Source organism: Manis pentadactyla, chromosome 11, assembly GCF_030020395.1.
Source record: "Manis pentadactyla isolate mManPen7 chromosome 11, mManPen7.hap1, whole genome shotgun sequence".
In the NCBI taxonomy this organism is placed as follows: Eukaryota; Metazoa; Chordata; class Mammalia; order Pholidota; family Manidae; genus Manis; species Manis pentadactyla.
Window position 1 is genome coordinate 5,960,422 of NC_080029.1, and position 141,576 is coordinate 6,101,997.

A 141,576-nucleotide genomic window follows, 5' to 3' on the forward strand; every position below is an offset into this window, starting at 1 on the left:
GGTTGGTATGTGGAAGCAGATTGGTGGGTAGGGATATAAATTTGAGGGTCACTTGCATGAGGATAGCATTTAAAGCCACTTGAAGGTTGACGTCACCAGGGAGTGAGTGTACATTGCGATGAGGACCCAGGGATGCCCCCGGGACTGTCCTGAGTCCAGAGTTGAGAGATGAGGGACCAGAAAAGACAATGCTGAGCAGAGACAGGAAGGAAAAACTGGGACACCGACCTCCTTGAAGCCCACCGAAGAGGACGGAGACGTCAGCCGGGCCACAGGCTGCCGATGGTCTGCACAGTGAGGATAGAGCGTGACCGCTGGATTTAGCAGTGTGGAGATCACTGGTGACCTTGACGAGAGCAGCTGGGCAGAGCTGGGGAGCCAGAGCTGATAGAGTAGCTTCAAGAGAGTAAGAAGACAATTCAACCTAGTGTATAGATGCCTTCTTCTAAGAATTTGCTTTTCTTGGGGAAATGGAGTGGTACCTGGGGGAGATGTGGAAATACTGCAGTGTGTTTTAATTAAAGCCACTAATATGCAAGCCGTTCGCCCTATACTGAGAATGCATCATTACTATGGCACTCTGGGGGCTCAGAGGCGAAGGAGCCTCCATCTCTGGCCCCTAGGCCATTAATTTTGGCAGCAGAGGTGGACTTAGAGAGATTCATAACCCAGTGAATGATGCATGTGACAGATGAAGCCCAGAGGCTGGTGGGAGTCCTGAGGTGGGGCCTGACCCAGCTAAGCAGTCAGGGAAGTCTTCCTGGAGGAAGTGATGAGCCTTGGAAGGTAGGTGAAGGGGCCTCTGGGAAGCTTCCCATGATCTTGCCTTTGTTTTTGCACAACAGACAACTCCTTAGAACTTGCTTCCTTGTGGTATTGGTCATTTATCTGGGCTCTGTTTACATCTATCAGGCACCTTGCAAAACCAGATACTAAACTTGGTATTTTCACTTGCATTATCCCAGTGGGTTTTCAGAGTCCTGCTATGATTCCCACTTTAGAGATGAGCAGACTGAGGCTTGGGGGGTGAAGCCCCTTGCCCGAGGTCACACTGCAAGGGAGTACCAGAGCTCTGATTTGAATTCAGTTTCCCTGACAACCCTTATCTCCCACCTCATGAGCCTTCACACGTAGCAGAGCCTCAGGACATGTTTAAGATGACATGAAAACAAAGTGAGGCTTGCGTTTTGCAGAGGCCAGAGGAGGAGGAGGATATTTCCTGGCTGGTTGCGCAGATGCATGTCAGGGGGGTCTTGGCCCCCTGTTGGCCTGTCCACGAGACATGCTGCAGAGGTGGTGTGTGGGTCCCTCTCGGCCGCCTGGGCGGCGGGGAGAGCTGTGCCTGGCCTTGCTCTGTGGGGGCAGGAGGCTGGTGTGACGTGAAGAGCCCCAGCAGCCCCCAGGGCTCTGCTCAGTGGGGGACCTGCTCCTTTCTGCTACCCTGCACCCCAGTCTGTCCAGGTGGGCAGCCCTTCTCGAGTCTGGGCCCGCGCTCGGCCCCTTGCTGGCGTCTCAAGGTCATGGTCAACCCCTCCAACCCTTTCTAACTCCAACCCAGGCTAACTCCAGAGTGTTGGGACACCATGTCCTACTGTGCCCACCTCTGCTTAGATCCCTTCGGGGGCCCTTAGCGTCTGGTTCCAGTCTGTCGTTCCAGTCTCTCCCTCCCTGTAAACCACTTCTTTCCTTCTTCTTGTCTTTTTAATCCCTCCCTCCCTTTCTTCTTTCTCTGTCCATCTCTATGTTCCTTTTGTTCTTTACCTTTTATTAAAAATAGCATGGAGTATTTTCTTATGTTTCTTTTTCTTTGTGGTGACCTGCTGTACATTCACTTTTGTATTCTGCTCGTGTTGGCCTCACCTTTCTGCAGAGGTGGTATCTTGGGGGGCGGCGGGTGGGGGGCCCCTGCTGCCTGCTCGCAGCCACCTCGGCTCTCGCTGGACTCAGTCCTTGCCGTCCTAATGCCTGCTCCCCCCCGGGTCACCCCCTAGCGCCCCCGGGTCACTCCTCCCCAGCTGCTCCAGCACTGGCTGGTCCTGCATTCGTCTGGAATCTCCTTGGGCTGGAGGCTGGGGACAACAGTGAGTGAGTGGCAGTCTCTGCGCAGGTGAGGGGCAGGGGGAAGCCCCGGGGAGCTGGGGTGGTTGCGACTGGAGCAGGAGCAGGACTGGGTGGAGCAGAGGACAGAGCGAGCACCTGCTGGAGGAGGGGAGGGTGTGCTTTCGGGGTGACGCCCTGCCCATGCCTGCTCAGGACCTGCCGGACCCCCAGGCAAAGGGAAGCCGTGTGGGGATGGAGGCCATGCGAGCACTGTGCTGGGTCTGCAGGGACCTGCAAAGTGGTGAAGGTGGCCTGGCTGAGGCTGAGGCTGGACTCAGAGGGCCCCGCCGGTGGGCCTCAGTTTCCCTGTCTGCTTAAACCACCATCTGCTGGATTCCTTTCATCCTAAGCGTTCATGGTGGAATTGCGTCCACCCCAACCCATGGTGACAAGACCCCTTTGCAGTTTGGAGGGTTTTGGTTTCGCGCATTTGGTGGCGTCTGGGCCTCTGGTCCCAGGAGAACAAAGCAGAGCAGTGAAACTCGGCACTGGCGGCCTGTGTGCCAGGGGGCCCCGCGGAGAGGGCATCTCCCAGGGAAATCCCAACATGCCTCAATCAAGGTGGTGCCCGTGTGGAATAGGACGGAGCTCCTTACCACCTGGACCCACATCCCTCCTGAGTCGGTCCCTGGTTTCTTTAGGGCCTTTCTGAAGGGAGACGGCCTCTCTGAGGTGAGGCTGGCCTCTTGCTGGCACAGGGCATGGGTGGCAGCGATGCGGGGAGACTGGGGGCAGACAGCCCAGAAGGAGCGAAGCCCTGAGTGGCCCCTTTCTTCCTGATCATTGAAGGTTCCCAGCACCCCCGCTGTTTCCCTGCCACACAGTCTGTCCTAGGTGACAGGGACTCAGGCGCTTTCTCCAAGCCTTTGTGGGTCCACTGCAGTCAAAGTCCTATGGTTTCTTTACAGCTTGTTTCTCATTTGTTGATTGACAGGCTGAAAAGGGATTTGGGGATCGGTGGGGGCTGCAGCCACCGCCTGGGATCAGGGGCACGGAGGCGCCCCCTCCTCCCCTGGCCTCAGACTCCCTCCCGAGGTAGGTGGACGGCATCACCTCGTGGCTCCTCCCAGCGGAAAAGTTCTCTGTTCTAAATCCGTCCATCAAACATTATTTTGAGGGTTTGAAGCGAAGCCTGCATGTTTCACATTATCCCACACACCTTCTAGAGTTCGAAAGTCTCTTTTGATGGGCATGTCAAACGGACCCTTTTCTGGCCCAGCGGGCTCCCCTGAGCCCCACTCCTTCTGAGGGGCCGACTGGTCAGCTCCGAGTCCTGTAGGTCTGCTGCTCCTGAGAGTCAAGCACCGAGGAGCAGAGGCTCCCAGGTGGAGACCTCTGTGTTTCCCCGAAGGCCCCGCACTTCCCCGGTGCGAGCTGGGTACCATCGGTGCCATCGGTGACTCCCGGAGGATGGGAAAAACCCGGCTGGCCCAGAGTAGGACTCCTGAGTAGCTCTGCAACCAACTGGGCATGTCACTGTCACGGAGCCATATTCCCCTTCCTCACACCAGCTGGGGAAGAAACTGCAAGTTAAGGCCGATTTGCCCTTTTCGTTGGGACAGGTATCTGATCCCGTGCAGTATTGCAGGCGGCCTGTCGGCGTCTCCCGGCCCCCTTGGCAGTTAGGTTGGGTCACGTGAGTAGCTCAGGCCCATGGGCTGTGAGTAGAAGTGATGTGTGCCACTTCTGGGCTGAAGCGGTTAGGAGCCTGTGTGACTCTCTGAAGTCCCTTTTCCCCTGCAGTGGCCCCGGAGGCCACAAGGAGTGGCTGGAGAGGTAGCAGGGCTGCGGGCCAGCGAAGCCTAGGTCATCATGGAAACTTTAGTCGTTTCTTGTGTGAACCTCTTACAGTCAGAGAGTAGCTGGTTATGGCCGCCAGCCTGGCTTTGCCGCTACTGGCTAGCTGCATGGCTTGGCTTCCCTTCCTGTGAGGTGGGATTCCAATATCTAACTGACAGGGTGGGCGTGTTGGGGAGTGGGTGTGAATGTCCCACCAGTGCCTGGCACGCAGCAGGGACACAGACTGTCAGGTCCCGTCTGGAACCCCAGCCCCATGACTCCACTTTCCCTGGAGGTTCAGAGTCTGACAGGGCAACATCCCCTCACCATGGCCATTTGCACATCCGTTTGGTCAAAGTTGCAGCCGCCTGTGTCTGGGTGTGAACCCAGCACTTCTGAGAAGTGTGAAGTCCCCATCACCTCTCTGCAGCTGCTCACACAGGGGCCAAGCAGCAGAGCCATCCCGAGTCTGTCCTGGCCTGGCCTGAGCTCCCTTAAGAGGGTACCTGGGGAGAAAGGTAAAGGTTTCCTTCTGATCATCCACGTGCAGGAGCAGGGCTGGGTTTACTTGCCTGGGTGACTCCAGGGGTGGGGGGTACGCCATTCTTTATGCAAATGGTGCCAGTGCAGAGATCTGTCTTGTATCCAATTCCATCTTCCTCGGCACTGCGTGGTCATCTGCTACCACTGCTATGAAGTAGTCAGCTCTTTCTTGTCTCTTGTTTCTATTCTTTTATTAAACCCCAAACTGAAAATGAAACCCAGCCACACACCTAGCTAACACCTCAAGTGGCTGAAGAGTTACGGAAGGTGCTGGCTTTTTTGAGTGTGTGCTTACTGGGGGGTGTGACCCGAGGGCGGCTGGCAGGCTCTTGAGCTTCTGAGAATTCCCTCCCCTGTAGGGCGGCTCTTCCTGTCACTGTGATTGGGATTTGAAGCATGTGCCCAGCACTGAGCCGGGAAGAGAAGCTGGTGTGGGATGCATGAGTTGGGGTTCAGGATGGCAGGGTGAACCTATCAGCTCTTGGCCTTGAGGTATTTCTAGTCCAGTCATCACTGCTCGTTTGGGGGGTGACAAGGAGGGCCAGCAGTTCTTGTCAAAATTCTCTTGGCAAATGTAGCATTTGTGGGCTGCAGGAAAGGCCCGGGGCCTCAGCCCTGAAAGCAGGGCCCTCCTCCGTGTTGCCCAGCTCTGCTGCCTGGGCCTCGCTCACAGCAGGAGCATGCGTCAGCGTCCCGGGGCTGCTGGGACAAAGCGATGCAGACTAGGGGGCTGCAAGCAAGAGACATTCATTGCCTCACAGTTCTGGAGGCCAGAAGCCTGAAGTCAAGGTGAGGACAGGGCCAGGCTCCCTCGGAGGGCTTCAGGGGAGGATGCCTCCTGGCTGCTTCCAGGTTTTGGAGGCTGCTGGGCATCCTTGTCCCTGTGCACATCCTTGTCTTCTCCCTGTGTGTCGCTCTGTGGGGCCTGTCCTTATAAGGACACCAGTCACATTGGCTTAAGGTTTGCCCTCATCCAGTGTGACCTCACCTTAACTTAACTAATTGTATCTGCAATGACCCTATTTCCAAACAAGGTCACTTTCAAGGGGGCAGGACTCCAAAATATGTTGTGGGGACACAAGGCAACCCACAAGAGAGCCACAGGTAAGCGCCCAGACACTTTGAGGGCAGGGAGGGCATTGGAAGATGAGGCGGCCAGGCCGCCTGGAGGGGGCTTTGCATGAGGGGTGTGCTTACACAGCCAAACGTGTCCTGAGGAGGGCGTGGTTTTTGCCCAGTTCACCACTTTGCTGAGGCCCAGGGTCTTTCTCTTCCAAGGGCCATTGTGCTCTTTTGCTGGCCCTTCATTCATTCTTTCATTCAGAGGCTATATTGAGGCCAGACCCCATGCTGAGACAGAGAAGTAAATAAGATATTTCCCTCCCCCATGGGGTATCCTGCCAAGCAGGTCACACGGCCGGCCGTGACAGTGATCATTTTGATACCTTAGGCTTGTAGAAGTAGATGTGGAACTCCAGGAAAAATTGAGGGAAGAGGTGGCAAGATTTAAAAGAAAACTACTTCTCTCTTTCCCTTTTTTTTTCTTTTGAGTTTTATTTTATCCAAGCCAGGACCCTCGGTCTGAAAAATATTTGACCTCATCGCTGTTGGGTAAAAACCTGGGCGCCCTGACGAAGGTCAGGATTTTCCCCACGGATCTCAGGGCGCGGGGGCCCGAGACAGAGCGCTTCCCGGCGGCAGCCCAGGCTCCAAGCAACAGCATCTCAGACGCTGGTTGCGAAGGTTTCCAGGGAACGTCCTCTGCAGGGGGAACGAGAGCCACCCCATAGCCTTCCCTGTTCCAGAAGGCTCCGTGGTGAATACATAATTAGGCCCTTTGTAATTACCAGTTTGAATCTGCCTAGGACACTAGGGCTCCCACCCCCTAATTTACCTTATAAATTTATTCTGCTAAAAAAGTCGAAAATGTCAGTCTTCTGTGAAAGCTGCATAAATGAATTATCTCCCCGGATGACAGAAGGTGGGAAGGAGGGGGAAGCTTCAAGAGGACATTCTTCATTGTGAGCGTCTCCAAGTACCCCACACTTAGCACGCACCCAGCACAGAGCCCGAGAGGCTGCTTCCCGAGGCTGCAACCATGTCCCCCCCGCCCACCACGTCCCCAGCAGGTGGCATTTAAAACCAGCAACTTTGGACTTCTGAGAGTCTTGCCTTAGCCTGGGAGGCGATGGAGGCTCCCAGACCAAAGGGGATGAGGAGACAACATGGCAGCTTCTTCAAAGGGGTGCTGTTCGACTTGGCCCTGGGTCCCCCTGCACCTGGGATGGTCCCAGGCCAGGACCACGTTTCAGTCTGCACTGGGCTCTGGACAGCCCCACGGAGCCCTTCACAGCCTGGTGGTGGCTCCCTCGATTCTTTTACAAAAGTTTATTAAAATGTGTGGCAAGTCTTTAACGGCATTTTAGGAGATTTTGGAAATAAAGTTCTTTTAGAAGCCCCTGCTGTCCCATAATCCTGATGCAACCATGGCCGGCCATCTGGATCTCCTTCTGGCTTTTCTTCCCAGGTGGTCTGTTCACGCCCCAGCCCCACCCTTGAAGTACAGTTTGTGTTCATGTTGGGGAGCTGATCATAAAAGCCATAAACACCAGCTATGGGGGAGTTGGAGACTGAGAGAAGGCAAGGACGACGGCCCGCGGGTCCCCATCTCTGAGATGGTGCCTGCTAACACTCTTCGGGGCTTCCTCCCAGCCTGTTTTGTGTGGCTTAGCTTTTTCGGGGCCCCCAAGCTGGTTTGCAGACGTACGAGGTCTTGTCTCGAGGTCTGGCTGGCTCATTATTGATACCCTACTAGGTGCCTGCCGCAGGCCGAGGGGAGCGGGCAGACTCTGGCCGTCTGCTTGGAGGAGCTTGGAGCACAGGGATGTGCTGTAATTCCCTTGCAGAAGAAGACTATGATGCTTTCCTCTGGGTATTCCCAGAGGTTAGCCCCGACCCTGGCACATAGTAGGTGCATCCTCAGTATTAGTTGAATATGTGCGTGACTGAAACCTGGGGAGGTTTCCCCTTTTCACTCATGAAATGAGATGCTGAAGTGTGAGCCATACGTTGGGTTGAATGTGAGTGTGATCATCATGCATGTAATTTATTAAATGCCTGCTACTGGCCACGCCCTGCGACGGGTTTCAGATACGATCTGATGTACTCCACACAACAGTCTTGGATGTAATATAGGGTGACCTGGGGCGCCGAGAAAGGAAGTGGCTGCTGAGGTCTCCCAGCTAATGGTAGGCACAGCATCTCTTGGAGGTTGGGGAACAGGTTGTGGTGTCCCGTGCCCCGCACTCTCACAAGTGTGGAAGGGCACACTAGGGAAGTAAAAGGGCTTTGTCCCCTGTTGTGCTCTGCCCCCACATGAACTGCTTGTTCCAAAATGAACCCTGCAGAAGCGTTGGTCTAGTCCGCCCCCCTCTGCTGCACGCGCCCGTTCCTTCCGCTCAGCCCTCCTGGACACTCAGCGTCTCCAGATCTTTTGATTCTTTCTTCATCCCATTCCTCTCTGCCTTAAGGACTGGGTTTCTGAGTGGTGGTCATGTTTTCCTAGATTTTACTGACCCAAAAGAAAAAAATAAAAACCCTCTTCTACGAACCCCATTGGAGGCGTTGTTCCTCGCTCGTGCTCTGTGTCCTGCACTGATGTTGCTTTGGCTGTTGTAGTTCCACGTCTCATCATGTCCCCAGCTGCCTGTTGCTGTGGCCTCGCAGGATGGCTGGCGATGGGATCTGGGTGGAGGATGGTGTAGTGGAAGTACAGAGACAGCCTGGGGTTGGTTCTAGATTTGCCTGTTAGCCATGTGCCTTGGGCTTCCAGGGGTGAAGGGCCTTCTCTTCCCAGCACAGATAAGATAAACTGTGAATGGTCTCATTAGATTGTCTCTCTTGACCTGGTAGGCCTTGAGGGTCTTGGAATTCTGGAATCTGTGCCCAGGACCCCTGCCGCCTACTCCTTTGTTCTCGTGGCACTCGAGGCACCAGTAATACTCTTGCTGCCTCTGCAGGCCCTATAACCATGTCCTGATGTTTGTTTCTCCTTGCACATTCCTCCAAGCAGGGACAGTGCGTCAGATTCAGGTTTGTCTGAATGAGGAATCTGGGTACCAACCGTGACTCAGTACTGCCGTCTCTGGGCTCCAGAACCCCACTTGGTGCCTGGCACATAGCAGGCACCCCCCCAACCATTAATGTGCGCTGTTGAAAGAATGAATCACAGGGATGTTTATGAAGGGTCTGCTGTGTGCCAGAGCCTTGGCCAGGCACTTTGCACATGCCCCTTACCTCTGCTGAGACGGGCTGCTGAGAGGCAGCTCACCGGTGTTCTGAAGCCCTATCTGATAGGGGGCTCACTGAGCCTGAGAAAAGAATGCTGCCCTGTCTCCTGTCCCCAGACCACGCAGCCACTGGGTGCCTTTCCACAGCCCGATGCTCCGGGTTTGCACCTCTGGTTGCTGGCAGTGGCAGGATTTTGCAGGTCAGAGGGGAGCCTCTAGTTTGAGGCAACAGGCTGCTTTCTTGGCTTGAGGTGGGGTGCTGACAATCGGCCTGGCCATCACTCCTGGGAGGTGGGGTGTAGGGAGTGGATGCCTCACCCAGACCCAGTGTCTGTGTTTCATTTACAGGAACCCCTTGGTGGTGAATGCGGTGGTGGCAGCTGAGGCTAATTGCATGGCGCTGGGAGCTAATGCAGCCACTGTAATCTTTGTCACCTTCTAGCAACCCAGTGGGAGCCTCTGCTGGATTACGTGGGGCATTTGGGGGCTGTGTGCGCCAGTGGTGGGTGTCAAATCAGAGGCTGGGCAGAGACCAGTGCAGCTAGGGAACGCCGCAACACCTTGCCATGTCTTTAATTAAAGGAAGATCTATGTGACCACTAGCCAGCCTGTTAGGTCATTATTTCCAGTTGCAGTGAGAGTTGCAGCTAAAAACCTTGATAAAGCAGCAACTGGGAACAGCCCAGCTCTTGTCAGTAGGAGACCGTGTTTCCTAATGTTTTTCTGGGGGAGACATCACCACCTGGCATGGATATTCTAGCTGTCGGAGCCTGCCTGCCACCCCCACCACCCAGGAGTCTCGGGGCTCGCCTGCATTTGTCCCTTACTTGGGAACTATAACCCTTAGAGATCAGAAGGAGCATGGGAATAGACAATTCAATAAACTCACAATAAAACATCCAAAGCCTTTCATACTTTCTCACTTTCTTTAACTCAATTTATTTTTCATTTTGTGGACAGAGATTTAGTCCGGGTATTAGTTTATGATTTTTTGCTGAAGGAATTACTCAACACACACACATATAAAAAGGAAATATTATTTTTATCATTTATTTTGTGCCATGTATACCATAGGAGAAAAAAATGGAACGAAATCACTTCAGTACCGCTGTGTTTTTCATTACAAAGTTATTACATATAGAAATTACTCCAAATTATCTGAAATGAATGGAAATTATGAGGTTTAAATTCCCCAGGTTACTGCAGGCACAGCTCTGGAAATTTATTTTGTCATCTTGCTGAACATAATTGCTACAACAAAATTTCTTCCATTTTACAACTGCAGCATAACTTATTTATACCGGTGTAGCTGTAATTTTACATCAATAAGTTGCATGGGAAGGAATACACAGGTGGTAATTGAAAACAATAATTTGTACTGAGGTCCAGGTGGAATGATTGGCTGAGGAAAGACTCCAGTTACCATCGGCAACAGCTTTGTGTCACTGCGGCCTCTTCCCATCCCATGGCCAACACCCACCCGTCAAACCAGGCAAACACCCTCAGTCCTGTCCGGGGCTGCTCTGGAGAGATGCAGCACTTGCCCGACTGTAAACCATGGCCTGTGCATGCTGGGCTGGAACCTGAGGCCACAGGGCCCTGGGGACGCTCAGGGAGGCCTGTGCTGCCTCTGTGAATCTCCTGCTCTTTTCTTCTCATGCTTTCTAGCTTGTCCCTGGGTTGGGTGCATTTTAGGTACTGGGAGCTAATTAAGGTGTTTGATAGATTTCAATTGGAGTATGAGTTCTTGCCAGAAACATCGACAATCCGATTCCCCAAACACAACGCAGAGTGTTAAATCCACTAATGCTTTATATATTACTGTGTTCCTTCCCAGCCGGAATGTGTGGTCTGGGTACAATACCGAAACGGTCCCCAAACAGGCGTCCTCACTCTTCAGTTCTCTAATTGTTCCTGTTAAGCAGATACAAATAATGAAACTGCAGATGCCTGTGCTAAATCCCAACGGCTCATGAGTCTACCCATTTGAATATGGAGGTCCAAATTCATGTTTTAAATATTGACCATATATCTGTGCTGTTTAGATTGCAGACAGTCAGAGACAGGTCAGAAATAACAGTTGTCTTTGCTCCTGTCCACTTCCATTTTGGGACATGTGTCAGGGCAGAGAGGGAGAGAGAGAGTACAAAAAAGAGAAAGGGGCTTTGTTGCAAGTTCAAATGGGAAATGTTATTGCTAAATCCATATTTTAAAAGCCATTGTTGTTTCAATGATCCCAAAGGCTTAAAGCCACAGCGAAATCATTTTTTTTAAAGGACCCAGATTAAACTAATACCAGAATGCACAGCAACCCAGAGTCTCAGTTTTCCCTGGGTGGCATTAATTATCTTTTGTTGTAGCAAATTGTCTGCCTTGTAAATTGAGCAGAAAGTGTCTTTGAGCAGATGCAATGTCTTAATATGTGCAGAATGGAACAACTTTGATAACTTCCCCATACTATATATTATTCCTTCCCCAATAATGTGCCTGCAGTTCAAACTTTGTGTCATGGAGCTGTGTCTGTCATCCTGCAAGCTTACCCCTTCTCTATGAAGTAGAAGGGAAGACACTTTGGTGTTTTCTAGGATACAAGCTACCTTTGTTGAATTCATTCGAAAGCATACGTGGCTGTTTCTAAAACCACAAAACAACAGATGAAATCTCCCCGATCCCTTTTTATTTTCCAGCTCTGGAAGGCATATTTGAAACAAGGTGTTGGCTGGTTTGTACTTTTATTTTTTGGTAAGCTCCCTCTTGCAACATTCTTATTAGCTGTGCCTTTTGGAGGGATGCTAGCCTGACTCATGCCTCTCTCTCCTCTGTTCTTCCTAAGCGAGTACTTCCCCCTCACTTCCCTTTCCCCTGCTTCCTTTGTAGAGCATCACAGCACAGACAGGAGTTTGCAGAGCCTGGGATTAGGAGTGCGGGGTAGAGCTTGCAACTGAGTCAGACTCGCTTCAACTCCAGTTTAGCATTTCCTGAAACTTCCTCTTTCTCAAACTGCTTAAGGATACAAACTAATTAATCCTCATAGCCTCATAAAACCCTTGTTATGAAGGTGATCATTACTGCTCCCATTCCCCGCCTCTCCCCATTTCCTATCACCAGACACCTCACTGTAGTGCCAGTTCTGATGACAGTGCCTGGCAGCCGGAGTTGGAACTGAAAATTCCCTTCTGAATCCCAGTTCTTTCCCCAAATGAACCATTTAAACTCTTTCTCTTCCTTGTCTGTGCTCTAAATAGGGTCGACTGACCATCAATAGACCACTGAATTCAAACTGGGGTGTGTATGTATGTGTGTGGTGCACTTTCGCTTATACAATTTGGAAACTGTGACAAAAGGGAAAGCAGTATAGATACCCTTTCTGTACCCCCCACCCCCACACACTCACCACAGCCACTTTTATCTCTGTGTACGTGGGGGGTGCGGGGTAGGATCTAATGGAGCCCGATCATCTTCATGAACAATATTTCTCCCAAACCGACCAACTGGGTGATGCCAGTCCCTACCAAATTTGAATTGATGACTCAGAATTAAAATTAGCAAGGCAAGAAAATTCCAAATGAGGTGAGAAAGCTTAGAAATAGTTCCAGATCCCCTAGTACTGAGCCATTCAATATCACTTGTGATGACAGGGACAGAGCTAGGAACATTCCATGTGGGTGTGAGTCTTTCTCATATACGGAGAGCTGGGTAAGTATTTTTAAGGAAAATAATACATGAATCAGGAACAGTGACTTTGGTTTAACCCCTTGCAGACTGCAGCTGTAAAGACAACAGACAATGGGTGCCTCTTGTTTGCTTAGAGTTCTGTTTATGCTTCATGTAGTTAAGCAGTTGTCAGAAGTCTACTGTGTATCAGGCAGAAACAAATAAGGTGCAAATGAGGTCACCAGTTTTAACAAGAGCAATGTTGGTAAATTAAGTACAAGGAGAGAATCAACCTAACATTGTTGGAAGGCAAGTTTTGTGGTCCTGCCTCTCCTATAAGGAGACAATGCAAAAATTCCCCTCCAAATCCAGCAAAACCTTCATCTAGCGCTCATGGCATTTAGAAATTTGCTGTCATTTTCAGAAATGACTTAAGATAACTCTAATATGTCACAAAGCCCAAAAGGCCTCTTTTGTCTTTTTATGCTTCTGGATTTGACAGCTCCTAGTGGTTCTAGAACTGTAGGGGAGTAGAGAAGGGCTATCTTGGGAGCCGTATTAATATATATATCGATATGATTTGCTTAGTACCCCCATTGAGGTTTCCTCAAAAGTTAAAACAACTCAATCCATGGATCAGATCAATGCATTTTATTTATCCTCATCTTCACAGTCAGTAATGTTTATAGATTCCGAGGAAGATAAATTAGCAGGCAGTTGGCTTCCTAGTTTGTCCTACTCCCTGAGTATGAAAAGATTGGCCTTCTCTTTGCACAGGTTTTTTTTAAGCAGTAGAAATGAAGCTCAAAGTAATCTGGTAAGATGTGTTGCTGATTTTTTATATTGCTACAGAGTTAGTTGACTACATTTTAGAGGGTGAATCCATGTTAAAAACAAAAACAAATGAAATGTGGATTTTCTTTTTGCAGAAACATTGGAAGTTCCCATTTCTGATACTGTTCACCTCGATTCTTTCCCAATTTTTGTAAAGACATAAAATGAAATATAACAGCTCAGAAGGCAAAGATAACATGGTAGAATCTCGAATAGAGCCTGTCATCAGCTAAGAGGTAAGAATTGAGAAACCCGATGAATATCAAAGAAGAAGCCTGGCTTGGGGGTCATGTGTCTGTTTGAATCTGCCCCCCTCCAATGCATCCTGGTTACATGCAGCACACACGGGAATCAGCCACCACACAAGGTTAATAAAAATGTACTCCGATTTGATGAAATGATTTGTGATTTCGGAGCCACTCTATAGAGAAGTATAAAATGATTGAGAATATGGAGGATTATCTGCTGGTCTGCACTGTGAAGCTAGAAAAAGAGAGCAGGGAAATATTTGTGAGTTCAAAAAGCTTTTGACATCTGCTGTTTCTTTCTTTTTTTAAAAAACCAATAATGCAGTAATGTGGCATTTCTTTGCATCTGATTCCAGTCTGTACAAAGCCCGAGCTCCAGGCGGGGCACACAGTAGGCCTGCAGCAGGCGCTGGAAAATGAGTCTAAGGGTTGTAACTTCAGGACCACAGTTGCACCTGCACTTTTTCCTTGTACATTGTCATACCTTAAGCACCTGCAATCCCCCTTTCTTGGGGATAGGGGTGACTTTTATTCTAAACAAAGGGCTTGGTAGATCAGGAGGTGGCGTGGGTGGGAGTGTGTGCAGTGACCTTCTCAGGGTCCTGAGGAAGGGGCAGGTTTCGGGCTGTGGCCCCAGCCCTGCCATTCCTCTGCCGCCCCGCCCGCCCGCCTGCCTGTTGTCCCGGCATCAAGAGAGTGGAGGAAACATTAGTGTGGGCCAGCTGCCCAAGCCGGGCGGGGTCGAGGGAGAGGTCAAGGTCGGCGGAGAGGCGGCTATTGATCCGGCTTGGAACGCGAGACAGGGAGCGCAGCAAGACTAAAGGGGGAGCTGTGAGACCAGACATTAACAGCTTTCCGCGCTAATGATGCCCGTGCCAGACGGGCGGAGGGAAAAAAGGGAGACTGGAGCGGCAGCTGGGATTGCTCGCTGCCTGCGCCCGGCCGCCTCTCCTGAGAGGAGGAGGAGGAGGGCGCAGGGGCCAGAGCAGGGCTGGGCAGGGGCAGGGCAGCCTCTCCCCGGCCGCCGCGAGGTGGAGCGCGCCGGCGGGCGGAGACATGTCCGGCCCTGCACCGGCCCGCCCGCGCGGCCCTCTTCCCGCCGTCGGGGCCGCGCGGGGCCAATGAGCAAGGGCGCCCCGGGTCAGTTGGCGGCCCGCGCCGCCCCCTGCCCTCTACTTCCTGCTGGGGGTGGGGCGGCGGGGCGCGGTGCCCGCCCCCCCAGGCCCCGCCGCTCGAGCGCGCCGGAGTTGGCAGCTGCAGCCGGGGTCCCCGAGCGCGCTGCGCAGTCCGCGGAGGGCCCCCTTTCTTGCAGGGGGCTGCCCCGTTTCCCCCAGCCACAGACAGGGTCTTCCTTCCTTGTTAACACCCCCTCCCCCAGAGGGCGAGGCTCGCGGGTCGGGATTTCAGGTGCCAGACCACAGCTCCGGGCAGCAGGCCGGCCGGCGTCGGGTCCAGACCTGCCCCCATGCGCTGTGTGACTTCGGGCGAAACGCTAACCTCTCTGGACTTAACACCGCCAGTTCTCAGAGACTACTCACTGCTCCCCCAATTTTAGGAGTTTGGGCCAGTTGGGATGGTCGGCTTTTGGTTTTCTTAAGTTTACATTAAAGGTGCGTGTGGGCATTTTTTCTTACTTGGGCCACTTTCCTGGAAAGATTTTCGCGGTGGGGCTAGATGGGAGGAGAGGGAGATGCTTCAAGACTCCGGCCCACGTGGAGGTGGGGCTGGGGTGGGGGTCGCGGGCAGCTGCGCCCAGTGGGATGGGGCGAAGTGGCGGCAGCACCTGCCTCCTCCCCAAAGTCCTCACCGGCTCGGCCGCCGACCCCGCAACTCAGTCTGCGAAACTGTAGGCTAGGGCACATTTTATTATTATTATTAATTATTATTATTATTGTTTTGGTGTGTGTGTGTTGGGGACAGTGGCTCTTTCTGTCCTCGCCAACCGGCGCTGCTCTCTGTTAGGCTGTTGGTGCCGTCGCCCCACCCAAGACCTTTGGGACGAAGAAACACCCGCGAGCCCCCAAGGAAAAGGCCCCGAGCGGCGCGCCCGGAGGCGTCACGGCCCAGCCGTTCGCTCTCGAGAAGCCGCCAGAGCCGGGCCCGGGGGCGGGGTGGGGTGGGTGCAGCTGGGCTCGCCCGAGAGGCCCAGCCTCGAGCCAGGCCCCGACCCGCCCTGGCCGCCTCCCGGCCCGCCGCGGAGGAACCCCGAGAAGCGAGAGGGGTCAAGCCGCGTGGCGTGCCCAGCCCGGGGCCGGGTCATCCAATAGACGAACTTGGCCGCGGCCTGGGGAAGAACCGGACGGGGGATGAGGGTGTCCATGCGGACCTCGGCCTGGCCTCGTCCCCGGGCCACGGACAGGTCCCCACAACTCCTCTTGTCCTCGGCGGCTGGAGATCAAACGGCTGACAAGGCAGCTGTGTCCTTCCCTGTCAGACGGGCGATTTCAAGTCCTGCCCTGGGAGGAGGAGACTGGGGGCGGGGGGCGTTCCTTCCAGGTGGCGGTAATCGTCAGCGGGTGAGGAGACTGTAGCAGTCGGGGGTCACCCGCACGGCTGTGTTCTGAGACCCGGGCACACCTCCCCCTGGGGTCAGCGCGTTCCAGTCCCGCCCCCACGTGGAGCGCCGCTGCCCCTTACCCCCACGCTTTCCACAGACCCTGGCTTTGGGGGTTGGGGCCCGTGTTTGACCCCGAGAAGTGGATGGGGTAAGGTGGAGGGAGCGCAGATTCGGGTGAACTTTCCTTCTGGAACGGGACTCAAACAAGGTCTCACTTGCCTGTTCTCCCAAACGTGCTCTTAATTCTCTTCTCTGAGTACCTTTTACTTTGTCCACTTCGCTCTCTCCCAGAGTTTGTGATATCAGGATTTATATGGGGACATTTTCTGGAAGTTTAACCCCGACCCCCCCAATTAGACAAAAGTAAAAAGGATCAAGCTACTTTTCCAGGGAGGTAAGGCCACTGGTTACCTCCAGTCACCAAGCCGACCCCGGCTCTCCTCTTCCGCTACCCCCTACCCAAGTCCACAAGAGCTTTCGGTTGGGTGGGTGGGGACTTGAGTTGATTCAACTTACTTCCACACACGCAGCTCTCCGCCCCCTTCTGAGGGGGTCCTGCTCCCAGAAGGGAAGGAGGGATAAAAAGGATTTACTTTTATTTAAAAATACCCTGCCCACCGTTTCCTTTCCTCCCCTCCACCCCCCCTTTGCGCTGCCAGTGCACGGGGAGAAGAGCGCACAAAAACGCTGTTTGCACGTGTGGCCGGCCTGGACTGCGGGTGTGCGCACGGGCAAGTGTGTGTGCATGTGTGTGCGCGCGCGCGAGTGTGTCTCTGTGGGTGTGTGTGCTTTCTTGTTCTCTTACAGGGTACAATGTTAAAAAGCCACCGCTAGTCGCCCCCAGTGCTCCGACTCTCTGGGTCTTTTTGTCTCTAGTGCAGATTAAACGTCACGTCCGCACTTGAACTTGAATTTTATCCCATTGTACAGAGGCAGCCCCAGCCATAGAGAGACCGAGAGCTCCCAGAGAACCCGGACTCCGCCATCTTCACGTTGCAATCTATAGCTCCCAGTCCGCGCCCGCACCGACCCAGGCGCCCTGGGCGAGCCGCCCCTCAGCCCAGCTCCCCCCGGGCCCGCGGCGCCAGGGGAGCGCTGGGGAGCGCTCGCGGGGACCCGGCAGCCTCTCCGGCCGGCGCCAGCCTGCCAGGTGGACTGGGAAGGAACCGCTCCTGGAGTCCCCCCAGAGCCTCGGAAGGGTCAGTCTCCGATAAAAAAAACAGGCGGCCGCAGAAAACCCAGAAACAACCGCACCGCGGCAGTTTTGCATCGCTTTGGGTTTTTTGAGGGGGCGGGGTGAGGGGGTACAAGTCCCCAAGTTTCCTTCGCTTTTTTTCTTTTCTTTTTCTTTTATTTTTATTTGTTTGCGTTTTTTTCCCCCTCCTCCGCCCCCCCCTCCTGGTAGAAGTGCGCCTTCCACCTACCAGACCCTGAAAGAAAGTGTCAGGAGCCGGTGCAAAATCCGGTTTAAGTTCCAGAAGGCATTTGGAAGTCCAGGAGGCCAAGCAGTTTGAAGAAGTGTGAGCGATTTTTTTTTCCGTCAAAAGAACCTATTTTTAAAGAAACCAGCCAGTCCGCGGCAAGCAGGAGGAGATTTTTTTTTTTTGCCTCTATTTTAGATCGAGAGGTTTTCCTTTTCTTTTCCTTTTCTTTTTGCAAACAAAACAGAAAACAGCATAGAAGAAAGAGCAAAATAAAGAAGAAGAAGAGGAGGAAGACAGGGCAAGAGAGGAAGGGGGAAAAAAACAAAACAAAACACCAACCCGGGCAGAGGAGGAGGCGCGGCGGCGGCGGCGGCGGCGGCGGCGGCGGCGGCGGCAGCGGCAGCGGCAGCGGCGCGGCGGCGGCTCGGACCCCCTCCCCCGGCTCCCCCAGCAGTGCAGCTCTCCGGGCGATGCCAGAATAGATGCCGGGGCAATGTCCCGCCGCAAACAGGGCAACCCGCAGCACTTGTCCCAGAGGGAGCTCATCACCCGTAAGTGTCTGCGGCGTGCGCGCCCGCGGCCGGAGGATGGGGCTCCGGGCGCCCAGGGCTGGGGACACCAAGCCGGGAGCAGCGGGGCCGGGCGCCGGGGCCGCCCGCGGGCTCGCAGAGGCAGGGGCGTCCGCCCAGAGCGTGGTGGGTGACTGGGGACGCTAGGAAAGTTTCTTTGCAGCCCGGGGAGTCGGGGCGCTGGTCAGCCAGACGCTCCTCGGGCTCGGGGGGCCTGCGGAGCGGGTTCCGGGCCCGGGAGGGGGCGCGGAGGCTGGAGGAGGTGTGTGTGCGCGCGCGGAGCCCGGCTGGACGCTCGCCCCTCCGAGCGGCGTGTGTGGCGGCAGCGGCGCTGGTGGCGGGGTTTGGAGAGGAGGGGGAGGGGGCCGGGGGAGCGGAGGGGGAGGGGAGCCGGGAAGTGGGGAAAAGTTGGCTGGCGCGTGGGTCCGCGCTGACGGCGCGGGCGGAGGAGAGCGGGGTGCGCTCAGGGCTGGGGAGACGCGGGGCAGGGGCGGCCGCCGGCCCCGAGTCCCCGGCCGCTGCGCCCGGTCAGGCAGGGCGCCGGCCACGCCGGTCTAGGATTCCGCAGTCGCCTTTCTCTCCCTCTTGCTATTTGCAAAAGAATCCAGCCGCGCGGCTGTTTGCTGGGCTCCTGCACACAACCGCACCCCCCCTCCATTTCCCCCCCTCCGTCTGTCTCCAGGGATGATCTGGTCTTCTTTCCCCCACTCCAAAAAAAAGGTGGGGGGATTGAGGGCTGGTGAAAAATCCCTGCCACGGGGAAAAAAAAAAAGGCTTGTCAACCGGGAGTGGGAAGAGAGAGAGATGCTTGTAAAATAGTTTAAAAAAAAAAAAAAAAGAAAAAAAAAAAGAGAAAGAGAGCCCTATCAGTCTTACCCATCTTTCTGTCTCTGTATCTTTCATCTTCCCTATCTAAATAAACAAGGCGGTTGCGGTGGAAATGCACCCGCTGAAATCGTGTGGATTTCAAGCAAGCGGCAGGGCAGGCAAAGTCAGGCGGCGGGGCAGAGACGCAGCAGCCCCCGGCGCCGCGGTTGGGTTTATTTAGAGAAAGGAAAAGGAGAGCGCGAGCGGGCCAGGTACGGTGTGTGCAGGGGAGCTCGCCCGGGTGCCCCGCAGTTGCCCCGGGAAGGTCTGCTCGCAGCGCTGCGCCCGCCGCATCCGGTCGGGCCGCGGCTTCGCGGCGCGCGAACGTTTCCCCGCGGTCCTTTCTCTCGCGGTGCCCGGGTCGCCGTTGCTTTTTCTAAAAAAAAATTTTTATTGCAATAGAAATAAAACATTCTCCGGGTGCCATCGAGGCCGCGGGCAGGTTGTGTTCCTGCGATCCTCCGAGCCCCTCGTCCGGCTGTTGCCGGGCTGCCTGCGTGGAGCTGGAGAGGGGCTGCGCGCCCAGCCGCCGCGGAGGACTGGCTGCGGGGCGGCCGAGAGCCGAATATTTATGTTATATTTTAAAACATTTAAATAAATAAATAAATATATAAAGGGGTTCTCCCCTCCCCTGAAAACCCAGCATAGGAGCCATCTGCTTGGGAGCATTTGTGGCTGCCATCTCTCCTTTGTTACAGCAGATAAATTTGTAAGAATTTGTGGGTTTATTATTATTTTCTGGGGAAGGGTAGATATTAAAGTGGGGTTCGCCTTGGCGGCCGATTGCCTTTTTGGAGGGAGGGAAGAGAACTTCTCTTTTATTTTTCACCATTGTAACATTATAGAAGATTCGCTGGTTGCATTTAAAACAAAATGTTGTGCAACCAGATCTGAGCCTGGTTTGATCAAGGTCCTTTTGGCCAGTTGACATTTCATCCTTTACCAAGCTGTAGTGGCGGCTTATCCTACACCCCCCACCCCCTTTTAGATGGTGGGGTGGTTGTTAGAATGTCTGTATTTGCAGATGCCTTATTTCTGCAGGAGGCAATTTGGCCCACATAGCCTCTATATAATTACAAGGGCTGTTTTTGAGGAGGGGGAGCTGTCGGGGGTGCACAGCCAAGCTGGAAGCAGCCAAGGAGCCTCGAGTGTTTGCAGTTGTGTGTAAGGGGGAAAGAAGCAGGTAGGTTCTCTTTGCTTTTGCTCTCTCCTCTTCTGGCATTCCTGGGACATCAGGAGAAAGCCCTAGCCAGAAGGACTGGTGGCAGCTGGGCGTGGGGGGCGAGGCGTGCCTGGTGCAACATCCTTGCATCCTTCGTTTGTTCCGTGTCTCTCCCAGCCTTGCTACGAGCGTGCTGAGGAAAGCCGGCTAACGCTGGAGCAGGGGCTGGGAGGGAAGAGAGAGGCAGAGAAGAGAGGTGGGGAGGAAACGAGGGTGCAACGGGTGTCCTGCCTGCCTGCCTTTCAGGGGCACACGGAGTCCAGGGGTTTAAGCAGGAAGAGCGGTCCAACCAGTTTTCAGACAAGGCTATTATCAGAAAGCATCTGGCTTTTCAGTCCTGTGTCACTAGGGAGGTGGAGGGCAGGCAGGGGAAAGGCGAGCACGGCTGGGGTTTAGGCTGCGTGGCCTGTGGAGGTGCCTCTCCATGGTGACTTCGGAGTCCTAGGTTCAGGGTGCCCTGGGGCCCTGGCCAGCCAAATGGGTGCTGTCACAGCCAGAGCCGGGGTTCACATAGTAGATTTTAAATGTGAAAGAAACCACCTACAACGTGGTACAGCTTCAGTGCGGTGGCAGCCTCAGGTTCTTTAGAGGTGGTGCAACTTAGGAAAGCGCTGGTCCCGCGAACACGGAAAGAGCACACAAATAGCATCAATAATCTTGCGGGAGAAGACCAAGAAGGGCTCTGTGATGAGCTTGTCACATTTACAGGCAGGGCCAGTGCAAAGAGTGAGGTCGAAGTGTGGGAGACAGCTGGGGATGGAAACCTGGGCTTCTGGTTTCTTTCAAAATGTTTGACCCAGATGGAGATGGCTTTAAAAACCAGAGGACAGATACAGGTATTAATAAAAACAAACACAAAACAACACAGTGACAGTTCTGAGGAGGGTCAGCCATAGGGAAGGCCCTCCAGCTGCCTGTTCAGACAGAGGCCACAGGGAAATGAACTCCGGTCCATGAAGGAACTCTGAGGCTTTCTGAAGAAAAGAAGGTGTCTGTGGTAAATTATGCAATCCCAAGGAAGGTGATTTTTCAACAACCCAACAGCTTTCCTTGAAGATCAGCTTTCTGTATGAATTCATGATTTAGCCAATCAACTAGAGACCCAAGATTTGACATGTAAGTTAGGCTAACTGTATGAATTCCATGCTTGCCTTTTAAATTAGGTTTTGCTGTGGCTGTGTGTTTTGAAGGCAGCTGAGCTCACAACTCCTCAGGGTATATAGTATGTCTCGAATTGTCCACAACTCTTTCAAAGTTGGGCCTCCAATAAATTTCATAAGATATGGGCCCCTCTCTTTTTTGGATAGTTGGTGGGGGGAGTGAAGTTTTTCTCCCTTCTGCACAGAAGGGAACCCCATATCATTAGAAGTGTGATATAAGTCATCTGCTCTGATTCCACGGGAGAATAAAAATGTGTTCATCAAAGGTGTTATGCCAGCCTGATTTTATTCATTTGTAATTCACACCTGAGAGAAACAGCCGTGAGCATATTTTAACAACCCCTAATATTTTTAAAAGGGATTCTTTCCCTCCCTGGATATTATGTACATATATATCTTTCTTTCTAAATTTTTTAAAATTTGAGGATGGGAGGTTGCTATGCGCCCATGCTTTGGCCTTGGTGATTTTTGTCTGACCTTCAAAATATTTCGTAACAGAAAACGACTCATTTCCCCAGTGCTGGAGTGAATGCAGTTGTTTCAGCGAAGCTGGCCTGAGGAACATGGAGGGAGGTTGAGATCCGGTGGTTGGGAGCAATACTTTGCTGACCACAGTGCAGGACTAAATCGGTCTTATTGATGGAAGGGAAGGCCCACTTCCGGTGCATTTGGCAATAATTAGCATTATGTCTCAGGTGAGATGGAAGCACGTGAACCAGTTCGTTTACAGATATCGGTTTCCGACTGTAGAAAGCACCAGTTACTAGCGCCTTACCAGAATCGAGCTCTTGGCACTGTCTCGTAGCTTAAAACACGTCTTGCACCAGCCTTCCCTTTTTCCTTTTCATCTCATTTCTCGGGCGCTTTGCATTCTCTGTTGCTTGTTGTGATGAAATACTTTCCAAAATAAACTTTCAGTTGAATTGGCTTTTGGTTGACGGCAAGCCTGAACCGCCGAGCCGCGCTTGGCTCCACTTGGCAGCTAGGGGGAGCTCGGTGCCCGTGTCATGGCTTGGCGCCTTCGCTGCGATGGCCCAGGAACCGGCTTCCGTCGGCGGCGGCAGGAGTTTACGTTGCTGCAAAATGTCTTTAGTGTGAAGTTGTAATATTGATTTTCCTGCAGATATTCGTGCAGGACAAAATGAGAATATAAGTTTAAGAAATCTATTTTCAAGTTATGGGCATTGATTTACAAGCCCTCACAACGCAGGTGAGGGCATTTTTCTTTTCTTTCTTTCTTTTTTAAAACCATTAAAATTGTGAGTTTTGAATGGGTGCCGTTTTCCCTGATTAGTCTGTGGTTGTGACTCTGAAAATTCCATTAGGCATTTGGGGCATTTACGATCAGGCGAGGAGGGCTGGAAAGAACGCTTATCATTTTGTCTATTTCTGTGTTGCATGTCACAGACCCAGGGAGCAGCCAGGAATCGCTGCTTTTGGGAGTATGTACCTAAAACAGCTTGATGAATGGAAATCCTTTTAGCTCAGATTTTATAACACTTGGATTCTCAATTCCATTTATTAGGTAATGTTCCCACTGTACTAAGGGAAATAGCACCATTCCCAAAAGATATAAAATGCCAACTCAGATCACATGTAAAACTTTGGAAGGAGTCTATGCTTGTTAGACCCAGCGCAGCTGATATCTTTCACCCCAAATGGTGTGCTTAATGGATGGTTTTTAATGAGACTGTTTCTCCCCTAAATGTGTAAATGCTGGGAAATATGTGTGCTTTTGATCACAGGATTTCTAGATCTAGCATGTCTTCTTCTCCAAGTTCAATAAATCTGCAGACAGCACAGTTAACCCTGAGTCTTATGCTTGAGTTCAGTGTATGCAGAAGGGGAGACCCTGCAACAGGAAAGAGTGCTTTATTCTAACCTGAAAGAGAAATAAATTAGGTCAGACAAAAGCCTAGAGCTGTCATCAGCTGCAGAAAGAATGTTCACTCTTCAGTACAGAGGGTCAGCAGTTTATCTGATGATTTCTCTACTTCATTTAATGTTTGAATTGAGCCGGTTGTAAGCATATTGCTGCAGTGGGCTCATTTGACAACTCAAGAGATGGAGTGGCACTGTCACCTTGCAGCCTTGGGCTGGGCAGTGGCCTCTGACCTGCAGAAAACCATTGAAACCTTCACTTTAGAAATCCTCAGTCCTTTGGCTTGGAACTTAGGGGAGTTTCACAATCTGTAATTAAATGCAGACCATGGATATGACAATGCTTGAACAAAACAGTGTATATGGAGAGGGTCAGGATGGTTTTTTGACCTTTGGGGCTGTCTCCTGCATCTCCCGTGGCTTATGGAAGGCCCCTCTGGCTGGCTGACTGGTTAGGTCATACCTTTAACTGAAACTCTCCATGGACTTTGGACTCTAGGTTTAATGCTGGTGTTACATCTGGGAGGACAAGGGAAAACAAGTGCTCTTCAGGGACTGCACCCTGCATCACACGGTCAAGTTACTGGTGCCAGCTGAGCATCCTTCTCCAAAGGTGGTGTTAACTGTAGGCAAACTGACATGTTTTTTAATAGGAAGAGGGCACAGAAGAGCCCTGGGGAGGAGCGTCTTGTGTCATCCAGCTTCTCTGAGCATGGCTTTGTCACTTCGCAGCACCCTTTATTTACTCACATGATGAGGCCCGGGTTCCTGGGTGTCTGTCCTCCCCCAGCCCCTGGTCCCATAAATCTGCCTGCCTTCCCAGGGAGCCAGACGTCAGTGAGACGTGCTCACATTCTCTTCCCAGCTTCACCCCTCCCCAGGAAAAGCCGTTTGTTGACTGCCTCCCTAGAGCAGTAGTTTTCCCAAGGCGTGTGTAAAAAGTGCCGAGAGCAGGCTATTTGGAGACACATGAAAGCAGAGGGACACACTTCTTGTGTCTCCTGCACGAGCCAGCAAGGGGAGTGTGGGGAACAGCATCGTTTCTACTGGCAAAAGTGACATCAGATTGAGGTTTGATTGATGGTGCTACATTCATGGGGACTTTTTGTACGGCATTTTGACATATGCACGTCTTTTGTGTAGTTGCTGAAATTCAAGAAATTCATTCCTTCTTTCTTTTTCCAACACAGCTGAGGATCTGCTTGGGTGTTCAGTTAGCCTGAGCTATGTTACTATAGTGAAAACCCAGACCACACAAAATTAAATGACTTCAAAGTAAAAAAAAAAAAAAAAATCCTCTGTTTTCCATAACTTTTTATGACCCCCTTCCACTGAACTGCTGAAATACAAATGTAGTTGTGAAAGTTCTGATGAGTTCTTTACTAAAATAACATGCAAAAATGACTCAAGAAAGTTAAATGCCAATGTTATTGTGATTAACATGTGCCTCAGAAATGGATGCGTTGCTAAGAATTAAATTTAAAAAGGTGGGGTTCATGTTTAAATTTCTACCTTGAAAATGAGGTGTGGAAAGCAGCTTGTAATTTTGCTGTTAGTCTCAGAGAATGTCCTTCAGCAAAGGACTTACTTGTAGTCTGGTGTCCTGTACGGAGGGTTTTTCCTTCTGCTTAGCACCTTTGAAGAAGCATAACATTAAATAAAACAAATCTCTTCATTTGGCCTCAAAGAGTGCTTTCATATCCCACTATTACAAGCCCCTGTTGTGGCTCTGAAGATTTAAGGCATTTGCAATTTTATAGAACTTCTGAATGTGTTTAGAAGGATTTCTATAGTGGTGAATCACTTTCTTTTCCTTTAAAGCAACTGTTTTATTTATCAAAACTTAGGTCATTCTGTTCTTTGGTATCATTTACTTGGCTTTTTATTAGTAACCGTGGACTGGACTGCCTTTTTATTAGTAACCTTTTAGTAATGGACAGGATCTGTGACTACAACTGATCGCTATTTTCCTTATTCATTTGGTCTTGTTCTGTTTTTGAATGTATGAAGCCAGGCCTCCTGAGCTCGGTTTTTGGGGTTCTGGAGAGGTGGGTATAGAGCAGGGGAGGAGAGCAGCTGGACTACGTCTTGTTAGGGTATTTTTCAGGGAGCGGTTTTTAATGTGCCAAAGTCTCCTGAACTGGGGCTGGGGGCGTGTAAGGTGACGTGTGCGCACGGGGCCCTCCTTGCACCTTAGACCACCCCATCTGGAGTCTGCCGTTGGCTATGGTGACAGTTTCTTCCTGCCCTAAACCTTCTCGGGGATCAGAAATCCCTGCCTTTCTGGAATGCAGGCCAGCCCCAGGCCTTGCCCTGTGGGCCCTGTCAGCCAGACCCCTGGGCATTTCCATGATCGCAGACAAGCTTGGACACTGGCAGCTTTCTCTCCCTCTTCCACTTAGATGTCAGATATCTTGAAAATTACATTTTGAAATTCCAAAATTTCATTTTGACTGTGTGCTGTGGTTGGCATGGAGCAGACAGACCTCATGCGCTGGTGGCCCTGCTGCACACCTGCCCCTCAGCTCCTTTGAGGGGGGTAGGGAAGTGGCCTCGGGAGAATCTCAGAGAAGTGCAGGGCCTGGGCCACCAGCTCTGCGACACCTGGAACGGGTGGGCTCCTCAGGTCTCCTCCGGAGAGGGCAGGTGGTCTGGGAGAAAGTTTATCTGTGTGATGGGACCTGCTTTGGAACCGGCCTGTCAGCGGCCCCAGGTTCAGCAGCAGCCCAAGTCTTGCCAGCTGCCGGAATTCAGTGGGAAATGGTGCTGGGACCTGGACGGTGGCCCCCGGCCTTGAGTGTCCTGACCCTCCCTGGCCCTGTAAGGACATTCCTCCTAATGCATGCCTGGCTGCGCTGACGGTTCGCTCTTATCTCCATCTGCTCTGCCGGGCACCTCATTATTCCCTCTGTTCGGAGAACTTCATAAAACCTCTTGTCGTGCCTTTAAGCGTCATCTAGTCATAGATTATTTTCTCCACCAGGAATTGATTCCTCTTCTCTCCCATCCAGCCCTCTCCCTCTCCCTCGGCATGGTTATTTTCTCTTGGATTCAATAAATTAAAAATTGATGGCAGCTCAGAAAGTGGTGTGCTCTGTCGAGTGCATGTGTTGGTGGCGTTTTGGTGTCGCCTGGAGTCTCAGCCCCTCCCTTGAATGTTCACGGGGAGGAGAGTGAAAAGATCCCTTCGCAGATTATTGGTAAGCACGGGCTTCCTGGCAATCCTCCGTCTTCGTGGGAAGCAGGTGTAAAGTCTCAGATGCGGAGCTCAGCAGATAGATGCTGAGCATTTCTTGTAAACATGCATGCATATCACGATGGCGGCTGTGACGTTGGTGGTACACGATTTTAAGAGCCTGGCACCCCTCCCCCTACATCCTTTCCCTACCCACCACCCCCATCATTGAAACAATAATTCTGCATTTGTTTCTCCCAGACTGTGGCTTAGCCATTCAAGGTAGAGATTTGGATTTGAGTCAATGAGAGTAAAGGGAACCGGGACCTGTGAGCTGTGTGTGCAGCTATGTGCGTGCACTGTGCTCTGGGGACAGCAGGCGGCTGGGCCCTTGGTTGGAATTCCCCAAAGGGCAGGTGCAGGGGCAGTTGTTAGAGATGGACCAGGGCGCGTGGGGCCCATGGAGCCCTGCACTGTGGGGGAAGCACTGGCCAGGTAAGGTCCTGCTAAGCCTCCACAGCTGCTGGAGGCCTGTTGGCTTCTTGGCCTGGCCAGTGTTAATGATGTCTTTCCATTTCTGTCTTCTGCCCTAGATTCCTTCCTAGCTGAGCTGAGGCATGGTGGGAGGTTTGTCTCAGGATCAAGTGCTTCCCTGTCAACTTAACAGCAACGTCCATTATTATTTGTGAACCCTGATTTCATTACTTCTAAACACGTTAGCAGCTGGGAGGAGGCCTCGCCTTATAAATAAAATGTGGTTTTGTTGTAAAAGAAAATTAACTTTGTGCATGTAAATATATATTTGTGCATGCACTTTAGGAGTTCACATTTCAGAACCCCCACCCCAATCTGATACCTGACATTTGAACAAGTTGCCTGCTGCATCCATTCATCTTTCCTCCTAATGAGTCAAACATTTTAGCAATCCCTCTCCTTCATTCGGCTTGCCATTGTGAGAGCAGCAATATTTTCCAGGGCTGCCTGACACTTGGGGAGCTTTTCACGAAAGCAGAAATCATCTTAGAGGGGAAACCTCTTCTTTGCCTTCTTTTTTTCATGGCCTGAGTTTGCCGGACAGACAGCCTGAAGGGCTGGTGAGTCAGGTTGGGAATTTGAAAGGCTGTTTTTGTTTTTGTGTGTCTTTTCTCTTTCCTGGTGCTTTCTCGTTTCTGGAAGGCGGTTTGGGCTGCTCTGCCTGTCATGGCAGAGGCCTGGTTCTCTGGGGCTGTGGGGCTGGGAGGCCCCAGGGGCCCGCAGGACGGAGAGGAGAGCTCTGGGAGGCCCACGGCTCACTTGGCCCTCCTCTGAGCCTGGCCAAGTGACTGTTTCTCCTCTTATCTCTTGCATTACCAGTACAGTTCTGAGCAGGGCCACACACACACACACACACACACACACACACACCCCATACGCCCAGCTCAGTATCCGCCTGTCAGCGGAAATGAAACCACAGCCCATCTTTGGGGTGTCTCCAGAGGCCCTGAGTGCAAGTGTCCAGGCCCACAAGCTGCCTTGGTCCACTGATGTGGACCCCAAAGTTTGACAGCTTGAGGGATCAGGGTGATCCTGCTGCCTGTCGGGGGTGATGTTACTACCTTCCTGGGGTACCTCACGCAGGGGCCAAAGCCCAGAGCCGCACACCCGGGGGGTGGGAAGTGGAAACCCTCTTCTTCGAGTTGGGTGAACACCTCTGTCACCTTGAGTTTTACTTTCCAATTGGCAAGTGGGAGGGGAAGGCGATTTTGTTTGTTTCTTTTGCTCCTGGACTCCCTTAGAGGCAGGGAGCGCGGTCCCGGGTCTGGGAGGCGGAGGTTCGAGTTCGGGGCGGTCTGTGGGGCACCAGCAGGGCCCGGCTGCCCAGGTTGGCGGTGCGAGGGGCCTGGAGGCGGGAATCAGAACTGCAGCACAGTGAACGGCTTTGGTACTTTCAGACTCAATTACTGGGGCTCACCAGGGCTTGCTACATGAGGAAAGGGGAAAGGCCGAGACTGCCAAATAAAGGAAAGAATACCAGATGTTAACAACAACAACAAAAAAAAAAAAAGGGAGAAAAAGGCAAAAAAGTGCTGCTACAGAGTCGTTTGGCAGAAGAGGGAAGGGAGAGGCAGGAATGCTTGCAAACAGGCATATGCCATCTTTGCTAATTTTTCAGGTAGTCAGTGTTTCTTTTGAATTAGAAAATGAATTTGACGTGGTGGAGCTTCAAACCTCCGAGCTGAAGAGGAATTCATGCTTCCTAGAACTCCTACCCGGGAGGGCGGCTGAAGTTATTGACGGGCAAAACGAAACAAAATAAAAATAAAAACAAGGACCCAGATTGAATTCAACGTCAGAAATATCCCCCCACCCTCAAGAAAGTGATCCAGCTGGGCACGTGGCTGGAGCCCTGTGGTCCTTGTTTATTGGGATCAACAGCCCTTCCTGACTCCCCAGTGGGCCCGCTCAGGAGCGGCGTGTACACCGGAGCCGGGCGCTGCTACCCTTCCTGCCACAGAACTCGCCCCTGTTGCATTTGAATTCTCAATTTCATTTTGTCCTTTTTTGCTTTTCAGCTCATTTCCTTTGTGCCTCTCTCCCCCCCTTTTTTTTTTTAACAAAACAATATTTTGACATCCTCCTCCCATTTACTAGAGTTCCTTCTCTAGAAATGGTGCACAATACATCCTTATATTTCTAAAGAACTGTTTTCACAGCCCTCTCCTTTGGCTCTGAAATTATGTATATGTAATTGGTAATTAAAGGTGCGAGCTTTTCAATATAAACAGTATTGCTCAATGTTAGATCATTAAAGGGAAAAGCGGCACCAAATAATTACCTTTTACATTCTGACAAACTCTTCGCAGGAATCCAGTCTCCCCAGAACCACTGTTTGGCGTGAGGGTTGTGATTACATTTTAACCAGAGCAAAGCATCTTTTCATACAATAAATTGGTAAATTAATTATGTAGCATTGTCTTCCAAGTCCTCTTTAAATAAACTCCGATTTCTCTTTAAAGTGTAATTAATGGCTTCTGGGGCTGGCTTTGTGAAAACTTGTTTTTCTTACCTTATAGTTCTTTTTTTGTTAGAGGTATGTAGACAAGAGATGGAGGATTTCCTCATCTGCGGGGTATTTGTGTCACTGCCACATTTGTGATGCGTGTCTATGTTTAATTCGTTGAGGCCTCTGTCTGCTTTTCTAGAACTGCAGGGGGAATCTCACACGGTAATTTCTCCTCCCAGCAACACCTGCACAGTGACCATACGTGGTTCCTGTGTGTCACAGGTCATACGCCATCTGTTCTATGCTCTGTCTCACACGTGGACTCTCACAAGCCCTGAAGAAGCTTGTGTTCAGAAAAGAGAGGGTGATTTATGTGTAGGATGGAAGATGCCACAGAATTTTTCCTTAAATTATCTGCTCTTTGGCTGCGGCCCGTCAATAACTTCACTGCCATGGAATGTGTTTTCCTTCTTCCATCCCTTGTGTCTGCTCTTCCATGGTTTCCATTGTCATTATTAAATCCCATACAACTTAACATTTACCTGCCTCCCGGGTTTCAGGCCTCCGGCTGCCCCTTTGCTCTCTGAAGACCCCACCGCGTGTGCTTCCTACACGGAATTCACTCTCAAGAAATTTCAATCTGAATTTGCTCAGACCCTGAGAGGATATGCAACCTCATTGTCCACTTTCCCTTGTTTATGACGCTCAGCTGCCCAGTCTCCCAATTTTCCCCGAGGGGGTTGCTGCTTTCTGAGGCATTTATTAGCTTCAAAATATTTGGGTCCCATGCCCCCTACAAAAAAGAAAGAAAGAAAGAAAGAAAGGAAATAATACATTGGCTGCTAAGGAAATGCGAAAATGTACAGAGCATTGAAAGTGTGGCTTGTCATCTGCCAAGAAATGCTTTTGCAGTCTGAAGAATTTTTTTTTTTTTCTTTTCTTTTTCTGGGAGTGAAAATAAAACCAACCAACAGAAAGGACAGTGGGGAACTGATGAGTGTTGGGAAATCTACAAAGCCAGCAAAATCTGACCGGGAGCAGGATGCTTGGCAGGAAAGCCAGGGTCCCTTTGCCTGCACGGTGTTTTCCTTGGGTATTTCTTTTTGAACCCACACTCACTTGTTGCTTTTGGAGCCCGTGGGCTTCTTTCTCTTGGAAGGACCGGCCGTCAGACGCTGGTCTGGGTTTCCGTGGTCTTGTCTGCTGTGCGGCCAGATCTCAGGTAGAAGAAAGCCAGTAGTATTCCTATGAGTGGGGAGGACAGGAATGGAAGGTGGAGGGAAAGGGGGCGGCATCTTGAGCCCAAGCAGGCCGAACCGCCTCTGGCTAGTGCTTCTCTGCTTGTCTGCCCACTGGAATCGCCCGGGAAACCTTAAAATAAAAAGGACAATCTGATGTGTGGATTTCAGTGTAATTGGTGTGGGGCGCTGCCTGGGTGTGAGTGTGTTGGGAGGTGTTTCAGATCTCTGCAGATGATTCTCAGATGTTGCAAAGTTTGAGAGATGCATCTCTAGCTGGTGCTGTGAAACCACGATGAGTGTGTGTATATACACGTGCACGTGTGTGTGTGTGTGTGTGTGTGTGTATGCTGTGTTGGGGGAAATGGGCAGAGAATAAACTCGAAAGCAATAACATCAGCCCCACTTAGGCTGCAGCCTCCAGGAACTGTGATGTTGCTCCGGAGCCTCAGTTTACCCACCCGTTGCAGTAGGGATGGTGACCCCCTGCCTCCAGGAGTCACGGGAGGATTTGGTGAACTCCGATGTCCCACAGCGGAGTGGGCCTGCCTCTTGGTGGGGAAGGGTTGGAATGCATGGTGGTGACCATGATTGCCTAAGCCCATCTCTGTCTTCTCTGCCCCCCTTTCTCCTTTCTCTCTCCAGCAGAGGCTGACCATGTGGAGGCCGCCATCCTTGAAGAAGATGAGGGTCTGGAGATAGAGGAGCCCACCGGCCTGGGGCTGATGGTGGGCGGCTCCGACCCTGACCTGCTCACCTGTGGACAGTGTCAGATGAACTTCCCTCTGGGGGACATCCTGGTTTTTATAGAGCACAAGAAGAAGCAGTGTGGCGGCAGTCTGGGTACCTGCTATGACAAAGGCCTGGACAAGGGCAGCCCGCCGCCCTCCTCGCGCTCTGAGCTCAGGAAAGTGTCCGAGCCGGTGGAGATCGGGATCCAGGTCACCCCCGACGAAGACGACCACCTGCTCTCGCCCACGAAAGGCATCTGCCCCAAGCAGGAGAACATTGCAGGTATGGGACGCTGTACTTGCCTGGCCGCTACCAAAGCCACCTCCCAGGTCCCATGCCTACCTCCACCCCTCGCTGTGCCAGGCGCTCCCCTCTGCCTGAGAGTGTTGGTGCTGGGAGGACCTGGGGGCTACCAGGATGGGGCCACCGGCCAGGCCTTGCCCTTTCCCAGGGGCCGCCATCCAGGGTACCCTCAGGAGGAGACCGGCCGGGGACTCAGAGAGGCCCGACTGGCTGACAGCCGCTTTACTTTGGCAGTGGGACTGTGCTGGGGGGCCTAGCTCGCAGGTGGCCGGGGGTACAGAGCAGCAGTTTGGAGGCCCCTGACTGTCTGTCACTTTGCTGGTGGTCTTGGTTCTTGGCTTTGGAGCCCAGGGTCTTGGGCTGGAATTTGTTCTTCAGAATGTGGACTAGTCAGTGTCCCAGTCCGTGAAGATGGAGCTGATGAAACCTCTCTTGATAAGGCTGTAAGAATTAATGGGATGTTGGATGTGGGCACTGCCTCCTAGGCTTTTCCTCCCCGTCTTCTCTCTAGCCTCAGTTGCCCATTTTTAAAAAGAGGGGTTAGGCCCTCTGACCTCAGAGGCCCCTTCTGATGTTGCCTGGTCTTGGGAAGGTCTGGGGAAGGGCTATGGGAGCTTGCTGGAGCACTGTGCCCCCCAGGGGAGGGTGGACATGCCCCTTTGGCTGGCCACCGGGACAGCTGCCTGGTACCACCTGAAGGACAGGTGGGGGGCTCAGGTTCTCCAGCCTGGCCTGCTCACCATGGTGAGTTTGTATCAAGTCCCCCTCTGCAGGCTGTGGCCATGGCATGGCTGGCACCTTCTGCAGGGACCCCGTGCCCTGTGCAAACCAGTGTTTGCTTCGGGCTCAAACTTCTGAGCCCAGGAGGCCCGGGGAGGAAAGGAGGGCCCATTCTGCTTCCCAGGAGTGGTGTCCTGTTCTGCAGCATGGCAGCATCAGAGGGCATGTAGAGCAGGGCTCAAATCCTCCTGGTTGACTTAGGACAAGCCGCCACATGGGTCCACGCCTCAGTTTCCCCATCTGCCACCAGGGAGTGATAGTACTGGCAGGTCTGGTGTGAGGGTTAGATGGGCTCCATTATGCTTTTCAGTGGAACTTCTCTTTTAGGGGTCCCCTGGGGCACTGCAGTGTGTAAGTAGGATGCTGGAAAATGTATAGATCCCTCTCCACTGTGTTTTGGTCATGGAAGCTCGTGGAGATGCTGGAGGGACTGAGGCTTTGGGTGCTCCTTGGAGGGTGAGCCTGGTGCAGCCAGGGCACCCCACTCCCATGGGTGACACAGGTGGGCGTGGACACAGACCCCTGTCACCCAGCAGGCCATCGGGGAATGCAGCAAGCCCGCTGCTCTGTGGCAGCCATGTGGTCTTGGGTTGCACTTTGCCCACCTGTAAAATGGGATTAATGAGATTTCTGTCTTGTGAAGAGACTGTGGTGATATGCAGCTTCCTGTAGGCGCATGCTAGGCACTGGGAGACCCCAGTGAACCTGACTGGCCCGGGGACCTTGCCTTTGGGTGGCTTTCCCTGCATGAAATCTCTCACACTCTCAGTTGCCAGGGGCACTAAGAAAAATGTCCAGGCCACAGTCATGTAAACCCTGGCTTTTCCGAGTGCCGTGCAGATCGGAATGACGCTTCTGTCGTTATGGACAGAGCATCAGTCGAGAAAGGTACTGGGTCCCTTTTGTCTGTGTTGTGGGTTCTCCATGCTTTGCTTTTCTTTGACACTTGAGGATAGTTTTCACCAGTAGTAGAAACACCTGCATCGGGGCCCACAGACGTTCCCAGGGTGGTCCATGACGGCACAGGCTGTGGAGGCTCTGGTGCCTATTTGTGTTTCAGTGGAAAGGCTTTCTGCTTTCGCCAAAAACTATATGAATCCTCATTTCGTGTTGAACGTATTTCCCAGTGAAAGCCTGTAGATCACTGTGGGTAGGTTTGTTTAATAAAGCGACTAAGTATGATTTCATAAAAGGCTAAGTTAATCTCCAAGACAGCTTTGTCCTTTTCCCCACAACCCCACTCCCCATTTTTGGGGCTGTAATACTGCAGCAGCTTACGGTATTTTTATTTTCCGTGTGATGAAAGATATTCTTGGCCTTTTCTGTTCAGCCACGGGATGAATGGGTTTCTCCATTCTCGAAGAAACATGTAAAATAATCCCTTAGAAGTCTAAAGAGATATGTGTGTTCAAAGTGTTTAAAATGTTATTTTAATCAAAGGCACAAAACAGTCTCCATACTGTGTCAGTGGAAGACGACCATTCCATTTTACCAGCACATCACGCGCATTGCTTTCCAGTCCTTCTCCTTTTCCCCTCCCTACTTTGGCACCAACTTCTTTTTTTCTTATTTAATAAAAAGGAAAGATTAAAGAATAAAACTTCAGTGGCTCAAATGTATAAAGTAATTTAATATGGTGGGAGCATTAATTATTTTAGCTTAATTGAATTCTGAGGACTGCAGTAGTTGCATTTTTGTAGACAAGCCCTGTTTATTATTTCTCTGTGTAGATTAACAGTAAAGGAAACACAGATAACTTTCAGTTATTTATTGTAATATAAATGTGTCAATTCATGTGTAAAGCAAGCTGCTCAAAGATAATTGAGTCTTTATATTTTAAGAGGGGGACTAAGAATCACAGACGCTTCTCTGCCTGGGCTTCCTGCCCATGTCCAGCACCGCTGGCCTCGTCCAGGCCACGCCTGTTCCTGCTGGCCCTGGCCGGGTTGCTGGTGAGCAGGTGGATGTTAATTCTTGGGGCTTTGCCTCCGGCTGGGCTGTCTGAGGTGAGGTACGTGTGGTGGACTTGACAGTCATACTTCTCATGGAGTCATTGAATGGCATGTTGTCTGGACGGCCCTCCTCCCTGCCAGGCGCTTCGAGAGGTGGGGCTCTAGAGATGACTGGGCAGGGCTGGCCTGTCAATATGTAGGATCCCTTTCACCCTTAAGGGTGAGAACGAGTTGGAATTCTGTCAGCTGGACCCCAGTTTGGCCCTTTCTTTGGGGCAGTAAGTCTAGAGACTGGTATGAAAGGAGTAGTTAACTTTTTTTCTTTTGATGATAGAGAAGTAAGAGAATGGAAGGAGGAAGTTTCTGAAGCTTTGTCTCCTGGGGGGTATACATGCATGTATGCATTCATTCATTCATTCATTCCACAGCCAACACAGCTCTTCCCCTGCCCCAGGAGGTGACAGAACCCCCAGGGGGCGAGGGCACTGTGAGAGGACCGCCCTCTGGGCTGGTGCTCTGTCCCGCCTGGGGGACGTGGCTGGAGTGAGAGCAGCTGGCAGCCGCACCCTGGGCGTGTGCTGCTGTGGCCCTCCGTCCTGCTCCTTGGCCAGCTGCTGTGGGGCTTGTGTCCGAGGCCCATCTGAGGATGAGGGCTGGAGTTGGGCAAGGTAGGGGCTTTGGCCTGGAGATCTGACCCAGGGCAGTCACCTGCCTCTGATGTGTGTCCGTGGACATTGGGGTTCCCCGAAGAGTTCCCCTTCCCAATGTGTTCCCCAACCTCTGCCCAGGGCTGTGATGGAGCTTGGGGACTGTCCATCAAGGGGAGCTAGGATTAGCAGACCCTGGAACGGGAGGGGACGGAGGGGCTCCAGGTGTGTCAAGAGCAGTAGTCTCTGAGCCATTCATTACCTGGGAGGGGTGTCTGGAAGAGGGGTGAGGAGAAATGGAGCTTGGGGTGTTTTGGCCTGTGTGGGAAAGGACCCAGCCCTAGGCTGTGCCCTACTCTGCTGCCTGCCAGCTTTGTGCAGAGTGACTTGACCTTCTGAGCTGCAGTCTCCTCTTCTGGGAACGTTCCCAACAATAACCGTGCCGTCCACATGACAGGTGGCTGGCTACAGTGAGGGAGCCTGCACTGTCGCAAGCTCCACCATTGCCTGCGTTGGAGTGGCTAATGGAGTGTTCCAGGGCTCACGGAGAGGCTTCCACTGGGTTCTGAGCTTTCCACCATCAGCAACACTGTCAGAATGACTGTTCTGATGGCAGGTCACCCTAGGAGGGGTCTGGGGGGGGTCAAAGGGGCACGGGCTTTGGTGTCAGTTGGCCAGGGTAGAATTCCAGGGCCCACCCAGGCGAGTCACTTCACTTTCCTAGGCCTTGGTTTCCTCATCTGCGCCTACTTTTCAGCTTTAGGCAGGGATTATGTGAGATGAGACGTGCACTTCACCCACCTAGCACAGGGCCCGGCTGCAGGTAGGTGACTGAGAAGTGGAAGCTTCTCAAAAGCTTTTAAAAGTGTGTGGACCCCGCTTGGGAGCACGAGGTGCTTGCCTTTCTCAGTCAGAATCAGAATCTTGAAAACTTGTCTTGGCTATTTCTCTCAGCATTTCCTCTAGACTCCTCCTTAGAATTTCCATTTTACAGCCACTGGAGGAAGGCTCTTGATCACAGGTAATTGGTCTTTTCATGATATCTCCTCTTCCATAACTAAATGAAGCTGTAATGGGGGAATGAGCCATCAGCTACCAGGCATGCGCTTGCTTTCTGCCTTCTTCCCCTCCTCTCCTTACACCCCACATGTCAGATTTCTGGAGAAATGCAGGAGACAGGCAGCAGGTGACAGGAGGTGGTAGATCCTCCTGGACTGGAAGTGGCAGGCAGTTCCCTACTGCGATGGCCCTACCTGCTCTGTTCATCTTCATTGGGAACCCGGGATGCACTTGGCGAGGCAGGGGTTCATGTAGCAAGCAGGGCACAGACAAGGGGTTTGGCTTGGGGTCCCAGTGACCCATGGCTAGGCAAAGTGTGTTAGAGAAAAGAGCTTCTGATCAGCTGCAGGGTTTACATGCTACTCTGAGAATGTTCATTTCAGACTTTAAAAAATAAATAAAATAAATGTGAGAAAAAGAATATTAGTTTGGCTGGTTGGGAGAAACTAAATAACTTGCTCATGCTGGAAACTGGAGATAAACCCCACTTGCAGGCTGTCTTAAAAAACTTGCATTTGGTATATTTAGAGTTGTTATTTTCCCTCCAAATTAAGATTAGTTAAATCCGTGTGTGTTGTGGCATGGATTATTTTTTGTATTATTAAATTGTGACAGCTAATTATTAGTTCTGTCTGCACCAAGGAAAAGTGGAGTGTTCTGTCTGAGGGACATGGCCCTGGGCTCGAGCTGGAGTGCTGTCCCCAGAGATAGGGGCGCGGGGGCCTGTCCGTTAACCCTCACTGTGCTAGGTGCTTTTCTTGGGTTATCTACCTTGAAATTGATACTGACCTTGAAACAGATACCTCTAACCCCACTTTGAATAGACATATTTAACGCTACTTTGAGTTGGGGCTCAGAGAGGTTAAGGGACTTGCCTAAGGTCACAAAACACTGTGAATTCAGACCCTGGTCTGCCTGCTTTCTTCAGATAGCACAGGGCATGGAGGCTTTTAGAGAGAGGTAGTCAAACTGTTCTGCAGAGTCAGTGCCTAGACCCCATCCATAGCAGTCTTTGAAGTCCCTCCCAGGTACGATCCTTGTAGATACAGCCAGGAGCCCTCAGGCCCCCAGAGACTTTGACCCACAGTTTGAGGCGTCTTCGTATAGTTGCCAGTACATCCTGGTGAAGGTTTCGGAGAGGTTGAAAATAGAAAGGAAAGCAATAGGATGTGAATTCAGGTGGACCTGTGCCCGAATTTTGGTTTTGCCAATAACTTGTAAGACCTTCATCTAACTGTTCACTCTCTAAGTGTCCATTTTCTATACAATGGAGATAATCTTTTTCATTTTCCAAGCTTGTTGTAAGGTTTGATTTAGACAATGTATGCATATGTGAGGCCCCTGTGGATTGTTGGCTTTGTTCATAATGGAGAACCAGCGGTGAGACACACAGGGCGGTTCTGGCCTCCTGGCCGGAGCTGGAAGGATCTCCTTACCAAGGCTTCCGTTCTTTCTTGCTAAGGGGTTTGGCTGAGCTTACGTAACGGTTACTGGCAGGGCTGAGTCCATCTCCCAGTGATCTTGAGTCAGGTGACCTTTTGCCACACCAAGCTGCCCAGTTCTGTGACTTGAGGCCCTTGCAGAGGCCCAGTTTCCTCTCCTGCAGAGGAGGGTGAGCGGGCCTGTCCTCTGGCTGCCCATGGAGGCAGTGGACTGAATGTACTGTGTAAACTGTACAAGTCAAGGGCAGTATCAGCAGCTACAAAATGTAACTGTAGGCGAATTGTTCACTGAATTAAAAAGGGGACCGGAAACATATACTGGTCAGCAAAGGGTATTTTCTTTTCTTTTTTTTTTTTTAAGGTTTGGGGCCTCATAATCTGTGATTTTTCTAGATAGTTCCATGTTTCTGGCAGAAATTCAGGAACAAGGAAGGAAAGTAAGGGAAGAGAGGGAAGGGCACTGGGCTTCCAGGCAGAGAACCTAACCAACATTTAGCCCCAGTTCCTATTATTATTGGGTTTTTTATTTGACAGTAAATAGTTAACAGTTGACTTAAGTTTTTATTAGGCACTTGACAACATTTTTTTTTTTGTGTGCTAATTTTCATGCCTGACTAATGTATAACGACCAGCTCTAGAATCTGTTAGGAGGGGCTGTGGGTCAGTCAAGCTACATAAATAAGGCAGCCTGGCCGTAGACCCTGTGTTCTTGGGTTCATCTTTTCACCAAGGAAACAAAAGATTGAATTTTTCATATTTAGACTTTTGATTTCACATACATATGGGGGCTTACTCTGCGCCAGCCACTGTTTGAAGGGCTTTACAAATAGCAGCCGAATTAGTCCTCCTAACAATCCCATGCAGTAGATGCTCGTGTCAACCCCACTTCACAGAAGAGGAAAGTGAAGTGCAGAGACTTTAAGTCACTTGGCCAGGGTCCACAGCCAGTGAATAGGGGCCCAGGGTGTAAACTCCCACAGTCATGCTCTTCCTATGGCGAGGCAGTGCTGTGCTGGCCACATTTCATCCTGTGTCCCATCCACGGTCCCCTCCCCACATAGGTGGGAAGTCAGATATCACTTTCATTTTGTAGGTGAGGAAACTGAGTCAGAGAGAGGTGAAGAGCCTTGCCCAGTCATGCTGTGAGTCAGTGGCATGGTTGTACCTAGAAACCAGCTCCTGACTTCCAGCCAGCGGGCATAGGGTCTTCACTGGGTCATCCCCAGGGGGCCCAGGCCCCACGAGATCATGTGCTTCTTTACCTGTGACTGGCACAGGCCCCTTCTGCTCCTAGCCAGGTAGTTAGTGATTTCCACTCTGGGGATGAAGCCCTGTGATGGGACTTGGGGACCAGGACAGTGGACCTCCACCTGTCCTACACATGTCTACGGATTTCATGTTGGCTACCCTTTGTGTGAAGCCCCTTTTGTTAGGAGCTGGCCCCCACCCAGTCAGGCAGTAACAGGCAGATGGGCCAACCAGCTGCAGATGGGGTGGGGGTGGGGTCAGGCATGGCGGATCCTGGCCCAAGACCTGGGGTGGTGTCGTTGCTCTGTGGCTTACATGCTGTGTGACCTTGAGCAGACCTTCCCCTCTCTGGGCCTGAGCTTCCTGAGCTGAAATACGAGGAGGGGCTACTGGGGATTTCCAACAGCTGCAGGTCTGGCAGGGGGTCAAGGGCTAGGCACCAGCTTCCTACCCAAGTCCCCTTCCCACCCAGCGGCCCCCATCGCCTTTCCTCATTTGGTACATATTGCTCTTTGCAAATTGGTTTTCTTTGAAGAAACTGGTGGTTGAAAAGGAAAACTATTATACTAAAGTATAAACAGTGTCTCTGCTGCTCCAAGCATGAACCCTGAGGAGGACTTGGTGCCCTTGCTGTGAGGTTGACTGGAGTTTGGGCGTGTCCACCCCCCAGGCCCCCATGTGTTTCAGGCCTATCCTTAATGTTGTAGATGTGGTCTGGCATTTCTTTTTTGTTGTCATTAAAAGGGCTTCCCCCATTGTATAAACCTTGGGCCTCACAAACTTTGGCCCAGGCACTGTGAAGTGGCAGCCAGTGACCTGATGGGGTAGGGGTGTTGGCTCTGCCTGAACTGAGTCAGGGAGGAGCTCCAGATGGCGGGTGTGATCAGCACGTGGAGGCTGGACCCAGGGGCAGGAGGCCTTTCTGGAGAAGGCCGGCCGGGCTTCTAGGCTTCATTTTATTTTGTTTTAAAGTGGGTTTCCGTAGGGCACTCCCGCTGATCTGCTGGTTTTGGTCTGGAGGGACAGAGTGAGGGGCAATAGGGATGGGAGGGTGACTGGCTCAGGAAAGGAGTCTGGGGGGAACGGGTGTGGGAGGGGGAGGCCTGGGAGGGAGAAGTAGGACCACTAGATGAGACAGGTGTGGGAAAGCAGCTGCCTGCTATGCTGCTCAGACAGCATGGGTGCTGGGACCCCAGGCTCCTTTAGGTATGTGGAAAAATAGCAACAGGAGGGCCTTTTGTTAGAGGTGAGAAATCAGAACCCCGCCACTGCCAATGTGGAATAGAGAAGGCAGCTATTCAGATGCACCACCGAGGGCAGGGTGAGCCCCTCAGCCAGACAGCGGGCAGCCAGCTAGTTCTCTACAGCCAAGGCAGTGTTTGATCAGGGTTGTTGACCCCTCAGGGCTGAGTGCAGGCTGAGTACCCTGGGAAGCTTCCATGACCTGGAGGTTGCAATGTGGACAGAGCCTTAGATGCAGGCAGAGAAATCTAGACTCAAAGGTAAAAACAGGTGCATGGGTCAGCACCCACCCAGGACGAACATACACGCACAGTCCTGCTGCTTGACAGCCGGTGCCTGCCTGTGATGGAGGGCGAGGAGGGACATCTGTCTAACTGGGGGTGTCCAAAAAGCACCATTCTGCTCTCCTGACTTCAGGTGCCAAAGGGATCTTTGAAAGTATTGGAGAAAGCACTGGCTTTGCGTCAAAGGCTTTTTTGGGCCAAAATTGGCATCTGGAGAGTGTGGCCCCAAACTGGGTTCTGAGGGTCCTGTCTTAGGGCCGGGGGCCAGGGACTGCCTGTCCTTGGCCCAGTGTGATGGCAGCTGTCCAGGGTTCCTCCTCTCCCTTAAGGAGAAATAGGACAAACCTTCTCACCCAAGCAACTGGCCACAATGGCCGAGGTTGGTACACCCCACAAAACTACGTTCCTCTGAGGGAGCCTGGGTGGATTCTTTCCCCCTCCCACTAAGAGTTCAAAGCCAGCTGATTAAGAAACCTAAACAGTGTGGTCTTCTCCCGCATCGTTGACATCATTGGCTTGTAAAACTTTCCCTGCAAACGAGGAGACTTTATTCCTGGGAAGAAGTATGTAATTTTCCTGACCTGGACTTTGCTTTGGAGAGAAGAGGAAAGAGAGAACTCATTTCCAGAAACAAACGGGGCCCAAGATAGCAAACGAGGCCCACACTCCGGTGTCGGCGCCGTGCTGTCCGGAGCGCGCAGTCCTGGGCGCCCGGGGCCTTAGAGCTGTGGGGACACGGCCGAGGAGGCTGCCCAGCGCTTTGCTGCCCGGGTCCTTGGCGCGGTCTGAGACTGCGGGGGAGGGGCGCGGAGACGGACCTCGGCATCCTCCCAACTCGGACACAGAACCTCTTCTTCCACTCGCATGAAACCGGGCGCCACCTGCCTCGCCACTGATGCAATTTTCCGTGTGCCCCGACGGTTGCAATTTGCAAGACTCGTCTTGTCCCCTCTCCGGATCTCCAGCGGCCCCTCCCCTCGCCTGGCCTCCTCCCCGCCCCGCTCTGGTGCCCACCCCCAGCCAATCATCCCCCCCCCAGGGCGGGAGGGGACAGGACAGAGCTCCTCCTCCCACGCCAGCGGGGGACTTCAGGCCCCGCCCCCCGGGGGGCCTCTCGGTTTGGGGTCCATTAGTCTCCCTTCGCTGCCGAGCCCCGGCACACAATGGCCTTTGACGAGGCGGGCGGTGCAGAGCTCCGGCAGGGCGCGGGGGCGGCGCGTACCTCCTGGACCCCTCGCCGGAGGACTCTGGCAACTCCGGTGACAGTTCCGGGGGCCTTCCCTGCGGTGCCTGCCCCTCCCTGGGCGGCCCTGGTCCCGCAGGGGGTCCCGGGCGCTGCTCCCCTGCCTTTGGGTACGCCTGGTCCCCTCCGGCAGCCGGCCTCGCCGACTAGTCCGCGGCCTTTCCAGCCTGCGCCCCCGGCTCGCGGCGATGCCACCGCCAGCCACCTCCTTCCTGCCCTCCCGGCCCGGCCGCCGCGCACGTTGATTGTGTCTTCTTGGGGCGGGAGGGCCGAGGGGGCTCCAGGCCATGCATAATTCGGGGGCTTAATGGACCAGCTGCCCGAGTCGGGCGGCGAGGGGCGGGCGGCGGCGCAGCTGACCTGCCAGCGTCTGGCCTCGCCGAGAAGGCGCGCTTCTTTCTTCCTCCGGTGACAGCTCCCCTCCCCCTCTCGGCCAGGGTCCGAGCAGGCCGGGGGGCGGGCGAGTAGTGGGGTTAGCCAAGGGGAGGGGGCAGCCTGCATGCAGCCGTGCAACTTTTGCTTGGGGGGCGGAAGGCGTGCAGTGAATCGGAGCCGCCCGGGATCCGACTCCTGAAGGAGCCAGGGGAGTTGGAATGCAGGTTTCCCCGGAGCCTTCTGCGGCCCTTGAGTTTTTTTCTTATCCCCTTTCCCCCACCCCCCGGCGACCCCCTGTCTGCCCCCCGCCCCGCAGCCGCCCGGCGAGCTAGCCCCCTGGCCCCGGGCCAGCCTCCTTCCCCTGCAGCCGGAGGAGATGGATGAAGGCGGGGACCCAAGGTCAAGGGCGGGGAGTCCGCCGCCTCTGGGCCCCTTTGTGCGCGCGGGACCTCCCCTCCTCCACCCTCCGCCTCCTCCCCGGCTCGACCGAGCCAGTGACCTTCCCGGGCAAGGGGAATTGCACTTCAGGACCCCAGAAAACTCCTCCAAACCGCTGTGCATGAGGGGCGGGGCTCCTGGCTGGGGTGGCATTCCTTCCTGGGCATTTGTCCTGGGTTGCGGGGGCGCCCGGAGATCCCCTCTCCGCCCGCCGCCAGCGCTCTGAAGGGTTGCGCCGTCCTTATTAGCTCACCTGGGCCCGACAGAGCCCGGCGGTTCCCTGGATCCAGGTGAGGCCCTGTTGGAAGGGGCCTCGCAGATTTCCTTTGTGCATTTTTGTGTCCATCCAGGGTAAACAGTCTGATCCAAAAAGGGTTTTCTTTGGAGCTCCCCGCCCCGCAGAGAGGAAGCCTGCTTTTCCAGAGGGAGAGGGAATTCCTGGGTAGGGGGATTTAAAAATACTCAAGAACGAAAAAGTGTTTTCCCAATTGTGTGGAAGTGGACCCTCTTACTAGAGTGGGACGCAGAGCCCCATGGACCTACCGGGAATTAATGCGAGTCCTTCCTCCAAGCTCCACTCCTCACAATACCTCCCCCAGAGAGAATCTGTATGCAAATGGTCACCTTGTTTGGAGTCTCTATTTTTCCTTCTTAAAAATTGGCCTCCAATTGTTTAAAGCACTCTAACAGGCCCTCAAAGACCCAGAAAAGCAGTGGTTGGATGCCCAGTGTATTTACCACAAAGCTCGTAGGAAAATGTTCAAACATTTTCCCAAAGCTGTTACTCTGGAAATAAAAATGTATGCTGTTTGCCTATAGAAGATTAAAAGTTTACCTTCACTGTGACAGCTTTTCTAGGCTAGAACTGGAACCACGTCTCTATTTGCCATTATTCAGAAATAAATCTGAACCAAACAATATATTTGCTGAAACCAGAGTCAAGGTAATTAAAAAAATATGTATATACATATTTATTTATGATTTGGGTTGGCCCAAATTATAACAGAATATTGTAGTTTCTGTGCTATCCAAGGCTAAAGTATTTTGTAAACAATGCCTTCATGGCATTTTGAGTAAGAGTTGATATTAAAAAGCTTGGATTTTGCTAACTCGAACTTTGAGCAGCTAGCTTTACTTCAGACAAATCTGAAGGCATTTGTCAATTTATTTTTTTGAAAGGCCTACAGAAAAGGTAACAAATTCAACACTTGGGAACTCAAAGCTGCTGGCAGTCCTGGACAGGAAGGTTTTCATATCTGCCTGAACTTGCTCGTTGATTTCTCAGACGTCCATTTATAACAGTTCTAACAAGATAGAATCTGCCTTTGAATATCTGTAAATACGGGTAAAGATCACAATCCACACACATAATGGTTCGAGACTGGAAAGGCAGATTCTTGTGTTTGATTAATATTTATGTTACCAGATTCCTTTTACAGAAAGAAAGATGAAACACTAATTATGTGTGTGTGTGTGTTCAGGGGGCCCCATCCTAGGTCTCTGCAGTTCCTCTAGAGAGACACACGTTTGAGGATTTTTGGAGACCAAGGTGTATGTGGGGGTAATTGTTCATGTTTTGCTTGACAGACAGGTAACCTGTGGTTGGCTGACTTCAGGGCCCTTACAGGAAGGAGGCGGCCAACTTATTCCCGTGTTCTTTATTTTGACAACTCAACAGTGCTAAAAAAAATGGGTGATTTCTTCCTCCAGTTTTCAGTTAAGGCTTGGGACAGAATGGTCAAAGGCTCTCTTCTGGAATCCTCCTTGAATGAGCCCCCTGGGTGCCCTGGCTCCTTCGAAGGGCACATCCCCTTCTGAGTCGGGCAGCTGGGTGGGCTGCCACGCAGGCGCTGTTCTGAGCTGTGTGACGAGTCTGCAGGGCACAGGTGACTTGCCTTGCTTTGTTCCAGAGCCACGTGTGGGAGATTTGTTTGGGAAGGGGACATTTTGTCACGTGGGTCCTGTTGAAGTACCAGTGGACTTGGTCGCTGAAAGGATCCTGGGGAGGCCTCTTTTGGAGGTTGTGGTTAAGCATCTTTAGTAGCATTACTTTGAGGAATCTAGATTTTCTTACAGGATTTTCTAGAAGGGTGGCCTCCTGGATTCTCTGGGATCCTCAGAGACCTGAGCCCTGGTTAGACTTTGGATCAATATTTGCTGTTGCTGGAGCGCTAGGGGCCATGGCAGTGTTGAAGTGCCAGCATGGGATGTTGGCAAACAGTGCCCACACTCCCAAGTGTGTTCATTCCTAAAAGCCCAGGGCAAATCAGTCCGTCTCTGTCTCTATCTATAAAATGGGGATATGCAGTGGTTTAATGCTCCTGCCACCATCCAGATATGAAAACAAACCATTCTGTAGGGGGAGGTGATGGCTGATTCCAAAGACATCATTAAAGTGTAGACTGTTTGGTGCATGGGGGCAGGGTGACTAACTTGAAAAAGGGAAAGGAATCAAATAGCTACTTGTGTAGCCTGTCATTTTCAATGCGAGGCAGGGGGGAAATTGGAGGATTTAGAGGGTGCCTAAGGCTTGAGCTTTCAGTTCAGTTACCTAATGCCAACTGGAAACACCCCCGCCCCAGCCCACCCCCATCTCCTTGTCATTGCTGGGGACTGTCATGTGATTCAGAATCTTAATACAGAGTGTGTGCTGTTGCCCTTGACCTGAAGACGCCAGAAAAGCGATCTTTACTGACGTTTGGTTTCTGGCTCCAGAAGGAGAGGAGTTGGGCCTAGGGTTTGTCTGCATGGGGTTGGAGGGGAATGCATCCAGCAGGTAGCCATTAAGTGCAGTCTTGTTAGGTGCAGATGTGGAAGGAACTCAGTACGGACTAGTGTGGAAATTCTTTTCCTTTTGCCTCTGCCTGTCGAAGCTAAGAAAAATGGGCATTTATGCCACAGAGCCCACAGCTGGCTGCTCTGAAATGGTACCGTCATTGGGGAAATGGGAGGCCCCACATGTCCTGTTGGGACTCTTACTTTTGTGTGGTTAGTTTTCTTTCGAAGAGGTTTGGTTTCCTTTTTCCAGCCAATACTGAGTGACCTGAATTGGATTTTTAAAAGGAATAACCTCTGGTGGGGTCCAAAACCTCTGGTTTGGTCTTGCTAGTTAGAAAATACAGATGCTTTCTTTATGTATTTGGTTGGTTCATGCTGGCAGGGCCCAAACCTCAGGCTTGAGTTTGGGGGTGAGGGGAGTGTGGCGCTCTGCCTTCTCCACGGGGCACTTGACGGAGTCCTTGTTCCCTGGCAGTGGAGCTGGAGTGGACTGGGGGGCACGGCAGATACCCCGAGCCTGTGTGGGTGCAGGCATGGAGCCAGAAACTGTCTGGTGCTTCTTAATTGAATACAGATCCCAGTCAGTTCCACGTGGGCATTTGAGGATGGGCAGAGGAGGTAGTGATATTTCCTTTTCTCCCCCATGTCTGGACTTGGAAGCTTGGAGCCCCCAACCTGAGGGGCCTCGGCGCCTGTCCGGGCACCTAGCCCACAAGGTTTGCGAAAAGGGAAGGGAAGTGGGCGACAAGATCACGCAACGACGCCCCTGTAAATATTGTTTGTCTGAACTGTGTCTTCCATCTTTTGTTAGTGGCAGCTCGTTAATTAACCAGCAGATTGGTGTTGCCTTCTTTTGACACGTGTGTATTTTGGGGCAGAAGATTCTTGTTCCTCTAGAACTCTGAACGGAACCGGGAAGTCCTTGTACAGAGCCACCCGCCTCTTCTCTCTGTCCCCGTTGTCCTCCCGGTTCCCCCCACTCCTGCCCCTCCTTCCCACCCTTCCTTCAACCCAAGTGGGCTCGTAGTTGCGTGGAGGACAGACACGTTAAACACAACTAAATAAATCATGTTTACGCTTGGCGTTCTTGGTAGTGAAAAATCTGTTGGCTGTTTTTACTTCCTTATTTCTCAGCATTTGCTTCCTACCTGTTTTTGAGCACATGCCCAGAAATAGTAGTTTTGTCAAGTGAGGGGATAATGCCAGCCAGCCTTTCTTGCTGCCAAGGAAGCTGCTGGATTTTGCAAAACAGAGTGACGTTTTTTTAGTGACACTGATTTTTTTTTTTTTAAGAGATTAGGATGTAGAATAAGGGTATTACAATGCACTTAGGGAAGGAAAAAATCCCCACCCAGCAACCGCAGGGCACAGGGACACTCAGTGAGCAGGTTTAGAGACCCGTCTCACTTTTGTTTGCATTTGGCGGCTCCAAGGGCAGGAGGCGACCTTCAGATGAAGACAGGCTGCTTTGGGCCCGGGAGCTGAGTCAGGTTCCCTTCGTTTCAGGGCCTAGACTTCATTTTCTCTGCCATTTTGGATGATGCGGTGCAAAGATTTTCTTCTTCTTTTTTCTGGCTGGTTTTCTGCCTTTTAGGTTCTGAGACCTCCCGAGCTCACTTGCTGCCTTCTTCCTCTGAGGTTACACTTAAGATTCTAGTCCCCATCGGGCTGTGGAGCTCTTTGGGACCCCAGCTACACTATCATTGTTTGTATATAAGAACACCCAGGGAGGCCTCCCTTCCTCTGCGTTTTTATCCACGGTGTTGTTTGGGGGTATCTGAAAAGCCATTTTCATGATGTGATGCTATTTGCCGGGACAGAGAATTACAGCTGAAGATAGACTGAAGAGTTAAACAAGATTTTTTTTTCTTTAATGGTTTCAAAAACAAAAAAATGGCAAGTAATCGCTGGGTGCTCCTGCCAGGAGGCAAGGCTTGTCTTATCAGGGGATCTTCGCGGGGTTTTTGCAGTGAATTCAGACCGAGGGCCAGCACATCAGCTCTGTTTCAAAGACAGCCAAGGAAAAAAAAAAAAATCACAACAAAATCAACGTCAGCGTGCTATGATTTCCCCCAATTTCTAATGGGAATACTGTGCAGCAGAAATTATATTTCCATTGAGGACCGAGCTACCGTTTTCTTTAATTACATTAAATAGCGGTATAAACCTCAGCTGAATGTAAACCTCTGTTTCAGCGGCACCGAGAGCATGGCTAGATTGAATCCTAAGGAGCTGCGTTACTAGTGTTAATGTGCTAACAATCTTTATTAAATTAATCCCACGAAGTGTTAATTTTTATAAATTTTGTTGTGCACACACTGTATGTCACCGTTGCTGTGTTAGGAGATGAAAATGGATTTCACGTCAAAGAATAAGTAAGAAGGTGGCTGTCAGACTGCTCCCTTACAAGAAAATTTGTGATTTTAGCCGTCAAATTCTACCTGGGCTGAACTGAAAGAAAGGCTCACAATATGTATATTAAATGCCATCTGCATACAGAAAACTCAGTTAAAGAAACTACTTTTTTGAAAGTAATTGCAGGCCTGTTCGATGTTTTAGTCAGCGACATTTCAGATTTGGCTTAGAAACATAAAGAGGCCATAGAAAGATTTGTTCTCACGTGATGCAAAACATTGAACCTCAGTACTCTGTATGTCCATTAGTAAAATGGTAAAAGAAATCAGTCAACAAAATCCAGGGGAGAGCTGGATTTTTTTTTTATTACAATAGTAGAGATCAATTGCCTACAACTCTAATAAATACAACTAAAAAAATGCATTTAAGCTATAGCAGGGTGCCCTTCTTTACAATTTGATTGTTTTCCTCTTTCTTTCTCTTTTAACCTTCTGCTAAGCAAGTTAAATTTCCATTCCATTTAAAACAAGAAACCCTGCTGGTGCTTGCGGTTGCCTGTTCCCTTACCGTTCAGGTAGAATTTTACAGTCCGATCTTAAAAAAGGCTGATGATACTCACATATCTCCAGTCCACCCGGAACTGTAGCCCCTTTCCTGGCTGCTCCCGACTGGAGTCACTGCAATAACTGCCTTGCAGGGCACTGCGTTTCACTGATGTTCTTTTAATCGGCTGTGCTGCATTATTTTCATTCTTAATTCCCTGGAATTCTCAGAGTTCAGACTTCTCTTTTCTGTTTATTCTCTTGTGCTCTCTTGTGCACGGGGGTTGAGCCAAAGCCAGTGTTCCAGTCTGTGGGACCTGCAAACCACAACAACTTCCTGAACTCATCCATTTTTGAACATGTTCTGTAGAGGACCAGATTTGTAGCGAGGGTCAAGACTCTGCGTTTCCGGGTCATTCCTCAGAAGCCAGGCACAGTGGATGCTGATGGGGAAGAAAATATGTCATTAGTTTAAAACTCACTTGTAGGCACCAAATCCGAATGTCATCTCCTGGTATATGTCCCTCATGTGACACGACTTCTGTCTTCACTCCCCGCCCCTTGCCCCCCCACCGCCAGCTGTAAACTGATGCATGCCATGGGGACGTGTCTAAAGGGTGCCTGGCCAAGCTGGTCATTGGAGTCTGGCCACTAAGTCACATCTACAAAACGGTCTCAGGGTCCTGACCCCAAGTCCACTTTCTTCATGTTCGGAGTCCAGAACACCTATCCAGCCTTTTACTTCATTTTATAGACTGTACATTTCATCCAGGAGTGCTTCATGCAGTATGTGTAATATACTGTTTGTGGCTGCTGATGCAACCTAACAGAAAATTACTGAAGGATCTTGGATAAATTGTGTTTTAGGGTAGAAACTGCTAGACTGAAGCAGCTACCCAGCTTCTGATCACTCTTGAGTCAGGGGAAAATGGGGCAATCCCTCTTGTAGGTATTGGTTAGCTGTTTCTGTTGGAGACATTCAGAGATTCTAACTCCTTGGCCTCTACAGATTCCAGGGATGCATGCAGACATTTTAATGTGTCCACGTTGCTGATATATGTGTGTGTACGTGTACATGCATATATGTATAATCTCTGTATAATAGATGTGCATGCACACATTTTTTTTTGACAAGTGAAACACATGGTTTCCCCTTCTGTTGTCCGCAGGCCTGCCCATTCAGGCATCATGGCCCCAGTTTGGTGGACTTAGCCTGCTGAGGTCACCCTGAGAACTCATACCTGTTTTTCTGTGTGTACCCTGAAGCCAGGGTGCATAGACCCCAGCATCCTGGCTAGAGGACAAGTGGCTGTATTTGCATTCTAGCAGTTCAGAGAGCTCCAGGGATTTCCCTGAGAGATGAGTGGAAGAAAAAAGTGGGCGCTGCATGTTTTCCCCTGCAGAGTTCACTGAAGGTCCCAGTGGTCAGTCCCTCCACTTTACCTGGAATATTTCACAGGATATGGTTCCAACACACCCTTTCTCCCCAACAGCACCTGAAATGTCCTCTGCTACTTCACTGGGCCTTTGGGAAGGGCCATAGAAGGTTATGGAATTTGTGATGTAACCTCACTGATCCTTGGCTCATGGTGCAGAAAGGGGATCTGCTGCCCCGAAGTATTTCAGCTGCTTACATGTTGAGGAAATTGGGGTTGGCAGCCATTGAATGAGGTGCTTTTGGATTCGGCAAAGGGGTGGGCCCGAACGCTTACTTCTAATTGCAAGATGCACCTGCTAGGGAGGGTGCTGCCTTTCCAAGTCCTGGTGGAAAGAGGAACACAGGCTTTGGTAGTGTTGTTGGGGGTCACAGTTGTTCCTTTGCCTCTCCTCTCCCTTTTCGGGGAGGCATTATGCACAGCATGCCGGGGAACAAAAATAGTCGAAGCGGTGATTCACTGTGACAGATCCCGGGAGTGTGTGAGAAGGGAGGTGTTCAGAGGAAGGCCTGGCTCAGGCTGTTGGGAGGGATGTGTTTCTTGCCTCCTCTCTGTAGCCCTTCTCCAGAAGGTGGGCATGGGCAGATGCCCTGCTGTCCACACAGGGCTGTGGGTGGCATGTGGGGGGTGTCTGGATACTCGGTGGGATGTGGCAGTAGAGCTAGCCTCAAGCCCAGAGATGCTTGTGGAGGCCTCCGGCAAGCCCACCTCTCACCTGCCCCTGCCTGCTGCCTGGCCTATGTCCTGCCGGGTCCAGGTGGTGATGGGGAAGATGAGAGATGCTGAGCCGGAGCTCTTTCACCTGCATTGGGATCTCTCCTCCCAGCCACATGAAAGGGCTGCTGTTTTCAGCGGGCAGCCCCAGGAAAGGCCAGACTCGGGTGGGAGCTATGTTTGTATGTCTCTCATGTAGTGACCCTGAAGGACGTCTTTAAACAAACACAGCTGTACAAATCCTTGTCAGACCTCATTTCCCCCTTTCCTCACTTCCCTTTTAAAGGACACTTACCCATGCATCTCCACACCCAAATCCGGTACTGCAAGGGACTTGAGACCTGCGATGGGTCCTCAGACTTGCCTGACTTAGAAGGAGAATCCAGAAATGGCAAGTGGGACCTGGGAGCCCCAGTGCCTCCCAGGGAATTTCAGATCTCCAAACGCTCTGGCGTAGGGAGTTGAGCCAGCTTCACACCCCGTCACTCTCCAGGCCTGTCTTGGGGACCAGTCCTGGGCTTGCAGGTTCTCACGGCGACTTAAGCGTTCACCTGAATGCTTGGATTCCCTTTCTGCTTTGACTTATTGTTATTAGTATATATTTTTATAATGAAATGAAAAAACATATTCTAGCCTTTGTTGGTTCCCAGCTCTGGGTAATTAAAAACTAAGAAAAAGATTTGAAATAATACCTGTGGAGTGAAGGAATTGACGTTTTGAGTATGGCCCCCCCTGTACCCTGACCCAAGACCCTTGTAGCTCTGAGACTGAGGAACAAAGAAGGCTCCTTAGAATCCTTTTTCCCTGTTCCCCATGTCTCAGCCCCCTTCCCTGTTCTCCTCTCTCCCCCTAAAAAAGGAGGAAGGGAGACAAATGATGGGAAGGCCAGGTCTTTTGGGTGAGACCCACTGCCTGTCTCCACTTCTTTCAGATAGGAAATTGCCAAAATGGATGTCATCGGTTGCTAATTAGATGTATTTTAACTGCAGGATCATTTTACCAACTAATACTGTTATTATGTGCTTCAATGTGAACCCGTGGTGGGGCTGTTAAACACAAGCCCGGGGCCTAGCAGATAGCTCACTTCGCCTGCAGGGTTGAGGCCCTGAAGATGACTGGCCAGGCAGCATGCTGACGTCTGGGTCCTTTCCACTTCTCAAGATGTGCCTTTTCCCCCTGCAACCACCTTCTTTATGTGTGTGACGTGGGGCCTGAGTCCAGAGGAGGCCCTGGAGATCCGGAAAAATCATACCCGCTCTGCGTCTTGATGTCATGGCCTCTGTCCCAGGCCAGAAGCCACAAACGACCACGCGCTGAAGATGTGCCTACCCTGGCTCTGTCTCTGCAACACGGCACCCAGAATGGGCAGCCCTGGACCCTGAGCGGCGGGTTTTCAAGTCTGAGCTGGCTTCCCTCCATCTTTTCTCTCTAGCAAACCGGAAAGAGTCCTGATTTCCCGTCGGGGTGGGGGGAGGTGGGCCAGAATCCTGATAATGATTTTTGAATGTGAGCCATGCATTTGACTCCATGTGATTCCCGCCCCCCACCCCCCCAATACATAGCGCATAGCATTTTTATCATCTTTAAGACGAAGTAGCTGGCAAAATATTTAAGCGATCGGAAAGAAATGTTTTTATTTGCCCGTGTATGAATTGGGTTATCTGCCTATCTTGTTTATGAAATTTGGGGCTGCCTTTCCAGCAGCCTGTTCGCCTCTCAAATCTTTGCCGGCTCCCATTTCCATATTTCTGCGTGCATGTTCTTTGTTAATCACTTGGCAAGCGCTTATTTGAATATTAAAAATTTCTTTAATCATCAAAGGCAGGAGCACAGTCTCATGAATATTCATATTTTCCCCCTCCTCAGACTGGATTCTAGTTCATTACCCTGCAGTAAAAGCTAAACAGCCATCAATCGCCCTCATTACAGGCTCTGGTGTTTTGATTGGCTGCCTGCTGCCCAGAGCTTTTTTTTTCTTCTTATTTTTGTATTTTTTCCTCTTCTCCTATGAGCTGTCTTGTACCTGCCAACAGCCAAAAAAATAAAAAACGCCAACGAACAACGTAAGAATAAATTTCTCTGGTTGAAAACAACTTTGCAAACTTGTCAAACAGTCTTTGTGGCTTGCTGCCGCCGAGGCGGCCACCAGCACTACCTGTCACCGGCCCCCGTCCCCCCGCCTCAGAAAAAACCCAGGAAAAAGGGGGAGGGGGAGAAAAATTAAATAAATAAATAAAAAAGGAGAAACTTGAGCCTCAGAGATGAATATTTGTCAAGAGAGTTGACGTAAGTTTCATTTGCATAATGACTTTGTACTTCTGCATTAATAAAATTTGCATATGAAGCCATGTTAATTACTCCTGATCATGCTTTTTGCATTCATGCATAGTAATTTTCTCCGACTTGTGAGAATTAATGTCTTGGCATGGGGGGAGGGGGCGCGGGATTGTCAGGTTTCCTAGCCAGTGGCCCTCACTCACGAGCGCTCGCTCCTTGTCTGACTCCCTCACTGATCTATGACTCATTTTCGCTCTATCAGTAGGAGTTCTCGGCTTAAAAAATGTATCAATTGAAAAAGCACCAGTAGGGAGAAAAATATACATCTCTTGCCAGGCCTTTTTTTTTGTGTCTGCACGCCGGGAGGTGTGGGCGTGTTCGCAGGGCAGTGCGCATGTGCGAGGGGCCAGCCTGGCAGGGGCCCCTCTAGCAGGGAGACTGGGTAGGGACCCACAGAAAGGGTGCATTAATAATTACCTTCTACCCTGATCTGGAGGGTCGGAAACATTTTAGGGGGTTTATTTTTTGGGCCTTTCTGTACCTCTTTGTACGGGATGTGTAGAGCGAGATTCTAATCTCCAGGATCCCCATGGTCCTGGAACCTCAGTTTTCTCTTAGTATGTGTGTCGGGGTGTGTGGGTGGTCACGATACCTACCTCCTGGTCAGGCTGCTTGGCTTAAGTGAGATGAGATATATATATTCATTGTTTCTTTTTTCCCTTATGAAAGTGAACTTCCGTGATAAGGAATCGGGCCGGCCAGGCTTTTATTTTTAAGCCACCTGGATCCCTCATAAAGCTGAGATGGCGTCTTGGCGTCCCTCTGCCACATACCTCCGTGCTGTTCCAATTCTAGAGGGGAATCCACTTAGCCCTCAAAAGCCGTTTTAAAGGAGTGCCTTGCAGGGCTTGGTAGGGTGCCTTCCTGAGGCCAGAGCACCCCACAGACATTCACCATCAGGCTGTGGGGAGGACCACGGGGAGCAGCAGAAGTTCCAGAGTGGAAAATAAATGAGTGATACTGACTGTACATTGAGTGTGTTGTCCTGACCTTCCTTTAAAGGCAAGGCTCTAAGAAAGTGACTCATTCCGTGTGACATGGCCCGGAAATGGCAGAGGAGGATTCGGACCCAGGCCTCTTGCTCCAAGGCTTCCTCTGAGTGTTGTCACCAGGTCTCAAGTGCTCTCAGGTGTGTTCCGGATTCCTGTTTGCGCTTTGGAAGGCACACACCCCTGTCCTGAGGACAGGAGATGGCTGGGAGGTGGCCTGGGGCACGGGTGCTGAGGCCAGAGACAGTCTTCAACCTGGGCTTTTTTTTGGAGATAAGACTCATAACATAAAGTGAACGATTTTAACCACTTTTTAAAGGTATACAGATAGTGGTTTCGGCATATTCCCGATGCTGTGCATCATCACCACTACGCAATGCTGGAAGACTTCCTGACCCCGTAGCCGCATGCCCTCAGCCCCCCGCGCCCAGCCGCTGGCCACCGCGCAGCCGCACTGTCTCTGTGGATTCGCCCCTTTGGGACATCTGCTGTAGTCATGCAGAAGGTGGCTGCTTTCCCCTCCTTTGGCTTTTGCTGTGGCTCAGAGTTGGGTTTCTGCAGTGCCACCTTTGGGCAAAGCTCCAGGTTTCAGCCACTTCGCAGGATGGGGGGCCCTTCCCCAGGGCAGCATGTCTTCCGAGAGCACCCAGAGAGTCTTCTGCAGGCAGCTTAGGATTGGAAGCCCCTCACCCTTGCGGGCCCCTCCCCTGCCTCCCCTGAGCCATCTCCTGGAGCAAGGGTGGGTGGAATTCCTAAGGAGGTGTGTGCAAGTTCCCAGGGGACAGCCTGGCCCTGCACCCCCACCCGACCGGGGGATGATTTTGCCTTTACAGATTCTGGCCTATGCCCAACCTTTCCAGAAGGACAGGGGTGTGGTTGGACCTGCCTCCCAACCGGGAGACTCAGGTTTCCTTGGGGACAGCAGTCACTAGGCCCTGGTGCTCCTGTTGGTCAGTGGGATGGCTGTGTCGTGGCCTCGCCCAGAACCTGGGAACTCAGGGTTGTTTCTTTTCAGCTTCCCACGGCTTGACTGAGCCTAACGCTCAGGCTCCGCCGCTCCACCACCCCACCCGTGGCCCTTCCTCTCAGCATCCCCAGCGCAGAGCTTCCCAAGGGGGAAGCAGGGCCTATCCAGGCTTTGGAGACACAACTGGGTTCAAGTGCCAGACCTCCCTGAGCCTCAGGTTCCCCCCTGTGGAATGGGGATGGTCTTCTCTGTTAACCTGTGCCTGCCTTGTTGTGATGAGCGCTTAGTACGAGGCTGCCATAGGGTTTCAGGAGATCCAGAGCCTTTGGGGGTCAGCAGGCAGGGCTGATGTACTGGACAGAGCCAGACCTGCATTGTTCAGTGCTGGGGGCTTGCAGGCAAGGACAGGCCAAGGCAGACTTCTGGGGAGACGCAGGTGACACTGGCCTTGGTGCCAGCCTTCTCTGGGGGTCTGCACTACACCTGGGGCATCGCCTTTCGCTCAGCATCTGTGGCTGGAGCAGCTTGTGGAGTCCTTGGCCATATCCCTCTGGGGCTGTTATGGGCTCAGAAATGCTCTGGTCTTGAGCCTAGCCTAGCGAGGGGGCGGTGGGGAGGTCTTCATTTGCCCAGGGGGACCCAAGTGGTGTTAGTGTCAGCTTCGGCCTCTTGGCTGGACATTTGTAGGTCCTCTTCAATGCCCTGATGCCCCTGATCTAGGGTAGCACACCCCTGGGAGAGGCAAGAGGCCACAGAGAAAGAGCTCTGGGTCTGGAGCCAGGCAACCAGGGGTTTTGGTGGGACTGGCCGCCGCTGTCTGCGGTTTTCTGTGCTCATGTCCTCAGTCTCCGGGTCTGTGCAGTGGGTCTCCTAAGCCCCGTCCCCATGGATATATTGGGAAACTCACTTGAGCTGAAGACTGACAGGCTGTAGGGCCCCATGGCTCTTCTGGGTGGGGGAGTGCCACGTGGGGTCCATGGGTGGGCAGGTCTGCGCCCTGTGTGGGGCACTGAACGGCATGGGGCGGCCCCCTGGGCAGAGCTGGCTGGGCCCGGCGGCCCCTCATCTTGTTGATGTTGCTTTTTGTCTCTCTGATGCCTCCCCGCTTGATTCTTTACCCAGGGAATTCAGGCTTCTTGACTTGTGGTTTTGGCAAGGGCTTCACACGAATTTTTGCCCTGGTGGTCTCTTAGCCATTTAAGATAAACGGCCAAATCAACTGCAGGCCGTGCTGGGGAGCCAGGGGGCTGGGCTGAGGCCAGCCCTGCGCTGTGGCTGTCAGACTGGGGGAGGAGGTGTACAGAGTGGGGCCGAGGCGTTAAGAGGGGTGCTGGGCAGTGCCGGGGTTTTATGGGGGGTGGTGGTGTTTGAAGCCTTCCGGAAGGCCTTGGGGCCTGGGTGCTGTGTGCTTGGGCTCAGGTTAGTGAGGAGTATGGGGGGTGGAGAGTGACACCAGCTGGCTGTCTGCCGGGCCAGCGGTTAACCTGTGCCCGGTGCTCCGCGGTGGCCTGCAGGTGTCTGTGCAAACAGCCTATTCCGATGGAACAAACAGTGGTGGCTTGGAGCTTCCTGGCTCTTACAGAGGGGGGTGGCCCAGATTTTTGGGAACAAATCCCCAAATGGAGCCTGCTCCAGAATGCTCCAGAATCCCCTATGTGGGGGGAGTGGAGTCCTGGCAGCACCTGTGGGTCCCAGCCCCCTGCATTAGGCCCCCCAGGGATGGGAGTCTGGTCCCAAGACAGCCCAACCTGGCAGCTGTGGAAGGAGGACCCCCTCAGGCCCCTGCCCACTTCCTTAACCCCTGCCCCTACCTGTGCCCGGTTGCCTTCCCTGCAGGGCCTGGCATCCCAGGGCCTCCCACTCTGTATGGGTGGCCGGCAGCCCTGGGCCCCTGTTCTACCCCAAGTCCCTTGTATAGTCCAGGGCCCCACTGACCAGTCTTTTCTATTGTTTTTTCTCCAGGGCCGTGCAGGCCTGCCCAGCTGCCAGCGATGGCCCCCATAGCTGCCTCCTCCTCCCACCCTCCCACATCCGTGATCACTTCACCTCTGCGCGCCCTGGGCGCTCTGCCGCCCTGCTTCCCCCTGCCGTGCTGCAGCGCGCGCCCTGTCTCGGGTGACGGGACTCAGGGTGAGGGTCAGACGGAGGCTCCCTTTGGATGCCAGTGTCAGTTGTCAGGTAACAGACGGCCGCGGTGGGGGGTGGGCTCCCGGGGGTGGCGGGGTGTGCCCTGGGAAGAGCTGGCAGCTGCCTCTCCCACGTGGGCTGGGGCAAGGTGGGCACCCAGGGAGGCTATGCAACCCCCACCCCAAAAGGCATTTTTGGGGGGACACCAGAGAAGTGGTGAAGGATGTCAACAGAATTGCCCACCAGTGCCAGGGTCCCCATCAGTCAGGAGGACCCCCCCACGCCTCTGCCCATTCTGAGTCTCAGTCCCAGAATGCATTTCCCCAGCCTCCAAATTTCATCTCTGGGCTGTTTAGCTAAAGCTTAATTGGATAACGCTTAACATCTGAGGTTGTCTTCAGCCCTCACCACTGCCCCGCTCTGCCCCTACCCCAGCCACTGCCCCCACCCGCAAGACACGGCTAGGAGAAGATTCCTTCGTTGTCTGTGTGCCTCGCCGGAGCCATCCAAACTGCTCAGTTTCTCTTTATGAGAATGTGTTGCCCATTAAGTTTTGGGGGGAAAAAAAAAGTTACTCTAAAGGAGTTTTTTAGCTGTGGCCACAGAAGGGAGTGAAGCCTTGTGGGGTGTGTGTGTGGGGCAGGGCAGGCGGTGGGGCCATGCACACACCTGAGGGTCTGAGCACCTACTGTGCATCCCCCTCTGTCCCCAAACAAAACCCGAACTCCTGCTCTGGCCTGGGGTCCCTAGAATTTGTGGGTGGAGGCTTCTCGTCCTGGCCTCTCCTGCCCAGCATCCAGCAGGACCTGGTGCAAAATGCACTGGGACGCTGACACAGACAGACACAGCTGGTGGTGAGCACCCCACGGTCTGGTTTCCAGGAAGGGGCCCAAAATGGAGAGGGTGGGTGCGGAGCTGAGGCAGATGCAGTTTGTCTGGGATTTGTCACCAGGCATGTTGCAGGCTTTCTCCTGACTTGGGTGGTGAAGGTAAAACTGTTTTTGTTGGTCAGGTTTTGCTTTTAACTGAAGCTGTCCCAGGGGATGGCCCACAGGCAGCCCCAGCTCCTGGTCAAGAACTTCCTGGGCTTCCTGCTGGTGGGGTGGCCTGCAGCCTTCAGAACCCCCTGCTGTGGCAGAGGGTGACATCCTAGGTCCTGGGCTTATGCCTTGAATGCACAAAGCAAAGGCTAAAATCATTCAGGAAGGAGTCTGCTCACAAAGAAGCAGACTCCCTGCCCTGGGCATCCCCAGTGCCCAGGGTGACTGGGACACGTGTCCTGTCTTTGTAGATGTGTGCTGTGATCCTTCCTTGCTGAGCGAGGGATGCCGCCCCGTCCAGGGTCTGTCCTGCTCTCATGGCTTCCTGTACTTAGTGCTGCAGCCCCTGCAGCCACTCGGGGGGTGTGCTATCAAAAGATCAACCTGAGTGTTTATGACTGGACTTGGTCAAGTTCTGTGGTGCAGAAACATGATCTCCCTGGCAGAGGTGCACCTGGGGCTTTGCTTGACCCTCTACTGGCTCTAGCTCTGCTTAGAAACTACTGTGCCGAGTGGGAGCTCTCACATTCCCGTTTTGCAGATGGGGAAGCAAAGGCTCACATTCATTCATTCACTTTCATTCATTCATTCTTCTACTAAAAGCCATTTCTTGGGCACCTAGTTTGTAGGCACTGTGCAAAGGAAGGTGGAGTCAGGCACAGCAGGTCCCTGCCCTTCTGCAGCTTGCAGGGGTTGGGGTGGGGAGTGGGAATGGGGTCCTGCAGGGAAGAGGGTGGAAGAGCAGAGGTGAGATTTGACCCTGGCTGGTCTTCCAGAGGTTTTGATGTTGCTCTTTGATGTTGCTCATCTGGCTTAAAGGCCTTCTTTGATTTTAGAACTTGATGCTGTGAAGGCTCAGTGCTTGTGAGCAGCTCCCAAATGGATGGTGGTGCCTGGGGAGGGGCATGAAGTGGGATGATATCTGTTCCTGGGATCCCTGGGCCCATTCCTTCTTCTCGGGGGCTTGCTCTCTGCCCTGATTCCCAGAACTGTTTTCTCTCAGCATTGGGTCCCCATTAATCAGGCTGAGCCAGGTTGCGCCACTGCACTGTCTGATCAGTCTTGATACCTGAAAATATCCTATTCCGGTGGTTTTTGTTCCTTTGTGGCTTCTGTCCCCAGCACTGGGCTGTTTGCTTCAGTGTTTTTAGTGCCTGTTTAATGAGTAGTCGGGACGGAGTCATTAACTTCCCAGGACCCCGTTTGGAAGAAGCAGGCCTCTGTAGAGCTGGAAAGGGGCCGCTGTCCTTACTTTGTTGTGTCCGTTTCAGATCAGGATGCACTGAACCTATTTCTTCGAATTCATACAAAAAACCCCAGTGACTGTGTTTCCCACAGGTTAATTGCCTTCCTGTGAAAGCATTTGTAGTTATTTATAGAAGGATGAGATTTTACTGGGGAGAAACCACACAGGTATGTATGTTTGTGTATCTCTCGGGCTGGCAGCATTCCACACAGCCCCACGTCCCTGAACCCCAAGCCCAGACCTCCTTCTGATGGTCATGGTGGGGAGAAGGGGCTTGGGGTCCCCAGTGCTTTTTGACTCTGCCAACATGATGGGGCCCTTTGAGTCCAGGTGTTCCTGGGAACTGAAGTTTCTTCCTTGAGAAATTCCACGCAGGAACTTCTCCAAGATGCCTATGGACTCAAGAGGCTTGGGCTGTGGTCCTGGCCCTAATGCTACCTGGCAGGTGACCTCAAAAAAGTCATTGCCCCTCTCTGGGCCTCAGTTTCCTTGTCAATAAAAAAATACATATACACATATACATATATATACATATGCACACATACATATATATAATATATAGATAACATTTAAAAGCAAGGTTTCTCATTGAGCTCTGGAACAGATTATATTGATCTGTTTTGACTACTGAGCTGCTGTGGATGACTGGGCCTGGGGTTTGGCTTGGGTTCCTAACCAGGGCAGGGGGCAGGGAGTGTCCAGAGAGCACTGTGAAAACCACTGGGCTTTGGTATCTCTGAACCCTTCCCTGTTCTGAGGTTTGGACGATTGGGAGGTGGTCATCAGAGTGTATCAGACACTGTGGGGGTGTAAGGCTGCTCTGTCCTATGCACTGTCCTATGCTGTGTGACCTTGGACAAGTCATTTACCCCTGCTTCCTCAGTTTCCCCACCTGAAACCTGGGGGTAATACTGGTACATGCTTTGAAGGATTGTTTTGAGCATTGAATGAGGTCATATATGCCAGGTGCTGAAAACAATGCTCATGCTGAGTGAGCCCTGGAGAAGGTATGACTCATGCATGAGCAGAATGGGCTTTACAACCTTCCATCGTTACGTGTCCAACACCGTGTTGAATCTTACTTCTAGCTGTATCTCCAACTTCCATTCGTAAAGGCATTTAGCCTCTTGGTTGGCTCAGATCATGTACCAGCGTTGGGAGGTGGAAAAGAAATTGAAAAACTTCACTACATATTTAAAAGCCACAAGTGGTCACCAGCCACAGGGACTAATACATGCACTTGGTTCAGGGTCTCACGCGAGAACACACAGGATCACCGCTCGGAGTCCCTGCTCCGAGTAGTGTAAGTGTTTGGATTTAATAGAAGGAGTCAGTTGCAGTCATTAGTAGATGCTGAAATCACAGGGCAATCTTGTAAAGTTAAATTCAATTTACTTTTCTACTGAAATTGTGCTTGCTGTGTTATTTAACTAGTCTGGGGTTTCTTGGCATGGGTTAAAGGGACAATAAAGATAAAAGAATACCTGTAAGTAAATAGTAGGGTTTAACAGGAGAACCTATCGTTTTCTCCTCCTTCAATTATATCCCAGTGTTCATTTTGTGTTGGTTTTTATAAGCAGAGCCGTCCAATGGGACGCCATGGATTAGACCACCCTAGCTGTGGAAGCTTGATGCAATTAATACAGTCTGTCTGGAAAGAGGCCTTATTTCTGGAAGTTTTATGTTAATGATATGGTCTGTGCTTTGCACATTTCATACCAGAACAAGAAGCAAGCTGTAGTTTCATTCTGGACTGGGTTTGATTAACACGGGAGGATCCGTGGGAAGCCAAAGGGCCATGCGGACCGAGATGGCAGCGCTCGCCAGGCCCCTGCTGGCGCACCACCTCCATTCTGGTGCAGGGGGTGCATAGACACCCCGGTAGGGCCTGAGAGCCTCCACCGAGACTCTGGAGGGAGGGGTGAGTATGGGGCTGAGGAGGAAGAGAAGTGAGTGTGGGTGAGCATGAGAAGCACTCTGTCAGGGGAAGGTTCTAGACACGCCCTTGGGTTTCTCTTTGCAAAATTCTGTCGGTTGTAGCGTCTTTCTGGGCTAACCGGGTCCCAGAGTCAATGGGGGTTGTCCCACTGGGGAAAAGGGCTCTCAGGGGAGTCATTAAAAATTTAAAAGGTCATCTGCATGTCTTATGATGTCTACATTGCCGAAGGGGCTGGTGGTTCAGCACTGGAAACCCCTGGGTGGTTCCTCCACGCCTGCTCCGTGGGGTCTACTCTGGAGTCCGCCTGCTCCTTGGGAGCGTGCTGCGGGGGCCGCCTGGGCCGCCTGCCTGTGGCACCCAGACGCCTCCTTCTGTAAGTGGAGGAAGTACAGGAGGAAGCTGTGGAGAGCGGCAGGGCCCCGCCGAAGGGGGAGGCGCACTGCGGACCTGCTGGAGGTGGCCAAAGGCGCAGGGCTTGGGCGGACTCCAGGAAAGTGCCCTGCCTGCCGGAGCCAGAAAGTCACATCTCCTCCAGCAGCACGGGCGGCGGAAAGAGCCGGGGATGGGGTCCGACGGCGTGAGGCGCTGCCCGGGCTGGGGCGGGGCCACCTACCAGCGTGACTGCCTGCCTTAGATAAAAGGGGTCCCGGCAACTCCCGGAGCGGAGACCGCTGCAGCCGCGCCAGATTCCATTTCACTCTCGGAGCCGGCCCTTCAGACGTTCTGAAGGCTGAGCTAAATCAAAGAATTCTGTTCAAATCCGTACAAGATGTTGCTGTTTTTCTGCTCTGACAGGAGAGGCATTTGGAAGTGCAGTTTCTTTCTTTCTTTCTTTCCTTCTTTTTTTTTTTTTTATAGCTGTCTTAAAAAGGAGTTTGGCTGTTTAGCACAGCTGGTGCTCATTACATTATGCACTGGCAATAAAATAGCATGTGTAATTAATTTTTAATGCAGCACTGGATGCAGCGCTTTAAAGCAGTTAGTGCATGTGAGGAGCCAGTGTTGGCCGCCGACGTCAGAGATCTCTGGGCAAGGTGGCCACGTTCTGCAGCTTTAAAGGGGACCTGAAAGTGGCAGAGGCAAGTGCCCTCTGCACGGAGAGGGGTGCTCCAGAAATGCGCTCGCCTCGGGTGAACTGAAGGCTTGAGTTTTAATCCTTCAGGATCTAGGCCCAGGGGTCCCGAGAGATCATCCCACCCAACCCCTTCATGGTCTAGCCCAGGGTACCGAGGCAGAGAGTGGGGAAGAGGCCACAGGACGTGTGGCAGAGCTGACTCAGGCTCTGCCCAGGAGACTGTACCACCCTTCATGAATTCTTACCGAAAGTTAGAGAAGGAAATTCATCATCTAGCTGAAGCCACTTGAAATGTGCACTTCGATCTGGCAAGAGAGTTCCTGCTTTGAGGATCCCTGCATGTCTGGCTTCTGGGACCCTTGGCTTGCCGTCTGCAGCTTGAACATGCCTCCATGCGTCCCTGGTTGGAGACAGTCTGTGGCTGTGCTTCTGTCGCCGGCCACCTCGTCTCTTCTCAGGACTCTCTCTGGCACTGATTTGTGTTTGAAATTGAATGTCATTCTGGACATGGTGGTGGAAAAGCCGCAGGCATTGTGGGAAGCTCCAGAGGTGCAACCATACTTGGTCCTTGTTCTCGAGGTGCATGGGTTGAGTATGTGACCCTGGGCTAGCCACTTGCTTGCTCTCAGCCGCAGTTTCCTCACCTGTGAGATGACCCTCTCAGCATGTCTGCGTTGGAGGTTTCCACTTGAAGTGCCACTGTGTTGGGGTGGCTGCCTCCAGTCAGCAGCATGTAGGGACGTGTGAGGGGCAGGAAGGGGGAAGCTGGGCCCTGGGTACCAAGGGCCTGATGATCACTTGGCTGCCATCTCTTTGAAAGTCCCCTGCCTGGGGGATTTTCTTAGTATAGAGAAAGGGGAGGAAGGCCCCTGCTATCACTGATCCTGGCTTGCCGGAGTGTCCTAAAGGGCCTACTGTGTGCCATCGCTGTCTGTGGCACTTCGCACACTTTGCTCAGGCACCCCATCCTCAGAACAGCCCTAAAAAGAGGCAGCCCCCACTTTTGCTCATGAAGATCCTGAGGCTCAGAGAGGCCAACAACACACCAAGGGTCACACAGCACTCAAGCAGCAGAACTGAGATTCGGACTGAGGTCTGGCCGGCCTGGGTCGAGCCTCGCTCCAGCTTCCTGTTGGGCTGCATGGCGGCTCAGAGGGAGGTGGAGGATGTGCAGGTCGAGGTGGGAAAGCAGACCGCATTTGGACGTGGTCCTGGGCGCGTCCTCAGGGTCTTGCTTCTTTGGCTGGGCATGCTGGTGCCTGGGTTCCAGAATGAGCTCTGTGGGGTTCCTGCCATGCTGGTCGGGCTGCTTGGCAAAGGTGAGGCACACGCCCCACGACGCCTCTTTCTGCTTAGGAAACATCAAAGGATGGGGCTTATGGGAGCTGGGAGAGCCCCAGAGATTGGGGTGCTCCTGATGGAGAGGGTGAGGCTGGAGGTCAGAATGGCTTCTCCCAGAGTCAGTGACAAGGTGTGGATGTGGGCGTCTTCCTCCTGCTGGCCCAGGGAGCCTCCTTCAGTCGTGGCAGCCCTTGAGGGGTCCGAGTTGTTAGTGACTTCTGGGGACACATTGTAACCGACCCTCAGACCACCAGAGGGAAGTTTTGACATAGAAGAGGCCTCGGGCATGGGAAAAGATTTTTTTTATCACGTGGCCCTCAAATTGGATTTCTGGGGTCTTTTTGGCTGGGAGTCAACTGGCCTCGCTCCGGGGAGACCCAGCTCCACTCGGCTCCAGACTGTCTCAGTCTTTCCAGCCCAGGGCACGCCTGGCCCTGGAGGTGCTCAGGAAGTGCTGGTGGGCGATGGAGATCCCGGAAGGTTTGTGCTGCTGCCTGGGACACAGGGGGAGCAGCAGAGCTCGTGTCGGCCACCTTTGCACACAGGCCCCCAGGAGCAATTTCTCTCCACCCGAGAGAAGTCCATTATCATATTCAAAGCTTTGAGGTGCCATCATTTTTTTGGTGGGGGAACAAAATGTACTTGACTTTTCAAACCTGAGGGCAGGGTGGGGTGGAAGGGTTGTATACGGTGCATATTTCACAGCCAAACCCAAATATTTGTCAAAACCATGGAATATAGTTTATCCAAGCATAATCAAGGCTGGCCAATTTAATACAGAAAGCAGTGGGAGAAAACCCCTGGTGGGCAGGGGTCCCTCTGTGTGGGGTTCCGCATGCAGCCCAGCATTTGACCTGAGGGGACTGCAGCCGCTGTTACCTTAGGCCCCTCTCTGCACGATACTTTGTAACAGCCAAGAGCTGGCAGTGGCGTGTGACCGTGCAGTGTGGTCAGTGGGGGTGGGAAGCAGCATTTCCTTTCCGGTCAGGGCCCCTCTTACACTTGGCAGTTGAGCAATTGACCATGCGATGGTTGGGTCACCGTTTCTGTGCCCCAACTGTGTGCCAGACCCTCTGCAAGGGTCTTCCTACACAACTAAGCCTCCCAGCAGCCTCTCTCTTAGGAAGGTAACCTATTCTAGGGTTCACAGTTGAGGAGATTTGAGACCAGACAGGTGAAGTAACTTACCTGAAGTTGCACAGCTGGTAGACAACAGGGGTGGGACTTGAACCCAAATCTCCTTGGGTCTGGAGGCCACAGCCTGCTCCTCTCGCCTTCTCGCTCCCAGACTGGCCTTCCACCTGGCAGGTGTGAGTGGGAGCATCAGAGGGCGAGGAGCAAGCTAATGAATCATGGGGCTGCTATAGGGCTGGCCGGAGCCCTGGGTAATAAGAATGCCTGAATTTGATGATTTCAGTGGAAGGGAGCAGAGGGCTGGGACCTCTCGAAGGAAGTTCATGTGAAAATGGAGGCCCTACCCACAGAGTCAGGGGAAGTTGGAATCTTCATAAATCCAGGCATTGTTAACTCTTGCCTTTTTAATAAGGTGAGGACTGATGGTGGGCGGGGCCTCCTGTGTTTACCCAGCGCTGTCTGATGCGGGTGCCCTCCCTCGCATTTCCTCGTGCTTTAGTAACAGGCGCCTCTTTATTTCATTCTTGATTTAATAGTAGAAGGAACCGTTGCCTGAGGGCCCACTGTGTGCCATAGGTTCCATATGCATCATTACTGCTGATGCTCTTTGGTAGTGCTATAAGAACATATCTGTTGGAGTTTTTTTTTAAATTCTGGTAATCTATACAAAGCATAAAATTTACCATTTTAACCATTTTCAGGTGTACAGTCAATCAGTATTAAGCACAGTTGCATTGTTCTGCTAACACTCCCACCATCCATCTCCAGGGCTTTTTGGCACCCCAAACAGAAACGCTGTCCCCAGTAAACACTAACTCTCCATCCCCCTTCCTCCCGTGGAATCACATAGTATTTGACCTTCTCTGACTGGCTTATGTCATTTAGCATCATGTAGTCAAGGTCATCCCTTGTTGTAGCGTGTGTCAGGATCTCCTTCCTTTTAAAGGCTGTGTAATATTCTACTTACAGACTGACCCCATTTTGTTTATCCATTCATCCTGTGACGGACACTTGTCTCCGCCTTCGGCTGTTGTGATTCATGCTGTAGTGGACATGGCTGTATGCATAATGGCGCAAGATCCGGCTTCCGGTTCTTTTGCGTGGGTACCCACAAGTGGGATTGCTGAATCATGTGGTAATTCTAGGCTTAACTTTTTGAGGAACTGCTCCCCTATTTTCCACAGTAGCCGCACTGTTTTACATCCCCAGAGTTGTTTGAGGGTCCCGGTTTCTCCATATGCTCACCTGACAGTTTCGAGTTTAGAGGTAAGGACCCTGAGTCCCAGGGATGCGGACAACTGTCCCAAGTTACGTGGTGAATCAGCTGGAGAGTCCGGGGTGGAACTGGCTCCCGGGGGCTCCAGGCTTGGTGCCCGTAGCCGCGATCGCGGGTCACCCCCTTGAGTGCATTCGGTTTGAGGGTCTCTAACACTGGCTCCTTTGTAAATGCTTCTGCACAAGACCAGGCTGGCTGGTTTTAGGCAGTCAGCTAAACATTTTGCTAGCTTGAGAGTTTGGGGAAGAAATTCTGTGAATGGACAATTTTCACTTTCCTTTCTGCTGTGTCCTCAGGATGTTGATTTGGGTTTGGTTTAGCAGAAAGAGCTGTGTGTTTAGAGTGGGGACACCTGGGAACAGGTGAGCTGGCTGGTGTCCTGGGGCACGTCCTGCCCTTCTCTGAGCCTCTGGGGTTTTGTTGTCATCCAGGGACCAGCATGCCAGTCTTGCTCCCCCGGCTGAGTGGGACTGCAGGGTGACTTCCTGGGCCTGCTGCTCCAATCAGGTGACCTTGGGACCTTCGTGAAGGGGAATAGTCATCGTGGGGCTGTGGCTTTTCTCCGCTGCCCTGTGTTAGTTTCCTAGGGCAAGTGACCACAAGCTGGGTGGCTTCAAGCAACAGGAATTTATTAACTCCGTCCTGGAGGCCACAGGTCCAAGCTCAAGGTGTGCAGGGCTGCTCTCCTTCTGAAGGCTCCAGGAGAATCCGTCCCTGGCTGCTTCTAGCTTCTGGAGGACCCTGCATTCCTTGGCCCATGGCCACATCCCCCTGATCTCTGCCTCTCTGCTCATGTGGCCTCCTCTTTGGGGCCTGTCTTCTTCTCTCCTGGACAACTGAAATTAAAAAGAACAATTGTCATTGGATTTAGAGCCCACCCGGATCATCGAGCATCTTGAACTTAATTATATCTGCAATGACTCTTTTCCAAATAAGGTCACATTCATAGATCCTAAGGATTTGGTTAGGGACATTTCGTTTCGGGGGCCACCATTCAACCCACGACATACTCCTTGCTGGACTGTAGGTCCCTTCAGGGTAGGAACCACAGTGCAGTGTCCACTGTGAACCCCTGAGGACTGTGGCAGGGTCAGGCCCACATGAAGTGCCCCCCGGGTTAGAATCTGGAGCTGGTCTCCAAGAGGACCATATTTTCCTTCTCCTGAAAATGTGGTGATTCTCTGATGGTGTCACCTTTGGGCAGTACTCAGACTTCCATGGCTTAGGTGTATGCCCCTCTCCCCTGCAAGTCTTGTTCCTGTACCATGTCAGAATACTATTATTAACAGAAGGGAGAGGCTTTAAGAAAAAGTCTGCAATGATCATTATGAGAAAAAATTAGCAGAGTTGAATAGGAACTAAAAATAGCTGGACACATACTTGCCTGTAATCTATTTTTTTTAAAATAAAATGTAATTATTTTTGCAAACTGGCTCTGAGATGCCAGGAGTATTTTTAGTCTGCATCTTCCAAGACATGCATCTTTTCAGGAAGAGCAGCTTGGAGCCCTCTGGGGTGTGATGCCACCGTCAGGCCTCAGAGGCCTGCAGGGCTTGGGCAGGGGTTGGAGTGGGAGGTCAGAGGGTCAGGAGACCTGTCTGGAGCCTGCTTTGCTGAGCATGTATAGATAGAGGATAGTCTGTGAGCAGCCAGACCACAGCCTCCACGGGCACAGGCAGCCTGGGGGTCCCGACCACACCGGTCAGGTGGATGGTAGTTTTGAGAGGACTGCAGCTGGTTCGGCTTGAAGGCCAGGAGGGTCGGGTTCCATCTGGGAGAGGCTGATCTGACCTGCCATCCTGGGATGCTTTGGGTCTGAGCAGACCTGCAAGAAATAACCAAGACTTGAGGGAAAATATTCCATGGCTTTTTTGTTTGGAGCCAAACATTGCCTCATGTAATTTTCCCCCTGGTTTTTCCCATTGCCTCTGCCAGGGTCCTTCAGCCTGGCATAGACCCCATAGTTAGAGGCCCTGTGTGTCTGTATGTTTATATGTGAGTGTATGTATTTATGGGTGTATGTGTTTATGTGAATGTGTGCATGTGCATATGCCTGTGGGTATGTGTGAGTGTGTATGTGGGTATGTGTGTGCATGTATATGGGAGTATGTGTGTATGAATGTGTATGTGCATATAGGTGTGTGTGTGTGTGTGTGAATGTATGAATGTATATAGTATGTGTATCGGGTATGTGTGTTCATGTGTATGTGGGTGAGTATGTGTGTACACGTGTATGGGGCATGTGTATATGCATATGTGTGAGTATGTGCATGTCAGTGTATATGGTGTGTGTGTGTGTGTGTGGCGGTGTGGGCACTGTGGCACTGAATGGGTCACTTATGCCCTCTGGTGCCGGTGTTTATGGTAGAGGCATTCGGGTCACCTCTCCTCCCTGAACTCTGTAATTCTTCCTGGATTTCCGTGTGCGGGGTTGCGCTTCAGCAGTGAGGCCTGCCAAGGCTGGGAGGACAAGTCTCTCCTTCGGGATGAATTCACCTTCTCAGCACTTTCTGGGGGACACCACACTCCCCCAACTGCTCCAACCTCAGATGGAGCCCAAAGTTCACAGTGTTGGAAAATGTGGCCAGTCCTGTGACTGATCCCCCTGAGAGTGTGTCTTCCCTCTGGAGTGTGTGCCCTCCTGGGAGTGTGTGACCCCCCCCACCCTGGGAATGTGTGCCACCCTTGAGAGTGTGTGCCCCCCGGGAGTGTGCATGCCACCCCCTCGGGAATGTGTGTCACCCTTGAGAGTGTGGCCCCTGGGAGTATGCACTGCCCCAGGAGTGTGTGCCCCCCTGGGAGTGTGTGTCCCCCGGGAGTGTGCATGCCACCCCCAGGAGTGTGTGCCCACCCAGGAGTGTGCACGCCCCCTAGGAGTGTGTGCCCCCCCGGGAGTGTGCATGCCACCCAGGAGTGTGCATGTCCCCCTGGGAGTGTGTGCCGCCCCAGGAGTGTGTGCCCACCCAGGAGTGTGCATGCCCCCCAGGAGTGTGTGGCCCCCGGGAGTGTGCATCGCCCCAGGAGTGTGTGCCCCCTGGAGTGTGCATGCCACCCAGGAGTGTGCGTGTCCCCCTGGGAGTGTGCGCCACCCCAGGAGTGTGTGCCCACCCAGGAATGTGCATGCCTCCCAGGAGTGTGTGCCTCGCCGGGAGTGTGTGCCCCCCGGGGAGTGTGCATGCCACCCAGGAGTGTGTGTGTCCCCCTGGGAGTGTGCGCAACCCCCAGGAGTGTGTGCCCCCCTGGGAGTGTGCCCTCCTGGGAGTGTGCGTGCCCCCCCTGGCAGTGTAGGCACCCTGAGAGTGTGTGCCACCCCCCAGGAGTGTGTACCCCCTCTACCCCGGGAGTGTGTGCCCCGCGAATGTCAGCTCTGGAGATGGATGGTTGGGTTCAAGTCCCTGACATTTATGAGCTCTGTAAGCGTGGTGGAGGACCTAGCCTTTGGGAACCTCGGTTTCCTGGTCTGTAAAATGAGGATGACTGTGTTTAATAGGCTGGGGAGCAAGGGTAACAGGGCATTTGCCAAATGTTTCCTGTGGGCTTTCCACAACATCCCTTTCCCCACTCTACAAGGGGGTCACCGTTATCCCCATTTCACAGACGTGGACGCGGAGGCAGGAAAACCTCAGAGCCCTTACCTGCTTCCTTACACTCTGGAACCTCTATTCCTTTGTACTGCCTTCTGCAGGAGCTGGTATATGAAAGGTGGTGAACAGTAGTAGGTATTACTATAATATATTTATTGTTGTTATAACTATATTATCATCACAATCATTATCATTGCTGTTTCCCTGGGTGGAGGGATTCCAGCCTCCACGTGGCTGAGTCCCGCCTCCTGCCATCTCCAGTTCCCAGGCATTTTCATTCTTCTGATGGGATGGGCATTCTTACCTGGCATCCCTCCCACCCTCTCCCTTGTATTCCCTCCTCCCTTTGGGGTTTGTGTGTATTTGAAGTTTCAGATGGCCTTTATCCTCTGTTTGAGATAATGAACACGGTATTTCCAAACCGCCGCGCTCAAAGTCGAGTGCAAAGTGATGGTTTTCATTTGTTGTTCTCTCTCTTCATATGCATCGTTTTAAGGAGGGATTGGCTGAAAGCAAACAGCTAATGACCTATGGATTTATGGAGCCCGTGCGAGCTGGCTTAATAAGCTTTTATACCTGGAACCCGCGTTCTGTCCCTTTAAGTCGGAACTCCAGCTTGCCTGGTATTTTGCAGTGCCTGGTTTCATTTATGCTGGAGCCAGACTTACTATGTGAGAGTCGTCCGCATGCTGGAATTAGTCTTAAGCTTGCTTCTGTGGCGTTGCCAAATTCCATGTTTGTGTTTTATTTAGAATTCTTTTCACGGCCAGCCGATTCTGTTCCGGCGCACACAGGCGCTGTTGCGCCCCATGGAGAAAATAAGCAAGCTTGCGTTTTCTTTGGCAGAGGCCATGGCCACAATAGACTGTGGTCTCTGAAACATTTTTTAAAAGCTATTTTAACCCATAACAGATGCATAAAGTCAGTACAAGCATGCCAGTTTTCTTAGTTTTAATTAAAAAATAATTATAGTCTAATGGGATGTTAGTGACACATTTGGATGAATGGTGGGTGACATTATCTGCAACTTATAAATGAGTGCCTCTCCCTTGGCCAGAGCAGAGGTGGGGAAGAGCTGAGGAGGGCATTTGGATATCTGTTCTTCATTGCAGGATGGTGGCTGGGGTGGCACTGTCCTGGGCATGGTGGGGTCCTTGGAAGCCTTGGTGAACTGTGTGTAGCCCTCAGAAAGGACATCCCTTTGTGGCTGACCAGGGGGGCCAGGATGTAATGATGAGCATCCTCCTGGCATGCTGGGAAATTCTCACCTGAAATGCAGGGTGGTACCCAGGTGCTGTGGTCTCGAGTCAGCCTTGCTGCTTGATCCCTTGGTCCCCAAGTTTCCTCCTTCCCCCCAGAAACTACCCATTAGCTAGAAGCACATGGGTGCTGGGGACTGTTGGGGATCATGTAAACGAGAAGGTAGGGCTGGAAAGGTAACTAGGCAGAAAAAGTGTGTTGCCTGGCACGGCTGCCTACGAGAAGACCGCAGCCCAGGCACTCATCCTGCTTTCAGTTTTTAGGTCAAGTTCAGCACTCACTGGATTTGGGAGTGGAATGGGGTGGGCTGGGAAGTGCCTGGGAGGCAGGGTCTCTGTGGGGACTCAGGCAGGAGGGAGGCATCTGGGAAGGGCTGGCATTTCTGGGGCTTCTGTGCTGTCCCAGCACGGAGGTAGGGAACCCAGCCTCCACTCGTGGGGCAGCTGCTGGGAAGTAACAGGCAGCTCTGACCTCTGAGCCCCGGTGCTGTGGCCCCTGCTCCACGTGAGGGCTGGGCCTTGGGCAGAGGGGGAGCCAGGATCCCAGGGCTCAGTCTCCTGGGATCCAGCCCTGCGGAGGGGAGGACATCACGGGTCGGGGTGAGGATGCTCTTCCTGTCAACAGGTGCTGGGAGCTGCGACGCCGGAGCCGCCGGCATTGGCAGAAGATGCCCAGCCCAGCTGAGCCCTGGTGCCCTTCATGCTGGTGGATAGCCTCTTGTCCCGCCATGCAGCCTGCCCTGCCTGGCTCCTGCACCATGTTGCCAGGTGCCCATTGCATGGGCACAACCCAAGCAGTGCCCCAGAGATGGGGAGGGACTGGCCCCAGGCCACCAGGCTGAGTTAGGACCGGACTGGCTGCCCTCAGACCCCACGCTTGCCCCTGTCCAGGCCCCTGGGGGACCCGTCCTGTGGCTCACAGTGGTTTCTGGGAAACAAGGGGTGGGCCGGGGGACCTTTATTTTTACTTCTGGGGTTTTGGTACTTATTATTGTCATTGGAGTAAAATGAGTATTTCTTAGACGATGTTTCCCTGAGCCCAGATTCCTCAGAAGTGAAAATTAAGTTCCTCTATTAACAATGTGAGTCATACCAGCCCAGATGAGAGTCGTTTTGGCGTTCCTCGAATATTTGGAAGGGAAACATCGCATTCATGTTAATCCTTCAATTATACCTTACTGCTGAGTAATCCACCAGGCGCTGTGCACCACAGCACACTGCAGTCTGATTGCAGTCGGGGGCTTTGCACCCAGCACCCGAGAGGGAGCTAACAGGGCTTTGTCCCTTTAGGTCCGCACACCTAGGTGGGCCGAGCCTTACCATTTAGCGCTTCGGGGCTTCCTTCGTTCCTGGGGCTAATCGGATTCCGTCTGTGAGGTCTTGGGTATCTAATTGCTGCGAATGATTAATGTCCAGTTGAAAAGGTTCCATGTCTGCCTTCTCATATGAATTGGAAGCAGATGGGAGTTGAGTGGAGTGCATTCCCCACTTGGTGCCCAGCCCTGGCATGGAATCTGGGGGCCCTTCTCTGTGGTAGGTTCCTGCTCATTGGGGGTACAGACAGGCTAGGTTTTATTCCCTCAAAGAAACTGGCCTATAGATTTGGTGTTACTGTACCTTTCCCAGGTGTCTCCAGTGACCAAGTTGGGGACCGAGGCAGGAGGGATGTCATGGGGGAGGGGCAGACCCAGAGACTTCCTGTCTGAAGGCCATACATCTTGCTTTTGGGAGAGCAGCATGGCAGGTCGGAGAGTACCGTCTCCTGTGCCTTTCACCACGGACCACAGGCCAGGTGACTGCTGGCCCCAAGTGCAGCTTGTAGTGGGCAGAGAAGGAGGGAATGTCTTCTGGGAAGTCTGCTTGGCCCAGGAAACTGCAGTCTTGCATATCTAAGAAATATGAGTGTGAAGGTCTGTAAGATGTGGCTGGCTGACCAGCCTGGGGCTCTGTCTCTCCAGCCTCGGGTGCACCACTTGATTTTTGGAAATTTAGCCTTTGGGGGTCAGTTTTGCTTTTGCTTCTCTTTATTCAGCAAGATGCCCTAGCCCACCCCTCTCCCCCCAGGTGAACCCTTGGGTAGGAGGGGCTGCGCTCAGGAGTGCATATGAGAGACAGGAAATGTGTATGAGGTGGTGGTCAAACCAGTGGATGTCATCAACCAGGACAGGAAAAGGCTCTTGGGTTTGAAATCTGACCCAAAGTGTGGTTTCTGCATTTGGAACCGTCATGCCTTTTTTTTGGGATGTGTGTGGGGGAGTAGGGGCAGACAGGGGTTCAAGTTCATTTACTTCTGTTAAGCTGAAGTTTCCTCTTTTTACGAATAAGAAGAAAAAGCCCATGGAGCCAATGAGAAACACAGGCTGGAAAAGCAGAGGCAGTTTCCTCCTTACATTTCCCAGAAAATAAACAAGGGCTTAGAATGGAGGAACCAGTGGGGGGGGGCTGCAGAGGGTGGGGATGAGTTTGGTGAGAGCTTCTGGCAGGTGAGAGCCACGGGCCCCTCCTGTCGGCAGGTGCATCTGCACTAAGGAAGTCAGGTGGAGCCCTGGGGAATAAGGGTGGTGGACTCCGGTGTCCTCAGGAGGTGTGTGTGTGTCCCTGCACCTGTGCATGCATATGTGTGTATGTGTGCACATGTTCCCATGCATCTGTTTACATGCATGTGTGTGTGTATGCATACACGTCCATGGCTGTGCCTGTGTGTGCGTGAACAGGACTTCCCACCCCCATCCCGAGGACCGGGCTCTGTGGCCAGCTGCTCTGGGATGCTTTGTGAAGGGCCAGGGAGCACTGAAGGGTGCCCAAGACCAGGAGGGAGTGAGACACCAAGATGATACTCGAGTGCCTGGCTGCAGGCCTGCTGAGGACCCTGGCCCTTACTCTCCTGGGTGCACACGGGCTGCCCTGAGGCTGCTTTCAGGGGCAAAGCCAGGTAGGCAGAGAGCCCTCCTGGGGAGTCGCCAGGCCTGGGCCTGCCTCTGCTCTGCCCCTTCCTAACTGGGTGCCCGTGGCCCTTCCCCTCCTCCTTGGAGGCTGGGCTCCTCACTCACGGAACAGAGATGGCAGTGTGACCTCGGTTCCAGGGTGTGGCCCGGGTGTAGTACAGGGCGTGGCACACCGGAGGCCCCAGCAAGGGGAGCTCCCCGAATCTGACTATGGTCACAGTGTCCTTGTGGGCAGCGGGGAAGGCAGCTTCCCCAGAAGGCCCAGGGGTCTGCAGTGCTGCCTGCCTGCTGAGCTGAGGTGGTGGGGCACTGCGCTCCCACCTTGGGGTCCTCCTGTAGCCTGGGTGTGGGGCCCAGGCTCGGGAGTGTTTAGGTCCCCCCTGGCGGACCAGTGTGAATTGCTGTGTGGGGGTGCAGTGCTCACCTGGGTCTGGCTTTGGGGGCACCCTTGCCCAGTGGGAGGCCCTGTCCTTAGTCTCCCTTCACTTGGATCCCTCCCGCCCTGTGCTGGCTCCCCGATTTTGCTGGGTTATGACTCCCCCTTTCCTCAAGTGGTCCTCCACACATTGCTGTGGGCCCAAACCTCAAGTCGATGTCTTGGTCCTTGAGTGTGAGCTGCTTGGACTCCTTAGGGAGCCTGTTCCCGACCCAGAACAAAGGGGCTGGAGCCAGGCTAGCTGAGTAGAGAGATCTATTCTCAGTTATTTCTCCCTGGAGGAAACCTCATCTGTAAACACCTCTGTAGTCAGGATGGACTTGAAAACCTGCGGCCTGACGTCTATCTTCACTTACAAACACAGAGATTTATGGGGATTTTAGGCGACTCTTTTCCCCCCCACCCCCCTCCCGCTTTTGGCTCTTTGGTTGAGCTGTCCTGGCTTCCCTTTTTCCTCAGTTCTTCTCCTGTTTTTGTTTCTCCCAGAAGGAATGAGATGCTGTTGTCCAGAGATGTGTTAGGGTTGGGCACGCATACAGCACGGGTACCTCCTGTGCCCATGGCAGACATCACTAGTTGATCACAGCACCTCTTTCCTGGGCCCAGGCCTGGACACCTCTAGTTGATTGGCAGGGCTGCCACTACGCATCCATCATGCCGGCCCTGGAAGTTGACGTTTCACTTCCATCCTGGCATGAGTTTTCTCTGAGGAAGTGGTGGGAGAGGAGACACCACCTCACACCGTTTCCTTAAGCCTTGAGGAGAGCGTCTGGGGCATTCGGGTCTTCCTGAATTGTTGGGCCACTGGGCAGTTAGCTGGGAGGCCTTGGCTTAAGTGTTCAGTTGCAAAGATGCAGGCTGACACCCTGAGGGCTAGTGCGGGCCAGGGTCAGCGTGGGCCTCTGCAGACTGTTTGTGTGGTTTTGCCGTTGAGGTGCAGGGAAGGTAAGGCTCTGTCCTGAGGTCCCAGACTTAGCAAGAGTTAGAGAGACGGTTGACCTGACCAGCTCAACCCCAGGGCGCCCCACTCTCATCTGAGCTGTGTTCTTCGGGGTCCTGCTCCCAGCCACCCTGTCCCAGGTCTTCCTTTGGCTTCACTGTCTGGGTTGGGGGTCCTGGCCTAGCCTGAGGCCGAGGTCCCCTGCCTAGGCCAGGCTCCCCAGGGATGTGTGTTTGTGGCGCCCTGTGGAGATCACTGTGAGCCCTGAGAAGTGGCTAGGGGTTCTGTCCCCCAGCCCCCCGCCCCACCTGTCCCAGGGCAGCTCTGGGCTGGGGATCCCTCACACTGACCTTGTCCTGGCTCAGGGCTTGGTTGTTCTGTCACGTGGCCTCTGTGGTCTCCATGGATTTCTACCCCAGGGCCGTGGCCTGCTCTCTGGTCGCATGAGAATTCCCCATTGATGTCAGAGGAGGCTATGTGTTTTGATCAACAAGAAGCAGAGTTTTGGGGTCCGGTAGGAATATGAGCTGAGAGAGATTGGGGTGAGCGCTCACCCTTCCACCCTGTGGGCCCTGCCTTCCCCTCTTTACCTCCTGGTCCTCATCATAGCCCCCTGAGTCGGGATGGCCACTCCCATCTTACAGAAGAGGAAACCGAGGCTCAGCAAGGCCAGGGCTCTGCTCTAGAACTGCTCGGCGGTGATGCAGGAGAAGAGGATGTCCAGGCCTCTGAGGCCCCACCCTTCCTTCTCTCTCTCGAGATGCGGTTTGAGGTATAATACCTCTCTTCCTTCTGTTGTCACTGTGCTCGGTACCCCGGACGTCCCTGCAGACGTGTCCTGGCTCCCTGCTTGGAGCTACTCCCTCCCTCCTCTTGGGCGGTCCTGTTCCTGTCCGCGTGGGCCCTGCCCCGGTGCCACACTGTGCCTGCTGGGTGTGCTCCTGCAGACCAGACCCGGCTGAGCCGGGACGGAGCATCCTGCCCAGCCCACCGAAGAGCCTGACAGTGTCTTGGGGGGTGGGTGGATGGGTACCAGGGTGACGCCCCTTCACATGGCCTCATTGTGCCTGGGCCAGGGTTGCCTCAAACAAGGGCCTGGCCCGATTCTGGAACAGCCCTCGCCCCCAGCTTCCCTGGGCAGGATGGAGGCAGCTGGGCATGTTGACTCCCAGGCGGGTAGTGTTAATCAGAATCGTGAAATCTTGAGCCAAAGGGCGCCTGAAAACCTCCTTTGCTCTTGTTAAACTCAGCCCTGCCCTTGGTCTTGCGCTGGGTACTTCCTGTCTGCTGCACGAAGGAATGGCCCTTCCGGTACTAAGGTGCTGCAGGGGACCCCGAGAGAGCTGGGTGTCCATACTGGAGCCTGCCAACAGCCAGTGGCGGCAACTTCCCGATAAACTCCAAGTCAGTTGGCCGGTCAGCAGTCCTGGAGGCTCTGGCCTCTGCGGGGGGAGGGCTCTTGTCCACACCTGGAATCCAGGGCCCAGCGAAGCCCTAGGGCCTGTGGCTGACATCCGGGCTAATAGGCTTTTCCATCCAGAGAAGGGATGACAGGCCTGGGCGAGCTCAAGTTCACACTGTACCCCTCAGAGTGACGAGGGACTCCAGCTTCAGCTATTGCTTTACAACGCCTGCTCCAGGGATGCTCACGGGAGAGCCACCTCCACCCGGCTGCACGCGGCCTCTGGGGCCCCCTGGGCTCTTCTCCCAGCGCTGCCAGCGTGCTCCACCCCCTGCAGCGGGCCACCTGTCACAGCTTCCACGTATGGAGTGCCCGCTCGTGCCAGGCCTGGCACACCTGCTCTCTCAAGTCCATCTATGGCTGCCGCCGAGATGGTGGCTTGAGGAGGGGGAGGCTCAGCACGAGCAGCCCATTTCCAGGGGGAGCCGGGGTACACTGCTCGCTGGACCCGCACTGCTCCGGACAGGTGGTTGTTGGGTGTCTGCGCTTGGCCTTGAGAGCTCCTTGCGGGGCCCTGGGTACCTGGCCTTCCGGCTGACTGCACGCTGCCCAGAAGGCGCCTTGGTCTCTCAGGCAGCCAGGATCCTGTTTACTCCCAAAGAGCCCGCTTTTGGCCGCATCTCCGGGCAAAGCTCCCCCAGGCAGCACTTAGATCACACCTCTGGGCCGAGCTGATCATGTTGTACCTCCTAGTGTGGACCGGGAGGGCCCCCAGGGCACGGCTGGGCTCTGTGTGTCTGTCTCTGGCACTCAGCGCTCAATGTAGGCTGTGGTGCCCCAAGGGTCGGGGTGGATGAGGGGTGTCTTTGGTGTCCTCTTGGTCATCAGAAGCAGGCGGGGCACCCGAAGCTCCCCGAGCTTCATACAGGAATTCCCAGTTCAGGGAATTCAGGTGGAGGGAGCTTAGATTAGAAGGGAAGGAATGGGATGGGGGTCCCTGGCCCAGGTGATTCGGAGAGTGGGGTTTCCAAAGGCTTATAATGATGCAGAGGGACCCCTGATCTGGAATGCATCCTGTCCTCACACTCTTTTTATTATTTTTAATACCAAAGGTGCTTCAATAATAAAGGAATATGAAGTCTCTTATTTTAAATAAACAAGTAATAGGAACATTAAAATGATGGTTAAAGAATGGGAGTTGTACAATCAAGGAAGGGATGGGAAAGACTGTTCCAGTAACCTGCACTGTAGTGGAGCATAGAGTTTAGCTCTGAGCTTCCTGGCAGCCTTGCCCAAAAGGAAAGCATGGTGAATTCTGATTTGCTTATGAAAAAAAAGAGTATTGGTTCAGGGTAGAGAGATTTTTCTGTCAAACCTCATGCTTGGAAGACTTCCTTCCATGGCTTGTAGATAAGATAGGCCCTCCGTCTAAGATGAAGTGCAACTTCAGGCTCTGTGGGCCAAATCATCTCTATTTCAACTACTCAACTCAGCGTTTGTAGGGCAAAAGCGTCCATGGACAATTGTGTACTAAATGGGTATGGCTCTTGTTTCAATAAAGCTTTATTGACAAAAACAGATGGCCAGTCCATGGCCTATAGTTTGTGGATATCTCCCAGATATGGCACACAAAATATGCAGACATTCTTCTCATATTGACTGTAGCAGAGGTTGAGACAAAACATGAAGCAGAGGTTCTGGTCCTCTTATTCTGCATCCCCCAGACCTCATTTTGCCTCTCTGTCCGCGGAGAGAGAGAGAATCTGGTCAAGGGGGTCACTGGGCCTGGCCTCGGCCAGATGGGCCTCACCCGCTTGGGTGTTCCCCTCCCAGAGCCTCAGCCTTCAGGGGACAGGCAGCGCTGGTCCTGCCGGCTCCCTGTGTGGGCCTTCCCTTGGGAGTGACCTTCCTGCTGTGGCAGGAAAGGTCGTTGGTGGGGGGAAGGCCCTGGGGCTGGCTTTGTGGCTTTATAGCGGGGGGGAGGGGGGGGGGGGGCTGAACTGCCCTGAGGAGGAGAGAGTTTGGGTTGGTATTTTCTAGTAACTGTTGGAAGCAAAATATGGAAATAGGAAATGTCTGTGAATTCTGCTCATCGCTGTTCATTTTCACCTTGTTCGCTTCCTCCTGACCTCATTCTACAAAGGCTGGGAAGGGGGTGAGGACTACAGAGATGTTCCTGGGACTTCTTTGGAAAATTAAGGTTCAGAAAGCACAATTTTCTCCTTTCCTTAGATGCTGGTGTAAACCAGTGCCCTACGGTGTGGTTGCATTTTACTAACTATTGTCAGAAGTGGTGGCACGGCCTTTGGGAGAATCATTGAATTTTCCCAAGCTCTATAAAAAGTGGATGCAGGCACCAGAGTGGATGGGAGTTCTCTGCTGGTCCCCTGGCCCTGGCCCCCCATTTAGGAAGAACCTCTGGCCGCACCTCCATGATGAAATGGCCAAGGATAGGAGCACCATTGCCACCGACTCCAGGATTCTCTCTTGATTGCCTGGATGGACCTATCATTCCTTCAAGGACCTATTTTGTTTTAATTCCCCCTTCTCCCTGCTGTGAGAGGTCATGTTTCCATTGAGTAATAATAATTTCACCCTTCCTTTAGAAGTAATTTAACTAGAGGGACATCTTTTGAACACCTGTCCACAGGTGACCTGGGACCTGGCCCACCTGATCCTTCCCAGGTACCCCCTGATGAGGCAGGGACAGTAATGACCCTGTCACACTAAGTGGGCTTAGTTTAGGCCCCATGCCAAGCAGCTGTGGTTTATTTTGCCCATGTGGTTTTATTGTGGATACGTTCATGAATTTCTTTAGGTTTTTAATATTTTTGAATGAGGAATGTCCTTCATGATGACCTTCAGGGACCTCCGGGTAGAATGAAGGTTCTGGTGCTCAGTTTTGTCTGAAACATTCCTTCCACCACTTGGGTTCAAACTTCTGCTCCATCTGGATACAGGGAAAGAGGAAAGCTACTGGTGAAGGAGAAGGTTCTAGACTCTTGTTGGGCACATATCTGTGCCCAGCTCCCAGCTGCCCAGCACTGGCCCAGCTTGGAGGACGTCGTTAGTCAGTGACTGGCTGTTGGGTGAGCAGCTGAAGGACACTGCTGGGCATTGGCAGGGCATCTGTGGAGTCAGGCCTGGAAAGGAGGGGTTACTGAGTCCCCCAGGTGCTGCCTGTGTGCACAGCTGGGGTGAGATGCTGGGGTGGGAGGAGCAAGGTTCTGAGTGCCAAGGCCACCCCGTCCCCTGCCCTCTGTGCTGTCAGGCAGGATGGCGTTGGTCCCTGCAGGCAGGAAGAGCTCAGAGTGTAGGTCTCGTCCAGCCCAGTTCACAGGTGCCTCAGCTCTGACCTGATCCCTTCACTCCCCGGGATGCACATGGCCCCCAAGTTCGCCAGGGTCCCAACACACAGCTCACGCATGGGCACTGTCTGCATCAGCAGCCCAGGACAGTGACTGCCCCCTCTGGCTGCACACCCTGAGCCGTCACAGCCAAGATGGCCTTTTGCATTCCACGGAATGCAATGCTCCTCAGAAGTCCAGGGCAGGGACAGAGCAAGACCACGAGGAGGAGCCTTTATGCAGTGCCTGGGACCCCTTAGCAGTACCCAGTGGCTAGGAGGTGGGGGAGAGTGGAGCTGGGCTGGGGGTGCAGTGAAGGGACTTAATCCCCAAGAGGCAGGGTTGGTGCTTCCTGCTGTGTGGGGCTGCAGTGATGCCTCAGGGGCATGTGGGGGGTTCTCTTCATCACTGTACCCCCTGCCAGCATGGAGCCTGGCACAGAGGACCCATGCAATATACCCATTCATGAAATGAAAGAGCAAAGAATGAGTGGGTGAATGAATGAATGAATTTGAAGCGGTGACCTGGCCAGGATCCTCACAGTACATGGTGCATAGTGGTAAATAAGAATAAGAATACTTATTCAAATGGATGAAGACATGAAAGACTCATTTTGAATCCACCTTTAAGAAGCTAAAGCCAAGGATATGGCCCTCTGGGTTCTGTGCCGTGACCCTAGGAGATGTACGCTGTTTCTGCCTGGGCCCTCTGTTTTGTGCTGGCTGTCATGTCTGTTCTGCCTGGTGAGGCCGCCAGGACAAGAGGGGGCAGGTGGGCAGTGGAGCAGCCACCGCTTTCCTGCTCTGTGGCTGGGGAAGCTCCCTCCCACCTCCAAGCCTCCGTGTCTTCCTCTGGAAAGTGGGAGTTAATCGAGAGAGCATCTGGAAGGGCCTGGCCTGAGGCCTGGGCGTGCTGGGGGGCGGGCAAGGCAGCTGCCGTTATTCTGTCCAAGTGGGCTGTGGGCACTGAACAGCTGAGGATGAGGACCAGGGGGCCCCTGGGGATTTAGCATGGACATAACCTTTCTGTGCCACCCTGTCCCCAGAGTACTTGGGCCGTGAGGCCCTCGAGTCCTGGTGGTGGGTGGGAGCTCTCTGTCCTAACTCCCTCAGCGTTAGGCCCAGAGAGGGGCAGGGTCCTGTCCTAGTCACTCAGCAGGGTGGAGCTGCATTAGGCCCCAGGTTTGCTCCATCCAGCTGCTTTGTCGTCCTCACTGTGAGCCGGCCTGGGTGAGGCCACATCGCCCTGCAGCACGAGGGTCCCTGGACATGGGCTCCGGTGGCCGGAGGTGGCCTCTCCTGTCTCCCCAGGGCTCTGGAAGGGTGTGGTGTGGACCCTGCCCTCGCTGGGGTAGCAGGCCGGCTGTTGCTGGCCCCCAAGCCATGTGAGTGTGAAGCGTCACTCCTTGAGTGCGCACATGGTGCTCTAGTCTGAGTATTCACATCCCCGCCAGGTTTGTGTGTTCAGTCCGAACCCCAGGCGATAGTATCAGGAGGCAGAGGCTTCGGGGGAGATGAGGTCCTGAGGCGTAGCGCCCTTATAAAAGAGGCCCTGGAGAGCTTCCTGACCACAGCAGGAAGAGCAGGAGGCCGGCTGGGACCCGGGAGGTGGCCCTCTCCAGCCGCCGCATCTGCAGGTGCCTTGATCTTGGATTTCCCAGCCTCAGAACCTTGGTAAATAAATGTTTGTTGTAGTCCATGGAATTTTCTTGGAACAACCTGAGTGGACTAAGGCGTGGCTTCAGGAGGGAGCTGCTGGACCTTCCCCTTTGACTCCGAGGCACAGCGTCGGCTGATCAAGAAATTGCTACCCAGGACCTTCTCTGACCAGAATACCAGCTGGCTTGGTGAGCTGAGAGGGGGCATGTCTGTTCCTGTTCCTGGGCTCCCTCCATGTACAAAGGTTTCACAAGAAAAAACATGGGACTCTGGGTGCTTGTTGGAAGGCTAATGCATCTGGTGCTGTGGATATAGGATGCCTGGGGGGTGCTTGACCCCTGGGAACCCAGCACTGTTCCAGGAACCAGGGGTGCAGCTCCAGGAGGGCACCATGTAGAGAGTGGGCAAACAGTCAGGGAGAGTCAGGGAAGGCTGGGAGCTTTGGAAGGGGGTCTGGGCTGGGAAGGGAAGGGGGAAAAGACGTTTCTCAGTGGGTGCAGAGGATGAGAGGCCATGGACACAAGGAAAGAGACTGACTCTCCTAGGGCCTGTGAATGGCCACCCATGTCGGGATGTAGGGGTGCAAAGAGGCCAGGGAAGGCTGCTGGTAGCAGAGCAAAGGTGCCGGGCTTGAGGGGTCTGCTGTTTTCCCAGGAGGCAGCCCTGTAGTGGAACCTGGGGGTGCTCAGCTGTGTGACCTTGGATAAGTCACTTCACCTTTCTGAGCCATAAACTGGAGAAAGGATTTGGTGATGGTGATGATGTTGACGCAGATGATACTTAACCTCGTCGGGTTATTGAAAGGCTTAAATAGGGTCTTGAGGTGAGTTCTTCCTAGTACCTGGGGTTGCCTTGTCACCATTTGTGGCGCCCCCCCCCCAAAAGAAACACCTTAGTTATTGAAGTCTTAATTGCGTGTGATAGCTTTTCTATTACTGACCAGTTTTAAGCAGTTGACAGTCAATTAGTTTTTCAGGCCTTCTTTAAAATGAGTCTTGGTTTGGCTTCCAGAGATAGAAATCCCTGGCTTGAGTTGGTTTTCCCTCTGTAGAAATATTTGCACGGGCCACTGGCCACTTCTCTCGGGAGACGACCCAGTTGCAGTGTTCTGTCATGTTGATCTTGCCCTCAGGAAAATGCTGGGGGCCTGGAAGGTTGGGGTGACGTGTGCCACCTGCCCCGACACCTGGGGTCATCTCCTCCCCATCATGCTGGGCCTCACTGTGCCAGCTTCCCTATGTCAGCAAAGTCTGGTCTGGGAAGAAAATGCCCTGAGGGCTGCCTGAGGCAGCTGGCCAAGGATGGGAAGGCTTCACATTCAGTTTGGGTCAGCAAATATTGACCAGGGGTTGTGCTGTGCCAGGCCTCGGGGAGGGCCTGGAGGTGAACCACATGCAGGCAGTGCCCTCGGAGCTCCCAGTCTTGGACGCCCTGCTTCCAATTCCATTCTGGGCTGGCCTGGTGCTGTCTGTGCCAGCCTCCTGTCCCATGCCAGAGACGTGTGGCTCTGGCAGGCTGGGGCCCAGGCCCTGGAACAGGCATTTGTGGGGAGTCCAGGGCCCTGGCTATGACCCTAGAAGGAGGGATGGGCCACGTGGTGTGAACGCAGATGTTCTCCACGCCTGTGTCATGGGTGAGGAGGCTTTCAAAGGTTGGGTTGGAGAATCTTCACCTTCCTGGGGAGCAGACAGAGTACCTGGGTCCCAAGAAGGCCTGTCGTGGTTGGAGGGCATCCAGACGTAGGCTCCTAAGTGGAGCTTGCAGAGCAGACCCCCCTGACGGCTGCTGTGCCCAGATCTGTTGCCGCCTGTATTCCCTGGCTCTGCCTCTGGGTACCAGCCTTTCAGTGCTTGGCACTTGCTCAGCTGCGGGCTTTCTGAGCAGGGATGACAAAGCTCCAAATGGGATTTCAGCAGGGCCACCTCCCCTGCCCACCAGGGTGGAGTTGGCCCTCCCTTCAGTCTGACCAGGCCTGGTCTCGGGGACCAGGGAGGTGGGTGGGCTCCCTCCTCCACGATGGGGACCCTGCAGCATCCCAGATTTCGAAACACTCACGGGTAGGCCTAATGGGGTTTCACCACTCACCCAGTGCTGTGTGTTAATAAGACTGTTAAAAAAAAAAAGACCAGAATCCCTTCTGTGGTGGAATTTGGTGCCATTAGAAGCAGAGGGATGGAGAAGTAAGGGGGAGCTCTTTCACAAGAAATAGGCTCTCGTATCTTGGGATTTGGGTAAACAGAACAGGCCAGGTTCTTTTTCTTCTTCCCAGGCACTCCGTATTATTAAGACACTCCGTCTTATAAGGGATGTTGGATAATTAATCCTGTGGCGAGGCAATAGCAACAAGCATTCGAATATATTTAAATAATGAGGAAGCCCTTTAATGTGGGCCTGTAAAATAGCTGTGGGCCAGTGGCATGAAGGAGAGAAGGTCTGGATTTATTGAAATGTACTTTTCCCCTTCAGAAGATGGGGCTTCTCTTTTGTGCGCGTGCACGCACACACACACACGCACACCCAGCACTTAGCCAGAACCCTGCTAAGCCTTTTCCCTTTTCAGTCGAAAAGGATCAATTATGCCTTGTGGTCGCTTTCCAAAAACCACTTTTGATTGTGTGATTTTGTTTCAGTCGAGAGCGCTCCAATCAGCTCCTTAGAAACAAGCGGGGGACAAAAACCCTCTCACCAAATATCTGGGCGTCCATGCAGATTCTCAGCAATTGAGAATATTGACAGCAATCAGAATTCCGTGGCTGTTGAAACTTTGCCTCTAATTGAACTGGGAAAGGTAAACCCAGATTCAGGGCTCTGCACGCTGTAATTGCAATAATTTAATTTAGCTATTTAACCTGTAATTCAGTGGTATTTATTAAGGAGCATGGGAGAAAATGAGGCCATTAGGAGCCAGAGATGAATACATTGAAATGAAAATGAACACTTCTAACTGCCAGTTGACCTTCGGTTTGTAGCAGTTTTTATTAGGCTGGTCACGGTAATTACCAGGACGTGAATCGGCGAGGAAAGTGAATAATTCCGTAATGAACATTTTTATTCATTATCTTGCATTTTCAGGAAGCGGACAAGTATCGTGCAAAAGTGTCAGCGGTGCACTCTTTTTGTTTGTTTTTAAAAAATGATTGTTTGTGGACAATGGCCTCATGCAAAGTGTCATTCCGTGGGGAGGGAGTTGGCGTCTAGGGAGCCGGAGAGAGGCCCTCGTGGGTCGTGGGCACTGGGCATGCTTCTGGGGTGCACCCGGGAGGCAGTCATCCAAATGCAATAGGTATCCTCAGCCTGGCTGGGACCCGCGGAACCATGTGACTGCCGGCCCAGCTGGGGAAGGTTTTTCCAAAATTATGGATCAAATGGAACATTTTCTTGATGTATGCTGACCAAAGGTGGGGTCAACTAGATGTTCTTGTGCAGTGTTTGGGGGCTGGGGACCTGGCTGGGAACACGTGGCAAGATCCTTCCTACCCTCAGACCCAAGAGTTCTTTCTACTTGGTGAACACCATCCTGAAGACTGAAAAAAACCTGTGCCCACACCTGCAGGGTCTTTATTATGGAAAGTTTTGGAAGCAAGCAGATTCTAAGAGGAAGAGAATGGCTAAATGCAGTGTCTCGGCCGTATGATGCGTAGTGATTAAAAAACAGTGATTTCTTGGCTTCTAGTGATGTGGGGACGTGCTCCCGATGTACTACTATCCGGAGGGAAAAGTATAGGAAAAGCGTATCCAATAAGGGCTCCATCGGCAGGTGCCTGTGCATGTGTGTCTAAGTCCATAGGAAAGGGCCAAAGGGGACACAGGATTTTATAGAAGTTACTCTGGTAGTTTCTATTTTTTCCATATCCTGGTCCGTATTTATAAAGTTTCCTACAAGAAGAAAGTGTTCCTTTAACTATCAGAAGATGCAGTAACTTTGATTTCAAAAGTTGTGGTGACTCTTGCTGATTGGAAAGAGAATTTTCTAGCTGGCACCCTACATCAGGCTCTGCCAAGCCTGTGGTTTCGTTAGCTCCTCCTTCTATTTCCCAGAAAACTATTCAGCCCTTAGGTGCAGCAGGGGGATGCGAGCTGAAAACACTCGCGTCAGCCTGGCTGTGATGGATGGCTCCCCAGTGCGACTCGGACCCTTGCGCCTTCGTTTGGGAGGCACCTTCTTTTTATCGGCATTATTTCCATTCTGTGCTTGTGGCTCCACACCGGCCAGACTTGCCTCTGGGGCTGGGCACGGTGAGGTGCGCTCTGGGAGTGGGGACACTTGGTAAGGACATTTATGGAGTCGGTGGCCCCAGCCTCTGCATCTCCTCCTCTACAGCTGTCTGCCAGTCTCTAGCTGTGGTCATTCCCATTCAGATAGAGACATTAGGAAGAATCATATTCTATTCATGCAGTGAGGAAGAGTGAGTGGTGTGTGTGCGCGCGCATGCGTGCGTCCTGGTGTTGTCAGAAGAACCTTATTAGATACACGATGATATCCCCCCTCCCTGCCAACAGGGTCTTCATTTCCTCCCTGGAGGGCTCCTCACTCACCCTCTGATACCCACAGGAGCCTCCTGCAGGCTTGCCTCCTGGAAAAAATTATTTTCTTTCCAATTTTCCATTTTCCAACTTTACTCATTTTCTTTATTAAGTGCACTATGGTTATTGGAGGGAAAGAAAGAAAATGACAGGCCTGCCCTGAATTCAGAGTGTCTGGACCCTGCTTTGCGTGTGGACTTTGGCTGGCTGGCAGGAAGGGGCTGGGGGCCCTTCAGGCCTGGGGGCAGTGCCCAGTGCACACCAGGCCGTCTGCAAGTATACCTGTCTGCCAGTGGGCCTCTTCTTGCTCATCTGCTCGCTGTGTCCAACCCACTGCCACCCCCTGCAGTCCTGTTGAGGGCCCTAAAATGAGATGACTGACAGCAAAAGGCTCTGGGTGTAGTCTAACAAGGGCACAGGCCAGGGAGGCACGAAGACGTGCAGATGGCTTTTGGTTCTGGACCTTGGGCCCCGATGTGAGAATACATCCATGAAGTTATGTATACAAATCCTTCAGGCCAAGTTCCTAGCACATAGTAGGCACTTGGTAAATGTTCCTTCTCCTTGGTTCAGCCCTCAGCCTTGCTATTACCATGATCAGCGTGATAGTCACAACACCCACCCAGTTGCTGAGGACCCAGGGCCATCTTGAATGTGAAAACACTTGCCTTACATCAAATGCCTGGTGAGAGAGCTCAGCTTTTGTGGTGTGGAGTTTCACCTTGAAGACATCTGAGTTTTCAGGGTGGGTAGGGGCACACGTTTGCCACACACAGAGCTGCTGTGTTAGGGCCCTCAGATCCTCTTTCTATAGCTCCCTCTCCTGTGGATACAAGGCTTTCTCTTTGACTATGCACGTATTTCCCCAAAGCACAGCTGGCCCCGTTGAAGCTCTGAGGCTTCAGTCCCCTGGAATCCTGGGAGCACTTGTCAAAACAGCTGCTGTTGGTGAATGGTCAGGGGGAAGGGCTGCTGCCGTGAGCCTTTCTGGAAAGGCTATGGCCTGGGACCTTTCATAGCAGGCATGTCAATAGCTGCGGTTGTTGCTGGAGAATATGAGTGAGTCTCTCAGAAGTGATGGCTAGCTGGCTGGCCTGGGAGGGGACAGGGGAACGCTAAGGCATTTACATCCTCATGTTGGGGAAATAGCCAGTGCATCCATCCCCATCCCCATTTTTTAAGGTCCAGAAGAGGGTGGCACGGCGCTGCATCCCAGCGGCCCCCTCCAGCAGAACGCAGCCGTCTGCGCCCCTGTGGAGGAACTTTGGAACCTTTCCTCTGCCTAGTTGCCTGGTTACAAGATCATCTGTCACGAGTTCGTGAGAAGGGGGCTTGGCTGGGAGACACAGGAAGGGGAGTCGGGAGATAGTGTCTGCCGCTGGGAATGCAATGAGTACATTCGATCATATCTAATTCCCATTTATATTATGCCGGACAGCCCCACTGCCCAGCTGCCCTCTCAAAGCCTCGGACCGCTGGGGTTTTTTTGATGCATGAATGAAGACTGGGAAGTGGGCCAGGACTTGGCTCATGGGCTTCTTCATCATTTATTAGCTTCTAGTTTTAATTGTTTCCCGACTTCTTTCCAGATATTTATCTAGGAAGAATTGTCAGTTCTTGCTGCGCCGTGCAGACGCGAGGGGCAGGCGCTGACTGCAGAATGTCAACAACTCTTCTGGGTGGCAGGTGGGAGGAGCATTTCAGTTCAGCCCAGCAGGTGTTGGTAGAGCACCTACTATGTGTCAGACGGTGCTGCATGGTGAAGGGATAAGGGGAGGGAGGGGACGGGCACCCACTCTGGAGAGGCCTGGTACCCCTGGGGGTGGGGAGGCAGGACATTCTCACAGGGAATCTACCTACCCTGGATTTTGAGTCCCACCTGGGCTACAGGCCCAGAGATGCATTGGAGCCGTGGGACCTCAGGCAGGTGGCTTTCCCTCTGCAAGGCTTGGATTCTCCTCTGGATCTGAGGTGATGAGCTTTGCAGGGTTAGTGAAGACTCGCTCAGATGCAGCCTGTGCTGGACAAGGGCAGGCTCTTGTTTTGGAGGTGCTGTGTCTCAGGGAAGTGTCCCGGTCTCTGGTCGTTGGCATGCAGATAAGCATGGACAGGATGTGGGCTGGGGGCTGTAGGCCGTGTGTCTGCTGTTTGCCTTCCATATTCTGGTCTCATCTGTGAACCGGGATATTTAGGGGAGCCCCACAAAGGATGCATGGGGGAGTCAGGGGAGCTACTGGCAGCTTCTCTTCCTTTCCTTTGAGAAGGAGTCCTGGGTCAGAGTGGACCAGCACTGGCGTCTATGGTGGGCTTGGTGAGGGCGACTTGGGAGGCTGGGCCAGGAACCAAGGCTAGGTGCACACAACATGTGTGTGACCCTGGGGGGTCCTTTCTCCACGTGGGCAGCCTCGGTTTCCCCATGTGGTGCTGTGGGGAGGGCCGGACAACCTTGCTTCTTCCCTGCCCATAGTTTCATGATTTGGGTGGCCTTAAGGAAACCGAGCGATCCTCAGCCTCAGTTCCTGTGCCTTGAACGTGGTAGAAGGTATATACCTCCTGGGTTTGCTGCAAGGATGGAGCAGGGTCCTGCTGACTGAGGGCCCAGGGTAGGGGTCACGGTCACCAAGGACAGTGGGCTCTGCGGTCAGGATGATGGCCTCTGGAGCTGAACTGCCCAGGCCGGCCCTCGGCTCCTTCACCTCTTGCAGGACCAGTAACGTAAACCCTTTGAATCTCATTTCTCCCCTGAAAGAGAAATTAACTTCCTCTCAAGGCCATTTTACAGACGAGGAAGGTCACAGTGATGACAGATACAGAGGAGCTGAGCGCCTTGCCCAGGGCACCCAGTGGGTGACTGCTAGGCTGGACCAGAACCTGTGGTGTCATGCCCATTGCTCAGGACGTGTGGGGCAGCACTGCGGGGGCGGCGGCCGCTCTCGCCAGGCCTCCGGGCCCTGCCTCCCGGGGAGTGTTTGTCCAGAAGCCCCAGCTCCTCCGCAGGCCCGACCCTCCAGACCCGGGTGTGTTTTCTGAGCCAGCACAGGCCAGGTGAGGTTTTGGCCTCTCACTGGCTGCTCCTCCGCTGCTGGGGACCGTCTGGGGCCAGGTGTTTCCTTTGCATGCAGCCTTGGAGAGGGGAGGACAGGCGCCTGGTGCCACAGACTTGCTGCCAGCTCCGAGCTGCTTGATTTTGTTGCTTCTCCATTATGTTTGGGAAAATTATGGTGAACACCAGAAGCTTGGTGTGTGGGGCCATACGCCTGTCCACAGTTACCATTTCCTTGGGAAATTGTTGACTTTGCAGTTTGCTATGGGACCATATTGATTAGCAGAAGCATCAAAACCCGAGGTGCCCTTTCTCACGTTGACAAGCAGTGGGGCCAGTAAAATGGCTGGAACTCGCTGGCTTGAGGTTGGCAGCAGGAAAGGGGGAAAAAATAACAAGATCCTTCGATTTTTCCATTTGCTTCTTGAACAAGAGGTTAAAAACCCATTTTGGATTTGGGGTTTTTAAAGATAGATCCCTTCTGAAGTCTAAAACAAAATGATCCCAGATTTGATTAAAAAGTGCTGATATCAAGCTGTCTTCATGGTCTGGACTAGAATGTACGTTAACAGTGAAGTTTGAAAATGTGTGTGTTTGGTCATTGTTTCTTCAGTCAGTTACACTTATTTTTATGACCTTAGATTTGGGCTTAATCATTTATTTTATTTTCAAGGAGGGAAACATTGTTACAGAGAAGAGTGGTAAGAGGATTGGGGGGAGGTCACCCCTCTGCAACCAGAATCTGAGATCTCCAGCATGTTGTGCCAAGTCGATAGTTATTATTCCCCCAGAAAATAATGTCCTTTTTTTTTTTTAAACTTGCTTTTAACATTCTGCCCTTGGCAGCTGTACCAGGCATTGTGGACGAATGTAGACTGTGTTCTGACAATGGGTTAAAGCAAGCACTTATTGAAAAGCATTCTCTACTTAATTACATTTTCTTCTTCTGGAAGCTATTTTAATTTTTTTTTATAATCACATGTTAATTGTGTATTAGCGGGGCCTTTCTGATTAGTTGAAAACATAATGAAACCTTTGTAAACAACACAGAGAGAAAGAAAGAGGAATGTGTGAAGCAGAGACAGTGGTGACGAGCCAGTTCTAAGAGGCCGAAATAACTACATTTCTTGATGCCAGGGAGGGGCGGAAATTGTACCTGGAAACCCCTCTTTTGAGTGACAGCTGCTCTGATGGGGAGGAAGGGCCATATCTACTGATCAGCGAGAGAGGCCGGCACACTGGTGTTCCTTCTCCTCCCTCCTGGGCCCATCCTTCTGTCACTCATTCACTCATTCATTCATTCTTTGATTCACTCACTCATTCATTCACATTCTTACCAATAAATACCTTCCTCTATTAAGCCCTGACCAGTTGTGAGGTTCTTTGCATGCATGCCCCAGATCCTTGATTCAGGCATTAACCCCATTTGAGGAGAAGGGTCCTGGGAGCTCACAGTCGGCATCACTCATTCATGTTCAGCCAAGGCTAGGAAGCAGGAGATTCAGGTCAGTCAGGCCTAAGGACCAAGCCCCATTGTGGTTTTGAAGCTGCCGTGTCCCTTCCCATCCAAAGCTCAGCAGATGCAGAGACAATCGGTGGAGGTGGCAGCACGAGAGGAGCTGTCTGGGGCCGGGTGTGTGTGTGTGCATGCACACGTGTGTGTGTTGTGTATATGTGTGTGCGGTGCAGGACACGGGGTGAGGCGAAAGGCAGCTGGCCGCTGTCCCCAGAACGTGCTGGCCCTGTTTTATTTTCCACCTTTTAACAGTGTTATTGAAAGCCCCAGCCCCAGTTTACAATCCCCATTGTGGTGAGAGGGGCCCCCAAAGCCCTGCTCTGTTCCCCATTTAAAGGGCTAAGCTTACAGGGGGTTTGCAGTTCCCAGGCTGTTATTAGGGAAGCGTGGCTGGGGCGTTTAAAACGAAAGTGCTACTGTGTGTGAACGCCAGGTTCACCGCGCGCGCTCCAAGGAAACGCTGCCAAGACAGTGTTATGAACGGCCGCCAAGCAAAACACACGCATGCCGTCCAGTGGAGCCAGCTCCCTTCTGCAAATAGAGGAAAAATTGACTTTCTGATTTGGAGTGTTTCTACAACTAAGAAGAATCACTCCAGTGATTGTTCTAAAAATATTCTGGAGGCAGCATGTTCTCGAAGGCCTTGGGATTCTGAGTGGTCCTTAATTGTACTTTTTATGTAATCTCTCCAGATAGTGTTAAAAAAAAGTTGGCTCAAGCTTGCATGGTCATCCTCTCTGCTCCCTCCGCCCGTCCGCCATGCACAAGTATTGCTGTAGTGTAAAAGAGTGGCACATGCAGCAGAAATTATATTTTTATCTCTTTGACTTCAGGAAGTATATTTGGGTTTTCATCTCTTGCAGCCGCTGTTGCAAGGCTCACATCTGTGCAGCTAAATCTAGGGCAGCCCCTGACATCCCTGCTTTGGTGGCCGAGCCCAGCTCTGGCATGGGGCATCCGCCACGTGGACCCTTTTTGGTGGCAGGCTCGGGAGAAGGGGTGCTGACACATTTAATGCCCCTGCTTCTCTGCCTGTTCAGGCTGGCATTCCTCTTTACAAGGCATGGTGCTCTGAGGAGCTGCGGATCTGCAGCTCCTGGTAGCTCTGGAGTTTGAATGATTTCTAAAATGATGAATTTGGGATTCCACAAGTTTGTTTATTGCTGAAAGTAAATGATGTCAGCCTCCTCCTTCATGCTGTCTTTCAGAGTTTCTCCCCACTCTCTTCCCCCCTCTTTTCCCTCCCTTCCTCTCTGTGCCTTACCCTGGCCTCCCCACTTTCTCTTGTAGCTGTTTTACCACATTCGACTGCAGTGCCCACAGGAGGCCAGGGCTTACACTGAAGGGTCTGGCCCAGGGTGTCACTCTCGGCACTATGGACCCTTGGGGTTCGATGATGCTTTTTGCAGGGTGTTCCCTGCCTCTGCCCATGAGGTGCCAGTGGCCCTCACCCCCAGGCCCAAATGGTGAAAATAAAAAATGTCTCAAGGCATTGCCAAAAGTCTCCCAGACAGAGGGGCAAAACAGTCCTAGACCGCTGATCTAGCCTTTTCCCCCAAACTTTGAGCCAGAAAAAGTCTGGAGAATATTAATAGCTATTTCTAGGCTTATGAATTACCAGTAATAATGGGGTGGAATCAAGGTCTCAGGAACTGGGTGTGAATTCTCACTGTTGAATTTTACCCCCAAAATGTATTTTAAATAGGAGTCCCGGATGGCCCTGGTCTGAGAGGCTGCCAGGTGTGGCCGATGCCCGGCGGTGAGTTGCCACTGTTGTACGTACAGGAGAAGGACGGCCAGGTGCCCCAGAGTCCTCAAGTGATCCAGCAGTTTTCTCTAGAAGATTTCCCATATTGAGCTTGTAAGACAACTCTGCTAAATCTTATAAATGATGATCTTATTGGTGAATGGACAATTTTGAGGACCTTTCCGGTGTTTCTGGCAATGTGTGCCAGGACTTCTGCTTTATCGCCTGCCCTCCCTCTGTTTCGTCTTCCCTTCCTTCTCTCCCCTTTCCTTTTCTCCCCCTCTCTCTTCACCTTGCCCCTTCTCTTAGAGATTTTTTACTCTGTGTTGGGAGTGGGACCTTGCCTGCCCATGGGCAAGCACCTCATTTTGACAATACGCGCAAACCATTTACAAGAATTGTGTTCTGTGGCTTCAGATGGTGACTCATAACTGGAGCACCCAAGAGGGTCAGGTGCCAGGTGTCATTTCATTCATGAGCAAACCCATCTTCAAGAAAGTCGGGTGGTCAACTGGTTTTGTGCTGGGCTTCCTTGGAAGGCAGTGTGGCCAAGTTTGCATGTGACAGCGTGAGAGTGATTTCCTGGGCTCAGCCAAAACCCATGCTTCCACTGGCTTCTCTCGGCCAGCTGGCTGGCCAAGCCAGCCTTGGGGTGCATGAGCCATTTGGAATTCACAGGACCCCACCTCTGCTGGGGCCTGGGTTTCTCAGCTTCCGGTTCTCTGGTGCAAACCGGACAGGACCGTCCTGGGGGCCTCCTGCCACCAGATGGAACAGCCAGTGCGGGCTGCAGCCCCCCACCCCACCAGGACTCCTTTGTCACCAGCACAGCCTCTGCTGCCCCCAAACATTTCCTCCTGCACTGTGGGTTGCTTGGCTTTAATCTGCCCACACCGGGTGGGCGGGTGCGCGGTGGTGCTGTGAGAACCAGTTGGCACGGCCTCTGTGGGCCACGCGCAGGAGCCGCATCCCGCCCAGCCAAGGGCCATGGCTGCGTCTAGCCATTGGGCCACCCACCCCCTATGCTGCGGCCGCTGGTGTTTGGAGGGGAGTCGTGCTGTAAGCATGGGTGTGACACTACCCCCGCCCGCCGCCGCCCGCGCGCGTGCGCATCTTTGTGTGAACCGTGTGTACGGGAGGTGGGGGTGCTAGGGGTCTCTTTCCCATAACCTCCGCGGCATTTGGTGCATCTCCGAATCCTCTGATTTCCTGCTCAGGCGGGGCAGGCAGCTTGGCCGCACACTGGGGCCCCGGGAACTCTGGCTCTGAAGCTGAGCCTGGCGAGGATGACCATGTCCCCGGCTGCCGGCGGGGTGAAGGAAGCTGGCACGGCGGCGGAGGCAGAGCGCCGCAGAAGTGCCGCAGGTTTTTCATATGGAAATGTGAAATAATGGGGTGATTAAATAGAGCTGTATATTAAAGTACATCTGACATTAGAATTACCATAATGTGCTGTAGCCTTAGGCTGAGTACTTTATTTGCCATCTGCGTCGGCCCAAAATCCCCCGGGGAAGCGCTAAAATATTCTGAATAAACTCAGCTCCAGTTCTTATTGAGAGTAAAATACCATTTGTGGCACGTCGTATTGATTCGTCTTAATTGTGGTGCAGAAAAGAACATTCACTGGCTGATGACTTTTGTGCTCGGTGACAAGCTGGCTGGAGTAACTCAAACACTGCGGTTGGTTAACCTGGATGGGGCCAGGCGGGCACCTCGGCTGCAGCAGGGGCCAGGCGCCACCCTGCCTATGGCACAGCTGGGGCTTCCCCTTGCCCCCTGCTGGCTCTCCTCCAGACAGGCTGTTGGGGAGAAGGGTGCCTTGCTTGGGTGCAAAGGAAATTCATGCTGTGTCCGCAGGCTCCTCCCTGTGCCTGGCCTTGTCTCCCCTCCACCTGGGAGCACAGCTGGGGTAGGTGGTCTGTAGCAGGTTGTCCTTGAGGGACCATGGCCTCATCAGATGCACCGTGCAGATTTCAGAGCACAAAACTGAAAAAAGGAAAGGAAAAGGAAAAGAACCCACTCACCCAAGCAAACCCAAGCTTGACTACTGGTTAGTGGTGGGAGCTGGTGATGGTGCCTGCAACCCTCTGGGGGGGAAGAGCTGGCACATTAAAGATAAATGAGTCGTCGGAGGGAAAACACTTGGTGATCCAGACAGCGCTCCCCATTCATAAGGTCCAGTTTTTATCCTATAATTGCCTATCATTATACACAATTTAAATATTCAAACATTCTCCACAAACCTTGGGCTAGCATGTTTTTATTACAAATTCAGAACAAGGGAATAACCTTTAACTTCAGAGACAAATGAGACAAATTTACAAGTGCATGTCTGCTGTTTTCTTGTGTTTTATCAATCCCCGTGGACCGGAACACTTTTGCTATAACGCCACTCCGAACAATATACATATATTACTACTTGTTTGTAGTGTGTCGGTAATGAGTCCCCTCTGCATTGGCTAACCTATATAACTCTGTGTTGAGGCTCTCCGTAACGTCAATTATCTCCTCAGAGCTAAACGTACACTCCATTAAAACGAGATTTACTGCCTCTGCAATACTTCTCGGGGTAGAATGTGGAGATTTTTGTGGATTTAAGGAAAGGAAGGATGGAGGCCTGCCTTGTAAAGGAAGTTGTGAATTATGGAGAAGGGAGACTTCCTGTGTCAGCCGGAACATGTGCATCAGATACGCCGGAGACATGCACACGTGGGCACGGTACCTGTGCTCACACGCACTAGCAGCTCACTTGCTTGACTTTCTATTCTTTTGCCTCTTCATTTCTTAATTCAGTCTTTATTTTTCCATTAAACAATAAGGATGGTTTGCTGTATGTGTCCCCTTCACATTTTCTGCTAAGTTCCTGGCCACAGCATCCTAGAATCTTTTGAGAAAACCCCATACTTGGGGGGACGAGATGGGGGAAGCAAAACCACCAAAATAAGCTAATATATCATCCCACCAAAACCACTGGAAAAGTATAGGTCCTTTTCAGAGAAGTCTATAGAGAGCAGATTTCAGGGGAATCTGATGATGCATTCTATTTTGGGGAAGATGTGTTATTTCCAGCCTTACTTGAGTGCCTTATGCAAAGGCAGGGAACTACAAAGATGATCTTGAGGAATGTGCCACAGTTTTTTGAGAATGCCGTAAATGAGTTGCCACATATAAAATCACTCCCTGTGTCCTGCCTCCGGCTCTTCCGTCTGACTAGCAAACAACCCTGTTCTCACCCTGCCCCAAGATGCCCCCGCAGTCAGTGATGTTGCTTTGTTTCAGGGCTGAGTGGCTGTTTCCTGAGCCTGAATTGCACACCTGATCTGACCACAGAATTGAGCAGTTGAAATTTGAAACTGGGGAAATCTTGGGTGCATGGTGTCTGCAGCTATAGTTCGGTTTCAATACGTCTTTGTTCCACTATGAACCTGGACCGTCCCGTTCCTGAAGGTGGCTTACAGGCTTAGGGCGATCTAATTAGAGACTTGTTGGAATAAGAGAGCTCCTGCTTGAGAGGGTGACTTGGAAGCCACCTTATAGGCCAGAGATCCACATGGATTGGATTCTACATTTCCTTTTTTTGCATTTTCCACTCCCTGGTTTCTTTTCTTTATCCTTAAAGTTTCATAGTTTGGGAAGGGTGGGTCTGGTCTAAAACAGAGCTGTCCAATGCGTTCACCTACATCTTTTTGTTGTACTGAGATTTTATTATACCAAACAGTTCCTGACTTGAATGGGCCTTGAGTGTGGGCTTGAAAAATCTTCATTAAAATAAAAAAAAGTCAAGATTTTTACTGTGATGGAATTTACAGCAATGGAATTTGATCTGTATCAGTTTTTCTTTTTCCCTGTGTCCAGAGCCTCTGCACACTGATCCCGATCCCCCTTTTCCATTCCACCTGCAGCCCCTCCCCTCAGTGAATCTATGGTCCTACCTCCATGCCTTCGCCTATATAGTTTTCTCTGCCGGCCATGCCCTTTTTCTGCACCACAGACTCACCGTCCTTCTGAACTCAGCTCCAGATCTCCTCCTCAGAGAGGTCCTCCCTGATGCTCCCAGGCTGTTAGTCTCTCCCTCCTCTAGGTCCTGCGCTGTGTGCCACACCCCTCGTCAGTGTCCTGAAGCCTTATTAGCTATTTGTGAATCATTAACTCTTGCACTAGGCTGCAGGATCCATGAGGGCAGATGGTCATTTCTGCATCCCTCTGCTCAGCACAGGGCCTGGCCCCCAGTAGGTCCTTCCTGCCTGCAGAGCAAAGAACTGAGGACACGGCATGGAGAAGGTCCTTCTACCTTTTGCTACAATGGTACAGTCTCCGGGGTGGCAGATGTAGTGTGACCGTGGGTATTACGTGGACGTGCTTTCTGCTTTCTTGAGCCCGAGAGCAGGGCATCTTCACATTTAATTAGCCCTGGGTTTAGATGGGGAGTGGGGGTGAGTGAGGACAGCCCTGCATTGAAAACCCCGCCGAGCGAGCAGGGGCCTGCGGTGGACGGAGACGCCCCTCGTGGAATTCTCAGTCGATACTTACCTCTCCTAAATTGCATTTCTGCTCCCCCTCACTGCCTCATCCTGCAGCAAGCAGAGCCACTTTCTCTTTTGTGCAGCCCAGGGGTCCCTGCTCCCTGAGGGTGCTCACTCGCCCAGCGCCCTCCGCCCCGCATGCCTTCCCTCCCCAGTCTGGGCCGGTGCTGCCCCCGCAGTGTCCAGCCTACACGCACCTCCACGCCCCGTCTCCCGCCTGCCTGCCTCCAGGTGCTCTGTACTCACACAGCAGCTCCTGCTCTGCCTCAGCATTGTTCGTGGCACAGCTTAACCCACACCCCCTTCCCTGACTCCCACGTGTGGCTCCTGGAGGGGAGGGGTCCCGGCTAGCCCCTCTGAGTGGTCCCTGCTGTGGCCGGCAGCTGGCACATGGTGATTGCATGGGTGAGTGAGTGAAGGAGAGAGGCATGCCCCGAGAGCCTTTCAGACAAGATTACATTTCCTTGGGTTCAGGGGCTTCCCAGGAATGCCTCTTGCTCGAGGCAAGACAAACAGGTGTTTCTGTGTGCACCATCTCAGGGAATGGCTGGGCTATACTGGAGGCTGTGGTGAAGGCTGGAGGCCCAGTCTGCTGTCTGAGTTAATCCAGCATCTGGGGCACACGGGTGCCGTCAGGGTAAATGGACTGCCTCAAGCACTTAGAGGCTGCAGGGCAAGTGCCCCTCACTGTGTGAGGCCTCTTTATTCTCGCCCAGGCATCTGTGACACACCCTGCACAAAGCCTGCCGCTTGCTGCCGCTGTCAATCGAGGGGCAGGTGCAGTGATTCGCCCTGGCTGGCTCAGGTGCCTTCTCTGGGCCACACGTGTGCAGTCTGCAGTCCCAGGGCAGGGGCAGCCAGGTGCGCGTCTCGAACTAGCCCAGGCCCTGGGCTCAGACCTGGATTTTGTTACCCACGACCTGTGTGACCTTGGGCCCCTCACTTAACTGGGATGAGACTTAGTTTCTCTTTTGTATAAAATCTGGACTAAAGCCCACTTTCCAAAGTCACTGTGAGCGTCCACCTGAGAGCAAAGTCCAACACTGGCAGGCACCAGCTGCATGTGAGTTGAACACACCAGAATCAAGGACAAATAATGACAGTATATGTGGTGGTCAGTATCAAGGAGCATTTGCACAATGCTGTGGGAATACAGAGTGGGCGGTGATACTGCTCGGAGGTGTGAAAACGCACAACCCTGACGAGAGGACGGGGAGGATGGGTGGTCAGGGCGTAGGTGGGCAGCAAGTCTGGCCAGGTCCTGGAGGCTGAGCACCTGGGGCTTCCTACGGGGTAGCAGGCTGTCAGGTGCGCGGTTTGGGAGGATGACTGGAGGCCTCCCACTCTGCCGAGAGTGGCTGGACGTGGGCAGTGGAGCTGGCCGTGGTGTGGTGTCTTAGGGGTTGGAGTGTGGCTCCGACGTGTGGGTGCTGGACGGCGCCTCCACCCCACATGCCTGGGGAGTGGGCCCGTTCATTGAGAGTGCTGAGATGGGTCCTAATTCTGGAGGGCAGACTGAGGAGCTGGGTGGCTCACGCAGACCTGGGCGGACACCCTTGTTCTGGTGGTGGTGACAGTGGTGACGCTGACCTTGCAGAGACAGAACGCATTAACAGGTGGCCAACAGTTCAGAAGCACGTGGGTGTTAATCACTGTGCTGGGGGCCAGAGTCACAGCAGGGGCCGGATCGCCTTGGTCCCTGTCCTGGGGAGCTTGGAATCCAGCCCAGATGACGACTTTTAAATAAATAACCTGGGGCCAATAATGTGGCCTTGAGCCACTTCTTAAGTTCTCTGAGCCTCCTTTATTGCTCTGGTAAACGGTCATGTGCCCAGTTACCCTGGGGATTAAAGGGGCTGCAGCTGGGAGGCTGGCCTAATGCAGGGTCTATCCCTCAATTCAGCCAGGCCCTTGCCTACTCTCCCAGGGCATCCTGGGCTTCTCCCTAGCACCGCTCATAGTTGTCATTACGTAATTGGGAGGGTTGTTCCGTGTTCTGTCTCCACCTCGAGTGTGAGCTGTGTCTTTCAATACCAGCAGAGTACATAGTGGATCAAGAATATCCAGCCCCTGTTTGCTTACTGAGTGGCTGAAGGGCAAGTGCGGGCGTTGCTCAGCAGGACGCACGCCACTCCCTTGTTTATTCATCCCTGTCCATCCTGGTCCCCAGTTACTGGGCTTACGTGCACCGGGACCCAGGGAACCAAAGTGCATTCTATATGGTAATGGCTATCTGGAGCTGGGGGTCCAAGTGGATTCCAAGGCCTGGTGGGAGAGGGTGGGGTGGACTGGCTATGTCTGCTGCAGGCACTGGTAGAGGCACATGGGCTGTTAGACTGAGGCTGGCTCAGTCAGCTCTTCCATTTAGTGGTAGGAAAACGTCCACTTTAACCACCTGCACCGCCAGTACCACCTGTGCGTCTACTACTTTTCCCTGATATATAATCACTGTGTCTTCCCCGAGTCATTGCAATTCTGACCAAAAGCAGTGCAGCCGCTCGGTTTAGTTGGCTCATGGGCTGGAACGAAGGGTCAGAGACCCAGGTGCGCACAGCTGCCGCCTCCCATATCCTGGGACCCTTGGCTTGGGGCCCCACGTCCACACACTTTTCTCTTGGGACCAGGCTGTTATCAGTGCCGCGTAAGGCTTGAAAGCACAGCGGCTGTGTGGCCTCCGGCTCACTGACTCATCTTTTCCCACCCTCGGTCTCCCAATCTGTAGCATGGTCCTGATCACGGCTCTTACCTTGGGGTTTGTTGGGAGTCTCGTGTCAGGCCAGTTCTGCTCAGCTGTGGGCTGCTGGTGTGAGGATTTAATAATGCTTTATTGTTACTGCTGCTATTATTATTTTCTTAGCTCCTCCTTGTCTCAGAAGTGCTGAGGTTTGATAGAAAGCCTTCAGAACAAGCAGGGATGGTTATGGGTTTTGTAGATGACTGACAAGCTCAGAAATAATATATGCATGAAACTTACAAAGACAACTGAGGTGGCCAGGTGACATTTTCTTTCTGGGATCATGAAAGGGGAGATAGTAAACTAATAAGGGTCTCACATCTAAGGGATAATAATGATAGTGGGTGTTATCATTTGGAACTGTGGGGACAGCATTGTTAGCAGTCACAGGTTCCAGAGGACTGGGTGTCTGGCCAGTGAATCCAGCCCTCTCCTTGGGCACTGGGCATCCTGAAGTCCAGAGAGGGGCAGAGGCTTGCCACTGGGGACCTTGGGGCCCAGTAGCTTGCCCCTGGGTCTGGCTGTGTGGCAGCTCATGGACCCATCACCAGGTCCTGAGGGGCATGCTGCCCTCTGAGGGCTCACTCACTCTGTGAAATGTCTCCCTTCCAGGGGAAGGGCCCTCTGTGGCCCCGACTGGGTTCCATCAAAGGATGATCGATACCCTTCCCTGAGAGGACACGTGCAGTGTGCCTGGAGAGCCCCTTCCATGGCCATTTTCATTGTGAAACAGCCTTGACAAGTGTAGAGAGAACAACCAATTCTTCAGGTGGTGCTGTGTGCCAGGGAGATGGAGCCCCGGGTCGGGAAGCCTGAGGTGGGGTGTGGCCCTGCCCTTGCTGGCTGGGGGACTCTGCTTCCCCAAGCTCCAGTTTCATACGTGCTGGCAGGGATGCAGAGGCCGTGTGAGTAATGATGAAATGCACTAACGCATGTGGAAGTGCCAAACCAACCGTAAAGCGCTTTGCAGATCGTAGACGGTCACGTGAAGCCGAGACCCTGCTCTTCCATCCAATGGCAGGCCTCTCATTTTTGCCTCTAGCTTTGGAGGACATCAGTGGATAGGATATCACCCCGGGCCCTGCTTGAGCTGGGAGCTGGGGTGTCCGTGTGGCTCCCTTCCAGGCAGCAGTAAGCCCCTAAATTTCCTGCAGGCAGGGCTGCCCCGCCCTTCTGTGTCGCTTGGCCTTAGCAGGAGACCTGTTGAACTGGCACACTCAACTGTGGCCTTTTCATTGAATAATAACTCAATTAAAGGTGTGTTTTTATTGAACGTCCCTGATACCTTTATTGGTATTATTAGAGTAACTGGCATAATGAGGAGGAACAATTATTTAAATGCTCATTAAAAACACCACCTAACAGCAGAGGGAGAGAAGCATATCTTGCGGGCGTCCAGTTGAGTGTCGGTTCCCAAGCGTCACAATAAAAATGATGTTTCCTCAACGTCTGCAAGTTTCTAGTTCCCTGGAACCTCTAATGCATTAGGCAGGCTGCCTTAAAATTCCTCCAGGGTTTTATTACTGCCAGAGTTACACAGAAAAAGGCGTCCCTGGAACATCCACTGCCAGCTATGAGGTTGGATAGTAAAAAACAAAACACACAAAGCCCAACCATTAGGTCTGCCTAGCAACTCTGCTTTATACGGTGTGTCCACACGCAGGGGCTCATCTGGTGCCCTGGCCCTCTTCAGAGGCAGGTATATTACTCCTATTCTACCGACGAGGACATCGAGGCTCAGAGCGGCTAAGTGGCTTGATTGGCTTCACTGTGCTGGGCACGTCATGGCAGAGGATGAACCTGCGCCACTGTCCAGGGCTCTTGTAACCCAGAGATCGCAGGGAGGGGTGTGAATTTGAGGGAAACATAAGGGGCTCCCTTTAGAGCTGGGAGAGCAAAGGAGATCCCGTGTGGTTGTCTGCCAACGGATAGTAAAATGTCTGAGGAAGGAAGAAGGCAGGAAGCAAGCTTAGCAAAGACGGGCCCTGGGTTCTGAGTTGCCAAGCCTGATTTAGCAGTTGAAGTGCAGCTGACATTTCTAGGTCTGTAGGCCAGGTTAGATGTTGCTGGCTAAGTGGCTTCAAAATAATTTGGGCATTGACTTATCAGTTGGAACCTCAGCAGCCACAGTAGCATCGTGGTGGGAAATGGACCCTGTCTAGGCAGGTAGGTCTGAGCTCAAGGAGGAAACCTGTGGTCCTGGGAAGGGGAGGGGTCAGCCCAAAGTCAGCCCTGGTGACCTCTCACCAAGGGACTTCCGCTGCCTTTAAAAAGGAGCCCTCCCCGACTGCGTATACTGTGAGTTTAAAGTATTTAGTGAGTTTTTGAATAGAAAAATGTTCTGAGTGGCTCTTCAAAGACTTTGTGACATTGTTCTGTTGTTAAAAGTGAGCAGCCCCAGTGCTCAAGGCTACTTCTAGGCGAGAGATAACCATGAAGTGGTAATATGGGAATTAACATTTTATTAAAAAAATAAAAGGCCGGGGGATAGTGGAAAGAAAGTTGTCTAGGGAGGGCCTTTGAGGGCTGGAGATTTAAAATAATCAGAAGCTGTCAGATCCTGGGAAAGCCATCACCTGCAGTGAGTCTTGCCATCGTGTGGAGGGAAGCCTGCTGACCAAAGGGTTCAGGGATGCGGAAAAGAAAGATGTCACCTAGGCATGGGGTGTCCCTGAAATCCGATTTGATGGACACACCCAGCTATTGCCCACCTGATGGGGAAGTAGGACAGGTAACTTCCTCCCCAGGCTGCTCCAAGTTAGTTTTTAAGTGTCTTTTCTTCCTTTTTCTTTTTTAAACAAGAGGTAGAAACATCTGAGCACTTTAGAACATGTAGCTAAGCGCTTCCCAGTATCTGCCATTTTTAGTTAAAAAAAGAAAGTTTTAATCGGCCCTTTTGGCTGCAGAGCTCCTTCATTCCCAGCCTGCCGAGTTCTGTATTTGCTTCTGATCTCTGCATTCCCCACCGGTAGAACGTACTAGAAAATGTGTGGACATCAGAACAGGAGACAGGAAGTGCACTGAGGTACCCAAGGGCATGGAGATGATGAGAAGAGAGAAAGGGGGAAGGGAAGGGAGGTGGCCTCACTTAAAAACATGAAGCACCAGAGCAGCTGTGTGCCATAAATCGATTAATTAGAGTTTCTGCAGCCAGGGTGAAGGGCCCAGAAATGCTCTTTAATTTGAAGATCTATGACCTTGTGGGATGTTGCACTTCATTTGTGTTATTAGCTCCTGTGTCAGAAAGGGACTTTTTATTTATCTTCTTCTTATTTATTACTTATTTATTCTGCTGTGTTCCAGAAAAGGATTTGAGGGGAACTTTAAGTATCATGGCTTCTGGCCAGCTCTCCTATGAGGCTGTATGAAGTTCCGCATGTCCATTAACTAATAAGCCAGGACGGGATATGGTGCCCCAAGAAGGGCTGCTTCTATGCCTGTGGGGTGGCCAGTAGGAATGGAAGGGTGGGATTTTGGGGGGCCTCAGAGCTGGCACTGCAAAACTGTGGCGGCCCAGGCCCTTGAGAAGGCCTCGGTGCCAGCTTCCAGGTGGGGAAATTCTCAGGGACCCCTGTGGGGGGAACTGAATTACCCAGACAGTCACCTTGGAGAAAGAAAAATCACCTCCCAAGTTCTCCTTGAGCTGATTTTGAAAGCAAAGGGAAGCTGAACTTGAGAATTCTGTTTTTTCTTGCTGTGCTCACCCCTGCCCACTGTTCTCACCACCAAACATGCAGACACAAAACAGGAGATGAGGGGGGGATGAGAACACCAAACTCGTGCGGCCTGCCTTAGTTTCTGGCACTGGGTGCTCGGGCTCAGCTGGTTCTGTGGTCGGGAAGGACCTCCCCCTACCCCCGGATGGCCTGGGGCCTTCCTGTGACATCGCACATGCTGCCTGTCTCTGGGAGGTCCTGGGCCCTCAGAAGCTGGAAGTCATCAAACCTCAGTAACCTGTACTGAATTCAGGGCATTTGGTTGTAACCTGAGTTACCCGTTTTTTAGGGCCAAGTGTGAGGCCCCCCCCCGAAACATAATTTGTAGGTGGAAAACAAAAATAAATCTCTGCATGGGATTTCAGGAGTCCTTAAGTCTTCTGGGGAGAGGCTGAGATGGAGGACGTCTTTTCTCTGCCGCTCACTGTGCTCACATCACCTGTTACTGGAAATGGAAATTCATTTGCACGTTTGGCTTCACCAGGGAGTTTGTGGTTACTGTCCTTCATCAGCATTCAAATCTTCCAGGTACAGGAAAGACTGAAAAAACAAAAAGGGGCTTTTCAAGATTGGGGCTGTGACGTCTCATTCCCTTTTTCCTTCCCCAGCTAAACAGAATCTGATGGTAGAAGGCAGGGCCTGTCCACACCTGTCCCTTTATGCAGAGCATTAGCCGAGGCTCAGACTGGAAAGCAGCGAGCTTCGCCTGCAGGTGGAGGAGGGCAGCCACCAGATGGGCTCCGGATGGAACATTCGGCCTCCATTTTGTGACTGCCCCAGTGGTGGACAAAGACTGTGACAGTCTCTCTTGGTGCCACCAGTGTCCACTAAGATTTGCTCCCAATGCCACTGGAGCTGGTTTGTTAATAACAAATCCACACTTGTCACCATTCATCCTGACGGCTCTGTTGGTTTGACATTCTTTCATTCAGTCAGCATTCTGGCCTAGGACTTCATGGAGGCCAGTGGTCCCCCATGCCTCTGCCTCCCATGTCTGCGGAGGCTGGATTCTGCACCATGGCTAGTTAGCGGGTTCCTGTGTGAGGCCATGGGGGGCGGTGGGGAAGGTAGCTGTCATACAGTAGTGGTCTTCCTTCTGTTCCTACCTACCCATCTTTAAATATGACAGTCCTTCCCCCAAGGATGCTGGTGTATGAAACCTTAGAATTTTCTATAGCTAAAATCCCAATGATGCAGAGGTACCAAACGTTTAAGAATGTTTGCCAGGCAGCAGCTTGGCTGTGTCTTTTAGGACTTCCTGGGATCAGATCCTGCCTTGTCAGTGGTTCTCAAGGGGGATGGGATGGGTGGTTTTGTTCCCCAGGGGAATTTGGCAATGCCTTGAGAGGTCTTTGATCCTAGTGACTGGGGGAGGGAGTGGTGGGAGGCCCGGGATGCCGCTAAATGTCCGACAGCTGCACAGGATGGTTCCCCGCACTCCCCCCAGCCCCCGCCACACACAGCAAAGAACGAGCCTGGTCTAAATGTCAAAAGTGCCTTGGGTGAGAAACCCTCGTCTATATGGTTGTGGGTAGCCTATTATTGGAAGCAGCTTTCTCACAAACACCATCTCCTGTGGCTTCTGAGATGCTGGGCAAAAGAACACCTTTTATTTAGGGGAGCAAACCGAGGCCTACAGAGCTGGAGTGCTGGCTGAGGTCGTGCGGCTGATCTGGGCTTTTGCCCAGGCCGCCTGCCCTCTGAGCTGGCTTCTTCGGGCCCCCAGACAGGCGGGCGGTGCACCTCGTCGCCGGCCTGGGCCTGTTCGGAAGTGGCCCCGCAGCTGCCTTTCAAGAGCCGGGAGTCCCGCTGCGCTTGCACCCGCGTCAGTGGCCTGGCGGTGCGCGCGCCCTCCGCTTCTCACGCTCTCTCTGCCTTTCTGTCCGTGTGTCTCCCCAGGTAAAGACGAGCCTTCCAGCTACATTTGCACAACATGCAAGCAGCCCTTCAACAGCGCGTGGTTCCTGCTGCAGCACGCGCAGAACACGCACGGCTTCCGCATCTACCTGGAGCCGGGGCCGGCCAGCAGCTCGCTCACGCCGCGGCTCACCATTCCGCCGCCGCTCGGGCCCGAGGCCGTGGCCCAGTCCCCGCTCATGAATTTTCTGGGCGACAGCAACCCCTTCAACCTGCTGCGCATGACGGGCCCTATCCTGCGGGACCACCCGGGCTTCGGCGAGGGTCGCCTGCCCGGCACGCCGCCTCTCTTCAGCCCGCCGCCGCGCCACCACCTGGACCCGCACCGCCTCAGTGCCGAGGAGATGGGGCTCGTCGCCCAGCACCCCAGTGCCTTTGACCGAGTCATGCGCCTGAACCCTATGGCCATCGACTCGCCCGCCATGGACTTCTCGAGGCGGCTCCGCGAGCTGGCGGGCAACAGCTCCACGCCGCCGCCCGTGTCGCCAGGCCGCGGTAACCCTATGCACCGGCTCCTGAACCCCTTCCAGCCCAGCCCCAAGTCCCCGTTCCTGAGCACGCCGCCGCTGCCGCCCATGCCCCCCGGCGGCACGCCGCCGCCCCAGCCGCCCGCCAAGAGCAAGTCCTGCGAGTTCTGCGGCAAGACCTTCAAGTTCCAGAGCAATCTCATCGTGCACCGGCGCAGCCACACGGGCGAGAAGCCCTACAAGTGCCAGCTGTGCGACCACGCGTGCTCGCAGGCGAGCAAGCTCAAGCGCCACATGAAGACGCACATGCACAAGGCCGGCTCCCTGGCGGGCCGCTCCGACGACGGGCTCTCGGCCGCCAGCTCCCCGGAGCCCGGCACCAGCGAGCTGGCCGGCAACGGCCTCAAGGCGGCCGACGGCGACTTCCGCCACCACGAGAGCGACCCGTCGCTGGGCCACGAGCCCGACGAGGACGAGGAGGAGGAGGAGGAGGAGGAGGAGGAGCTGCTGCTGGAGAACGAGAGCCGGCCCGAGTCGAGCTTCAGCATGGACTCGGAGCTGGGCCGCAACCGCGAGAACGGCGGCGGCGGCGGCGGCGGCGGGGTGGCCGGGGTCCCGGGCGCGGGGGGCGGCGTGGGCGGCGCGGCCAAGGCGCTGGCCGACGAGAAGGCGCTGGTGCTGGGCAAGGTCATGGAGAACGTGGGCCTGGGCGCGCTGCCCCCGTACGGCGAGCTGCTGGCCGACAAGCAGAAGCGCGGCGCCTTCCTGAAGCGCGCGGCGGGCGGCGACGCGGGCGACGACGACGACGACGCGGGCGGCTGCGGCGACGCGGGCCCGGGCGGCGCGGTCAACGGGCGCGGCGGCGGCGGCTTCGCCCCGGGCGCCGAGCCCTTCCCGGGCCTCTTCCCGCGCAAGCCGGCGCCGCTGCCCAGCCCCGGGCTCAACAGCGCCGCCAAGCGCATCAAGGTGGAGAAGGACCTGGAGCTGCCGCCCGCCGCGCTCATCCCGTCCGAGAACGTGTACTCGCAGTGGCTCGTGGGCTACGCGGCGTCGCGGCACTTCATGAAGGACCCCTTCCTGGGCTTCACGGACGCGCGCCAGTCGCCCTTCGCCACGTCGTCCGAGCACTCGTCGGAGAACGGCAGCCTGCGCTTCTCCACGCCGCCCGGGGACCTGCTGGACGGCGGGCTGTCGGGCCGCAGCGGCACGGCCAGCGGGGGCAGCACGCCGCACCTGGGCGGCCCGGGCCCCGGGCGGCCGAGCTCCAAGGAGGGCCGGCGCAGCGACACGTGCGAGTACTGCGGGAAGGTGTTCAAGAACTGCAGCAATCTGACGGTGCACCGGCGGAGCCACACCGGCGAGCGGCCTTACAAGTGCGAGCTGTGCAACTACGCGTGCGCGCAGAGCAGCAAGCTCACGCGCCACATGAAGACGCACGGGCAGATCGGCAAGGAGGTGTACCGCTGCGACATCTGCCAGATGCCCTTCAGCGTCTACAGCACCCTGGAGAAACACATGAAAAAGTGGCACGGCGAGCACTTGCTGACTAACGACGTCAAAATCGAGCAGGCCGAGAGGAGCTGAGCGCGGCGGCCAGGGCGCCCGCACCTGTACAGTGGAACCGTTGCCAACCGAGAGAATGCTGACCTGACACTTGCCTCCGTGTCACCGCCACTTAGCACCCCGCGTGTCCCCGGGGGCCCAGGGGAGGCGGCCCTCCAACCTAACCTGTGTCTGCGAAGTCCTATGGAAACCCGAGGGTTGATTAAGGCAGTAAAAGTTGTGGAGCCTTTTAACTGTGCAATAATTTCTGTATTTATTGGGTTTTGTAATTTTTTTGGCATGTGCAGGTAACTTTTTATTATTATTCTTTCTGTTTAAATTCCTTTAAAGAGATTTTGTTGGGTATCCATCCCTTCATTTTTTTTTTTTTTCCTTCCACCCAGTAGTAGCCTGAGTGATGACTCCCGAGCAATGTAGAAGGGAAGCTTATCTTTTAAATTATAATTTGGGGGGGAGGGCGCTGCTTTTTTGAAATTTAAGCTAAGCATGTGTAATTTCTTGTGAAGAAGCCAACACTTAAATGACTTTTAAAGTTGTTTACTTTTTTATTCCTTCTTTTTTACTTCTTATTTTTTGTCCTGAAATGAAAAGTGGCATGCTTTCTGTCTTTCTTTCTTTTTTTTTTTTCATTGTGAGGGGGTGGATGTACAGCGGATAACAATCTTTAAAGTCATAGCACTTTGTTTCAGAATTGGAGTGGAGATGTAGCACTGATGATGTCCTGAGTAACAGAGGCCTTTTCTGTGTTGATTTAAACCTTTACATTATATGAGGAACACTTGCAGTGGTGGGGGCAGGGCCCCCCAAAACTCAGCACTGCCGGAGGAACAGGTGTTTTTGAGGGCTGTGGGAGAAACGGCCCAAGAGCATTCTAAAGATGCATTCCCGGCAGGTACCACCCTTTCCTTGGAGGGTTGGTCCCCTGGGATGCCATCTTTGCTGTTTGCTGTAGATTAGGCTGAAAATGAAATGGGCTGAGGGTCCTTTTTTGGTTATAGGGTGGTGGCCTGCAGTGACACAGAAAAGACAAAACCTGCAGTGTTTTTTCAGGCTTCTTCTGGCTCGACAACTTCTCTCTCTCTCTCTCTCCCTCTCAGTACTCCCACCATAAAAATCCCAAGGCATATGTTGCTACAAGTGATAATTGATCGTATCTCAAGCAGACAAGCTCCTTGATGGAAAACTGAGGGAAGTTAGTGTTCTCTCACTGAATGCACACTGATGACATTGGAGGGGCAGGGGAGAGAAAATCTTGCAAATTTCTGTTCCCTTTTACTGGAAAAGCAGGGGAAGGGTCCCATCCCAAGGTGCCCAGCACTACTTCCCTTTTTTTTTTTTTCCTACCCCATTAGGTTGGAAGGTACTAAACATTGGACTGATAAGATTAGACATTTGAATTCTTTTGACCCGCACTTTAAAGCTTTTGTTTGCATTTAAATGAAATGGCTTCTAAACAAGAAATTGCAGCATATTCTTCTCTTTGGCCCAGAGGTGGGTTAAACTGTAAGGGACGGCTGAGATTGAGTGTCAGTGTTGCTAAGCGTGGCATTCACAATACTGGCACTATAAAGAACAAAATAAAATAATAATTTATTGGACAGTTTTTCTACTGCCATTCGATTTGATGTGAGTGCCTTGAAAACTGATCTTCCTATTTGAGTCTCTTGAGACAAATGCAAAACTTTTTTTTTTTTTTGAAATGAAAAGACTTTTTAAAAAAGTAAAACAAGAAAAGTACATCCTTTAGACACAAACAAAGCCACATTTACTTTAAATAAATTTTTAAAAATCCTGGTTGAAGATAGAGGACATGAAAATGCCATAAGACCCAATCAAATGAAGAAATAAATCCAGCACAACCGTGGACATCCATTAGCTGAATTATCCTCAACCCATTTTGTTTTTGGGACAACGCTGCTTAGATTTGGAGTGGAGGTGATTTACTGCTGAATTTAAACTCAAGTGACATAAGTTACAAGTTGATATCGTTGAATGGAAAACAAAACAAAAACAATTCAGGAACAACGGCTAATTTTTTTCTAAAGTTAAATCTAGTGCACTCTGTCTTAAAAATACGTTTACAGTATTGGATACATACAAGGGTAAAAAAAATGTGTGTATGTGTGTTGGAGCGATCATTTTTTTCAAAGTTTGCTTAATAGGTTATAAAAAATGCCACAGTGGCTGCGTGTATATTGTTTTCTTTTGGTGACGGGGTTTTAGTATATATTATATATATTAAAATTTCTTGATTACTGTAAAAGTGGACCAGTATTTGTAATAATTGAGGATGCCTGGGCATTTTACAAAACAAGAAGAAAAAAAAAACCCTTTTCTTTTCCTTGAAAATGTTGCAGTAAAATTTAAATGGTGGGTCTATAAATTTGTTCTTGTCACAGTAACTGTAAAGTCGGAGTTTTAGTAAATTTTTTTCTGCCTTGGGTGTTGAATTTTTATTTCAAAAAAATGTATAGAAACTTGTATTTGGGGATTAAAAGGGGATTGCTACACCATGTAGAAAAAGTATGTAGGAAAAAAGTGCTTAATATTGTTATTGCTTTGCAGAAAAAAAAAAATCACATTTCTGACCTGTACTTATTTTTCTCTTCCCACCTCCCTCTGGAATGGATATATTGGTTGGTTCATATGATGTAGGCACTTGCTGTATTTTTACTGGAGCTTGTAATTTTTTAACTGTAAGCTTGTCCTTTTAAAGGGATTTAATGTACCTTTTTGTTAGTGAATTTGGAAATAAAAAGAAAAAAAAAACAAAAACAAACAGGCTGCCATAATATATTTTTTTAATTTGGCAGGATAAAATATTGCAAAAAAAATTTGTATGTTCAGTCCTATTGTACAGGAGAAAAAGGGTTGTTTGACAACCTTTGAGGAAAAGAAACAAGAGAAAGTAGTTAAATGCTTTGGTTCACAGATCCTTTTAGTTGTATATATTTTTGTCGGAATTGGCCTCTACAAAGGACTGTTGGAGCGGGGCTTCACTCTGAACGCCTCGAGCCTCGCACCCAGGCTCCCTGGTGTGGCCACAGCAGACCGGATGAGAAATCCTTTCTTTGGGTTGAGTGGAAAAATCCGTTTTTGTAAAGATGTTGGGAACATTTCACAGAGTCCTCTCTCTCCAAGAGGCCGTCTGTAAGATGTAGATGTAGAGGAGAGAGAGCAGAGCGCGTCTTGCTCCTCTGTTGTCGCCACTGTGGCCGTCCCCACCGCCATGTCTCCTGCCCTTAAGAGCAGAAAGAAATGCAAACCGAGCTTTTCTCAGTCCTTGCGAAAACATGCAACAAAAAAACGTAATAAAAGGAGCTGGCGTGTCAGCGAGGCCCAGGTGACGTGAGCCGCCGCTGAGACCAGCGCAAATCGGAGTTCAGGAAGGAGTCCCATCAACCAGGACCTTTCATTCCGCGGAGAGTGTTGGCCTGTTGTCTTTCTTACCTGCTCTGCTGCTTTTCTCTCCGAAACCCACATTCCGTCAGTTTCCGAATGCCTAGGGCCTGGGATGAATTCGGTGCCTTTCCATAGCCTCCTCCTTCTCTGTGTTTCTTCTCCATCTTCCAGCCTCTGTCAGCTCTTTATTTGTCCTTTGCAGTTGTATTTCGTTTCTTTCCTTTCTCCCTTTCTGTCCTTCCCCTCTTTTTTTTTTTTTTTTTTTTTGTAAAGCCAAGTAGCTTTAAGATAATAAAGTGGTGGTTTTTGGATGAGGGAATAATACATTAAAAAAAAAAAAACCTATATCAGGAAGCCATTTTTTATTTCAGGAATTAGAAGAAAAACCATTATTCCAGGTTATGAAAGTATAACCAAGCATCCTTTTGGGCAATTCTTTACCAAATGCAGAAATCTTTTTGGGGGGGAACTTTTCTGTTTTATATGCTCTTTCCTCCTTGCCACCTACCTTTGCAAAGTGAAAGGAAAGGGGGCGGAGAGGGAGATAAGCTGAGATGTCAGTTACCTTGACCTGAAGACCTAGGGGTTGCCCCTTCCTTCCCATGCTCTGTCAAGTACTTGGGGGTCTCCAAGGCGATCCCCGTGTAGTTAGTGACAGAAGCTAGCCAGCTCTCACCAGCTTTCGCAAAGTCACCAGATTGCCAGGACTAAGCCATCCCAAAGCACAAAGATTGTGTCTCTGTCAATTGCAGAGAAAAGAGCGTTTTGTCTCCGGTAAAAAAAAGCCACGGCCGGAGCAGATGACCCAGAGAGGGGCCCCCGAGCCTGGTGGCCCAGCCGACCTCAGGCCGGTTTCCACACTGCCACAACTTTGTTCAAAGTTGCCCCCAATTGGAACCTGCCACTTGCCCTTAGAGGGTCTTCTGTGGGGAGAGGAGAAGGCTGGAGTCCTTTAAGCAAAATGTGAGAAGTAAGGAAATCAGCCTTTCATCCCGGTCCGAAGTGACAGTCAGTTGAAGGTTTTGTTGAACACAGGCAAACCCATGATTTTGGTGCTCTTTGTATCTCAGCCCTGCAAAGCAAAGTTACATTGATTTAAGTTGTTTGCATTTGTACTGGCAAGGCGAAATATTTTTATTACCTTTTCTATTACTTATTGTATGAGCTTTTGTTGTTTACTTGGAGGTTCTGTCTTTTACTACAAGTTGGAACTATTTATTATTGCTTGGTATTTGTGCTCTGTTTAAGAAACGGGCACTTTTTTTTTTTATTATGGATAAAATGTTGAGATGACAGGAGGTCATTTCAATATGGCTTAGTAAAATATTTATTGTTCCTTTTATTCTCTGTACAAGATTTTGGGCCTTTTTTCCCTTAATGTCACAATGTTGAGTTCAGCATGTGTCTGCCATTTCATTTGTACGCTTGTTCAAAACCAAGTTTGTTCTGGTTTCAAGTTATAAAAATAAATTGGACATTTAACTTGATCTCCAAATCTTGTCCTTTTCTGTGTCTTTTAAGGGTGGGGGATAGACAGCTTATTTCCGAGGGTGAATCGAAGGCCTTTCTCCATTTTCCTCCTGATGCAAACCCCTGTGTTCATATCTGGGCAGACAGGAAATAACGGCGTGACCAGTCTTTCCTCTTACTGACCCTCTGAAGCAGTGTGGTTGAGAACAGTGGATCTCAGCACTGCAGTCGCCTGGCAGGTTTCTAAAATCCCAGTGCCCAAGCCCCACTCCAGAGCAGTTTCTATCCGAATCTCTGGAGGTGGGTTCTAGGCATTAGTACTTTTGAAAGTGGCCCAGGTGATTCTCATACACAACCAAGTTTGAGAACAAGTGGTTTAGAAGAAAAAGTCCTTGTCTGGCAATGCCAAGCCTCAGGTCTAGTTTAGTTTAACTCAGCTGACATTTCCTGAGCCATTGGGTGAGACAGCAGGGGATCGGGAATGGCTGAGATGGAGGCCCCGCTGCGGACACCTACAGGGCAGGGCCCCTTGGGCTTCCCACCCGCGAGGTGAAGCTGATGGACTAGCTGGCGTCTCTGACCATGGTGAGGGTAACAAAGTCACACAGGAGGGCCACCTTTCTGCCTCACATGCTGGCTGTTCGCCGATTTGAGGGCACTTCCTTTAGGGTTGACACAGATGCAGAAGAGGAAGCCTTCTGGGGGAGATGGTCTCCCGCGTGGCTTTACCCAGTGCTGGGCCCCGAGCCCCCGGCAAGGTGGGAAGGGACGAAGGCAGCGTTCTGTTGGGTTTCAGTTGCTGGGGCACAAGGTACCTTTGGTCTTTGCCTGAGTGAGTCCAAGCCCACCCTTGAGTGGAAAGGGATCAAAGACCCACTGGGCTCCTGACCACTGTTCCTTGGTTCTCTGCTCTCAAAGACACAAAGGGCACTCCACTCAGGTCACTCTGCAGACTCACTGGGCACCAACCGTGAACCAGGCACCGTGCCAAGCAGCCAAGAATCTTCCCAAGGAGTCTTCGCAGTAAATGAAGACGCTGGGCCATGCTTGCTAGAGGTGCTTTGTGGGTTCTGCCCTCAGAGATGGTAGGAGAAACAAGGGCAGCATGTTCCTCTGTGTCCTGTTTTCACCCCCAAGCAGGTCACCATTTTCCCAAGGCCACGTCTAAACACTGAAAGAAAAGCAAACACAGGGATGTGCTCATTTTGGGAAGACTCCCCACTGTAGGGTGGGGACCAACTCTCTAGACTCAATACCAAAAGCTGCTGGGAATGGGTGTGTCAACACTCGTGAATCCCTGTAATTTCCACTTACACCGGTCTGTCCCTCAGCCCTTCTAATGCCAAATTCAAGGATTATCGAAGGGCAAAGGGAAGGCTCAACCCAGGTCCCACCATTGTCCCATCAGTGGCTCTGTGACCTCAGGTCAGTCAGTCCTTTCTCTTTTCTGGCCTCAGTTTCCCCACCCGTAAAATGGAGAGACAATAAGATCTAGAAGGACCCATCCTGCCTTCAAGTAGTAGGGCCCTGATGGGAGTGTCGCATGTACAGAGTAACAAAATGTGATGGGAATGTTAACGTCAGAAATGTTTCTTATTCAGATTATGTAAATCAGGGTGAAAATGGGTTCTTAGGAACAGAAAATCTTATGTTTTTGTTGTTTGTAAGTTGGAGTCTTCAGCCGCTTTGCAAGTCAGAAGCTCTTCACATTTTCTGAGCAGCCCAGAGCACGGCTGGGGCATCCGGGCAGGCTGCTGAGCGCCTCACTCCTGAGCTCTAAGTTCAGCGATTAAAGACAGTAAACATCCCCTTCTGCTTGGGAGATAAAACTAAATGAATAGAACTTGAAAAAGAGTGTTAATGTGATGAAATATATAATGAAACTCGTGTAACTTTCAAGCCACAGAGGATGATAATTTTGGGTTTCTCATGTTCAGGTGAAGGCTTAGTCACTAATTGCCTGCACTATGTAACCTTCAAAACAATTTTTTAGGATTCTCATTATGGGCCATCTAGGATGTGCTAAAGAAATCAAGTTGAGCTCAGAAGTCAATTTAATTCCCCAGGCAAAGACAGAGCTGGGTGTCAGGCTTGGGCGCAGAGGGAGGTCTGGGGCCTGGTTTTTGCTTTCAAAGAGCTCCCTGTTCAATGACAGAAGCGTATTAGGAAACAAAACTGCATGAGGGGTGACGTGGGCAATGACAAGGGCTCAGGAGGGAGGGGCAGATAATCAGCTGGGCAGAGGGGGCACTAGAGAGATTGTGCTGCTCCTTGAAAGGTAAATAAGGATTCGCTAGAAAGATGAGGACAGGGGAGGGAAAAATAGAATGTCTCATAGGGGGTATGACGTGAAAAGGTATGGATGTTGGAAAAGCCCATGAGAAAGCAAGGTCCTGTAGTTGGCCCGGACCCTTACAGTCATCTAGTACAACCCCTCTAACATAGGAATCCTTTCCCAAGCCTTAAAGTATAGCATCCACTCATCCACCCATCCATTCACCCATCCACACATCCATTCACCCATCCACCCATCCATCCATCCATTCACCTATCCACCCATCTACCCATCCATTCATCCATCCATCCATCCATTCATCCATCCATCCATCCATCCATCCATCCATCCATCCATCCATCCATTCACCCATCCACCCATCCATTCATCCATCCATTCACCCATCCATCCATCCATCCATCCATTCATCCACCCAAAAGTTGTTCTCTTAATAAATACTTATCAAAGGCCTGTGCTGGGTCACAGACTGTGCTGGGAAGTCACAGACCAGTCAGACTCAGCCTTGCCATCCAAAGGCTTACCTTCTAGTGGGCAGAATGGGCATCCATCTATCTGTTCAGTTCCTTATTCCCTTACACCCTGGGGTTTCCACACTCCTGGGCCCCAGAGATGCAGACCATGCCCCCAGGACTCCCAGTTAGCTGTGAGGGCAGTGACTGAACAGATAATCAGGGTTCTGGTTCTTGGATGGGAGCACACAGTCAGCAGGAGGCTAGAGGAGACATGCATGTTCTTCACTACAGATTAGGAAACCCAGTCTTCTCCTGCTGTGCCTGCCACCGTCCAAACTGGCTCCCTTTACCATGGTTAATCTCTCACAGGCTGTGGTGAAAATTTACTTTTGTTTTGTGCCCTTTTATAATAATAATAATTTTTTTAAAAAACAAGAAATGTCTGATCAAGGACACATACCAGGATGTGAACCCAGGGGTCTTGTCTAGAGGAACTGGATGGTCACTCTTCCTGCCCAAATCCCAAGATGCTATAATGATGCTGGCATGTCACTCACGGAGCAGGCCATGTCAAGCCTTTGGCCTGAAATACACAGCAGCCTGAAGTGTCCAAAGGGTAGGCTGGTCTTCCAGCAAACCAAGGAGCTGGGGTGTCCGAGGTGGCACCTCCTTCCCTCTCCTTTCTTCCTAGTCCTTCTTCCCCACTTCCATCCACAAGATTGAACTAAACAGCTGCTCCATGTCCTATGGTCCAGCGTGGAAGCAGTTGTGCAGAACCAAAGAGGTTGTAAGTGAGAGAAAGAAATTAAGAGGTAAATTGCAGGAAAAGCCCCAGACCCTCAGCCACCTTCAGTGCTCAGCACCACCCAGCCCTTTCGTCTGTATTTGGAGGTATAATTGAGAGTTTAGATTTGTTAGCTACATCATGTTTCAACCACCTTCCCCGTTTCCTTTTGGAAGCTCTGGGGCAGTGCATGTCGAGGGCGAATGCTATTCTGACCATCTGATCTGGTCATGCCTGTCTCAGAAACTGTACTAATGATACTAGCTAGTGGTTCCTAGAGAGAGGAAGAGCTGTATGCCTATAGATGGTCATCTCAACATTTCATTAAATTCTTTATTATTTGCATCCTTCCTCATTCTACAAGGCCCTGAAGAGGCCAATAGGAAACACAATAAAATGTAAATAAGCTGTGAAACATCAGGACCTGAGAGAGGAAAAGGTAGAGTAAGGTGTATACACCTATGTAAAAATAGAGCCTAGAGAAGCAAGCTGTAGGTTGCTACACTTAAATCATAAATTGGTGCCTAAGCTTCTTGGTAGCCAAAGGGCAAAAAAGAAACAGACACACTGCTTATTATTCATGAGGAGAACACGTGCCAGGGAGAGACACCCATGACTGCAGAATTTTGGAAGCAGCCCCTGTGTTCAACAATAAAAAAGTGAATGAATTAAAAAGAGTTTGTTCACTAGTGGATATTTACATCCATCTAAAAGGAGGGGTTTGAAGACTTTGGAAATAGTAGAAAAGCTGTATACAAGATAATTATTGACTTTTAAAAGAATAGAAAATGTTCACGGGCTATGATTCCAAATTGTCTAGCTAACTGTGTATGTGGATATGGGTGTGGATATGGGTGTGTACATGTGAATATGTATGTGCTTGAGAAAAAGCTTCATTAGAAAGGTATTTATTCTACTTGTTCCAAAGTTTCAGGAAGTCAGTCCTACTGCCTTTGCAACGGAAACTATTCAAGTGAGTAATCGTGCGTTGGGCTCTCTCAAATGTCTCCCCAGCATCTGCTAACTCTTGGAGCTATTGGTTCCAACTAATGATTTTCCAAGACACATAAAAGTACAGAATCACTGGACAATATGGACATGCCTATACATCCCATATCCTAGTGCTAAGCACAACAGAAACAACCCTGTCTTTTTGGCTTAATCTCTGAAATAATGTCTCTCTTAGAAAATCATCTTAAGGAAGTTGTGATTCAGCCACAGACTTAATCACAGAGATGTTCACTGTAGCTATAGATACAGTAACAAAAACTGGAACTAAAGAAAATGCTCAGAAACATGGGGCTAGATGAATAAGGGATAGGACATCCGTACAAAAGAATATTATGTAAATATCAAATATAATGATATTGGAGCCGATCAAGTGGCATTAGGAAGATGTTCAGGATGGAATGTTAGGTTCTAAAATAAGCACATTACAGGGTCTGTTACATATTTGTGATTTTATGAAGAAACATGATTCAAATAAGTGCTGGGAGGAAATGCACGGGGAGTTTAATGGTGGCTGATTCTGGGTCATATTTTCATGGGACTGTTTGTGTCCCCCACAAATTCATATGCTGAAATCTTAACCTTTGTGTGATGGTATTTCAAGGTGGGGCCTTTTGGAGTTAACCGGGGCTACATGAGGTCATGACGTGGGTCCTTCAGGGTCCTTCACGGTGGGATTAGGTCCTTATAAGAAGGGACACCAGGGAGTTTGCTCTTTTACTTTTGCTGTGCCTGCAAAGACACGGCCATGTGGGCACACAGCGAGATGGTGGCAGCCTGCAAGCCAAGAGAGAAGGTCTCAGAATGAAACCTACCTTGCCAACACTTTGATCTTGGACTTCCAGCCTCCAGAAGTGTGAGAAAATTAACTTCTGGGGTTTAAGCCCCAGTCTATCGTCTTTTGTTACGACAGCCTGAGTGACTAAGACACTACCTCATACAGGTGTGAGGAGGGTTCACTTACTCACTATTTGTGAATGTGCCTCTGTATCTAGTGAACTGGCCACCTGCAAAATTTTGAGCAGCTACAGCTGGGCTGAAAGTCGATCTCCTTTCTTAAAGAGGATCAGCTCAGCTTCTCTCCAGAGTTAGACCATATTCATCTGTAGACACAGCCCATGAGACCATCCAGTTCTCTCTGAATTTCAAGTTCTACTCTCATTTCTATACAGAACATCACAAGCCTCCACTATAGAGGCACAGCTTTGCTCTATCCATGTCAACACTTAGAACGAGGTTCACTGTAATGTTATATTTTCATTTACTATCCATGGTCCTTTCTAGGGTTTGCTACCAAAATAATCATTGTCACCCAGCAATTCTCTCAACCATGGCCAACAAAAACAAACAGAAAAGTTGTTACAGATATTTTCTTTTGTGCTGTTTGACACCCTTTGAGTTCCATAGTTGTAGAGTCTTGCTTAGCTCATTCTATAATTCCAAGATCCTATTTGAAGGACACTCTGCATCTGATTCCCTGGTGGCCTGTGATTTCAGATTGTGGGGTCATCTTTGTGGGTTTCCCCACTGGGAGGATCCGATGAATTCTGGTTATAAAAATGTCCCTCCGAGCCCTTTCCCAGGGGGAGCCTGGGTCTTCAGTTGGTCTAGAAAAGGTATGTGGGTCTGGGTCCTACACATGCTTTGCCCCAGGGCTGTTTCTACTCAAGGACCAGCCAGGCCACACACTGCTTCACTGTGTCTCAGTAAGTGTGGTGTTTCCTGTCCCGCTTGTGCTGATGCTAGCAGTTCTTCAAAATCCAGGCTTTATGCAAGGGTTTCCACTCCAGGTGCCCAGCCTCACATGGACTGATGCCAGATGTAGTTCCTGCTTTCAGGTTCCATTTCTGGGTCTGAAACCCATGAACTGTGGACTCCCGCTTCAATTTCTCTTGCTTTCAGGAATTTCCTTTCTTTTGAGTTTAGAAACACACACACACACAAGGTATATCTATCATAACTATATAGTATATACTATGTAACTATACAACTATAGTTGTGTATATATATATATGTATATATAGCAATATAGTTACATGCTACCTAACTATACAGCTAGTACATACAAGTATATATATACAACTAGTTATATATGTTCAACTATAGTTGTACTGCTTTATATATATATACACACTCATGTTTTATATCAATATTGTTATATATAGGGGTGTGTGTGTGTGTGTGTGTATAACAATATAATAAGGTAACAAGTGTTTGTGCCATTTTATTCATCTGCAAGTCTATGACTTCTAGGACTTTGGGAAATAAATGTATCTCCTGATAAGTCAGCATGCTTCATCTTGCACAATGGACCCTTATCCATGGTTTCGCTTTCCAGTGTCAGTTACCTGCAGTAGACCTCTGTCTGGAAGTAGATGACCCTCCTTCTGGCTTGTCATTAGAAGGTCAATAGCCTAACACTATGTCACAATGCCTCTGTCACTCACCTCACTTCATCTCATCACATAGGCATTTTATCATCTTACATCATCACAAGAAGAAGGGTGGGGACAGTAAAATAAGATATTTTGAGAGAGAGACCACATTTGCATAACTTTTATTACAGTATATTGTTATAATTGTTCTATTTTATTATTAGTTATTGTTGTTAATCTCTTCCTGTGCCTAATTTATAAATTGAACTTTATTGTAGCCATGTATGTATAGGGAAAGCATAGTACATATAGAGTTCAGAACTATGCGAAGTTCCAGGCATTCACTGGGGGTCTTGGAATGTATCCCCTGAGTAAGGGGAGACTACTATATCTGAATCCTATAACTTGTTGCATTTCCCTTTTCGCCACAAGTGCCAGGAAGCTCAGTGTTAAATTTAATATTCAATTACAGCATCCCTTTAAAAAAATTCCTCCTTCTGTACTACTATTGATTTTCTATTTTGACAGCATATGTGATCTTTTGTAACCTCCTCAGTCCTTTTTATAGGATGGTGGGGTGGAAAATTAGGTTAAAAGATAAGTCCCTCCACCACACAAAGCCATCCCAGGACATCCTGCCCGTGGTATTCTGCTCTCTCCCAGACCCTGCAGTGTCTGAACCCCCCTATCTGTGATCAGTCATGGCTGCCTGTGTGATGGCTTGGTTTTGCTAAAGTGCACTGTTTAAAAAATTTTTTGTGTACTGTTCTTTGTCTTCTTATTAACTTGTAAATCATAGTGCAGTGGAAAGAATATGGAATTTAGAATTGGATGCGCTTGAGGGTGAGTCAGAATCTCAATTCTGCCTCTTACTAGCTAAGTTCCTGGGGTCTATAATCTCTTAGCCTCGGTTTCCTTACCTGTAAGGTGGGGGCAAGATCTCTACATCACAGAGCTGGTGCAAGGAACAAACAGGAAAATGGAGGTAAGGTATCTGGTACATGAGAGGTGACCCCAAAAGTCAATTTGCTTTCCCTCTGCTTTTCCCGTGTGGTCCCTGTTCCAAGCAAGTTTCCAACCCCACCTCAAGCCACTCCAGCCCTCTTCACTCCCTGCCTCTCACCCCGTCCGACCCCCGCACTTGCAGAGGACCCCCGACCTCTTGCCTGTCTCATGCAACTCTTGATGCCAGACTCGGCAAAGGCTGGCCGGATCCTGCCCCCCCACCGTGTGTGCAATTAAGGGTGAGCCGTGGCTGGCACAGTTAGAGACACCCACTTGGCACAGCCCTGAGGGCCTGGCAGCTGGGTAGGGGGTGGCTGGCATGTGGGAAGCAGGCAGCTCTGCAGTGGGGTGCTGACTGGGCCAGGCCTGCCCCTCACTTGAAGGAGGGGTTGGGAGACCTTGCATATGGGAGCGACTCATGCCTCCTGGCTTCCCTCCATTGTTTAGCTTTATCCTCCCTCCCCTCTCTCCCTCTGCTTTCTTGCTGTCTGTCTGTCGGGGTCTGTGTCTCCCTTGCTTCTGTCTCCAGCTTGTCTCTCTGGTCACTTTTGCCTTCTCTTCCCCTGTTCTTGCAGATCCCCTCCTTTCCCGACCCTTTGTCACGTCTCCGTCCCTCGTGCTGTGAGCCCAGTGAACACACACAAGGCCCTGGGAGCATCGGCTCCGGGCAAAGATACTGCTTCTCCCTGCCCAGCACCCAGCCTGGGTCATGCCAAGGCTCTGGGCAATGGTGACCCCACCCAAAGGCCTCTGCCTCCTGTAGAAAGCCCTGCAGGCTCCCTGAAGGTGTGGAACCCAAAAACTTCATTAGCCTTGTAGCTCTCACCCTTGAACTAGTAGAAGACCTATCCATGTAGCTTGTTAAAATGCAGAATCATGCTGCTCAGGATTCTGAATTATAGGTCTGGGGTGGGGCCTGGAATATGCATTTGAAACACCAATCCTGAGCTTCTGAGGCAGGGGTTTTCTGGACCACATGCAGGAAGCCCCATGGGTAAGATGAGCACCGGTCTCTGGAGACTAGCCCAGGGCAGCTGACACCTCCTGGCTCCTGTCCACTCTCTGGGCTTTGCTCTAGACAGGCTCCATCACAGCTCAGTCTGTTTCTTTCTCTGCAAACTGGGGTGGACAGGCCCTGAGCCCAGCATGGCTGGAGGACTGATGAGGGGACACACGGACAAGGACCTCAAGGCCATACATTCCTAGACATGCTTCAGGAAATGACGGATGTATTAAATGACCAACCAAGTAGGTGTTGGTGAGCCCCCGTCCAACTCAGCCCCACAAAGCATCCCTCAGATGGAACCTCCTTCACCGGGAGCACTGTCTGCTCTTCCCAGACGTCTTGCCCTGCTCTGTGCCGTCCCCTCCTCCAGGAGTACCCGTCCTCTCCCACCCCAGGCCCCCTTCTGCCCCACCTCCTGGACTTAACTCACCTGGGTGGGCGGGTGCTTCCTCCCAACGGGCTCAGTCCCTGGCTCAGTCCCATCCGGCTCTTAGCATGGCTGGTCCTGTAGGGGTAGGAGCTGGGGAAGGAGAAAGTGACCCTCTGTGCTAGGTGGAGGGAATACCCACTGTGGGGTACAGGGCCCTGGGAATCAGCTGCTCTCCCCCTCACAAGCCCTGTCAGAGCCGCATGACTGGAAGGAGTTCAAGTTTCATCCGGGAACAAGAGCACCAGAGATTCATCTCATGGGCTGCATGGGAGGCTTGGCACCTCATTAGCCACAGAGCTTACCTTCTCTCAGCACCCTTAGATTGTAGAGCTCTTTGGGGTTCATTACCATCTAGCCACTACCTTCGTTCTTGTTCCTACAGGAAGATCCCTCATGTGTCCTTTGGTTTTAGCCCAGGAGGCTCTGGAGCCAGAATGAGTTGGGTTGGAATCCCATTTAATCTCTTTCAATATGTGTGACCACCCTGTACCTCAGTTTCCTCATCTGTAAAATGTGGATAATGATGGTACTTACGTCCTTTGGTTGCCAAGGGGATTAAATAGGATACGGCGTGCAAGGAGCTTAGCGCTGTGCGCAGAGCAAGTGTTCAGGAAGCATTGGTGCCTCAGTCAGGATGAAAAACACTAGCTGCTGTAACAATCTCACATTCCCTGTGACTCAGTACAATAAAGGTTTATTTCTTGCTAATGTCACAGTCCCATAAAACGAATGGTAGGCAGCTTTCTATGTGGAGACTCAGTGATTCCATCTTGTTTTGCTGCCATCTTCTAGAGCTGTGCTGTCCAGTATAGCAGCTGCCAGCAACTATTTACAATTAAATTAATTAAAAAATAATAAAATAAAAAATTCAGGTCTTTGGCTGCACTAGCCACATTTCATGTGTCCAAGAGCCACATGTGGCTAATGGCCATTGCACTGGGCAGCATGGACAGGACATTTCCACCATCAAAGGAAGTGCAGTTGCATAGCACTGACTGGGCACCTCGCTGAGGGTCTCTGTGGGTCCCCTGCATTGAGTGGTTGGCAATGGAAGATATGGAGAGTCATGTGCAGGATCTTCCTGAGCCAGGCCTGGGGGTGGTGCATATCGCTTCCGCCCCCATCCCCTTGGCCAGAAAGCAATGACCTGAGCCCACCCTGACTTCTGGGGAGTGCAGAGGCCCCAGCATGGCACTCAGATCCTTCACAACTGGATTCAGTGTATCCGGCCAGTTTCATCTCCTTCTATTGCCTTTCCCACCCCCACCCCTATCCCTACTCTTACCTTCACCCCACATGGTCCTGAAGGAGAGAGGGCACAGGTTTCCAGGAGTTCTCTTGGAAGAAGAGAAAGCACTTTTCCTAGAATTCCCTGGCCAGCGTCCCCTCACATGTCATCTGCCTGAAATGGATCACATGGCTATTCCTGAACCGGTTCCGTGGCCAGAAGAAAGCTCTGTGCCAATTGACTTAATCCTGGTTCTCTAAACCAGTCTTGGGGGCAAGGGGTCTAGGACTGGAATGGGCCATTTCCCCCCGGCCCAGATCTATAGCTGCTGCTCAAGGCAGGAAGGGTCAAGGGGGTAGGGAGGTCCACCAAGGCCCCCAGAGTGTCCTGCTCAGTGCAGGGCACTCTGCCGGGTCCTGGAGGGGCAGATCTGACCTGGGCATGCTTTCTGCTGCCAGGGAGTTCAGAGCTGTGCAGGGAATGACGCCTGAGAGCCTGGCATAGATGCAGGCTGGAGCTGGGGCCCTTGTTTGCTTAGCTGAACTGCGCAGATCTCTAAGCATGACCCCAGGGCTTCAGAAAACTTGCTGGTTAATGCTTAGATGCTCCGACTTTTGTGCTTTTTAGTGTATTGGTCATGTCAGATTTTCCCAGGGAGCAATAACAAGCCAGCCCAGCCAATGCTTATTTCTCTTTGATTCAGAGCTTCTCTTTGATTCAGTCCTTCCACGGCTGCTTTGCCCAGCCTAGCAGCCCTCTCATTCTGTATCCTTCCTCCACCAGGTTTTAGCATTCCAGGTACTTTTTCATATTTTTTCCCGCTAATGAACGCAGAGTGCTTTATTTATTCATTTATTTATTTATTTTGTCAGAGGCGCCCAAGCATTTAGCAGTTACCAATGATCAACAGTACATTTTGCAAACAGGTAATAAATTTTAACAGCAATTTGTCTACGAATTGTGACCTTTTGATGATGTATTTGATTTCTCCCAAGAAGTTGGACTTCTTTGTCATCCAAGTCTCATTCATATTTTAATTTTTTTAAAAGCAAATGGTCTGTATAACACATTGCAACATTGAGCTGATTGCAAATGCTGTTTCGGTTGCAGTCAATATTTTTAATTTATGCCATTCGAGATACACAGGGAGCCCTTGGCTCGCTTTGCCAACAGCTGCAAATCCACACATCTCTGCCCCTGACATTTTATACTCTGTAGTTTTCTTAATGTTATATGGATTTTTTTTAAAAAGGACGAATAATTTATGCCAGTGACTTTTAATGATGCACCTTTAACTAAAGATAAAACGTGTCCTTATTTCTCCAGATTCGACCCTTTTGGCCTGGGTGCTGCAGATCATTTTCCAATGGAAAAGGCTGTCGACTCTTTGAATCCCCCAACTGGTGCATTACTTTGTGTTAATTACCTCAGGACGAGAGAGTGGCTCAGAAGCAATCATCTTTGTTTGTTAACACACCCTAGCTGTGCCACCACTCTCCATAAATAAAACATAACTGAGATTACAGTGTCATGTTCGCCGGGACTCCAGACCCTGGTAACTGCTCTAGTAGAATGCACAAGACATCCCGAGGCAGCCGGGCTCTCCTGCAAGTCGGGACCGCTTCTCATCTCTCAATCACCTCATGCCCACCAGGCGCTGCCTGTGTCTGTAATCCCCAGGTGTTTATGCTGGGAAGGCTGGCAGGAAGCTGACTTTGTTTCTCCTCTAACTTAAGAGAGTGAGACTTGTAAGTACGCAATGGTATTTTTAGCCACTTGAAAGGGGTCTGAGTAGACTTGCAGAATGCAAAGCAGTGGACAGGAATTTAGCATGCATGGATCGTGGGACTATCTGGAGCGACCCACAGACAGTTATGCATTTATTTATTTCATGCCAGCGTCTTGTTCCACACACATGCAAATAAGAAAAAGAGGGAGAGATGGCTGATAAGAAATATACTTAATAAAATAGAACAATTTGAATAATAAGATTAGGGCACCTGCTGCTTTGATAAAAGAAGTGAGAATGAAAACACTCAGGGCTCAGGGTTCTAAAAGCATAGGGTTCCAAAGTTTGATTTGCAAGTTTGGCTCTGAGCTTCCTGGCTGTCAAAGAGAAAAGTGATACAATGAGTATTAACATCAGTGTGGAAAGAACCATTACACTTTAGGGGAAGTAGTTTCACTAATGGATCCTCATGCAGAGTTGTGTTTCTCAGTATGTGGTCCAAGGGACTCCTGGGGAGTTACAAACTGATTAAAGGTGTACATCCTGAATCCAGTTCTTTATAGTGAATGATGCACAATCTTATTTATTATTGTTATGTGTGACTGATGTCTACCTAGCAGCAACTCATTGAATTAGTCATTGTTATCAAATATAGTTCTTACAGATTACATTTAATGCATTACTAGAATTTATTAAGGATTTTATTTTAGCATTCCATCAGGAAGTCTGACATCCTGCCAATATTATAAAATTCCTGAATATATAGGCAAAGAGTTGAAATTTCCTTAGTTTTGGGGAAGGACCCTTTGTTACTAGTGAATTATCAATGTGGTATTGAATTCCATACTGGTAATTAAATTGGCAGAATAGTTTTTAGGTTTTAATTTTGTTATTTTGTTTTTTCTTGAAAATTGCTTTGGAAAATGGGAATGGGTACTGTAACTAGCTATAAGATCATTTGCTCCACCTAAGTGAGCCTCAGACAACAGTTGAGAATCACATAGAAAAAGGGCCACGATAAGCCTCAGCAGCATAACTGAAGCATTATAATTCATGGAGAGGGTATCATAATTCTAAATGTGTATGTACCTGATAACAGAAGTTTAAACTAATGCAGCAAAAACTGATAGAATTAAAAAGAGAAAGAGAAAATGCACCATCACCATTGGAGATTTCAATATTCTTCTCTTGATACTTCATAGAAACAAATAGGCAGAAGTTGAAAAAGAATGAGGAAGATATTATCAACCAACTGTAACTCACATGACTTTATCGACATTTATAGAACACATCAATTAACAAAAGCAAAATACACACTCTTTTTAAGAACATAGGGATCATTAACTAAGCCAGATTATAGTCTAGGCTTTAAAAACAATTCTTAATAAATTTAAGTTGTCTGAAATTGTATAAATATGTTCTCTGACACTAGGGTTAAACTAGAAGTCAATAACAAAAAGAGATCTGGAAAAGTTGCAAAATATTTAGATAGTAAACATCACACTTCTTAATGATTCATGTGTCAAAAAAGAAAATTTAAAAAATATTTTGAACTGAATGAAAATGTAAACAAAACATCAAAATTTGTGGGATACAGTTAAAGCAGTGTTAAAAAGAAATGACATGTTTATATTAGTTAAGAATGTCTCCAATCAATGGTCTAATCTTCCACTTTAAGAAACTAGAAAAAAAAAGCAAACTAGACCCAAAATAATCAGAAAGAGGGAATAATAAAGATAAGAGCAGAAAGCACTGAAATAGAAAACAGAAAAGCAATATAGAAGATTAAAAAATCTGGTTCTTTGAAAGATCAATAAAGTAGAAAAATCTCTAGTTAGATTCATTAGGAAAAAAGAGTAGACACAACTTACCAATATTAAGAATGAAAGAGGGGACATCACTACATGTCCTACAGATATTAAAATGATACGAGAATATAAGAACACATTTGTATCAATAAATCCCACAACTTACATGAAATTGAAATGGAAAAGTTCCTTCAAATACACAAACTACCAAGGCTCACTCAAAAAGAAATACAAAGTTTGATTTGCTCTATGTCTATTAAAGACATTAAATCTGTAGTTAAATACTCACACAAAAATAAAACAAACAAAAATCCCTCCAGGCTCAGCTGGCTTTGCTGGTGAGTTCTAGCAACCATTCAAGAAAGAAATAATATTGATTGTACACCAAATTTTCTGGCAAGTAGAAAAGGAGGGAATAATCCAATGTCTAATGAGGCTAGTATTATACCAATATCCAAACCATACAAAGATATTACAAGAAAAGAAGACTACAGATTAATATCTCTCTTGGACAAAAATTCCTTAGCAAAATTTTAGCCAGTTGAATGCAGCAATATATAAAATGATAATGCATCATGATCAAGTGGGTTTTATTCCATGAATTTAAAAATGAATTGATGTCATTCAGCACGTTAGCAGACTAAAAAGAAGACAGACACAGAAGACGTTTTCGACAAAATTCAAAATCTAGTAATGATGAAAAATTCTCAGCAAACTAATTATAGAAAGGAACTTCCTAAATCCTCAAAAGCTTACAGGTAACATCATACTTAATGGTGAAAAATTGAAACCTTTCCCCATATATCAGGAAAAAGGCAATGATGTCTGCATTTACCACACCTATTCTTCACTATATATAAAAGCCTAGACAATGCCTTAAGGTAAGAAGGAAAAGCTATATGAATTGGACAGGAAGAAGTAAAACAACCTTTCTCCCCAGATGACATTATCTTCTACCTAGAAAAATCCCTAAGAATTGACAAAAAAGCTACTGGAGCTATTAAGTGAGTTTAGTAAGGTTGCAGGATACAAGGTCAAAATACAAAATGAAAGTCAACTGCACTTTCTATACAGTATCAACGAATAACTGACACTTAAAAAAAACAATACCATTTATAGTCATATCAAAAAAAGACATTTCAAGGGATGCACTGAACAAAAAGTGTATGTATTATACTGATCACTATAAAACATTGCTGAGGGAAATTGAAGAATCAAATAAATGAAGAGATACACTAGGTTCATAGACTGTAAGACTCAATATTAAATCTCCCTACATTTATCTATATTCATAGCAATTCTAGTTGAAATCCCAGCAGGATTTCTAAAAGTAGAAATGACAAACTGATTCTAAAATTTATAGTATATGGAAATACGAAGGACCTAGAATAGGCTAAATCATTTTGAAAATTGGCAGTGTTCACATGATCTGATTTCAAGACTGTCTCCCTACAATAATCAAGACTCTTGGTATTAGCATAAAGGCAAATTTATAGATCAATAGAAGAGAATATAAAGTCCAGAATTAGAAGCATACATACATGTTCATTTGATTTTTGACTCTGGTCCCAAAGCAATTCAATGAATAACTGGATATCCATATACAAAAACAAAAAACAAAACAAAACTTCAACCCTTACCTCCCACCTCAAAAAACAAAAAACCTCAAAAGTGGATCATAAGCTTAAAGGTAAGCACTAAAATGATAAAACTTCTAAAGAAAATATAGGAGAACATCCTAATGACTTCATATTAATTAGGCAAGAATTAAAAAATAAAACAACATACACCAACTGAAACAAAACAAAACAAAAAAACAAAGCCAGTCAGTTGAAGGAAAATATAAAATATTTGCTCTTCAAAAGATACCATTAAGTCAATGAAAGGCTAGGAGGTAATATTTGCAAAATTCATATCTAATAAAGAGCTGCTATCCAGAAATGAAAAGAACTCTTTTAGCTCAGTAATAAAAAGACAACATAATTTAAAAAATAGGCAATAGATTTGAACAAATGCTATGCCAAAGAAGATCTAAGAATGTCAAATAGCACATGAAAAGATGCTTGATATCATCAGTCATTAAGGAAATGCAAATTAAAAGCAGAATGAGATACCAGTACACACTAATTATAATTGCTAAAGTTAAAAAAGACTGACAATAACAAGTGCTGACAAGGATGAAGAGTAACTGGAACTCTTATACGTTGCTGGTAGGAATGCAAAACAACGTGTAGCTTTGGAAAAGAGTTTGATGGTTTCTTATAAAGTCAAAAACACTCTCCCCATATGACCCAGGAACTGTGTTCTTCTATATTTACCTGAAAGAAATACAACCATAAATTTTCACAAAGGTTTCCTCCTAACTTTATTCATAATATCCAAAAAAAGCCTGGAAACAACTTTAATGTTTGTCAGTGGTTGAATGGATAAAAAACAATGGAATAGTAATCAATAATGAAAAGTAACAAACTACTCATACATGCAAGAAGGATGAATCTCAAATGCATTAAGTTAAATCAGAGAAGCTACATGAAAGAAGGAAAAGATTCTATATATATCATTTTCATTTGTGTAACATTCTAAAACAGGCAAAGCTACTGATAGAGAACTGGCTAATAAATAGGGGCCAGTGTGTGGGAAGAAGAGATTGACTTCCAAAGGTCACAAGGGAACTTTTTAGGGTGAGGCAATTGTTCTATATCATGATATTGCGCGCTTATGGGAGTGTGTGCGTTTATCAAAACTTAACAAATTGTACACTTAAATTTGGTGAATTTTATTGTGTATGTATTATATGTCACTAGAACTGATTAAAAAACAAGAATGCCCCAACTGAATTTCAGACGTTCCCCAGGGGAGCAGGAAAGGAGGCGAGTTGGAATACGCCACTTTGCAATATTCTAAGCAATTTTGATTACTTTGGGGAATAAATATAACAAAGGTTTAGAAGACCTTCCGCTTGAATCTGAGGACTTGGAAGCAGATGAGAGATTCCCAGCATGCTTACTGTCTCAATGCTTCTCAAGACCATGGCGGAACTGACTAATTAATCGTTGCTCTTGTTTCCATGAACCCGATTGTAACGTCGAATCCTTCTCAGTTATGTCTGGCAGCCACACACTTCTACTAGCCTTCGCCTGGGAGATGAGATATCTCTAGGTGCACTCTCCACTGGATAATACCCAGAATCTTGACACTTCCAGGCAGATGGGATCTTGGACACCACCTCCTCTAGCGGATCTCAAATACATTCTGGGGGGAAGACCCCCATCCGGGTGTCACAGGGCTCTTTGTGGCTCACTAGGAAATACATATTCTTCTAGTTCCTCAAATACGGACCAGAAGCACTTTAACTAGAAAGACAGAAGAGTCTAACATGTGACACAAGCAAATTTCTAGGTCACAGAATTATTAATTCATGAATATTTTTATGAAGTTGAATTTGAGTAGGCTGAAGGTAAATGCTGGCAGCCCACTTACCCATTTTAATACGGGTGGGCGGGCTCTGTGGGCTCAGCCGGGTCCGATATCAAGGTGATGTTGGACACTGCAACCGTCGTTTCCAGCCCTGCAGTTGGGACAGAGAAATGCACAATATGTGCCTCACACACTTCCTACTTGTGTGCCCAAAAAAGCCTGCCATTTTGTAACTTTTTAGAATAATCATTGCTTTTATAAACGATGCATGCTCATCATTTAACAAATTCAAGCAATATGTAAAAGTACAAAGATAAAAAGAAAAAAATCTCAAACACCACAAATTCTCTCACCCCCTCCCCAAAGTAAACATCATTAACATTAAGCGCCCATCATTGAGGAACTGTCTTATACGTAAGTCCCACAGAAGGATGGGTAATCCTTAGTCATCACAGTGAGAGACGGACATTTGGAAACGATCCTTCTAAGATTAAAAGAAAAAGGCTGCACTATTTCAGACCAGCTGCTTCACCTTTCCCTGCCCTGGCCTCCTCCTCTCTAACAGGGATCAGTGACACTTGGATCACAGAATTGTTGTGAGGATCGGATGAGATGACACAGGCCAAGTACCTGGCCCCCATGTGGGCACTTTATAAATTCAAATCCTTTTTTTCCCCGTGGCCAAGTGGGTGGATCAAGGTGGTAAGCGATGTAGGTCTGGCGGGAGCAGATGATACTCGAAAGGGGTGACTGGAGAGAGTTTAAGTAAAGGATATTCACAAAGTTGTGGGCAGAACTAAATGCAGCCAATCTGCTTTTTTTTTAAAAGTACAAAACAAGTGTATTATTAAAAAAAAAAAAAGTGAAATCTGACATGGAACCCCATCTGCTAAAATAGATAAAAGTGTGATTTATTAGTAGCTATTTGTCGTCTAAGTCTGTTGTTTATGGTATTTACCAACAGTGACTGTGGTGTGAATGGGAATGAAGGGGCCCTTGCCACCATGCCACAGCACATGCTTCCAAAGGCTCAGGCTGAAATCGACCTTTACCGCCTTCTGGTGGGAGTCACCTTCACGGAGCTGCTCTGAGACAGGCAGAGAGAGACAGGAGGAGGACCTGGCTGATGTCTGCAGAGCGTGGTTGGAGTGGGGCCGCTGGAGGAGTTAATAACGGAGCATATCTTGATGGATGAGTGGGGCTTGTCACGAGAAGATGGGGATGGGGAGCGTGGATAAAGGTCTATAGAGACCTCAAGGACGTGACAGTTCAGAGAACTGTCCAGTGCTTGTTTGAGGCTGGAATGTGTTGTGCAGGCAGAAGAAGATGGAAAATTAGGGAGCAAGCAGTTCATGGGGGACCCTGGGCACTTCTCCTAGGATATGGGGTTTCATGCTTTGGTCAGGGGGCCATTGACTGGCCCCTAGCCAGAGGCTTATGGAACTAGAGTTTGGCTTCCTGAATTGCCATGAAAACAGGATTTCCTTGGGAATCTCAGTGTGTGTTCCTTTGATGGCACCTTTGAGAACCTCTTTGCCAGGTGGGTGATCCATCAGGTAGAGGTTAATTAAAGCACATCAGTTTGCCTGGAGGTGTGATGTTTGGGAAGGTGGGGAGCATTTCACAGACAAGGTCTTGAGGATCTGAATGTATAACCTCCTGAGCTGTTACTGAAAGGCATGCCGTACAAGGTAAAACTTGGAGGTGCCAAGGGAAGAACAGGACCTCTGAGCTGAGTTAATTACTGCCTTGAAATGTGGCAGGAAATAGGGCCCCGAGGTCCAATTCCACCGTCGGTAACATTTGGACATTTTATGGAAGATGCCGTAGTTTACGACAATGCACAAAACAGGTAATTGTTTAGCAAAATGTGCCTGTCAGAACTCAGTGACCTCTGTGAATCATATTCCGTTCTTGGGTGTCTTCTTATGGTAATGAAATGCACTTCTGTTCTTTCTGTTGAACTGTTCTTGTTCTCCCAGAATAACTGGCAAAATAGATGGCTGGGGAGGTTTTTGCTTTTTGCGTGCTGTGTGCTGGGAAATTGTTTAATCAGGTTTTCAGAGAAGTTTCCAAAGTTTGGGAGAAATAAAATGAGAATAGTGAGACACCTTGGAAGGATCTCCAGGGTTTGGTCCAGAAGACTCCCGTGACTGTCAGCTCCTTGAGGGCAGGGGATGCTGAGCTCCCGAGGAGCACCAGAGGGAAGGCTCTGATCCCAGCTCTGCTACTCGCTCCGTCACCACTGAGTAATTTATATTTTGCACCTAGAGGCAGGCAATAAACAGTGCAAGAGAAAAGAATTCATAAGGGTGGAAACCAGGCTAAGAAGATAAAGAAAAAGAAAGAAAACGAAAGTAGAGATGAGCTTAGTCCAGGAGATGCCACCGTATGTCCTTTATGCTTCCTAGAAATTTATCTCTGATCTTCCTGGGTGCCAGTGCAAGGACAGAGAAATGAGCTACTTTCAGTGTATTGAAAAATTGATAGTGTTTTGGCCAGGCTAAACAAGGTAATAGGAGTGGAGTAGAGGTGAGGCAGGGGCGACCCCTGAGATCCTGGCTGTCCTTGTTCGCAGTATTGGCTGGGAAATAGTCAAGCCACTCCAGAGCAAGGTTGACAATGTTGCACAGGAAGTGCTGCAGGGAGCTACGGAGGGTCCAGCCAGGAAGTGATTTTCTCTACCCCAAGTGCCTGAATACGTGTCTCCTGTCACCACGCTGGGTGGGTACTGAGGGCACAGGTGAAGCCAGGAGACGGGGATGCTAGGAACATTCAAGTCAGTGAGGCTGGAATGCAAGATCTCAGGGCCAGTGTCACAGCTGGAAGCTTGTTAGAAATGCAAATTCTTGGGATCCACTGGGACCTACAGGGTCTGGTCTGGGGGGAAGGCCAGGAATCTGGATTTCGGTGGTCTCCCGGGTGATCTGACCCGTGCTCTAGTTGAGAAGCCCTGGGGTAGAATGTGTTGGGGGGAAGCCAAGTTGCCCCAGATAACAACTGAAGACAGGAATCCAAAAGAAGTGCCTCAAATAAACGCGAGGGCCAGAGCCTGAGTCAGACATGAGGTCCTTGAAAGGGGCGGTGGCTGGCCAGCCAGACTGGGGGTCTCAGGGCAGCATGGGCCTCCCGGAAGAGCGAAAGGAGTAGAATGATTCCCTAGTTCCCCGGGGCAGGGACCTGGGGCTTGAGATGGGCAGCCGCTCCTAGGAGGAGTTGGGACATTTAGCTTCTGGCTCACCAGGAGATGGACTGGGACCTGCTGAGACCCTCCTCCCAAGTCCGGTGCCACCAAGCATTTCTCGGGACTGAAAATTGACATTCTCACATGCATATGTATGATTGATGTTCTCTGATATATGAGGATTCTATTGAAGTAGAAAAAACACAGAGTTTAAGAATGGAGAGGGTTTAAAAATTCTTTGTGTGTTTTCTCAGTCTCACCAGGGATACCAAAGTTTCAGGTATTATTTGGGAGGGGCTCTGTGACATATTTTTAACCTTACAAAGGGGCCTCCTCCTCAGCAGGGTAGGGAGCCCACGATCCTGGAGCTCGCTGTGCATGCTGTGTTCAGCGTTTGGGCTTCGGGATGCTCACGTATCTTCGCGATGTTTTCGTTATGATTGGGTTGGGAGCCCCTCCATGGCATATTAGGGACGAGTACTTTGGTAACAGTGACAAAACCCAACTCATATGCATCTGAACAAAAAGGGAATTCATTGTCCCAGGCATCTGAGATCTCCCTCTGATCCTCAGGTGCAGGTGGAGCCAGGGCCTCAAGAAGTGCCGCTGAACGTCTCCACCCCCTCATGCATCTCCCGGCTCTGCTGTCTGCCTCTTGGCTTCCTCTGGCAGGTAAGATGGTGCTGCACCCCTCAGTGACATCCTGCAATCCGGGCAGGAGCCTGTGTTTGACCTCGCCAGGCTCATATATCACTCCTGAGCAAAGTGCTGTGGCCAGGGCTGGGCTGCTCTGGCAGCCTGGCCCCCGAGGTGTGTGTCGGGACAGAGCCATGACTAACTGTCCTCCCAGAACCAGACGGAACTGGGGAGTCCCCCCACGGAATGCAGAGGAGGGCACGGGGGAAGGGTGCTATGTAGACATGGAGCTGGATGGCATTGTCTACTCATGGGCTCACCAGGTGCCTGCACTGTCAGAGGCAACATTCTGGGGCTCTGAGGAGTGCCCTAGGAGAGCGGGACATCTAGCAGACTCCTGGCTTGGTGAGACCCATTTCCACAAGGTGGCCCTGTGTGGTCACACACAGAAAGCCTGGCCCAGGAGGCCCCCCATGGAGGTGGTGAGGTGCGTCCGGGCCTGAGGGTGGGCAGGGGCAGGGGCTGGGCTCTCCAGGGGCGGGTCATCTCACCAGAGCCAGGAACAAAGGCATGCTTGGCCACAAAGGTCTCTAGAGTAAGAGTGGACGGCTAGGTCAAAGCCACTCACGTCTCAAGGAAAGATGCCTGAGGAACCGCGGCAGGTGGGCTGCTCAAGGCTGGGTGGTAGGGACAGAAGACAGGCCCACCACTGGGCGGTGGTGGCCTTGCCCTCCAGAGCCCAGGTCCATTTGTGGGCAGTCCTACAGGGTTCCCAGCTCCCCACTTGCCAGCCACTTGCAGACTTCCATAGGGAGGCCCTGTGATATTCATTCTGCCATCATTTAAATGGGGCCACAGAGACAGTAACGGCCAGGCCGGGCCCTCCTGTAGCCCAGCTGGGGGCATCGCCCACTCCTGGTGGCCATCCCTGGCAGGCCACATCAGGGAGCCTCTTCTGGGCTCAGGAGTGCCCAGAGCACCCCCCCTCTGGGGACCTCATAGGGAAACCCACAACACAGCCAGCCCTGGACCCCAGGCCTATCAGGGAGCCCATCATCCTCCCCGCTGGGCTTATCTTCCACAGCTGGGGAGCAGAGAAGGGGGGCCTGGGCAGGACCCCGAGCCCCTGGGTGGGAAATTATGCTGTCTTGTCTGCCTAATCAAAAGCATAGCTCTTTGAAGGGGAGGAGAATGCAATTCCGTGATTGGTTTCAATTAAAGATTTGCTACTATTTGATTAAGATGTATTATTGATTTGGGATTGTTCCAGGCATGCCCACCAGCCTTGTTTCCTGGGGGGAGGGCTTTGGGGATTGATCGGCGCCAGGCAGGCTGGGAGCTCTGGGGGCCCGCTGGGCCCTGCTTTTCTCTTCCACAAACTTGGAGTGCCCACCACGGTGCTGCTCTGGCTGAAGCTCAGTCGCTGGCCCCAGCAGGGGACACTGGCAGCCTCACTGCAAGCTTCCCACCCAGGGCCGTGGTTTTTCCACCATCCACAGGCAGTCGCCTGCCCTGCCCAGCCTCGGCATCAGCCTGCAGATGCCCCCTCTCCAGGTTGCCTTCCTGGTGAGCCCTCCGTCCAGAGCACCTCTCTTGTCTATCCGCCTTAGGTCACTCCTGCTTATCTATCAAGCATTCAGGTGAAGTTTAACCCCACCGCCCTGGAAGGCCCTGACCTCTCCAGGCCACCTGTGTGTGGTCGGCCCTCTGCGTGGATGCGGGATGCAGCCCACGTCTGGGGAATTTCAGGGAGCTGGTAGGGAACACTCCATCCCATCCTTCTGGACCCAGCGGCAGATGGCAGGGGGATGTTCCTTTACCAGAGCAGAGGCCCTGGAGCCGAGGCCAGAAAGGCTGCCCTGGAGGAGAGGCCTGGGCCCCAGGCTCTGGGCAGAGCCCCGAGGTGACGGCACAGGGGGAGGGTAGCCTGCCCATTAGTCCTTGTGTCCTCACTGCCCAGCATATTAGAGCCACCCAGCAAATGTCTGTAGCACTGAGCTGGCCCCCTGCCCTCCATTCTTCAGTTCCTCATCTGCAAAGGGGAGCAGTGGGTGTACCTTCCCCTGGGCTCACTGCAAGGCTCAGGCAGTGAGGCGTGTGAACATCCAGCCCACAGCCTGGCCATGCCTGGAGGGCGACAAAGCATAGTGTTCTGTGCCCTGGAATCCTACTTCTCCCTGGCCTGAGGCCTGCTGGGAGGTGCCCTGCCTGCTGTTGGAAGGCTCACCGTCACACTCCCCACTGAAAATTCACATTTCTATCCCAGCACCTCCAGAGGGAACGTGATGCACAGGGGTGGAAGGAAGGCCAGGGGCATTCAGAGACCTTCCAGGCGTTGGGCCTGCTGGGAACATGGGACAAACAGGTGGTGTGGATAGAGTGCAAGTTCCTATGGCCAGGATTCTCACCTGGCCCTGGTTGGCTAGCTCACTACACACGTGTGGGCAATACGTTGTTACTGACTCTATATAAAGACACGGTGGAAGACACGGTGGCATGGCTGCAGGGCTGCAGGAGAGCAGAGGCTGGAGTGGTGGCAGCGCCGAGGACAGAGACAGATGGCTGTAGGGGCCCAGAGGCCCAGAGGCAGAGACCGGCTTGCTGCATGCAGAGTCACTCTGAGTGGACGGGATTCTAGTGACTGACCTGCCACCATGGGAATAAAGTTGGGTTATAAACTCTTTCACCCCAAGAACGTTCCATTGTCATTCCTTGGTCTCACTGAATCCATAGTGGACTTGCCCGGAGGCTGAAACCCCTTGGCAAGACAGGTGGGTAGGGATGAAGCAGCACTGTTCAGAGCCCAGCAATACATGCTCCAAGGATGCTGGACTGGCCTTGCTATGCACAGGATAGGATGGTGTGGCTAGATGTCCATGGTCCAGCAGACACCCCTGGTCCTTTCCCACTGAGTGGTGTTCTGGCTCAGGTGAGGCTCTGTAAGTTCATGGAGGAACTACACTTCCCAGAATGCCCTGCCTCCAGGTGCAGCTAGGGGGCTAGCTCTCAATCAGTGGGATTGGAGACCAGCTGGGCCTCTAAAGAATTACTCTTCTGTCTGCTAGCAGAGAAGTCTGAGGCTCAGGGGCTGGCAGCCACATTGAGTGCAAGGAACGGGGGTCTCTGCATCACCACCTGCAGGAAAGCAGCCACTGCAACCGGGAGCACCTGCACAGGACCCTCATGTAAGTCAGAAATACGGTTCTGTCATGTCAAACATCTGTGTTGGGACTTGATTTTGATAGCAGCTGGCATTGCCTTGGGGTGGAAGTGGGTCAGTTAGGGACAGGGAAGTCACTGGAGAAGCTGAGGTGTTGTGAGGAAGGAGGGGAGGCCGGTAGCAGGCTGACAGAGGGGATGAGTACGGTGTGGGAGACGTCCAGAGAGGAAGGCCTGCAGGTCCCACTCGGCTGTGGTCCTGGCCGGCTGCAAGGGGGACTGTCTGTGGAACCAGCAGAGAGCAATTTGGGATGGGTGGGGCCAAGATGACCGGTGTGGTGCTGGCCATACTGAGCCTGAGGCACCTGCAGGCTGCCTGGTGGAAATGCCTGAGAAACAATGAACTGTCTGAGCTCCGATGAGGAGCTGGGGCTGGAGTCAGAGATTCACGAGCAGGTGGGAGGCTGCTGGAACAAGTTCAGCCTTGGGTGAAATGCTGAGGCCTTGATCTTGAAGGCATTTTGGAGGCACTGGTGGGCTGGAGCTGGGCGTGCTGCATCCGGACCGTGGTGGCTGGAGCAGAGGGGTGGGCCCACAGGCAGGGGAGCATGTGAGGACCCCGCGGCAACCGTCCGGGAGAGAGAGTTGGTGGTGGGAAAGATGCTGGAGGGGAAACCCGCTCTGACGACCCGGCTTCAGGGCCGGAGGACTGAGGAAGGCGTCGGAGGGAGCGGAGGCTTTCCGGCATGTGACGACTGGGCGTAGTCCCTGGGAGGAGGCCTTTCCTTGGAGCCCACTGCAATACCCTATATGTGTTTATTTAAAATGGATTCTTCAGGGCACTCCAGCGGAGCCCAGCTGCTTGAACATGTCATACTTAAAGCGATTTATTCCTCCCTTTCAATCATAAAGTTTGCTCCTTTCACATGGGGAGAGCAGTGCACTGCATTCTGTGGCTCTGACGGGTAATTGCTCTCCAGCAACTGATGGGGGCCATATTTTCTGTACGAAAAAAGTGGTGCTTCCAGGCTCTGTCCACTGCAAATGCCTGTGTGAGCTCGGCTCTGGGTTTTAACGCTCTGCCCTTTGACTATTAATTGTGATCTGGCTCCACACTGATTTTCCATCCTGTGGATTCAGGGCTGGGTTTGGTTTGAGATACAGAACCTGCTCCCTCGGCTCCTCTGGTGGGGAGAGGCCTGCGGTGTCATTGGTGGGACCACAGCCATCTCCCCACCTACCCAACCATGGCAGATTCCTTTATCCAGGCAACTCTCCGGTATCTATTATGCATGTGCCTGGCACCGTGCTAGGCGAGCCCCAGCTCCAAGAAGCTCACAGAGCGAGCATTTCCCTGGAGGAGCATTCTGAGGGTGGGTGGTGAGTTCTTTGTTTAGATGCCGGGGGTGTCCCACAGGCCCCACTACAGGGTACCTGGGAGATGGAGGCCCCTGTGAGGTGGCCGTGGGACCCTAGGGAGGCTCTCCCGCTGCCTAGACTGTCCAGGCCTCAGTGTTCTCACTTGTCAAATGGAGCCACCCACCTCTGCCCCCTCAGGGCCTCTTGTCGTGGCCCTTCCTGCTGGCTCTTGGCCTGCTCTCCCCTGACACTGAACCGCCTGAAGCCCAGGCTCCAAGCTGGCTGCTCCAGCCTCCTTAGCCTTGGGCAGCAGCCTGTCATTTCTCTGTCTCCAAGCTTTCCTCAGGCAGGCTGCTCACCACTTCCTGGGCTCATCTGTGGACCTCTCCTTGGCAGAATTGTCATTTTACATTTATTTGTATATTTTTTATTGAAACTTGTCCCCTGGAGACTGGAAGTACCACAAGACCCAGCATAGGGCCCGGTGCATAGCCCTCCATGGTGACTGATTAGCGGATGCTCCCAAATTTCTCCTCCTTTTTTTTCTGCTTTGGTTTTGAGCCTTCTCTAGGTCGCAGATCACTTTGAGAACCCAGGAAAATGCATGAGGGCACAGTCCCACACTCTGGTCCCTTCTGAAGCTGTCTCCAGTCCCCAGGTGCAGGGGCTCTGGTCTGACAGCTCCGTGCATCATTGGGCCACCGTTAACAGCCTCCTTGACCTTTGAGGCCCAGCCCATTTTGAAGGGGGAGGGGGCACAGCCGTGGCCCTGCAGAATGACCACTAAGAGGATGAGCAGGCAGGCCAAGGAGAAGAGGGGAAGGGAGAGAAGGTGAGAAAGCAGAGAACTGAGGCCTCTTGCAGTGTGCAAGCCTGAAGGCAGAAAATGATTTGGGCTGTGCCATTTCTTAGAGATAAGGGTTGAATCCATGTTGCCCTGAACTTGCCATATCCCTGGGTTTTACTCTGAGACTGAGTTTAAAACTGACCTTCTGGGAACTGAATTCAGAGGGCAGAGTCTTGCAGCTTTTACCTTAGAGAGGAGCCTCAGACATCTGGCCAAGGTGCTCTGGACCAGGCACAGACAGTGTGGTCCACAAATGAATGGAATCTGACCAGGAATGATGTGAGGCAGAGAACAGAGCAGGGACGACCTTCACCGCGAGCAGCGGCATTCGAGCCTTCAAATGCAATGGCGCACATGGCTTGAGGGTGCGGCCTGTGACTGGTTAGGTGGGATCCCCTGGGTCCGGGCATTTGTGGACAATAATCCCAGATGGGCTCTCAACCTGGAGTGAGAATGGCCTAGGGTGTGTGGAACATGATGGGACCCACCCCCTGGAACAAGAGCCCTGCAGCTCTGCTGGGCTTGGAAGGGGTAGGGACTTGCTAAGGGCTCCTCCTGTCCTCACTGGGGAGCTAGAGGCCTGCTCACCCGAAGGGTCAGGGGACCTGCTCTGGTGTGTCCGGATCAGCTCTGTGGCTTTGGCTGGAGCCAAGGGCCTCGTCTGCCCTTGGACTGCGGATTGGCGCCCCCAGGCCCCCGTGTGCACAGCAGTCCTCGGGCACTGAGGCCGGAGGGCTGCAGCAACCTGCCTCTCAAACCTGAGGCCCTGCCCACTAGGCCTGGACGCTTCCTTCCTGTTGGACCAGCCGCAGCAGCATCTAAACCTTGCCCTTAACTGGAAGAGGCGTTTGTTTCATTTTCCATTGGGAGTTCCTTCGGGAAACACATCCCCCACTGAGTACAGGCAGGGCTACCAGGCCACTTCCTGTGTAACACCCTGAAATGTCCCCCCAAGAGCAGCAGCCCAGGAGCAGCTCAGGGCCTGTGCTGTTCCATCGTGCACGTCCAGCACTCTGAGCTATAAAATACTCTGTGAACTGCACCCATGTGTGAGTGGTTTGAGCAATTATGACTGGCCGTGGAGGGCAGGGAGGGCTGGAGTGCATTTCAGGTGCACCCCGCAGGGGCAAGGAAAGGCTAGCAGTGGGAAGAGGCACCTGGGGGAGACAGGATGTTGTGCAGACATCTGGATGCGTCTGGCTCTGGTTGGGAGGTGGAGTGGCTAACAGCCGGTGTCCTTCCCTGATTGAAATCATGTGGAGTCTTGCTCAGCGTCTCTTGGGAAATGCTGTCCTAGTTTGACTGTGGGTCTCCCTCCCCAGCCCCCGGCTTCCTTCCAAGAAGGCTGTTTTGTAACAGTTGGCCCCGGCAATCCTGTTCTCACCCGGAGAGGAGACTGTCGTCCTTGAAACCGGGCCTCATAAACCTGTAGCAGAGACAGGACATGATTTTAACCGGAGCGCCGAGTGTGGAGGGCGGCTGGGAGGCAGCGCTGGTGACAGTGAAATCCACTTGCCCTAGAGAGAAGGCGGTTCATACGGAGACGGGGGAAAATGCGCCCGGAGGAAGGGATGCTTCGACTCAGCTGCCACTTTTGGTGACGGCAAAGGCCACTGTTGGCATCTCCCTTGTTCTTGGTGTGAACACACTCTTGTGGGGGAAATGTGACAAGTCCTTTTTCCCTCCCAAGAACTTCTCATGCAAATGGAGCCATGATCATAGCCAAATGCTTCCAAATAAGAAGCTGCTCTGGGAGGAGACGCGTAGAGCGAACAAAATGCAGAGAGGGGTTTCACAGCTCCCACATCTCTGACGCACTCCCTCCACCCCAAAGAAGCCTGCTGCTCCCCACGGCCACCCAGGTGTGACTCCCTGTCTTGGCTCTATCTTACAGAAATGAGTAAGGATGTATATTTCTGATGAGGGCCCAGGAGGGAGGACCCCTTGCTGCAGGGGCTCTGTCTTCCTCTGTCACTTTCAGAAACAACCAGAGCGTAGAGAGGGCTGTGACCACCAGCCTTCAGGGGTGGGATGACAGCTGACAGATCTGAGAGGTGCTGGGACCCTGTCCTGTGGCTGGGGACAAGAGAGGTGTCTGAATCATGGACTTATTTGGATGATCTTATCCTTCTGGGGAAAAGAAATAGGAGGTGGAGGATGCACTGAGCTGGGAGCTGAACGGAGGTTCCCTGACACCCAGAGTGACGCACTCTCCCTGGGCCTCCACTTCCCCACCTTTAATGGAAAGAAGCCTTGTGCCCCCTTGTGTCTCAGCATTGCTCAAAGGAGAAAAGAGAAAGATCCTTCCAGGGGGCATCGTCTTGTGCCGTGGGTCTCGAATCGCTGGGAGTCACATTCCCCCGTACCACTTTTTAAGATGTTGATTCCAAAGCCCAGAGACTCATGCTGATGGGGGTCTGTGGAGACCTGAGGGGAGAAGTGAGGTGAAGGGAATTGGTCAGGGAGCCTAGGAAGTGGATGGAGGTGGGTCAAGGATGGGAACTGTTACTGGGTTCCAGATGGTTTTTAGAGCCACCTGTTCTTGCATTTCACACATCTTCAGGAAAAGGGGAAGGAACCTCACATCTACCATCAGGTTTTGAGCTGGTCACTTTATAAACAGCATTTCACTGAATGTTCTCAACTACCCTAGGAGGTAGGGCCTGGTGTTATCCCCTGTTATAGGGGAGGAAGGGCAGGCTAAGAGAGCAAATGACTCATTGGGACCAGCAAGTGCAGGGTCACAATTTAGAACCAGGTCTTTCTGATGCTGACTCCTGAGCCAGCAGTCCCTGGCACCTTTTCCCATAAACCCTGGTACTGCCCGTAGCCTGCTGTGGGCTGGTGGGTTTTACTCCTGCAGCTGCCCATGAACTCATGCCCTTCTGCTGGCGCTGTTGAGCAGGGAGTCTGGGGTGGGGGTGCTGGTGCAGGAGAGGGAGAGGGGGGCTCCCATCTGGTGTCACAGCTGTTTCCTCCCCTGCAGGACGGGGACTGCAGCAAGGCTGTCCACTCCACACTGGCACTGTCCCCGCCAGTAACCTGAGACCCCAGACTTAGAGCTGCACAGCAAGGCTGACCTTTCAGGGCATTTCC

The 141,576-nt window shown here is 51.3% G+C and overlaps 1 protein-coding gene across 5 annotated transcripts; it reads left to right on the forward strand.

The window, feature by feature from the left end:
• The first annotated feature begins 15,392 nt into the window (after nt 1-15,392).
• Nucleotides 15,393-111,774, forward strand: BCL11B (BCL11 transcription factor B). Of its 5 annotated transcripts, none has more exons than XM_036882349.2 (4): nt 15,393-17,979; nt 31,169-31,537; nt 56,349-56,564; nt 104,838-111,774. In XM_036882349.2, exons 1-4 carry the CDS (start codon nt 17,922-17,924, stop codon nt 106,904-106,906), a joined length of 2,712 nt encoding a protein of 903 aa, XP_036738244.2. In that variant the 5' UTR covers nt 15,393-17,921; the 3' UTR covers nt 106,907-111,774. The 5 variants fall into 5 exon arrangements, with proteins under 5 accessions (XP_036738244.2, XP_036738246.2, XP_036738247.2 ...); XM_036882350.2 differs by having other exon boundaries at nt 15,394-17,979; nt 31,172-31,537; XM_036882351.2 differs by lacking the exon at nt 56,349-56,564.
• Nucleotides 111,775-141,576: the final 29,802 nt, after the last annotated feature.

Bases quoted from the DNA above. Each gene is read 5' to 3' on its own strand.
- BCL11B (XM_036882349.2), top strand. From the start codon at position 17,922: ATGTCCCGCCGCAAACAGGGCAACCCGCAGCACTTGTCCCAGAGGGAG. The intron at 17,980-31,168 runs GTAAGTGTCTGC...TTCTCTCTCCAG, and splicing joins CCAGAGGGAGCTCATCACCC to CAGAGGCTGACCATGTGGAG. The intron at 56,565-104,837 runs GTAACAGACGGC...GTGTCTCCCCAG, and splicing joins ATGCCAGTGTCAGTTGTCAG to GTAAAGACGAGCCTTCCAGC.